The following is a 144,179-nucleotide window of genomic DNA, read 5'->3' on the forward strand; positions in this document are numbered from 1 at the left end:
AGGCTGAATCCAAACTTCACAGAATAAATATTAAAAGGATTTGTTCAGTAGAATTTGGATACAGTCAAAAGGCTGGACTCAAGGATAAGAAGTCCACATGGGGCTCCAAGCCGCAGGTTTTCAGGGAATAGAAAGAAATAAAGGGCATCCAAATCAGAAAAGAGGAGGTCAAACTATCCATGTTTGCCAATGATATGATGATCTTATATTTAGAAAATCCTAAAGACTCCTCCAAAAGACTCATAGAACTGATAAACAAATTCAATAAAGTCTCAGGTTACAAAATTAATATACACAAATCAGTACCATTTCTATATATTCTTAACAGTCAAGCTGAGAATAAAATTAAAAAAAACCTCAAAATCATTTACAATAGTTGCAAAGAAAAGAAAACACTTAGGAATATCTTCAACCAAGAAGGCAAAAGATCTCTATAAGGAGAACTACAAAACCCTGATAAAAGATATTGTTGATAACACAGATAAGTGGAAAAACATCCCGTGCTCATGGATTGGAAGAATTGATATTGTTAAAATGCCCATACTGTCCAAAGTGATTTACAGATTCAATGCAATTCCCATCAAAACACCAAAATCATTTTTCACAGAATTAGGGGAAAAATCCTAAATTTCATATGGAATCAAAAAAGAATACAAATAGCCAAAGCAATCCTTAGCAAAGAGAACAAATCTGGAGGAATCATATTATCTGACTTTAAATTATTAATATATTACTATTATAAGGCTATAGTTGCCAAATGAACATGGTACTGGTATAAAAGTAGACACATAGATCAATGGAACAGAATAGAGAGCCCAGAAATAACACCATATACCTCTAACCAACTGATCTTTCACAAAGTAGACAAAAATTCACACCGAGGAAAGGATATCTTATTCAATAAATGGTGCTGGGAAAATTGGAGAGCCACATGCAGAAGAATTAAACAGGATCCCCATCTCCCAATACACAAAAAAATGAACTCAAGATGGATTAAAGACTTAAATGTAAAACCTGACACCATAAAATTTTAGAACAAAACTTAGGAAAAACTCTCTGGACATTGGCCTAGACAAAGAATTTATGACTAACACCCCAAAAATAAATACAACAAAAACAAAAATAAATGAATGGGACTTAATTAAACTAAAAAGTTTCTGCATAGCAAAAGAAATAATCAACAGAGTAAAATAGACAACCTATAGAATGGGAGAAAATATTCTCAAACTACACATCTGAAAAAGGACTAAAACTCATAATCTACAAGGAACTTAAACAAATCAGCAAGAAAAAAAACACACAACCCCAGTAAAAAGTGAGCCAAAGACATGAACAGATTTTTTTTAAAAGAATATATACAAATGGCTAGCCCAGCATGAAAAAATGCTCAAAGATACTAATCATCAGAAATGCAAATTAAAACCCCAATGAGATGCCATCTTATCCCTGTCAGAATGGCCATTACTAAAATGTCAAAAAACAATAGACACTGGTGCAGATGCAGTGAAAAGTAAATGCTTATACACTGTCGGTGGAAACCTATATTGGTACAACTTTTACTGAAATCAGTATGGAGATTCCTAAAGAACTAAAAGTAGACCTACCATTTGATCCAGCAATCCCACTACTGGGTATTTACCCAAAAGAAAAGAAGTTATTTTATCAAAAAGATATATCAAAGTATAGTTCACAATTACAAAGATATGGAATCAACCTAAGTGCCCATTAACTGGTGAGTGGATAAAGAAAATATAGTATATAGACACACATTTTTTTTAACCACTCATCATGACACATCTATCTATCTGTCTATCTATCTATCTATCTATCTATCTATCTATCTATCTATCTATCTATCTAATGGAATACTACTCAGCCATATAAAAGAATGAAATAATGTCTTTGGCAGCAACTTGGATAAAACTGGAGACCATTATCCTAAGTGAAGTATCTCAGGAAAACAAAAACAAATACCACATGTTCTCACTTATGAACAGGAGCTAAACGATGGGCATACATGATTATACAGAGTAGTATAGTAGACTTTGGAGCCTCAGAAGGGGGAAGGGTGGGAAAAGGAGAATAAGAGTTCAAAAATTACCTGTTGAGTACAATGTATGGTATCTGGGCAAGGGGTACACTAAAAGCCCTGATTTCACCACTTTACAATAAATCCATGTATCAAAAAAACAAAAAACAAAAACAAACAAAAAAAAAACACTTGTACCCCCTAAATCTATTGAAATAAAATCAATAAATGGGTAAAAAGAGAGACTTAAGAGATTAAAAAAATAATGACTACTGTTGCTCTGTCTGACCACTCACCTCCAAGCCACTGGACTTGCTTCTCTAACACATGTGTTACTCACAGCCTCAAAGGGACCTCTGTGCCTTTGGAATATCTGATTGGCTGTCCACATGCCATGTGCTCACACTCTGGCCACTAGAGGCTGTCAGGAAGGCTGGTCTCCTCTTCCACTTCCACGTTTGACCATTAGGCAGTCCAGTTACAGATGTTCACTGCAATATATTCATCACAACGGAATTGCTATTCAGCTTTTATTTTTTTTTTTTTGCAATACAAGTCCTGCTAGAAGATAATCCCTTCATTGCAAACAAGATCCTTACAACTTTTTCTTGAGTTCTCAAATACTAATTCTTCTTTCGAACTGCCTGTTCTTCCGTTCTCCCTTCTTTTTAAGACTTCCCTTGTCAGGCAAACCTTAAGGAAGCTAAAAATGGACAAAAATCAATTCAGCATATGTACATACCGCTTACAAAGGAAGAAAAATAAGGCATAATTCCATCCTTCAATATGTTCCACTTATAATTAGAGGTCTCTGTTTTCTTCTTTTTGCCATTTTTCTCATTTCTGCTATTCTTCTCTCTCTCTCCTTTCTCTTCTACCATTTTCCTTGATTTCTGACATTTACTTCTTCTGTCATCTTCAAAGCTTTCGTTTAAAAGTGATCATTTTCACACATGGTAACTCCAAGCTTTCACATGAGAGGAGAAACTATATCCACAGACAGGCATGTCTACCTATACTGCAATTGCTCTAGAAATCTTTCTCCACTATGTACTCTTTGGCTTAATCAATTATTTTGTACTCTTATGCTTTGGCTTTTAATATCTTGGGTGACTGTTGTTGAAACACTTGGTTGTCTTCTAGGGCCTGCAATCCTCACTTCTTGTAATTAACTTAGTTTGTTCTCAAGTGTTTTCTATCACTCTCTATGGGGATAACTTGATCTTCACAATAATAACTCTGGGAGTTGTCCTGGAAGGATAGATAACATAATCTTTTAAAATCCTATAGGAAAATATCCCCTACAAGAAAAGATTCAATAAAGGGCCCAGAGCTAGTTCATGGCAGAGGCAGAGTGGATCTCTCAATGCCTAGTTCAGCCATGTCCCCACGACTGTGGCTATGGAGTACATGTGAGCATCTGAGCCAAGGTGGCATTACTCAGGAATGTGTGGATTTGTGACTTCAGAGTGAAATGATCTTAACTTGCTGAGGAACCGTAAGTAAAATGTCGTTTAAATAGCACACACATTGCCTGGGCATGGTGGCTCGCACCTGTAATCCCAGCACTTTAGGAGGCCAAAGCAGGAAGATCACTTGAGGATAGGAGTTGAAGACCAGCCTGGGCAACATACCAAGATCCCCATCTCTACAGAAAGTAAAAAAAAAAAAAACACTAGCTAGGCAGGGTAGCATGCACCTATAGTCCTAGCTATTCTAGAGGCTGAAGCAGGAAAACCATTTGAGCCCAGTAATTTGAGGTTACAGTGGTCTATGATTGTGCCACTGCACTCCAACCTGGGTGACAGAGTGAGAGCCTGTCTCTAAAATAATTTTTAAAATAGCATATACATTTTCTATGAAAAGAAAAATATACTAAAATGCCTAATGTTCACATGTCAATAACAATCCTTTATTCAGCTCCTACTGTGAAGATAAAATTAACTTTACTCAGGCGTTAATATGTGCCAGGTAATTAACACTCATTAACTCTGTTGTCTCCCATTAGCCATATGTGGAAAGTGTCATTGGCCCATTTTACAGGTGAGAAAAATAATATTCAAAGATGTTAGGTCACTTTTCCAAGGATACTCAACAGATATGAGGTTTCAGTAAAAATTCAACTCAGGACTGATCTCTAAGACTTTACTCTGTCAACACACAGGAAAGGAGGGAGTGAGTGAAGAGAGGAAGGAAGGAAAGGAAGGAGGGAGAGAGGGAACAAGGAAGAGAGGGAAAGAGAGATAGCAAAAAAAGTCTAACATTAGAGTCATAAACTTCTAGGAGACAGGATGTAGCAGGGCAGCTATGAAAGACTTTCTACTCCAGGGAATAGCCATAATTATTTTAAAATACAGATGATATATAATAACTCCAAAGGAAAAGAAAAGCCCCCCTTCCCACCTTAAAGTTGGAAAAAATATATATATAAGGTGGGAAATTTTAGGGATAATCAGAGTAGGTTTGCATCACCACCCTGCTCTCAAATGGAATTGCCTAGGAAAGGGGTCTTGATTGTGCCTATTGAGAGTTTATCACAAGGTATAATTAAGAAAATTACTGGGCATCTTCCTGTTTTATGAGCAACACCTTCATTATCTTCACAGTCCACCAAAAAGCAGACATTAGGGAAAATTAAACCTAAAAGGCTTTACATTGTTGCCATGGAAACAACAGAAGCAGTCTTGCTCAGGGTCTGTGGCCAAGTCTGTCTTAAGCCAGATACAAACATTTCTTTAATTTGTCAAACACTAAATGACAGCAGCATTACACGAGGCGGCACGTCATTGAAAGTCAAATGGAGTAGTATTGCTAATTAATATTTGTTTCCTATAACAGGCAAAGTTGAAAATAGCCCTGAAACTCAGGATCTCACTAATCAGCATGGTACAGCCCTGGCTCAAAACCAACCTGAACTGAGCTCTCCATTGTGCACCCTATACTGCCATCTAGAGTCAAAGATCCCAAACAACAGGCAAAGCCACCCTGAGGCTAGTGAAATTACTCTAAATTAGTAAGGGAGGCACAGTATCTCCTAAACTGTCCAGATTTCCTTATTTATATGATTTTTGTCCAAGTAAGACAATGTCTGCTATTTGGAAACTGCCCTAAGGTACTGTGAAAAACTCTTTGTGAATAACTTGGAAACGAGAGCCTGACATGGTTTTAAAATGCAGAGAGCTAAAAGCACCCTAAAACATCCTCTAACTCAGCATTTCATGTCATAGAAATGCACTAGTAACAAGGTCATTCTAAAGGCACATATAAGATATTTTTTAAATGGGAAGGGGTGATATTATTCTAATATAAAAGGCAATATTCAGTCATTCTTTATTCTTCTTTTATTCAAACCAAGTACCACCAAACTGCATAATTCTAAAAAACAGCGATTGCACTGTTGGTAGAGTGACTAACAAGATGCTCTTTGATCGATTACAACCAAGGAGTACTACTCAGACATAAAAAAATGCTGATCTATTAACAGTACCTTTTGTAACAACCTGGATGGAATTGGAGACCATGCTTCTAGGTAAAGTAACACAAGAATAAAAAAACAAACCCACGTGTACTCAATGCTAAATTGGAACTAATTGGTCCACACTTAGGTGCACATAAAACTCAATGACACAATGCACACTATCTGGGTGAAGGGCACACTTATGTGCCTTTCACACTTAACCTTTGACTCTGACTATACAAAAGCAAATTATGTAACCAAAACATGCATACCCCTGTAATATTCTGAAATAAAAAAATAAATAAATAAGTAAAACAACTTGCCTAATCTTGATTCCCTGAGGCAATTAATCCTTAAATTTACCCTACTATCGGGTGAAACGTTAGCAGGAGAAATATATTACTAACATAAGGTCAAGATTGCAACTGAAAAGTACAGCCCATATGCATTTCTGAAAGTTAGGATCTTCGGATTTAATTACATAAGTGATTTGATTTTAATCTGTGTAGGAAAGATGACTTTTATTATAAATGTGATGATAACTAATGAAAACTAACAGAGTCGCCTGATGCTCATGCCAGAGGAGGTCTGATTATGTAAAAAAGCAAAGGAAATTGCCATTTTACAAAGACAACTCGGTATCTTCTAATTATGTTATTTAACTGGAGTTTTAATCCATGGAATTTTCATATTTGTCATTTTCTAACACACAGTACACTTAAGCAAATACTATTATCACCAGAATCAATTTGTTCAAATACTGAATAAAGTATTTGAACAAATTTGTAAATACATAGCAATAGGGTGCGAGGTTTCGTTTTTAAAATAAAATGGATTTCTAAATGGTCACTTATTGTATTTTGTGATTATAAATCCCATTTAATAAAAAAAATACAGAACTAGTACAAAGATAATAAACTACAGACCTTGTACCTAGAGATAACCCCCCTCATACACACAGCTCAATATTGAATCATATCGACCATTACAACCTACTTTGTTCTAAAAATCTCATTTTTAAAATGCATGACTATTCTAAAATATGGGCAGTAATTAGGTAAACAATTAAAAAATAACAATACATCTTTCTAAGGGCAACAAAACTTAAAGCAAGTGATAGTGAAAGGAGCTAGAAAATGCTGATTGCTTTATTCATCATTCTATTCAATCTCAGTTATATTTATGAATTTCATTCAGTTAGGCAAATAAAGCATTATTGGCATAAATAGAAGTGAAGAAATTTATTTAACAGATGTTTAGTACCGACAGCCAACTAATTGGGCGGGCAGGTGCGAGACAGGTCTTTTCTTGTTTTTGCATGGACCTGAGTTCTAGTCTCCCCTCCTCTAAAATGCATGCTGCTTAAGTCTGGCTGTGCCTTAGACTCAACCGGGGAGCTGTTAAAATGTTCCATTTCCTGGGCCCCATCACAAACCAATTAAATGAAACTATTTGGGGTCCCTGACAGCCCTTACTAAAGCTTCTGGGTTGAGACACAGTAGGGTGAACATGCAGTGATAAGTACACAGCAAGGATTGATAACCACTGGTCTAAGTGATGTTGAAACCATGAGACTAAATGAGATCATCAAGTGATTGATTGATTCTAGGTAGAAAAGAGAGAAGTCCAAACAGTAGTCCCGTGACAGTCCAGCATTTCGGCAGGCCGGAGAGATAAAGGAACATGACAGGAAGGCTGGGAGGGGATTGGGGTCCTCAGAGCCAAAGAAAAGTGTTGCCAGGAGGAGGGCATGGTTATCATGGTACTGCGATATAACAAGGAATATTTATTTTGGTCTTCATCCCTGTCTCCTGTCCAGAGCTCCTAAAACCCTTGTGATTTGATAACAGCCCTAGGAGAATCTTTTGTTATATTTGGTTTTTTGTACCTAGCTCTTGAAATACCTCCAGAGCAATAAAGTTTAAAGGTGAAAGGAGCATCTTTTGATATTCCTAACAAGCTTCTTTCAAACACACTTGAGTTTATGTCCACTGGGTGACTGTTGGAAAGCCCCTAAGGATGGGGACCTGGTTGCCAGGGGAACCTATTATGGGATCAGAGCGTTGGAATTTAGAGCCTCCCAGCTTGGACCTCTGGGGAGGAAAGTGGGGCAAGAAATCGACTTAACCACCAGTGGCAAATGACATAGTCAACCACGCCAACATAATGGAACCTCCATAAAAATCCTAACAGCACCTTCCAGGTTGGTGGATACATTGGAGTACAACAAAGGTGCACTCAGAGAGAGCATGGAAGCTCCTCACCCCTTCCCCATACCTTGCCCTATGCATGTTGGCCATTTGACTGTTCCTGAGTTGTATCCTTTGAAATAAACTGGTAAATGTAAATAAAGTATTCCCCCAAGTTCTGTGAATCCTGAGAAGGAGCTCGTAGGAATCCCCAAGTGATCAGGTTGCTCAGAATTACCGGAGGCTTGGACTTGTGACTGGCACCTCAGTCTTGTGGGACTCAGTTTCTGACCTCTGAGGTTCTGCACTAGTCCTGGGTGGTCAGCGTCAGAACTGGGTTAAATTGTAGGGCATGCAGTTGAGGTTTGGAAAATTAGAGAATTGCTTGGTGTGGAAGAGACCCACCCATCAGGTGTTAAAAGTGTTGTGAGAGTGTGGAGGGTACAGAAAAAGGTTTTTTCCTTATTGATCATGACAAATGATAGGTCAAGAAATGTAAGGGTTGAAAATTGACCATTAAATTTAGTGAGATAGAGGATGCTACTAACCTTGGCAAAAGCAGTTTTGGTAGATGGGGACAAAATTTGATTAGAGTCTGTTTAAGCAACAACAGGAGAAAATGGATGTAAAAAAAAAAATCTTTCAAGGATTCTTATTATAAATAGAGCAGAGAAATGGGATGGCAACAAAAGGGAGATTTAACGTCAAGGGAAAGATATTTTTAAGGGGGAAATGACAACAAGCCTGTATGTTGACAAGAATGATCCAGAAAAGAGGGAAAAAATGGTAATGCAGAGGTTGAGGGGGAAATTGTCAGAACAATGTTCTTGAGTGTTACAGGTGGCCTGGGGTGGCTCTGTGATACAAAGCTCACGTACAGGAGTAGGAAAGCAGAGTGTGGTGTAGGTGCATGTGGGTTGGGTTGGATAAATGGGGAGATGCTTTTTGACTGTTTCCATTTCTTCTGGGGAGAAAGAAACAAGGACGTGCACTTAGAGTAGGGACGAGTGTGGTGCAATAGAGGTTTGAAGACAGGGAAAAGGCCATCAAGAGAACACAAGTAATGATCTCAGTAAAGAGACATCCTATACTGGAGCTACTGTAATATTCTGTACGCCGTGGTTGCTCAATAAGTATTTACTAAGAAATAAATGTATTTTAAAAATACTGGTTGAATGTAGCCTAAATTTTTTTTTTTTTATATAATCTAGGTTAAGTCATTAGATCCACCAAAATCATCAGAAAGATGCCTTGCTGCCCTGACTGGCAATTTACTATCACAGCCTTTGGCTTTATGGAGGGGCCATAAAAGAAACAGTCTCATGCCAGCTGTCTTCTTTCTCATTGGAGGTTTTGTGTTTGTTTTCGTTTTAGCTTTTTTGAGGCCACTGTCTTTAAGTTGCTCCCGTATGAAGTGCCATCTGAAATGTAAAAGCTATTCATTTTCCATATTCACAAAAGCACAGTATACTTTCTTAAACAATAAGACCTGTGCAAATGATAACTCTCTTTTTTTGTTATGTTTACGATGAAACTCAAAACCAAACTTGTGCCTCAACTATAACAATTATTGGATGCATACTGTCTGCACAGTTGGGATCCAATTTTCCTCTGAACTCTACTTCCTATTGTAATTAACATTTTTAATCCTAATGTGATTCAGATTACATTTTACCATTTTCCCCAAACTACCATGAATTTACTTATTAAATTGGCATATAAATAGAGATAAATAGGTACAAAAACTGAAAAAGTTAATATTGTAAATGTGATTTGTCTACAAAATACTAATGTTATTATATTGCATAGTTCTTGCTCCATTTTTATATACTTTATGATCCCATTCTGACGCTTCCCTTAATACTTGAGTTACACAAAACAACGAAGGTCACCTGAGTTTAACCTGTGTTCAAATTTGAATTAACTTCTTTGCCTATCTCTGTAAGGCAAGAAGCATGTGCTGAAATTTTCACTGACCAAGACAGTCAGACCAGGTTTTTCACCCTGTACTCGGTGTTTCTTGATTCCCACAAGCCAGAGAAGTTAAAATTTCTGTTCTTAAACTGCAAGTCGAATGTAGTTTTTGAAGAAGTTTTCACATTTCTTTTTCTCCTTTTCCAACTTAAATAATAACAAACAGACAGCTATTTCCTGCCAGCACTGGCCTATCACTATAGATTTTCTTCTTTGTATTCCCTTCTTTATATTAACAGCTCACTTTCCCTGCCTATAATTTAAATGTTTTTGTTTTTCTGGTATTTGCTTCTGTTTCAGGTATTTACATCAACATTATACAAATAGATTTACAAACGTGCGACTGAGAGTGTAAGATCATTTGCCTGTTTTTACAGAGACATCTCGAGGAAGCATGAGAGGGCTTAGAAAAGAAAAGCTCCCCCAAGTGCAGGTAGATGTATGTATAAATACCGATAGAAAACGACAGCATCCTTTCATTTTGTTGACATTTAAAGGACTATATTTCTTTTGGTGACCCCCTGAAGGCTTCCAAACCATAGTCTGGCGGACTTTTCATCAAAAGATGCTATCATGTTGCGTCAACCTACAAAAAATAGCATTATCGCATATAAAATCAGGCTGCACAAAACTTGCTCAGCCTCAAAGGCACAATAAATCCAGAGCATTTTTAATATTTAAAGTTCTAGACAATATTTCCATTCTAGGCTTTGAGCATACATTTTTATAGTTACGAGTTTAGCACTTCTTTTTACAGCTCACCCCGGCAGTGCTGCCTCTGTAAATTCCCACTGGGACTACTGAGACGCTGATGTCAAACTGCACCACGGCTGTTAATTCTTAATGTCTGCAGTAAATGTGCTGGCTGCAGGGTGAGTTCTAAGACTTGACCATGGAAAACGATTCAAGGAAGAAGTAGGAAATGAGGGGCAAAAGAGACAAAATAAAAAACAAAGCAAACACAAAAAGTAGCATAAGAAATTCAGAACTGTTTGTAAGTTAAACTCCTTAATCATACAATGGAGTAAATGGAATCAGAACAGTTTCCAAGACTGATCCGAAGTCTCTGGGCTAATTTATATTAAAAGCTGTGCCGTTTTGGAACCCCCCAGGCCAACCATACTATATCACTGTCATAACAGAAAGAGTTAACTCGCTGACAGAATTAAAAACTGAAAATGCAAGTCTTGCCATCATTATGATAATTGAAGTTTCATGGTGTAATTAACATTTTATCCAAAACACTGTTGTTAAGTGATAAGTCATTATAACACTGCATTAAAAAGACTGGATTTTTAAATGAAGAGAAATTTTATTCCCAAAAAGAAAGGTCTCGATAGTGGAGATCAGTTGAGACCTACATCACAAATATCTCCAGAAAAAAGCAAGAGTGCAAACATCAAATACCAGCCAAAGAAATATCAAGATTATCAGAAATACAAAAAAAAAATTAAAAAAGAAATTACTATTGTAGGAGAAATCATAATTAAAGTACATGATTATTAAAATACTCTGCCATGTTTAATATCTTGATTCCAGCATTCTGAGCTTGTTAATTCTGATATTCATTTCTCCCCATATTATGATATTAGTTTGTATGTCAAACTTTCATCATTTCTATCAAATAGAAAAGGAAGAGAAAGCAAAGCCTTTTCTTGTTGTGGCCAAACATTTCCCAAAATGAGAACTGAATCCCATGTGCCCATATCATAATGAGTTGACATGTAATGTTCATGTAAATTTTCAAAAGGTTCAAGTATAAGAAATCTTTAGTCACAAGACGCTTTCCCTGGTCTTGTTCACTTTAGAATATATATAAAAACAAAAGCTAAAAAAAAAAAAAGAATGAAAATGAAGTAATAAATGAACAGTGTTGTATTGTGGAAGACATTATCACTACGAAAATGAAAATTTGTAATGAAGATCCAATATTGCACTGAGTTTAATAAAGCCAGCAATCACCTCAACTTAACAATAAAGGGATTCCATGGAATGATGAATTGACAGTAGATATACTTTTTAGCTACTTATCCTAGGCAATAAAAACTTTCAAGAAGCTATGGGTTTTTATATGCCTTGATGTTACTGGTAATAACAGTAAAAAGTGTTTAGCTTGTTCAATATAGACCTCCTTTTCCAGACAACATGAAGGGCTTTACACGTGCATAGCTTCATTTGTATAACAAAGAGTTACCAAGCGCTTACTGAGTACGTGAGGACAAAGACAAAGATAAGGATGATTTGCAGGTGAGCAGGATTTTCTATTTATTAGAATAATAACATCAAATGAAATTATGTCATCATTGTACATGATATGGATTGCCTCTTGTGAAAACTAGACAATATCACATTATATTAATATGCTGATCCTCAGAGTAACCCAGGGGAATCATGCCTATATATTCCCTGAATACAAGGCTCACAGTAAGTTTACCTTAGTTAGCCACGGAGCAACAAAGCATGTGGTGATAAACACATTTGTGCTCAATAAAAATTATAAACTAGGCTGACAGCGCTCTGCTCTTAGTATGTTATTTCTTTGTGGACAATCTCACCCACCCCCAAAGTTTAAATTGCAAACTCCGTGCAGACGATACCCATGTGTTTGCTTCGGACCTTATACCTGAGCTCCTCTGGGCTCTCGCGGCCCAGGTGCATCTGGAGCTGTCCGTCTCCTTACCTACGTGCTCCTCGGGCTTTGTGTGCTTCAAACAGATCTCATCACAAGCCTCCTGCACCTGTGTCTCCTCCCACTTGCGCTCTCTCCTGCCACAGCCTCGCCACCTCATCCGCCAGTCCAGGCGGCAAAGCGACTCAACTTGAACTCTATTCTTTGCTCAAGCCCCAGACCCAATCCATCGGCAAGTCCTAAAACATTTTCCCTCTGAAGTATTTTTCAAAACTGCTCCCTCTTCTGCATCCCTGACACCATTTTCCTGACTCAGCCACTGGAAGGGCTTCCTCACCAGGCTCTCTGCACCCTCAAATTAGCACGTGGAGAACCACCACCTGCTCTTTCTGCAATTCCGGGCGTGTCTCTCTGTTGTACGTGCCCCAGAACGAGCACCACCTCTCACAGGTGGGCCAGAGGCCTTAGGGCTGGCCTGTTCTGTTGCCTTCATCTCTTGTCACTCCCACTGACACTATTTGTTGCAGAGTTTATTATTTTTTTCACCTTGCTCATGCTCCTTTTATCTCCCTGTTCCCTCCTTGAGTAATCAGCCTGTGCTCAGACGTTTAGACTCGGCTCTTTCAATGCTGGGGGGACTGCAAACTAGTACAACCTCTGTGGAAAGTAATATGGAGATACCTCAAAGAACTACAAGGAGAACTACCGTTTGATCCAGCAATCCCACTACTGGGTATTTTCCCAAAGGAAAAGAAGACATTCAATAAAAAAGACCTCTGCACTCAGATGTTCATAGCAGCACAATTCACAATTGCAAAGATGTGGAAACAACCCAAGTGTCCATCAATGCATGAATGGATTAATAAAATGTGGTATATGTATACTATGGAGTAATACTCAGCTATAAAAAAAATGGTAAACTAGCACCCCTTGTACTATCCTGGATGGAGCTGAAGCCCATTCTTCTAAGTGAAGTATCACAAGAATGCAAAAACAAGCACCACAGGTACTCACCATTAAATTGGTACTTATTGATCAACACTTATGTGTACATATGGAAGTAACATCCATAGAGTGTTGGGCAGGTGGGAAGGGGCGAGGAGGGGATAGATAAATTCACACCTAAAGGATACGGTGTGTGATGTCTGGGGGTTGGGTATGCTTGTAGCTCTGATTCAGGTGGTACAAAGGCAATATATATAACCAAAGCATTTGTACCCCATAATATTCTGAAATTTTAGAAAAAGTATAAAAATGTTGTGGAATACATACACACACACACACACACACACACAGGCCTTTTCTGAAACCACTGAGTCACATAGATTCCTAAGCAAACATGAAGGGTCAAGGGTCACATTGTCATTTCAGACTCAAATGAACCAAAGATCTTATCCATTAACAGATTTTACTAATAATATTGAAGATATAAGCAATCAAGAGGCTCAAACAAAATAAGAAATCTGGAGCTTTGAGAATGGCTTCCAGTTCTTTCTTTCCTACATCAGACTGTGTCCCACAGTAATCAAGGTACTTAAAGATTATTTCCTCACAGTGGGGATGTTTAGTTTATGAAACATAACTATTCTATACCCCAGCTTATGTGACTTACAGGCAACCCTTAAAGAAACATCCTATTAAGAACATCCTATAGATAACGATATTCTAGCTAGTAGAATATATTTTTCAGGAGGTCTGGTTAGCATGCCAACAAATTTACCTGGGTCACTTGTCTGCTTTCATTTCTTCCAGGCTATATCCCAACACCCATCCCCACAGTCGGAAATTGCATGAATAAAAATAGTAAGCCAGCCAATTTAACTCTTTCCTCCCCATCCCTATCCTATATTCCAACTTTTTCAGAGCTATTTTGACGTGGCTGTATTCAAATATTCAAAGAGCTGTTTACATTGGAAGAGTGGATGTTTCCACATATTCTTTGTAAAAAAAACACAAACAAAAAAACTGCTAACCTGTTAGCCTTTTTAAAACCTATTACAAGTTTGTATGTGTCATATTTTCATGATCATTTAGTTCTAAATATTTTCTAATTGCCATTATGTATTTCTTGGGTTATTTAAGGGTAAATTGTTTAATTTGAAAACATTCAGGTATTTTCTATCTAGCATTTTATTTTTATGTCTAGCTTATTTCAATTGTGGTCAATAAACATACTTTGCAAGTTTTTAATTGTTTGAAAACCACTGACTTCCTTTTAGGTATTTATGGATTATTTAACAAAATCAACTACATGGTTGATTTGTTCAAAATTATTCAAATCTTACGTAGAGTCAATTTAGTTAAAATAATCCATAAATACTAAAAGGAGTATGTATTCTAATTTCCGGGTGCAATGTTTTATATACGACAATCATGTTGTTAACCAAAATGTTGAGTTCTTCTATATCCTTACCAATATTTCATCTGCTTGTTTTATCACTTTTTGAGACAAGTATAGGTTAATAAATTTTCCTTTTATTTTGATCAATTTGGGCTTTTTTCTTTCAGCTATGCAATGAGGTTTATTTTAATTAAGAATTGTTAAAAACTTCCTAGCTATTTGACCCTTTAATTATCATGAAATGTCAACTTTTATCTCTAGTAATACTTTTCTTAATATATACTTAATATAATAGTGACATGTCCATGCTACATTTGCTTTATTAGGATTTTTCCAAATATGCTTTTCTGTCCTTTCATTTTTTAACCTTTTTGGTTTCTTATATTTAAGATATATCTCTAGTAAACAGCATATAGTCAGATTTGCTTTTTTATCCACTGTAACAGTTTTTGAATGTTTATATGAAGTAATTCATCATATAACTAGGTTTAAATGTACATTTTTACTATTTGTTTTCTAATTTTGTTCCAATTCCTTTGCCATTTAGTAGCTGTGCCAGTTGGAACATACAACCTCCTTGGTCAATGCTCCAGGGAAAGAATGACATGGAGAATTGTAAACTGACTCTTACCTTCTTTCACCTGGAAGTGACATGTCACTTCTGGTTACATGTCATTAGACAAAGACAGTCACGTGGCCATGCCTAAATTAAAGGGGGCCTGACCAAGCAATCTTTTGTCTTCCCAGGAGAACCAAAACAGAAATACCAGGGAACACTAGTAATATCTTACATGCACTACATAAAATTTTTAAACTTCTATAGGTTAGAGAGCACCATAAACAGTATTAAAAGTGAAGTGACAAGTGGGTAGAAAGTATATGAAACATGCATTATAGAAAAAAAGATTACTCTCCAGAATATATAAAGAAAGCCTTCCTTTCATTTAGAACAGATTCAATTACTTAAATAGATAAGGAATTTTTTAGACTTTCTTCTTGTGTCAATTTTGGTAAGTTTCATTTCTCTTGAATTTTCATTTCATCTAAAATTCACAGACTTTAGGCATTTGAGTCCTCAAAACATTTATTCCCCCTGCCCATGGCTTTGCTTAAAAGTTACTTAAATACTCCAGCAAAATGGGAAGCAAATAAAATAATCTAACAGAACAACATGAATCAAAGAATTTAAAATTAAACCATAATGGAGTAATAATATATTGGTATAGTCTTGTGATGCATATTTCAGCCTTTATAGGTGAAAATTTGGGAAGCAGGCATTTTCATTACTCTATGAAAGAGTATAAATATATAATTTAACATACATGTATCCTATTGCCCAGAAATTCTTCTCCTAGATATGAAAAAATGAGACCACAAAAAGGAATGTACCATGAGGCAAATCTATGCACACTGACATGAAAATCTCACTGAAACATATTGCTAAGTTAAAAAGGAGTTTTACATCAAAATTTATTTATTTATTTTTTTTATTTTTTTTTTTTTTGCTAAGTCTTCTTGCCAGTATACATCAAAATTTAGAGTGGTCCATTCATGTTAAACATTTTGCACACAAATACAACAAAATTACAGAAACTACTCTATGTACATACCTGTGTGATGTGAGTGTATAGATAATGGTTTTGTAGGACCAACTGCAGAATATTACCAGAAAGACAAATAAGACTGGATGAGGGTTAAGGGAAACTAACTCTATCAATATTGTTTGACTGTTTTATAATGACAGTTTAGTAGTTTTGGTACATGTGTAATAATATTACACTAAATAATAATATACTAAATAACATACATTCTAATGAACAACTAAATTGTTTTCAGGCTTATAGAATTATTTATGCTCTAAATAGTTTCAAATAATTTTTCATGTTTTATCAGAGTAGTACATGCACATAATAATAAATCAAGTGTTAGAGGAAGTTTCATGATACAAAGCCATAGTCTCTAATCACCAGGGAAATGCAACTCAAAACCACAAGGAGCTATCACCTCACTCCAGTGAGAATGGCTTTTATCAAAAAGTCCCAAAACAACAGATGCTGGTGTAGACATGGAGAGACAGGAACACTCATACACTGTTGGTGGGGCTGCAAACTAGTACAACTTCTATGGAAAGCAGTACCGAGATACCCCAAGAACTAAAAATAGATCTCCCATTTGATCCAGCAATACCACTACCAGGATTTTATAAAAAAGACACTTGCACTCAAAAGTTTATAGCAGCACAATTCACAATTACAAATGTGGAAACAGCCCCAGTGCCCATCAATGCATGAGTGGATTTAAAAAATGTGGTATATGTATACCTTGGAGTACTACCTAAGCCATAATATAAATGGTGAACTGATACCTTTTGTAACAACCTAGATGGAAGTGGACACCATCCTTCTAAGCGAAGTATCACAAGAATGGAAAAACAAACACTACATGTACTCAATAGTAAATTGGAAACAACTGATCAACACTCCTGTGCACAGATGGTATTAATAGCAAAATTCAACGGAATTCAAACAGGTGGGGGGGAGGGGGAGATGAGGGAATGGGTAAATTCACTCCTAACAGGTACAATGCACACCATCTGCATGATGGACGTACTTATAACTTTGATGCAAACTATACAAAAGCAATTCAAGTAACCAAAATATTTGTACCCTTGCAATTTTCTGAAATTAAAAAAAAACCACCAGCAAAATAACATGTTTAAAATGAGAAAAAGAAAAGAAAAGCCACAATCCTTGCTCCCATCCTTCCCCAGACCTCATCATCCCAATACCTTTCCTCAGAGACAAATTCTTTTAACTCTTCCTGTTTTGAATCTTATTATAGTGAGCTACAGAACAGTAAGGGATATGTTTATATCTTCATTTCTCAACTATACAAGTATTTTTGATATCTCACTATAAATAAGAATATTGCTCACTGTATTCGCTGATACTATCTCTCCTTTTTCTAAAGTTGTATAGTTATAATTATATAAACATTTTCCCTTAATTGCCTGAGTAGCTTTTAATAATATATCTAAATCTTTCCCATGCCATCCTTTGTGGACAGTATCAGTCAACTCTCACATTGTGCGGTGATAACACTGGCTTACTCACCACCCTTCCCACCTCTCATGCATCTCCCCGCAACCTGTGCTCTCTGCACAATTGGACTTTTATACTTTCGAAGTTAGACACATGGATATTTTGTTCTGCAACCACAGCCAAGTGTTCTGGGCTTTGTTTATAGTTGATTTTAAAACCAATAAGCACAATTACATCCTTATTACTCTATAAATATTCACTTTTCAGGTCACGTAGTGTGTGAGGTTTGAATTTCCTTTTCTGTGTTCCAATGCCAAAACCCTGGGACCCTTGAAATTCCTACTACAAATTTGAAGTGAACTAGTCCTTTGTTATTCTCCATCAGTGACTTCTTATTGTGACACAATTTAGTTTGATTTGTATGTGGGTCACAGCTTTGGGTTTGTTTCTTTTTCCTAGAGTTTTTCCTAGTTTCTTAGCATTTGGTTTTTTTCCCAGAGTTTTGTTCTGCTTTGATTTCTCTGTCCTCTCTATCATATCTATTGAGTGGAGTTCTCTCTTCCTCCCTGGGCACCTCTGTATACCTGCTCCCATCTAAACTCTGCTACTGCTAAGAGCTACCATTCTGGAAACTTCCTCACTAACTCCTCTGGGTTAGATCCATCCTTTCCGAGATCGCAGAAGTCAATCAAAATTTCTCATTTTGCTGGAGGACTTAGGTGACTCTCTAAGCAAAGGTATGTGGAGAGCGAATGTTTTGAGTGTTCGATGTCTGAAGTTATGCTTTCTCTGGCATTATGCTTTGTTGTTGGCTTAGCTCTGCTGGAAGTCTGGCTTCTAGGTGTCTCAGAAATTTGAAGGCATTCCCATATTATCTTCTAGCGTTGGATTTGAGTGATAAAAAAAAATCTGATATCGATGTGATTCTCATTTCTTTGTAGATAATCTGATTGGTTGTGTTTTTTTTTTTCTTCCTAAGATTTTAGAAACTTATCCATCTTCTTGTTATTCTAAAAATTTTGAGGACATGTTTAGGCTGGGTTTATTTTCACATTTTTCATTCATTAGCCTTTTTCAGTATAAAGATTTAGGTCCTTCTCCAGAGCTAAAAAAAAATTTTTTTTAATTTCTTTAAAAATCGTCCATGCTCTCTTTTCTCTTGTTTTGGAATTCTTGGTAGTCAGAAGCTGTTTCACCAAATCATTAATGTTTCTGAGGAGATCCAATCTAAAGAACACTGGAGACCTCTTCCTTGAGAGCTCAGCAGAGAGCAGGGGCAGGACGTTGAAGTTAGGTCAACAGAGAAACAGACCGACACCAGCCAGTGGGCTCCTGAAGACCCCCTTCCTAGCAAGACCAATTACACGGCCAGGGAGGTTCCACCGTTATGAGGTCACACCACTGTTCCCTCGTGGCACAGATAAGTGCGGTGCGTGGATGTCTGGGGCAGCCCCTCTTGGAGCGGTGAGAGTTAGGAGAATGCATACTCTACTATATTTCTCATGGTAAAATACTCCCCACACACACACACACGCCAACACACAATAAATTCTATTTCACACCTGCACGGCATACTGGTCTAATATTTCCATTTTTTATTCTGTTCCTGTACATTCTGGGGAGTTTCTCAAATTTATTTCTTAAATTCTATCGACTCTTTCGTGTCCTTGAATTATTCATTTTTCTATACCATGCTGTTCTTTGTACACTGATTGCATATCTTCTTAAGTCTCTAGATATAGTGATGACACATGGGTTTGTTTTATTTGAGCTCCCTTTAGTTCTCTATGTTATTTCTGGCCACCCCACCATCCACTTCGTTGTTCACTCATCTTCATTTCTCTCTTTCACGGTCTTGGCTCCCCTTTTATGTCTGGTGACCCTTGAGAGCCAGTACAGATTTCCTCTGCTGATCTGTACATTGCTTTGTTTCCACTTGAGCTTTTTTCTCCACTGAAAGAAGATTCTGATGGGAGGAATATACTCCATGTGTAGGAATATAGACCACGGGCTGTCAGGCCGCAGATCTGACATACTTTTTCTTAAGGTAAGAAGGTTGGCAGCAACAGAGGAGAATGATGATACAAGTAACACAATCACCATGCAATCTCATGGTATGATTGGCCAGCCAGGCATGGCCCAAAGGTGCCAATGTACAAAAGGACCACACTGAGGGGTGGGTGCCTATACCCTGAGGCCTCCTGCTAGCAAAGCCCCTCACTCTGAGAGATGCTGTTCTGGGGGTGCTGACTGTGCACCTGCAGTCTTGCTACATTCTTAGTAGTATAAATGACAGAAATGGGAATTAAAGCCTCGAATTCCAAATGTGGCTAAAAGATGAAGCAGGTCTCTAATCATATTAAGGAAATATATATCAAGTATTTCTTCTCTTTATTTTGCATATGAATATTTTTTTTCTTTTCCATGTAAAATGAGACCTTAGAATTTAAAAGGAGACTTTTACAGAAACCTGAGGAATTATAGCAATTCTGTTTTTAGACCTCCTTAGTTTATGAGGGTCCCATGAAAACTGAAGTCTACTCTTTAGTCTCTTGTTCAGTACTGAAATGATGAGGCTTTTAGAGAGTGATATTTTTCTATAAAATTGTCAATTTTAAATCTTCATTTAAAAGAAAGGCCTTTCCAGCCAAAGCACACATTTTGGAAAGTTACATGCTGAAATCTAAAATGTAAATGGAAAATTTAATTGGCCCATATATTTTCCTCTTCTTAACCAATCTTAAGAACCTATTTGCTGAGCATTCATTAATATTCCACAAGTAATGAATTAATTCTCATATCAGTGGGATATTCGCAAACCCTCCTTCATATAACTCCAAAAATATTAATTTACCACCCACGGCAAGGCAAGGAGCCCTCTCTCCTTTATTGCTCGCTGCCTCCTCGGCTGACCTTTGGGCCCTCCATAAATTGCAGCGGGGAGCAGTGAGGAAGAGATGAGCTCAGCGTGTGTGTGGCTTTATTTTACAGGAGCCTCCTAACCTGGAGGCTGGGGCTCCCAGGCACGTCTCCACAGCTTTCCAAGTCCAGTCTTTAGCTTGACAAAAAGGGTAAATTCAGAACTTGCAAACTAAGGAAATGGCGTATTTACCTACCATCAACTAGGCACGTTTTCCAGTTGATTTAGTCAAAAATAATTATACAGGAATTGACTCTTTTTAGAAGGATAATGCAGTTTCTCTGTGTTTATTTAGACACAACTCAAGATTTTAAAACATTAGCCAGCAATCAATAAGCTTAAAAGGATTGTGTTTATCACTTCTCATTAGGGGCAAAATACTGAAAACAGATGTCAGTAAAGGAAAAATCCCTCTTAAAGTTCTGTGTTGGGCCACACGTACCCAAACACGCGCGCGCGCGCACACACACGCGTGTAGAGATCTTTATTAGCTTTTACAGCACCAAAGATATGGACGTGAAGCCGATTTTCTGACATGAAAGGTGTCCTATGTGATTCCAAAGATGTGTGTCAGGCTGACAGTGGGAGAGAAATGCATTAAGGCATTGAGAAACCGCAAAGGCTCCTCTGTAAGCACCTGGGTTAGTGACTTGAAAATTAACAGTCAACTTGACAAAGAGAAGGAAGGGAACCATAGGCAATTACTGGGCTTAGACTACAAGGAAAAAATGGAAACTGTTAGAAGCATTATAATAGTCAATGTGGAGAAATAAACAAGATAGAGGTATTAAGAAAAAGCAATCACTTTGAAAAGCCCCCAAATAAATAAATAAAAACAAAAATAGCATTTCCTTTTGTAAATGATATAGATCTCTACCTACGTGTAATTTGAGTTCCTAGAGAGAAGCAAATGCTATTTAAAACAGTGGAGTCCAGCCGGGCGTGGTGGCTCACACCTGTAATCCTAGCACTCTGGGAGGCCGAGGCAGGCGGATTGCTCAAGGTCAGGAGTTCGAAACCAGCCTGAGCGAGACCCTGTCTCTACTAAAAATATAAAGAAATTAATTGACCAACTAAAAAGATATATACAAAAAAAAATTAGCCGGGCATGGTGGCGCATGCCTATAGTCCCAGCTACTCGGGAGGCTGAGGCAGTAGGATCATTTGAGCTCAGGAGATTGAGGTTGCTGTGAGCTAGGCTGATGCCATGGCACTCACTCTAGCCTGGGCAACAAAGTGAGACTCTGTCTCAAAAAAAAAAAAAAAACAAAAAAAAAAACCCCCACAGTGGAGTAGCTTCCAGATCCACACACCGTCCTTGCGAAAAATATCAAAGATTAGACCTAAGGGTCCCCGAACTCCCCTGATGAGTTACAAGCCAGGGCTTTTAAAGGCAAGAGCGTTTGTGTCTCCATTCGTAAGATACTTCACTTAGGAGAATGGTCTCCAGTTTCATCAAATTAACCAGGGGGTGAGGTGTGGGGGGTGGGGGTGGTTGGGAGGCGCAAAAACCTACCTAACGTGCAGGATGAGCACTATTCGGGTGCCTGGCAGGCGCTAAGAGGGGTCTCTGCGCCACTGCAGGGTCCTGCCAGCACAATTCCAGCGCCAGCCCCTCTGTGGTAGAAACACGGAACTACTCCACCACCTGGGAACCTGACTACTGCAGGGAGAGTGGCTGCTCCTTTGGCTCCTGCTCAAGGGCAAATCCTACACTTGAGAGGTCCTTGTATCGTTCACAGAGCAAGAGCAGAGGCGGGTTGCTATAGACAAAAAATACAGGACACCCTCCCTCCTGTGATGTGCAGATATGGTAGCCCAAATTACATGGGGTATTCCACCGAATGAGCCTAGCACAGGGCAAGGTTATCACCCATTTAAGACAAAACTGCATAAAAATGTCAGCACTCAGTGACACAGATACAAAAACTTACAATAAAATGTAACTACTTGTGTCATTATTCATTCTGCCAATCTTTATGGAGCACTAAAGACCACAAGGACCACCGTAGGAGGAGCTGGAATTAGTAGGTGATGTGCTCCTGAGCTTAACGCTGGTATTGTTCGGCCCCTGAGACAGAGGAGATCTGGCAAAGGAATCCCCCTCTTCTCTGAAGCTCCATTTTAAATTTAAAGGACTGATTCAGAAAAGCAATAATCCCTTTTTGTCAACAACCTGCCTTTTTTTTATACTTGCACTGAACAAAATGTTCAAGGGCAAAATCTGTTGCTGAGATAATAAGAATGAAGGACTCTGCAGCAGGTGTTAAACGAACGGAAGCATGACAGCGTTACCTACGGCTTCCAATTTCCCAGGGAGGGTTTTTCTGCCTGGTTAGGCAAGAAAGTAAAGGCAAGGAATGAAAGGACACGTCTCGCCAACTTTAAAATCATCTCAGAATGTATTCCTTCAAGATTTTCAACAGAGTTCAAAGCTTTCCATTTCTAAGGATCTTTTTCTTTCCTATTGAAAAATTGGAACATTTTGTAGACAATGAGCCCCAGAAAACAACAAAAAAAATGTAGATAGATGTTTTCCATAAAATATTTTATACATCAATAAATTTAATCACATAATCCACAACGTCTTCAAATGACAAGGATATTGTGCTACTTTTCCATTGCCACCGTAACAAATGACCACGAATGTAGCGACTTAGAGCGACACTGGCTTCTATCTCTCAGTTTCTGTTAAGCAGAAGTCCGGGCACAGAGTGGCTTAGCTCCGTCCTCTGCTAGGAGCCTCAGGGCCAAAAATCAAGGTGTCAGCAGGGCTGTTTCTCTCCAGAGGCTCTGAGGAAGGTTGCACTGCCAAGCGCATGGAGGCTGTTGGCAGAATTCAGTCTCCAGCGGTTGGAGGGCTGAGGTCCTCGCTTCCTTGCCGGCTGCTGGCCAGGAGTCCCCACCTTCTCGTCATGTTGCCCCTGCATCCTCCAAACCAGCAACGGTGGGTCATGTCCTTCTCGTACTTTCAGCGTCTCTTCCCCACTTCTGCTTCCCCGTCTGCTTCCTGTGTCTCCTGCCTCCAGGTAAAGAAAGTTCTCTGCTTTTAAGGGCCAATGGGATCAGACTAGGCTCACTCCAATAATTCAAGATAATTTTCCTGTTTTAAAGTCCAAAAGCTTAATTTGCATCTTTGTAACAGAAGGAATGGCCTGAAAAAAGGATAAAAATGTTTTATGAGCTCTCTCTTTAAAACCTCCCCGACTCTTTTTAAGAATTAAAACCCACATCCCTGCCTCAGGCCAGTGGTTGGGACAGGGGGGTGTCCTTTGTACCGTAGGAGATGCCTCGACAGAACTGTCTGGGTGGAGGTCATGAGACTGTCTTCATGGGAGATGGAATGAATCAGAACCATCATCTATAAGGAAAAATAGCCTGAAGCTAAAATCCCTCCCTTTAAAAGCTCTGTGTTTCTGCTTATAGTTAGAAAAATGGGTACTTTAAAGATGGGAGTCCTTCATTTTCCTCATTGGCCAGAAAATTAATAAATCTCCCTTTTTTCCTCCTCAAACCACTTGTCCTCATTCTCAAGCAGCCTCAGGGACAAGGGCCGAACTTTTGGTAACATCTTCAAAGTCCCTTCATCCATGTAAGGTAGCATATTCACAGGTTCTGGACATCAGTGGACATCTTTGGGAGGCCATTCTGCCTACTGTAAATGTAGTCATTAGGGCAAGTTGATAAGTGCTATTTTTTTTCAAACTTGCAAAATTAGGTATTAAGTATTTTCATAACGCAATATTTTTCCGATACCTATTCTCAAGTATTCTGGGTCATGAAAAAAAAAAAACATAAGTAAAGCCAGCAATCTTATTTTTGGATCGAATTTTCAATCACTAAATTAAAAAAAAATACTCCTTAACTTTATTTCAGTCAAATGAGGGATGTAGAATGTGTCATTCGCCTTATTTCTGAAGCTGGTAGTGGTTGGGTGACTCACCAGCTACCACTTACCAGTGACCTCCGTGTCTCGGCCATGTGATTGATCAGTTCATATTGATGAGTGGGGAAGTGGACTTAGCTTATTTTTCTAGCTAATCTAGGATAGGAAATGTTAAAACTAGTGAAAATAGCTTCTATCGGTTAAAGATTATCTACAGGAAAACAGTGGATGGTATCTCGTGGCCAGGGCTCTGCAGCAGCCCAGCAGGGTGGATATGAGATCCAGCGAGGTTGCGTACATTACACAACCTGGTGATCCAGTGCGCTGCCCAGGGTCGCTGTGAGGTTGCCGTGCCACTCTGTACGCAGGCACTAGAGGACCTGGAGCGCACATCTGGCCCCCCTGGCCAACTCTGAAGGGGCTCATACTCAGGATTTCCAGCCCCTGGATGGACCCTGAGCCCACAGCTGGAAGGAGCCACAAGTAGGGTAGGGCCTCAGGCTGGAGCATGTGTTCCAAAGGAACGAGGACCTAGCAACGTTGCGATTAGTTGAATATTCCCTAAGGAGGAGTAAAAAAAGATCTGCTGCCCTGGCAGTTGTTTTCCTGCCTCTGGGCTTAGCATGTGATGGCATCATGGAATGCTCTAGTTCCCGACCTTTGAAACTCCAGGAAGGATACAATCAAGTAATAAGTGACAATGTGTTAACACACTGCTTGTAAGTATAGTATTGGCAGTAAATTACCAGAACCCCATGGGTTACAAACGTGTGTGTTTATGGGTGTTGCCTGAGACCATAAAAGTAGGCTTAAATATTTTTGCTTATTGTCAAGAAATTCATTAGCCTTTTTTGTTTTTAAATAGGATGGTGTGTGAAGGATTTCTACATATGAGAAACCATGGGAACAGATATAAATTGGATCACTTGGATATTTGAGTTTCTAATTTCTTGTCATATTGAAAAATAAGCAGCACCATAGGATTTCTAACATCTACCCTTCTCCACTTGATGCAGAAGGCATTTTGATCCATAATTAAATGTGTGCTCTTTCTTGCTAAGAGAATTGAAATATCCTACAGTGTTTTGTGAGAAGTTTTTGACATTATCTTTCCATTTAAAGCCATGTACCACAGCTCACAATTTTTCTTCTAAAAGGGCATGAAAAACACATCAAGCCCTAATTGAGGCCCTCCTTCATCAGGCAAAATTCAGATCATTTTGGCCAGACTGTAGTATGGTAATTCTGGATGCATAAATGAACTAAGTAGTCAAATTCCTTCCAAAAATAACACAGGTAAGGCAATATATTTTGTTCTACTATAAATATTTTTCATTATGAAAACTGCTTCTTGCTCCTCTTCCTGTTTCTCTTCCTCTTTCTTCTTCACTCATAAAATAGTCTGAGCTCTCAGATCAACAAGACTTCATGGCTCTCTGATTCCATGTACTAATGTATCTTTAGCGGTAGGAGATGTGTGCATTTATGTCTCTCTGTGTGTGTTCACATTCTCACATGCACACTTTAACATGAGGAAGGAAAAATATATTATAAATTTTTAGAAAGAGTGGACCACTGAATTTCCATTAGTTTCAGGAATGGTTCATCAAAGCTAAGTCTCGGAATAGGGAGGAATTATGCTTGTGATTTGGAGCCATTGGTCAAGCATTTAGGTTTATCAATATGAATGGGCACTAAGTTCATGCAAGAGTTGCCTAAAAAAAAAAAAAAAAAAAAAAAAGACAAGGGATGGTTGTGGGGCTAAAGTCATGCCAGGACAAACGAGAACATTTTCAGGCATTCAAGGTCACTCACAGTGTCACTTCTTGGTCGACGGAGATTCTCAGTCCCATTATTTGACCGTGTCTTGTATGTTTTTATTCTTTTTTCAGAACTCCTGATCTACACCACCCCTCAACAGCAGCCTCAGCCTGGCTGTTGAAGACTGCCATCAGAGTTTCTTGTGCCTTTGAAGAAATTCTCATGTTAGATCTTACACTGGCATGGATACCTGGGAGGTGAGTATATGCTGTCTTTTTAACTAAGAGACATGAATCCAAGGGACCATTCCCAGGAGTTTCACTGCATGATTCTTGATGCAAAATCGTTTTTAATAAGGTTGAAGAACAGTCCTACATTGGTCTCCTTTTCAGAGTGGGTCTCCAGGCTGAAGGTCATGCAGGGCTTTCTGTGATTTATCTTTGGGACAAGCCCCACCTGGTCTTGATGAAAATAAGCTCTGCCTTAAAGTTCTACAACATTTGGCTGTATCAGCCTGTGAACAAGCAGAGTCAAGGATTGAGAGTGATATTCCCATATGCATGAGCATCCAGTGACCAGCTTGTATGGGGATGGGCTATCAGTTCATGTTATAAGGGCCCTAAGAGCCAGAGAGCTAACAGTATGCTCTGCAGCATCTCAAATTGCTCAGTGTTGCAAGTTTCCATTTTAATGCTCCTGATTTCTCTTAGGACTGGTGGTGATTGGAGGCTTTGGGGTGACAAAGCTTCAGAATCACTTAAGAAATAGAAGACTATTACTTGAGTAGGAAATATAGTTTGAAAGCTGCTTTACTACTGTCAAAACAATTACTTTATGGAAAGGAAATTATTCTAGCCAACCAGAAAATGTGCAATATTCTGCAATTAAGAACATATTCCCAATCACACAAGAGAATGGCTGAATGAAATCTATTAATATTAATAGATATCTTCAATAGCCTAAACATTTTGGGTCATGACATTTTTCCATCTTCGAGTTTACACAGAATTGGGGAGTGACATATGGAACATACACCAAAAATGTGCTCTTCAATCTAATTGAGGTTTCCCCGTCAATATTTTTTTAGGCAGTGTTTTAAATTTTCTTTTCCAGAAATGGTTACCGCTATTTTTTTTTTCTTTTTTTTTCTATTTTGAGAACCTGTATTTCAGCATCTCAATGAAGACCAAAAAACCATCTTGGTACCACCAGGTGCCATCTGGGCGAAGCAAACGACATGATTTTTTTCTGTGTGTTATTTCAGAATCAGGTGTTTGATTATGAAATTGACTCAATACCTAATGCCAATAGTCAAGAATTCATCTTGCCTTTGAATTTTGAACTTTCTGGGCAGCTTGGATGTGTTAACATAGCTTGTTTAGTATATTAATCTGCTACAACATGAACCTTTGCTTCCTGAAACTGCTTTTATGTAGTTGCCTTGTTTAGTTGGAATATACCAGCTGCAATCAAGAAGTAGCATTTCCTCTGAAGCACACAAAAATCTTGCACCACTACAAAAGTGTTTCTATATAGGCATTTCTCTCTTATCTCTAGGTAACTGGAAGGATATAGAGAGGCAACTTGTATAGATTTGATATCTTGGAGAGAGTTGAATTTGAACAAGTGGTAGGGGGATTGCATAGCCAGCTTGATAACTTCCTTCTTCATTTCTCAAACAGGACTCATCCAGAAATAATTCACAATTTAGCTTGTCTAAAAAGATTTCAAAGAATCCAGATAAAAGCAAGGAACACTCCCAAGAAAGGCATAATTTTCATGAGTTTTTCCCTCCTGTGGGAGAGAAAAAAGAGTAGTAAGGTTTTATGGTTTTGTAGCAATGGATTAGAAATACCTACAGGTAAGATTTTTTTTTTTTTTACAGCTTTCTTGAGGTATAATTGACATACCAAAAAACTGCATATGGACATATGCATACACCCATTATGCCACCACTACAAACCTGGCAATAAACACATTTGCCAAGAATAAAGGATTTCAAAGGAAGTCAGTCTAGTAACAGAAAAAAAATGCCAGGAATTTTCAGTCCAAAGGAAGGTCTGAATGATTTGAAAGACCATGGGGAAGTAGAAATCTTAAGACTAAATCAGCAGGGGCCTCAGTTGACCCTTAACTGCTGCCACTGTGTACAAACAAGGAGGGCAGGCTTTTGTCATGAAATCAATGTGAAGATATAATAAGCAGTGAGTCTCTGATGTCTGTTAAGTTAGAATCCCCAAAACTTATCTCAATGTACAAATAGAAAGAAAGATTTATGATCATTGGAGAATTCTTTAAGTTGTGAAAGACATTCTTTAGTGAGTACACGAAAGACATTCTTTAGTGTAATGTAAGGGCTCTGGAATGGAAGATTGTATTAGCCTATCAGAGGAAACATCTGGTCCAAAAAAGTTGGGAATCTCATGTCTATAATGCTCAAGGGAATAAGAAACCCTCAGGCATCTTCAAACTATGGCCCAAGGGCCACATGCGGCCCACCAAGGACATTTATCCAGCCCAGTGGGTGTTTTTGCCACCACTGCCTGTCCTGCTTAGCAGCCGACTCGTCCCGGGCCCACAGTGCGCACATGTGGAATGTGCACCGCACTCTCCAACCGTCTGAGGGACAGTGAACTGGCCCCCTGTTTAAAAAGTTTGAGGACCCCTGCTAAGTTGTCTCTTGCTAATGGGCCAGGAAAGTCTTGAATAACTTGCGATCTTTAAGGAGAAAGACTTTTAATTTTTGTTTGATATCGCGGCCAGGAAAATACACTTGAGTCTGATAAAATTGGAATTTATCCTTAGAGACTTGGTGTCCCTGTATACTAGCACTGTCAGCAAGTGGAAGAAATCAATTCTGCAGGGCTCTCAATCTGGAGAACAAACAGAAGATTATTTATATATTGTGTAAGAGTGGAGTCCCTGGGAAATTAGATGTTCCTAACGATTCAGGTATAGTAGAGTATTTGCGAGAAGAGGATGCTCCTGTGAACCCCGGTCATAAATGTCCACGGGTACTGTTGAGTTTCCCAAGTGAATGCAAATAGATGCAGCAAGTCTGGGAAGAGGAATTACTAAAGAGCATGGATCTTTCACTGTAAAGTAAGCAGCAGCTCAGGGACTGAGGATGGGTTTGTATCAGAGCTGGGGACAATGGAGAAGTAGAAAAGTTAAATCTTGTTAATGGCCCTTAAATCTTGTACAAAATGATAGCCCTACCAATCTGTCTTTGTGATGGACAGAACAGAGGAGTTACAAGAACTAGCTCAGGGATAATAGTCCTTTCTGGAGGCACCTGGAGATAATAGACCATAGTCCTTCAATAGAATGCTTTACTTCAGTGGGAATTAGGCAGTTTCTGGAAAAACACAGCTGAATTTTTTTGTTCAGATATTTAAGGGTTCAGCCTCTTTCATGTGCCCACATCTGCACCATCTTTGCATTCAAAGCCTGGGATGTCCACAAAGGAGGTACCAGGAAGTGGTGGTCAAGCTGTGCCGTTATTAGGCTGTAAGCCAAAGATCCTTCTTTTCTGAGAGTGCCAGCAATTGAGTGACAGCACCCGTTTACCAAGTAAGTCTCATCACCACATATTCCCCATCCAGCTTCTACTACTCCAGAGCCCAACACCCCACGGATGATACTGACCCAGCTCTCTAACCATCACTCTGATGCCGGCCCTGGCCTGCAGAGGAAAGCCACCCCTGGACTTCTTAGCGATGCCAGGTTCCCTGTTGCCACTGAATCATTAATACCTTGGGGTGCTGTGTCCTCTGGCCACTCCCAGGGTCTTTGCCTTACCTGACACAGAAACTGGAAGTGTGGTTCCAATACAGGAACTGTGAGGGGAGGGAGGGGCGTCTCCTGAGGCAGACACCTGCTGCTTGGCAGGGGAGAGGAACTGCAGCATCTTCTACTAGGCTTAATAGGGAGGGCTGGGCCCCTCTGCAAGTTCTGCGGCCATGGTGTCCACAGAGCCAAACTCTCCGGAGATATATATCCAGACATCCTCACCTCTTATTACAGGGTTCCACATCTGCACAATCATGGCCTTGATCTTAGCATTACAGATGGGCCCTCAAACATCTGAAGCTCTGTGACTTTAACTACAAAATCTTCAGTCCGCTCTCACCTGTGTCTGCTCTCCCACTGCAGGAGAAATGGCTTCTTTGTAAGGCAACACAGGGGCTCCCTGGCCATCACATTTAGCCTTAGCAGCAATGGTAAAGGCCCTCAATTCTTCATTATCTGTAGGCAGAGGATATAGACAAAAATCACCCCGAATCAGCTGACTCTGCTGTCTTTGGATGCATGGCCACCCTCCTCGCCCATGGCTTTCCAATGCCTGAGGCTCTGCACCTGCAAAGCACCACTGCAACTGGGCAGCCGTCAAATGCTACGGGTTACCCAGGCCCCATCTACCACTCGGAATGTGGTGCTCTCCATCTGCTCAGGGGTGACTGGACAAGTCCCAACTCTCTAAATTTCTGCCAGGTTTTTGGATGGATCTTGTTACCGTGTGCATCCGTTGGGTCCTGCCACCAAAAAGCAGACAACAGGGTCATTTTAGACACACAAGAGATTTGTTGACAGAGGGCGCAGAAAATATAAGAAGAGCCTTCAGACTACAATTCAAATCTGAAACCTATAGAAGGAAAGAGGGAAGGAAGGAGCATTGAGTAGTGGGGCGTTGGACTGCAGAGAAATTCAAAAAGAGTTCAGCCGGGTCAACGGGCAGTTCCCAAGCAAAGTCATTCTTAGAATGGCCTGTCTTAGTATCTTAGGATCCCAGCCAGCATACTGAGTCATTGTCTTGGGGCAGCCAGTAGGAAGCATGGCCTTGACGTGAATGTGACGGAGGATCCGGAGGTGATAGCTAGGGCCAATCAGCTAATTGTGCCCCTGCAGCAGAAGATTTAAGTAGTGCATGTTCATGGCCACCACAAGTGCATACTCTAGATATGAGTTCTGTTCTTAAGTGAGTCATCATAAATGTATGCTCTAATACAAAAATACAAAATTCAACTTAATTAGTTTATCCAAATTCAAACTAACCTGTACAAAATAGCAATGTAAAGTGATCCTTGAATATATGATGGTATATTTATATTTCATTATATTTATCAGTCTTCTCATAAAAATCCTCTTCCAAGATTACTATCACATTTGTGTGCAGGCATAGTTCATAGTCTGGCATGTCAGAAAATGTTCTCTCTGCACAGGTGGCTCTGTGTCTCCTCTCTGCAGATTCTAGCATGTCTTATGTTTCTATCTCAGACATCTGGTCATCCCAAAGCCTTCACTCAGAAATTGGAGGCATTTTAGAAATCATGTGAGCTGCACCACCATGAGGTTGCATTCATTTATTTACTCATTCTTCCATGTTTTCATTTACTCAATACGTCTATTCATCTTCTGTGTACCAGACACTGCTAAGCTCTGAGATGCCATAAAGCTTAAAGCATGTAATTATTGAGAACCAGGATGCGCAAAATCAGAAGATGTAACTTCTCAGTGTCCTTTCCCCATCCACAGTATACCACAGGTAGGACTATGTTCTGCCCAAGTTATGTGAGCTCTTCTGTACCAAGAAACATATCAGAAGTCAGAAGCAATCAGAAGAAAGCAATTTAACTGCTTTTCTCGCAAAGAATGCATATGTATATTATGCTGTCAAACTCCCAACTATATAAATAAAACCCATCTATATTTTCCTCAGGAAAGATTTTCTAAATCACTTACTGAGTCAACCTTAGATGCAGTTGCAGGATATTACAAACCAAGAAGAGAAGGTTTCACATCAGAATAACCTCGGGGCAAGTAAAAAGTTAAAAAATATTCCTGAAATTATTTAATGGATACTCAAAGAAATTGACAATTAAGCCTTACCTCCATCAGGGCCATGCTGAAAACCACAGGATATAGAAACCACATTAGTATAGCAGACCTGCAAGCTAGCTGATGTTTTGACATTAATTGAAAAGAACATTGAATTTGCTGAAGTTCAAATGTCTAAGACTGCCGATGCACTAACTGAAAATTCATTTGAGAATTCCCTTCTGATGTCTGTTTAACCTGGGCTTCAAACCCCCAGGAAAAGCATGATCTCTTCATCTCTCTCTTATTCAGCAGGAGGCCAGACTCTTAATAAACTGAACAAGACTTTAGGAAGACGGAAGTCTTAAATTTGAATTCAACCCATAGCTTACTTGCTGTAGACACTCTTTTTCTCGGGGAAACCTCAGGCTGTTACAAATGAGAAGCAAAGGTGTTAGTCTGCCCTGTAACATACAAATGTTTCCTATCTGTTTCAGGGCTGCAGTAGATTGATTTGTTTCTCCTAAGGCAGACTATGAGCAGTATCTCTCCGTAAAAGCAGCTGGATACAAAGCGGGGACAGGTCAGAATGATGACAATGACAGCCACAACAAATACAGAAGAGTTACCAATTAGCAGAAGAGCTAATTAATTTAAAATAAATGAGTGACTTCAAAGATTTTAAATTTTCTAATAAGTAGCTGAAATCTTTCAAGAGACGGATTTTTTATGTATGGGTCTCCAAAGAAATACATGTAACAAAAGTTTTCTCTAAATCCTCCTTCTCCTCCTCATAATCCCTCAAATTTCTGTTTACACAAATGAGTTGATTCACACATTTATTCAATCATTCACTCCTACATTGTATTCCTGGAATAACATGGAGAATACTCATGAAAGATTGTGTTCTTGAATGATCGCCACCTTTTATGCTGAAAAGACAATGGTTTTCACTGTCCTCTTTCTAATAAGAGAATCTAAGCAGACGCTGAAATAAGGATTTGAAACAATGGGAGTGAAACCAGCCTACTTTGTTGGTTCCTACAGCCCTATTGACAAAATAAATCTATGCTATGACTTCAGGTCAGATATTTTGGCTTTATGGAATAACAATAGATTTGAAATGCTTACCAAGATTTTATTGAGCCAGTCAGTGGTCTACAAATAACCCATAAAATTTTGCTATCTGTAAACACTGTGTGATCATGAACATTTAATGCCCCAACTCTGCTAATGTGATGGACTGTAAAACTATATTTCATCCTGCATTTTCAAGGTCAAAATAAATCAAATCCAAATAAAAAATTTCCTAAAATCCATATGCACCAAGAAACTCTAAAAATCCCTGGGGTAAAAAGAACTCTTTCTAGTCTGGCTTTGTATTTCCTCTCTGTTCCTAACTGTTCAGAAACATACCCAAGCGATTCAATATCATCACAGGCTACTCACCTCCACATCTCTGTCTTTCAAATAGTTTATCCTGTGAAATCACAAAGGCACTGATTGTCATTCTCAAAAGACAGAATCACTTTACTATCACATCAAAAGCATTTGAATAGTTCCTCTAGTTATGAAGAAGGTTAAAGCTGAAATGTTGAAACTGTTGCATTATTATTTTGAAATGAAATAGCAATTACATCAGACAGCTCAATTGGCACAGAATTGTGCATGCCCAGAAAACCAAAAACGAATGCTTAGACTACACTCAGTATCTCTTATACTTGATTTATGTTTATTTTCCATGTGCAAATCTCCATATGTCCTAGTTTCCCATTAAAAAGCAATGGGGGAGTCTGTCTGAAGTTAATTTAACACCTGTGAATTCCCATAGGCTATACCCAGAGATAGTAATCCATTTGATTAAGTGACTGCCTTAAATGTCAAAGGTACTAAGTTCAACTTCTGTGCTGGGACTCTATTTTCATGAAAAATTCATTTTTAATTTTAGTTATTATATGCAATGGGACAGAATTACAGTGGCTAACAGATGTACATTTTTAATTTTCTGATAATGGAAGTATGAATAGTTTCTCGCTTTTGACATCACTGTGACTTTTTGAAGTTCATACATGCAAAATAACAAGCAATACCTTGGGTAAAGAAAAAAAGATTTTGAAAAAAAAAAAAGATTTTGTATCATGAGGCTTATTCACATGGTTCTTTGCGCCTTGGCCATCTTGTACACGTGGATTATCCATAAACTATGGCATATTTCCTTTTCTGAATTTATCTTCCAGCTAAGTAAGCATTAGACTATTTTCCCCAAGCTTTTAACAAATTCCAACAACAGAGTTCCAGAGTAAAGTCCCAAGGGAGGTACCGTGTTTCCCCAAAAATAAGACCTACTCATAAAATAAAGGCTAGCAAGATTTCTAAGCATTTGCACAATATAAGCCCTACCCCCAAAATAAGACCTAGTGATGGGCGTGGCTACGCAGCGTATCTGCACAAACCATGCATTTTGTCCCAGAGCGATAAAGAAGACGAGCAGCCCTTCTCATCTGCCCCATGAGAGCTCTAGTGCTCCACATGAGAGATTGTGGCCAATGGTTCTAAAGGAAATAGAAGAAAGAAATTTGCAAGAAATTCAGGATGGAATTCGGGATTTGGAGAGTTATGATGATGTTCCAGATGAAGGCAACTGAACTATATTTGAATAAATGTAGATTGCTGTAAAGTACTTAAAAAAAAATAACACATCCCCTGAAAATAAGCCCTAGGGTGTCTTCTTGAGGAAAAATAAATATAAGATCCTCTGTCTTATTTTCAGGGAAACACGGTAGGTCACCATGAGTCTCTTTTTCTGGACATATGGATTACCTTATGGGGACCACAAAATATATGGATTTTTCTTCAAGTAATACAGCACTGGGCCAGACTGCTCCAGAGGAACATTCTCTTAAAGAATTTACACAATTGCAATAAAACACTAATGTTTCCAAGAGTACAATGTTTTCCCAGGGAGTGCTCACTGGTCTAGGATATTTTTTATAAAATAAAAGAATGGCAAGCTGAGAAGGGGCTACTACACTATTTCTCAGCCTTTTTAATCCACTCCCTCTTCCACAAACAATTAATCCATAACTGCTTTTGTGGTTAAGATTTGGAAATAAATTAGAAGTTTTGCAACGTGAGAAAGATTTTTCACACATCCCCTACCACAATGGACACCTCTGCCCCTAACTTTCTTTGGGAGCCATTCTCCCAGAAAATGAAATCACAGAGATTAGAACAAGAGTGAATATATCCCATTGTCAAAACTAGAGAGAAACTTGGCTGGGTGCAGTGACTCATACCTGTAATCCTATCTCTCTGGGAGGCCAAGGCAGGAGGATGGCTCAAGGTCAGGAGTTCAAAACCAGCCTGAGCAAGAGTGAGATCCCGTTTCTACTAAAAATAGAAAGATATTAATTGGCCAACTAAAAATATATAGGAAAAATTAGCCTGGCATGGTGACATGTGCCTGTAGCCCCAGCTACTCGGGAGGCTGAGGCAGTAGGATCACTTGAGCCCAGGAGTGTGAAGTTGCTGTGAGCTAGGTTGCCACCATAGCACTCTAGCCCAGGCAACAGAGTGAGACTCTATCTGAAAAAAAAGAAAAAAAAAACTAGAGAGAAACCTACAAGCTGCAATCATCTACGGAATTTACTGTCAACATCATATAAGCTAACAATATAGGTCCCCAATGTGATGAATATAATTACAGAATTTAGACTCATGAGTAAGTATTAAAAGACATCAGAGATAGGGTACAGGTATGGCATTTTAGAGTAAAGCACATGAAGGGTGATCTTCTGTGAAAATCCATTCTCTGGGTCATAACAAGATGTATTTCTTCCTTTTGTCCAGTTCCAATAGAGCTGGAGCCCATTCCACTAAATGAAGTAACACAAGAATGGAAAAACAAGCACCACAAGTACTCACCATCAACTTGGTATTAACAAATCAACACTTATGTGCACATATGGTAGTAACATACATGGAGTGTCAGGCAGGTGAGAAGGGGGAGGAGGGGACGGCTATATTCACGTCTATTGGGTGCAGTGTGCATTGTCTGGGGGATGGACACTCTTGAAGTTCTGACCCTGGGCCGGGCAAAGGCAATATATGTAATCTAAACATTTGTACCCCCATAATATTCTGAAAGAATATATATATCTTGAAAGCAGCAAGAGAAAAGCAACTCATCACTTATAATAAGAAGTGTGTGTTTAAATGTCACATCGTCAGAGAAATCTGACAAGAATACAGTATCAAATGTAGCACTTTCCTCCAACCAAGTAACTCTCTATGCCCCAATTTTTCCACCTAGCACTGATTATTACCTGACTTTATGTATGTACTAAATATTTGTGTATCTAATTGTTTATCTCTCCTACTAGAATGTAAGCCCCCTCAGGGCTTGATCTGTCGTATTCATCTCTATTTCCTAATGCCTGGACAGTGGTACTTCATAGGCATTCAATAAATGTATATGAAGTGAATAAATGAACCATGAATTCCAACTGTACCAATATCTACATAAAATTAGTGTAGTCACCAAATGGGTAAAAATGAGTAAGAATGAAAAGCCCCAACCTATTCATAATTCTTGTCAAAAAAAAAAAAACCATTAATATTATCACAAGGATTGTGTCTCAGAACCTAGAGAAGTAAATAAAACTAAACTTTGAAACTTTCAAGACATACATAAATATACTAATTTATATTTTCCTGCAAGCACAGAAATCTATTGTTTCAAAATCAATCATGCTACACAATTATTTCAGAAACTATACTTAAGATGAATGAATAAACTGCACCAATTTGGCACTCAAGATAGTAGATCCTCTAGCTTCAAGTGTGCATCTAAGCCTGTGATATCTCATTGATCATTACAGTGATTTTAGGCTTCAAGGAAAAAAAGCTGGGAATCTGGGAGCGAGACACACTTTGGCCAGAGCACGAGTCATAAGATTCCCAGCTGTTTCTCTGTGTTCTGACAGTAGCGGCACCTGCATCGTGCTGGACAGCGAACTTTCTAAGGCTGTCTGGCTTGGAATTTTGAGTTCTGGGGATTGACAGCTCTTGGCTAATCAGAACTTTACCAGCAGCAGGTGTGCCCTCTGAGTGTCCCCCGCCCAGCAGCCTCTCCCAGACTTCTCTCGAGACGGGGACCTAACAGCAGCTCTTAGGTGAATTTCTCATGACTGTACCATCATTCCTCCCAATTTCATGGCTTCTTGCATGAGCATGCCCAGCTTTTATCCTTGGGAGGGAACACAACTAGGACAGATATGGACAGAAGCTTTTGTCCCTTTTATTTACTATCTCCCATGAAGAAGATGGAATGCCCCAAATTTTGTGTGTTTTTCCTTTATACATCAATGTCTCCTAAAATTTCAGTATCATTGAGTGAACAGCATCATTAGTAGCATTTATAAATTACTTCTAATTGTATGTATCACAAAGCATTTATAGTATTATTAAAATATTCTAAAGGATGCTTCCTAATGCAGTTCCTATGAAGGACTTTCTTTCCTCTCAATTTATGTCTTCACTTAAACACTCAATTTAAGCATAATCGTACCCTTGCACTGTCTTGTGATTACTCTCATCCCAATTTTTCTCCATCAGTTGGGCAGGTTAACCTTTACCAAAAGTCTTTTCTCATCTGGATTGCTCTTCTATCATTCCCCAAGTGCTGTCTTCTCTAATATTTCCATTTTTACCACCTTATTTTATGATCTGGTGTTAAATATAAACCCACCTGCCAACACCCGGTAAGCTATCACTTAGGCGATTGTCTCTCACACCACAGCTCAAAGCTACACAGTCTTGGGCATCCACTTCAGGTGGTCTCGTGCCTCATCTATAGACCTAATGTCCCACATGTAAATTCATGCAGAGATTACATTTCCCTTCAGGTCCTAGATGTGGCCATTCATAGAATGGGACTCTTGAACCTTTAACTGCTAAAACCTAACTAAGAGTGATCCCCCATTTCCCAGAGCAAATTCTAGAGGAAATTGGTTGCTAATTCTTATGAAGGTGAGGAGAGTAATGAGAAGCAGGTAAAGCAGATAATGAAATTGGAGGCAGTTTCACCTTGGGCTAACTTGTTTTCATTGTTTAATTAAAAATATACATTTGTACAGGCTCTATATAAATGATAGGGCTGTATAGGCACAATAGAATCTTTCATGAAACTCTTCTAATTATACTGTGGGATTACCTGGGATTTGTACCACCAAAACGAATGAATTCTTATCTTTTCAATACTTTTATAGGCAAAAAATGGCTTCTTGCTTTAAAATTTCCCTCCACATTGTTACCTTAGCAGCGAAAACCAGACCAGCCTGCTGTATAAACACACATCCTTGTTTCGGAGTCTCTTGTCTTACAGTACAGAAGAGCATTGTTCATGAAATAAAATATAACTCCTATTCACACAGAGAAGGCAAATGAACAACATGCAGGTAGCAAATGATTCCTGACAAACAGACAAATAATTAACGCTGACTGCCAACAAGGTACCATGATCTGGAGCAGTGCAATGATTATAAGTCATTCTGGTGAAAGACTTTTTTTTTGGTTTTGTTTCTGTTTTTTTTTTTTTCCCTTTTTTCCTTCTTGACCCCTGAGTGAGTACACAAAGGCATATGAGAAAAAAGGCATATTTAACAGGATTCTCCCCACCTGCCCATCACTGCATTTCCTACTGTCAACACCTTGTCGTACTCAGGGGAACAGCTTCATGGCAGCCATGCGAGGTTTCTACATAATACATCAAAACGGAGCTCATCATTTTTTTCATCATTATTTTTCGATGTCACCACGTTGGAATTCTATTTCCATGTTCGTTTCCAAAGTCATCCTGGGTTGCGGGGTTTGTGGGGGGAGGAACAAAGAGCCACATGAAAGAGAGAGACTGTCAGGTGGAAAGAATTGTTTGGGATCAACAGTCAAACAAAGAACTGCAGTGAAAATTGCAGGTGGAAAGGAAGATGCTCATTACCCCCGACACAGAACTGTATGTCTTTCCTGTCTGTGCACGACTGTGGTCCGTGGGGACTTGGAGATTATCAGTTGAATCTGACATTGTGATCTGTCATAGCTGCAGAGAAACAGCTGTAATATGGAAACTACACGGGGAATGGCACCTGACAGATGGAAATAAAAAACCCCACGAAGTAACTTTTGTACAACCAAGCTCATTGATCACGGCTGTGAGTGTAATCTGCATTTCAAACCCTACATTAGTATTTTCCAGCAGTTATTTTTAACTATGTCACAAAGTATTTACTCGACAAAAAAAAAATCATTTGACTCTTTTCTGAACCAATGTCTTGATAAATCCTGGAAATCGCGCTGTTCTTCTTAGATATGGTATTCTCTCAAGAATAGTGACACTATCAGGAAATTGAGAGTCTAATGAAATGCTCAAAACAATAATTTTCTTTCCTTTAACATATTGAATATTTCCCAGTAATTGTGTTCCTATCTGGAAGAGTCTAGGGTATACTCAAGATAATTTATTTTCTAAAAAAAGTTTTTACTTTATATTATTTAATGCCAGACCTGTTCTCTGCTAAATGAATTTAAAACTCTATTTATCAATATTAATTTTCACAAGAACATAGGGAAGAGTAAATGAGAAGAAAACCTGCTACTCTATAACAAACCTACTATTTTGTCATAGCTAAATCCAAAGCACTTCCTTAGAAAAAACTTAGAGAAATATAAAGGATTTTTGTTAACTTAAGTAAATATCCATTGGGTGCCTCTTCTCACCCTGGTATCCTCTCGATGCTTCCTAAATGCCTAGTGCCCTCCCCCAGAGTACAAATACTGGGTCTTAACCAACCCAAGACACCTTCTCTTCCGTTCTTCCATAGCCATACGAAGAGCTCTCATGTCTCTCCTCTTCATAACTCAACTAAGAATTCAAACAGGCAATCCAAATTGAAGTAACAGACTAGGCAATTTGAATTTACCATTTCAAGTTAAAATGATATTGATGGATAATTAACTTACTATAATAATCAGGCATGTATTTTAATGTTGTTATTAGATACTGGGCTCTAAGTCCCTTAGAGGAGATTGTGCCTTGCCTATCTCATAAAGGAAATGTGTGTATTATTTCATTAATTTAATGAAAAACAACATTACCTTATATATGTCAGATTCTAAAGTCTTTAAGAACCTTAAGGGTAAATCCACATATTAAAATCTCTTTTATTCCCCCTATATCTCTGAGGGCTTAACGGGAATTTCCAGAACCTAGAGGAAAACATGTCATCAATAAATGTTTGCTGAATTGATTTATTTTTGATGTTTGGTCCTCAATTGTGTTAAAGCTGAGTTATATAGCCTGGGTTAAAAACTTGGCTCCGTACTCGGTATGTAACCTCGAAACTTACCGACCCCTCCTTGCCTCAGTTTTCACTTCTACAAAGTGTGTCTCACGCCAGTGTTTAGTTTGTCTAGTTGGCGAGATAATCAAATGAGATCATCTGCAAAACCTGTTGAGAGTGATGCCTGCTACAGTGTCCAATGAATGTTTCCTGTTTTTATATTATATACTGGATATAAATAGGATCTAATTATTTTTACATTTTAATAGCTGTATAAACTTACTTCGGGGTAGTCTTGCTCTGACATTTTCCTCTAAAACTGAGAATCTTTCTGTCTTATCTTATACAATAAAGACAAATACTGAAACATCACAAAGAAAATGTGACGGAAATTTTTAATGGGCTTCAAATTTCATAAATAACTGCATAGTATTTGAAGTGGTACTAGGTTGGCACAATTTTCTCCCTATTGAGAACATATAAAGTTTTCTATGAGACATTGCATCAACCTAGAAAAATAATAAATATTGCAAACACACATTGTTCTTTCAACATCTGTTAAGTGGATTGAAGCACAATTTAGTGTCTTACTCAAGGCCACAAAGATAGTTAGCTCTAGAGCCAACATTACAATCCAAACAATTTGACCCTAGATACCCACTGTTAATCATTATTCTTACTGGTTAAGTGGTGTCTTGAGTATTACCACACTAAAAATTTCCTGTTGTAAATTAACTACAAATACACCCACCTATTCCCACTATATGCAAAGAAAATGAGAGAACCTGCAGACATTTGATATGATGAAATATCATTCCCAGGAAAGTAAATGCAACTTTTCTGATAAGAATTGCATTAAAATTCTGAATTGCATTAAAATTCTGAAAAAGCCTTCAACTATCCAATCCCTTGGAAAACTTTTAACACAAAAATAAATTTGCACACATAATAACATCAACATATTGTTAGAACTTAACTTGAAGAAACCTTGAGGAAGAAATTAGTTGCTGATATCAAACTCAAAAGCAGCTACCATCATAAGGAGTACTAATAGCTAATAAAATAGCCCTGTTCCAATTCTTTTAAATAAAAATGGAAATGTCAGAGTAACACCAGCTCAGGTTAGAGAAAAAAACTTTTTTTAGCAGTGGAAATATAAAACCTCTATGTCAGTGGCTTCAATAGTGCAGATTCTCACCCCAAAATTGGTTCTCTATTAATCCAAGGTAAACAGATCGACTCATTTTACTGCCATATTAAAATTAGGATTTTAAACTCAGCCAGAGGAGAAGACTCAAAATTGTAGATCCCCTAAGAAATAGTAATTTAGGGCCCTTCACAGGCACATGCATTTCAGGTAAGCACAGAATTCTCAGGGGTATTGGAATAACCTTTGATGCGATATAACAGTTATTACAAAGAGAGAAAGGCAGAGAATGGAAATTGGGGAGCCTCCAGAATTCTGTTTTTTTATTTTGGGTTTTTATTTTTTTCCATTGTCATTTTTACTTCAAAGTAATCTTTGGTTTGCAGCACCACACTACGAAATGGAGTAAAATGAAATGCTGGAGTTTGATCTGGTTCCTACTCTAGCAGGCAGAACACGCATACGTAGATATTCAGCTATCAACATCTGTGTACATCAGAGAGGGATGTTTACATCAAAATGCCAAGATTAAAGGCTGTTTTTAGCATCAATTCTACAGCTGTTGTTTTAATAGATTTATTATCATTTAGCTATGGTAGGGCCAACAGATCAGGAAGCAACTGCCATTGAAAAGAGAATTTATTCTATTTACAGTTCCCAAAAGAGGGAGTTCGTGTCACAGGGTGGGAAGGGGCACACAGGGAATCCCCAGGGTCAGTCACAAGAGGGGGGAGGAAGGCCACCTTCACCGTGGTTTCTGCAGGAAGGAGCAGGTGCGGCAGGGTAAGCAGGCGTAGGATGGGCCAGTGTGAGTGCTCCCAGTGGACACTGGGGCATGGGGCGTGGCCCCAGTTGTCTGCTACCTGTCCCTGCAGTGGTTAGGGGAGGTGGACAGTGGCCCCGAGTGTGGCAGCCCAATAAGGGAGGTGGCTGGCAGGTAGACTTCATCTGCCACTTAAGAAGGGAAATTAACTGGTCTCCAGCCAGGCTCTCCAAACTGGGTCAAGAAACATTTTAAAAACCATGTTGCACATGGCTTAGTGAATTCAAGAACCAGCAGCCTAGTTCCTTGCAGTCCATGAGAACTCCAGAAGTTCTTTTTTTAAATGAGGATAAAAAGAGATCTTAGCATTCAGCCTATAGATTTTGTCTCCGAACTCACATCAAATGTGGTAAAGTAACTTTCCACCTCCTCTCAAAAAGTATATGTTCTGATAAGCTATGAATGCCATTGATTTTGTTTCAGCTTTTACTCAAGGTTTACCTCAACACATATGACAAATATTTATATTTACTCAAAAGTTGTGCAATGAATATTTTCGTAATATAAGAAAATTTAGTCATCCTTTAATAGGATGCTACTGTTCAAATAATAGTTACTATGTCTGTACAGCTTTCCACGGCTCAAATGCTGTGCTGTGTGCCTTCCAAACATTGAGTCTAATTTATTATCTCCATTTTACAGATGAGAAATCCAATCCTCAAATATGCCAGCCACTCACGGTCCCTCAGTCATCACAAATCAGAATGGGTGTATCTGGCTTCAATGTGCATGCTCTTCTAACTATACCAACTGCCCCTCAGTTCCACTTAACTATCTCAGTATGCTTACTTGAATAAGTAGCTACCCAAGAGTGTAGTTATTTATTCAAGTAAACATACTGAAAGGGGTTTTGTTTTGTTTTTTCCCCCTGCTTTCACAACTTCAGCAATTTTCTCTTTTGAAGATTTGGAACACATTAACTGCCATGTGAGTTATATTTAACTCACACTAGTTTTGAGCCCGGGGCCTTGTGAAACAAAACCTGGGCAAAACCCTTCAGTTAAATCTTACTTGTTGATGTTCTTATTGTTACAATTAATATTGGCAATATAATTCTAAAAACATGGATTAAATGTAATCAATAAATTTCATTTTTCTATTTACATTTACCTTCAAATTACACTTAAAGCCTGACAAGTCAAGAAAAACATTTTATCCTTACAAACTATTTTTCAAGTTTTCCCATTACTTTTTACAAAACTAATTTCCAAGTTTTTGTATTACTTTTTTATCAAAAAAAACACAGTAAACAATAAAAAAATAACAAACTTTTCATTAAATTAGAAAGGATCATTTTGTTTTCAAAGTTTTTATTCTATATTTGCAATAAAACACCTTGGCCCCAAGGAAACCTTTTTTTTTTTCCTAGTGTGGCAGTCAATGGGTTAAACAATTAGGCAGTGTCACACAAATCCACCAGTTCAATCCTAAAGAAATAATAGAGGTACTATCATGTCTTTCCATAATAACAAGTCCAACCTGTGTTTTCGACTCTATGCCAAGGATATCGACGCCAGGGCTCAGGACATGGTCCGGACCAACAAGGAGTCTCGGCCCTGGCGGACCACACAGATGACTGACCGACCGTCCCATCTTCCCCACTCCCTGAGGAGACCAGGAACGGAGCACCTTCCCCTGGTGTCTGTGTGATGATGAGGAACAGGCCTCCCTGGATGCAGGAGCTGTGTTTCCCCTGCTAAGCTGGGATGCTTTCAGAAAAAGGAAAAATTTTCCTAATAGTAGCAGTGCCCAATTATTTCCACACTCCAAGTTGCAACTGAGTTTTACTGTAGATTATGAAATGTAATTTTAAAGCCAGTTCTCCTTCCGGCATCTGAGTACAGGAATGAGACGTCCTCCAGTGCTGGGAGGACAAAGAAAGGTGCCTGCCCCTACTGTGGAGAAAAATCTAACCTGCCATTCTGCTTCTGTAAACTCCGCTCGCTCAACCCTACTCCCTCCCCCGCCGGTGCCACTCTGTAACTTCTCGAAAACTGCTTGCCGTTAGTCCTTGGAAATTATTGACCAAGATTAGAAGTTCCCGACATTAGCTCATCTGGTACATGTTTGTGCAAGGTCAAAGCCCATGGAACTTCCCCCCACCCTGTGATCCCTAGCCACCTGCATGTGGTTTCTGCCTATAAAAATCCTAAGGAAAAAGGGCCGGTGCGGCAGCTTCCCTAGCTCGGTGGTGCTGCTTGCCCCTGCGCTGCGCTGGAAAATAAATCCACCTCATGCTATTGCATCAAGTCTCTGGACTCTGAGTCTTTTTGAGCGGTCATCTCTTCCCCACACGGGCTGTACATTTCTGCGGCCCAACGCTACCAGCTCCTCCAGGGTCATGCTCCCTCCCGGCCAGACCAGTCCCCAGAGAGGAGCTGCTCCACCGGCCTGCGGTGTGCAGGAGTTGGGCCAGCAGGACAGCTGCACTTCCAGCGGCCTGACCCACCTGTGCCTTGAGGATGCCAAGAGATCGGCCACAGCAAGAGTGGGAAGGACAGACTGGCTGGCAGAGCAGACAAGTGGGAGGGGCAGCAAAATACAATCCTGCACCATGTCATATAGATACCCCAAAAGAGATGCGTAACACCAGGCTGGTGTGAACTCCAGTTTAAATGTTGCCCCCAACACGTGCTGGAAACTTAACCCCCAAGGCAACAGTGGTGGGAGGTGGGGCCTCATGGGAGCCATGAACAGTCTCTTTCCTCCTCCTTTCCTCCATCCCTCAATCCATCAATCAGTTTCTGTTCATTATAAATTACCCAGCCTGTGGTATTCTGAGACAGCCAACAGGAAACAGACTAAGAGTGTGTATTCTTACGTGACAGAGGAATACCAGAGTTGGTGTGCCATTCACATGTTCACATTTGTAAATAGAAGCACACATGAATTTTAAATTTAAATTTTTTTAATTTTAAAATTTTAAAAACACATGTTTTCCTCATAAATTTATCCATGTCTAGAAATGGGTATTCAACAATCATCGTGGCTACTCTATCAGTATTTTTAGAGCCAATGATTAAAAACATTTAATTCGTATGAATTATTATGTGACAAGATGACTGATGATTCCAATGGATGTGAGGAAAGACCACTGAGAAAACAAAAACTGAAAAGAAATGACTTGGGAAAGCATTTCAATTATTAACAGAAATCGCTCTTTGCAAGTGTCATATTTTAAAGATTGGGGCCAACTGTCTAGTTGCTCGACACCTTACTGAGTGGGCAATTAAGAAAACTAACTGGGTCTATTTGTCATAAAACATCTGGTCAGTCTAGTAAAAAGAAAACATTAGTCAGTCCTTTTCCAAGTATAATATGGACACAGAAACTAAATGAACTATTTATAGGAGTCTATAAATTTTAACAGCAGTTAGTCTTTTATGAAAAGATGAAAGATGCAATGTTGGAGGCATGAGTGAGATACGGTCTGACATTTATTTGGTAATATTATTAGATACTATGAAATCACAGCAGTGAAAACTAGAGTTTTTCAAAGTAACAGAAAAGCTCAGCTCCTATGTTTTTCTTTTCTTTCCCCCTCTTTTTTTTTTGTGGGGAAGGGGATGCATGAGTATGTTTTCTAATTCTAATCCTCACCTCTAATGAAAACATGTTTTGGTTTTGCTGTTTTTTGACATCCTGACTGGTTTAGGCCAGACGCTGCTTAGCAGCCTTCACAACTAACTCACTAAAGGGTTTTTCCTACCCTGGAAGGCTCTCTCCCAGGATCTTTCAACACTCTACCTTACAGAACATCTTTCTCTATAATGTATATCTTTTAAAAAAATGTTTCCCCAACCCTTAGCATTTTGCTAGCTCCTCTGATGCTTGGGATAGGGCCAGGTGTCCCAGCCAACCCAAGGACGGGGACAAGAGCTTCCTAAGTCAGGAAAGACCCTCATCTTCAGCCTGACTCTGGAAACCCAACTTCACCCAGAGACCCTCGCATTACCCTGGGAGTAGCATTCAATAGCAAATTGCAAGATAGGATGGTTCACTGGGGAGGAAAATTATTATTTAAATTTCTATAGATAAACTATTCAGATTAAAGTTTTTCCTATTTGGATTTTACAGTGAAACAGGATCTCTCCTTAGCATCTACAAGAGTTTTCCTTGTGAAAAAGGAGGAGTTTGGAATCTTCATGCCAAGGCTCTCCTAGATGATTTCACTAGACTCCACAGTAAGTCATTCGCTTATTCATTCTGATAGTCATTTATTCGATAGGAATTTATTATGCTCCTGCTATATGCTAGGCATTATACTAAGCATTGAGGATCCATTGAAGATCTAATTGATAACCAAATAATTGCCACCTCTGCTACAGACATGATGTTCTATTGGTGCAGATAATTCAGAGTTTAAAGTAAAGACTATGGATGGAAATTTCTTAGAAAATTTTAAGTAAGAAAGGGACAGGATTTCCCCATAAGAATTACTCTTGCTATCATACCAAGATTAGATTATCAGTGGGATCTGGGAGGATCCGAGGGTAGAATCAGGGACGCCTATCAGGAAGTAGTTTCATTAGACAACGTTGACTTAAGAGCGTGTGTTAGCTGTGAGAGTGTGGGAGTGGTGAGCAGTGGTGGAATTCAGAATTTATTATAAAGTAGAATCCCAGTATTTACTGATAAACTGAATGTAAAGTTGGAGAAAACAAGAAAAGTCAAAGGATTACAGGCGGAAGATGTAACATTCAAGAATAACTCTTAGACATCCACCAAATCAGAAAAAAAAAAAGGCAGGATGCTGACCCAAGAACTCAGGATAAAGAATCTGAAGCACATTTATCAAACTGCTGCCAGTAACTTGTGGAGAAAGGTTGAGAGTGTTGTTTCTGAGGAAGCCTATCCAGAAATTTAATGGGGTTCCAAGGTGTTAAATATACATATTCAAAATGTGTAGCTACATATCAAGTTTGAAAAGCCATTTTTCAAACTTCTGAGCTTAGAGTTTAAACATAATATTAAAATATATATATAATCCTGACTTTCCAGAGTAGACCAACACGTTGACTATAAAGCAAAGCACATATGCTTGGGATTCCTGGTAGAATTCCCTTGATAATGTTAGATTTGCCTCAGAATCAATACTGGATCGTCTATTCCTTTTTGCCAGTTTCATCTAGTTCCTTGTAAATTTCACCTTGACTATTAGAAAGATTAATTTCTAACTGAAAAATAGATAGTAAAAATATTTTAAAAGATGGACATATCTGAAATGATCCCACCCCCCAAAATGAGACTGGCCTTCATAATTATCTACCCATCTGTCTTTCTACCTGCTTACCTCTCACAGAGTGTCAAGGGAATCTTGAGACATGTGCAGGTAGATGTATTGGTTCTAGAATATCAGAGCAGCGTTCAATAAAAAGAAATGCCTGCGGGTAGTCTCTGTGCCTGGGCTTGTCCTCTCGCATGGTGTTAACTACTGCCCTTCAAGCACCCCACTTACTGCGGTGGGCCCCGCCTTCTCAAGACCCTGTTTTTGCTGAAGCCTGCCTAGCTTTAGTTAAGTACAGAACTAGCATTTGGGGGATATGGACCCTGACCTCCTTCACACCCGCTTCCTGGGAACTAGATCTACTGTGAGCACAATATTAACCTGGCCCCCAGCGTGTGTGTTGGGCCAGCAGAAACTGGTTCTATTTAACACTGTTTATGTAGGACAGAATGACCTAAAACCTATAAAGTCAGAAGCATTGCACTACTCAGATAATGCTAGATACATGCAACTAAAAGGGGTAAAATGACTTTTGGTAACATTTTCACAAAGAAAATTTAGCAAGGAAGGGATGTTAGTCTTTTCTTAAAATAGATCTATACAGCATCTGAATGTTAAATTGATCACTGAGTCTCTTATAAGTACATTTAAAAAAAAAAATAGCCAAGAACCAGGCCTTCTGAACACCCTGGTCAGTAACTACCTTCTGGAAAGACACAAAACATGTACATAGCTCTATTCCAAAAAACACAGTGGAAAAATCAGCCCACAACATAAAAGAGCTGCTTTGTGTGTGTCTTCTGACCCCCAGAGAAATGCTAATAAATCACATGAAAAGATTATGTTCTATTCTGCTATAAAGCCTTCTTCAGTGCAGTCTGCCCCAGGGGAAATGTGCCAAACTATACAAAAATCTGAAATTTTGTCATTCTCACCTGCTACTTTGCTTTAACGTCTACTGAAACATTCATACATTGTTAAAAGACAAGAAAAGTTGTTTTAGGATGTTGCTGTTTTCACAGTATAACAAACGTAACAAATCTCTACATAAAATCTAAATTGGTTATGTTACATGGTAAGTTTTAGTTAATGACCATTGAAAATCACCAAATTAGTAAAATATCTTTTCCTATTCATAATCTAATGGATCATTTACCTGGTGTTTATGAACTTCAGGGCTGGCATTTAATATATTTAAGTGGGAATTATTTAAAACATCATAGAAAAAATATGCTATATTTATTCTTTTACTGCAAAACGAATTGTGTTTTTTGTAATACCTCTTGTTATTCTGGTAGTTGCAAATGATGATAGTATATAAATAAACAAAAAGGTAGTGAAGAGAAATGCAAGAGAAAAAGAAGCTGGGGTGGGGTGGTACTTTTCCAACAACAGCAACATCATAGTTTCCACTCTGCTTTTTTAACAGTTTCTAAAGACATCAAACAAAACTATTTCTGAAAATGAGGAAGTTCTAGCTGTGTCAGAAGCTCCCAGCCTCAGTCAAACGCTGGGTTTGGTGACAGAGGTGGGGTGGGGGGTGCCTAACAATGAAGCCCTGGAATTGGCCTGCACAGCCCAGCTGCATGGTCAATTTCCCCTGGGGGTGGTCCTTGCTCTCATTTTTATTCCAATGATCTCACTCAGGAGTCTTCAAAATGGAAACGTCTGAAACTCAATTCCTTTACTCTCAAAGCATTCCTTGCCCCCCTCTACAAATTTGCTCAACCTCCCTGTTGGCAACTTGCAAGTTCTCCGTGTCAAAGGATGTGGCACATGCTGGCCCCACCTCTGGAAGCACAGACCCCAGCCTCTAATTTTCCATCCGTCAATTTTACCTACAAGGTATGTGGCTCAAAGCCCTTTCCAACTACAGTCTATTTTCTCTTCTGTAGCTTCAAACTGGCTTCTTCTCATAATATTTAAATATCTTAAAGTTCTTACTATTGTAGAACAACAACCACCACCACCACCACCAACCTTCCCTGCACCCCAACTACCCTTCCAATACAACCAGTTTCTCTACTAACACTCTCCAATTCTTATCACCTTTCCACGCTTCTACTCCTATTGATTTTTTTTCCCCCTAAAATTACCAATTACAGCCAATGTCGCATCCAAATGACCTCTTTTGGTCCTTACTTTTGCTGAAGTACTTTTCTCCTGATACCACGCCCGTGGCTTTGCTGACACTATTTTCTTGGTCTTCTCCTACCTCCTGAGCCTTTTTCCCCCCATCTCCTGCACAGGCTCCTCCATCTACCCACGTAAACATCATTCAGGATTGCAGGCTACACTGATTGTGGGCACAATCACCTTCAGCAATTTCATTTATGATTAAGGCTTTAAGTGTCTTCTGTGATATTTTCGAGATAAACGTATAATACGCTATACACAAACACCCACGTACCCCATTCTAGACACCCCTTTTGAGCTCCACGCGTAAAGACACAACTACATACTAAAAGGTTTTACTTAGATATCATAGCTGTTCGAGACAAATACCAATAATTTCCCTCCTCAAACTTTCTTACTCCCTCGAATGCCTTTGTTTTAAAGAATAAAATCTCAGCTATCCACTTCTTCAGCCAGACCTGAAAGCTGTATCTGGTCCCTCCCTCTCAGACGTGCAAAGGGGTCCACCTTCTCAGTAGCCCTCGATTTGCACATTTCTCTCTGTCCAGACTGTTTCTGCCCACCTCTCCATCGACTGCACCCGCCGCCGCCGCCTCCCCACCGACCCCCTGACTTGCCACTAATCCACTCTCTACCTTCCGACATCGCGCCACTCCCTGCTTGAAACTCCTCAGTGAGCTTTCATTGCTTCGGAGATAAAATCCAGCATAAGGCCTGGAAGCTACTATATGGCCTGTGCCTGCGGATTCATCTCCCTATGGAGATATCTGGGTACCTGAACATGTTTTGTTCCCCAAATTTTCTGAGATTCTTTCACTCCCTCCCTCTCGCTAAGCTGTTCATGCTCTTGGCCAACAATCTTCTTTCTGCCAGGAAGCCCCTCTCACATCGCCTTCCGGCTAACTCTGCTGTCCCCCCGAGTCCCAACCGAAGCAGCGGTTTCTCGGGGAGAACTTCCCCAGCCTACAGAGGAGCGTAAATTCCCAGCGTGCGCCTAAATACCACCCTGCACTCCCCCGTTCTGGCGCACGGCCCAGTTTATTGCAAGTACTTCTGTGGCATGTTTCCTCCCTGCGATGCAACCCCCGTGAGAAAAGGGATCACGGCTGTCTCTCCACTGCAGGTTACCCAAGACCCATCCTCACACGTGATACAAAGTAGGCATTCAAGAAGCAGTTACTGAATAGATCACAAACATGGCAAATTATACATCCTAAGCCTCTTTTTTTATTTCTTAAGAGATGATTTTATTTTTTTCTTGCTCTGTTGCTCAGGCTGGGGAACAGTAGTGTAATCGTAGCTCACCTCAACCTCAAATGTCTGGGCTCAGGCGATCCTCCTGTCTCATACCTCCTGCCCTAGAAGCTGGGACTACAAGTATACTTCATCATACCTGGATGACTTTGTTTATATTTTGTAGAGATGGGGTCTCACTATGTTGCCCAGGCTGGTCTCAAACTCCTGGCGTCAAGCTATCCTCCTGCCTCCGCCTCCCAAAGGGCTGGGATTACAGGCGAGAGCTACTGCACTGGGCCCCTAAGGCTTTCTTGCTTGTTATTTATGAAATAAAGCACAGACAAGACCCATGTAATCAATGAGTTATGCTGAAGTAATATGCAAGCATAAATCCTGTAGCATATTACCTGAGATGCAGGATTGCATGGAGGGGCTGCTGGAATACAGACCCCTCACTTTTCCCCAGAATGAGCATCGTGTGCTCATTAGCTCTTCTCGTGTCTTTGCTTTCTCCTATTGACCGGTGCCGTATTTAACCGGCCAACATTAATCATTTCGAAAGTCTGGAAATCAGAGACCTGGGCTTATGTACAAACACTTTTTGTTTAAATTGTTTCCAGATGATCATGCTACAAACAACCTATTTTAAGAAGAATCAACTATGAGTAATGTGAGAATTAAGGTGAGGAAATGATGACTTAAACTGTACAGAGAGGAGGGGATTTAGAAGGAAATCAAGCTAAGATGCATTAGTCTGTTTCAAGAGTTTTCCTTTTCTTCCTGGTGAATTTAATGGCAGGCTGATGGCAAACATTTAAACGGTCCTGAGTACATCACCGAGGGGTACCACTGCTATTTATCTCACTTCTTTAACCACTGTCTGAGCAGTTTCCCAAACAGGGAAGCTCTCTAATGGATTTAAATGGGTGTGCCTGAAACTTGGTTTTATGATTTCTTGTCATCCTTTATTCCCCCTTTACATCAAGCTCTCATTCTCCACACTGAAGAAAGTTCAATGAGCTGAGGAGTTACTGAATTGCTCATTTCTTTTGATTTACCTGTGGTCCATGCTTCCTTCACAGTGTGACACCCGCCCCGCTGCATACGTCTAGATCTTTGATATACCCCACCCTCAAACCTTGTGACCTCGTGACCTTATAAACTAATTGATGGTTTTCAGGGAGGATCAATGTCCCTGAACGCTTGCTTCCCCCTCTGTCCCATTAGGGACTCCACGCTGTGCACTGCTGTGCCTTCCTCCATACGACCCAACCAGTAACCACTTAGACACAACTCTAATTACGTAATTGTTCCTGTGACATCTTCCTCGCCCATCAGCCAAAGAGCACTATGAGTGAAAGGAGCACTACAGACGCCAGTGGAGCGAGCTTGTCTCTGAAGGATACATGTCCATCACTTCATAAAAATAATTAGACGAATCCTTGGCCATCCTGAGAGGCAGATCAAATTGATTGCTTCCGCCTTTTCGTATTCATTTACAAACCAGAAGAAAATCCTCAATATTTAGAATTAGATTTGATGAACTGAAAGACTAAAGTTCTTCTCCCCATAGCTGGAACAGCCATTGCTACTTTCTTTCTAACATTTTTGACCTTAGCGATTCATATTAAACTATTTCAGGAGCCTCTTCCCTGGACTTCCAGAAAGAGTTCATTTTGGTCTCAAATTGTGTTTGCAAGATTAATCTTCTTAGAATACCCTTTAATTGTGTCAGTATGATGTTCATTATTTTTAAATACACATATTGCCGACATTATAAAATCAAAAATATTTACCCACATATTAAAAGTCTTCCACAATCTAGCTCAATCCTGTTACCCACCCTTGCTTTGACCCATTCTTAAAATCATTTCTACTATGTTCGCATTGATTTGCTCATTGCACCTCCGTATCTATTTGCACAAAACTTTTTCCTTGATTTTTGTCTTATTTTTCATATATCTTGAATATCCACCCCTATCTATCTCAACTGATTCAAATCCTACCCCATCCTACAGGAGGACTCACTTAAACTCTACATCTTCTAAAAAGTATACTTTAAAATATCCAGCCTGGAATAAACTCTTAAGCTTTTTAGTTTTAATTACTTTGGGTACAATATTAAATAAGCTATCAACTATAACATTGTATAATGGCTTAAACATAAAAGTTTAGTTTCTTCCTCAGAGAACAGTACTGAGCAAGTTCACAGCTCACTGAGGTCAGTAAATCATTCAGCAACTTAGGAGACAAAGAGGCTGCCCTCTTCAGTGCATGGCTTCCAAGGTGAACTTGGCAGTGGTCTGCATTGCAGCCCACCAGAAGGGAACAGAGGGTAGAAGAGAACTAATAGGAGAGCTATCCAGAACTCCAGGTAGACAGCACCACATGTACTCACAATTCCATGGGTTAGAACTCAGTGGCATGCCATTCCTAACTTCATGGGAAACCAAACAGTGTCATCTAACCATGTGGTCAGAAAGGACAGGGACATTTCCAAACAGCTTGATATCTCCTCCACAGGAAGAGTGTAAAGTGTTTATTCATCTACTTGGGACATTTCTCTTTTAGTTAATATTTGTATCATTTTTACCATTTAACATCGTACACGTGTATTTCTTACTTGCTTAAACACAAAGTTCTTTTCAAATATCAAAGATCTTAAGATTTTGCTAAATCCTGGATTGCAGTCAATTCATTACTGCATTCACTAACAGGAGCTTCTAAATGCAGATATTTTGAGATATGGTAAGAGTGAGAACCATATATTTTAGGCATCAGATGTAGAGGGACAGAGTTGCCATGATGTTGTAAAAGTTGCAGAGAGGGAGCTGTGTTCTCAGCCAAACAGAAGGCTTATCCACTCCAGCAAAGAGGTGGGATCTCAGGATGGAGGGAGGCAGAGCTACATTGTCATTATTTTGAAGCATTCAAGCTATCTGTCTCATCCATAGAGAAAAATAACATTATTTCCCCTAAGAAACATCCAACTTTAAGGAAAACAGTGTATCCTTACAAACCAGTACATGTCAGCAGCTTTGAACGGTTGCATGAACTAGGGCAACCTGATAGAGAAATTAGCCGAGATTGGTAGGAGTATAATTGATGATGATCCGATACTTATTCTGAGCTAGGGTTCATTAAGATCAGGGTTGCTTGACCGTGGATAACCAAACTGGGAAGGAAGATGGAACCACTAAAGCCAAACAGAAAACTGAGGATGGACCCAGTAGGAAGCACTTACAAATTATTTAAAAGGCAAGTGGGACCTAAGTGAAATCTGATGGGTGATGAAATGTGAGAATCCAAGTATACCTGGAAGTCGATTTCAAAAGGAATCTGGAAATAAGCAGTAAAATCTTAAAATAGATGTATGTTCTGAGGTAAAATACCCCTCTCCAACAGTGTTGGGCAAGTAAAGAGCTGGCACCATGGCAGGTATGAGTTCCAAGACATCGAAGGGTGTATCAAGTACACATAGGATATTAATAGAAATAATTCTCACCTCCACATCCAATCAATTTAATATTACAGATTCCCTCTCCAGAACTGGCCCATTGCCATGCCATAATCCTGGTCTACACCACCATCACCTTTCACCTAGAACCTTGAATATCCTCCTTTTGGTCTTGCCACATATGCTCTGAACCCCTTCCCATCAACTTTCCATACTGCAACCAGGATGATCTTTAAAATTGCTGTGTTTGCATGGGATACTCACACAATAGGCCCTGAACAAGGACTTGGTGTAGGTAATCTGTGTGGGAAGTGCTCGCAGCAGGCACAGGTGAGGCGGTTGGGGAACGAGACAGGACGTGGCAATCAGCCCCGAATGGGATATTACAGCAGGTGACAGGAGCTCAGTCCTGGTGGGGACTGTCTGAGGAAGCAGAACACAGGTCAGAATGGTCTCACCAAGGAGTGGGACCACCATCACCGTTGAGGGTTACTTCAGTGCACATTCAATCCCAGCTATATCTGGGTCTTTTCATGGATGCAGCAAGCTTTTGTGACACTGAAGTCTTCGCTCAAGCAGAAATACAGAGATGTGGATACTCAAGATTGGAAACTGCTAGTGTGACTAGGAAACACCCACTGCATTATGGGTAACTGAGATGGGGGGACCCAAGGCAGGGGTTCAACAGCAGCACATGCTCTCGTTCATCCTTCCCAAGGTTCAGAACTACTCATGGCCCAAATTAAGTCCTGCTACTGCTGCTTCAAGGTGATGGCTGGCCACAGTTTTAACAAAAGCCTTCCATTTTAACGGAAGAGGAAGTGGAGAACCTACCAAAACTGCTTTTGCACTTGTTTCAGAGTTTATGATTACTATTTATCACCTACCTTCCTCTCTAGCATCCATTTTTCAAGTGGCAGTTTGGATGGTCTAGCACAGGCGTCCTCAAACTACAGCCCGTGGGCCACATGCGGGCCGCATAGCACATTTATCCAGCCATCCAGGTGTTTTTGCCACTGCTGCCTGTCCTGCTTAGCAGCTGGCTCTTCCCAGGCCCATAGTGCACACTCTCCAACGGTCTGAGGGACAGTGAACTGGCTGGCCCCCTGTTTAAAAAGATTGAGGACCCCTGGTCTAGCATGTTTGTCTAGTGGAAAGACTCGGAATTTCTTCTGAGAATTTCCTCTTGATCTTTTGATTAAGGGGTCTGAGCATCCGGTTATTTTGCATCCTCAGACCATTGTTGCAGCAATTATCCATTCTCAATTACACCCAGCACTGCAGCAATATGAGGAACCCGGTGAATTCTCTGAGGTTCAGAGCCCTTAATAGGGCCCTTTTCCCTTGAGAATCTGGCCACCAGCCATATATACCATCCCCCTCCCCCAGGCCACGTAGTAATATGATACCCTGTGGTTAAATGTTCCATCTCTACCAGGACTAGGAGCATCCCAGAGCTGCCACTCAAATGATGCAGATGGCCTAACTAGTCTCTAGGACACTAGGGGTCTAATGTTCTGATTCTCTCATTGGGTCCTGCCATGAACACCAAGTGACATTTTCACCCATTACAAATGCCTGTAGTACCACAAGATCTTCTTGCATCACAGCCAGCTAACTGCAAAGCCCTTTCCTATTCTCAGCCTACTCAGTAATGGCCAGTATCTGTGCCACTCAGCATTGTGAGTTTTGAGACATCCCAAGCATTATGCTCCATTCTTCTAGGTAGGAGTTGAAAGATGCAATAATTTTCCCATTTTGGAAGAATGTTTCAGTATGCCTCTGTCTACTGGATCCCTAAAATCTTCACTGATGTCTAACACCATGAACTGTGGGGTTTATTTGCCACCCTTTGGAGTCATGCGTCTTACCAAGGTCTCCCAACACACTTCCCACTTCTTACTCAGCCCGACTGAGTAGCATGAGGTCATCCAGGGGACCAACATGATGTTGTGTGGAATCCACAGACTCTCCAGGTCTCTCAAGACTATATTATGACATAGAGCAGGAGAATCAAAATAGCCCTGTGGCAAGACATAAATGTCCACTGTCCTGTATGAGTGTCAACCACCTCTCAAACTCTCTCTGATAGGGATGATAAAGAACACACTAGACAGATCAACAGCCACATATTACACATGCAGGCTGTGTTAGTCCACAGTCAGAGCTTCCACTTGGTTAAGTTTCCTGTAGACGTTGTCATCTGAGATGATCCATCCAGTTTTTATAGAACTTATACTGATAAATTAAGTGGAAATATGACAGCAGGCACCGTCACAGCATTCTTTGCATCTTTTCGGGAAGCACTGATCTCTGCCTCACACACCTTACCGAGGATTCAGTAGTGTTTTGATTTATTGATTTGACTTTGGGAGGGGTACCTGCAGAGGCTTACACTTCACTTTCCATACTGTGATGGCTCTTACTCTACAGAGCAAGAAGCTGGTGTAAGATTTCACCACACTTGTTACAGATTAAATAGATAAAAGATAAATACATACATATGTGCATAAATATATATATATATCAGAGAGAGGACCACCACATGAATCCATGGAACTAGTAGACACCGGATTAACCAAATATGAGCCGAGACTTTCTTTATCATCAGGCAACTGTGACCCTGCACTCAGGGGATTACTGGTACACTGACTCTCAGGGTATTAACATAAATTCAGAGCTGGAGTCAACTATCCTTGTAGGGTTTTATATATTTTCCTTTCTCCAATGCAGGGTTATCAGAATGCCGGTCCCTCTGTGGAAGGACTGAGAAGATTAACTGTGATTCAGGGTATTCCCTCATAGAAACTAGGTTTCCCCTTCAGTTGATCTTTTCCAAGTCTAAGAGCTGGACGGGAATACTGAGAAGAGACGTGACTATTGGGGTGCCTTCCCTGAGCCTCCTATGGCCCCTGGATCTTTTCATACCTATTCTGTGGATGCCTTTGTAGGTAGACCATGTAATCTGTTTCCAGAAACACCATATTCTGTCAACCATCTCTATCGCTCTGTGCAGTCAACCCCCTTGCTGCCCCTGCGATCTTGCTGTTCACTGCTATAAATACTTCCACCTTGCTCTGCCACTCCATGGCCTCTATTATTCTGCTCCTTATTATCTCCGTTGCTACCAGGAGGTCAAGTTTTCTAACATAATCTCTCTGTCGGGCTGGAGCTCACAGAGGACAGCCACCACGCAGCTTCTCGATGCTGCTGCTGCCCCTCTCACCAGTACTCTCCCATTACTTTGGTTAATGGAGTCCTTTGTTGGCAGTTTGGTAAGTGTGGTTTTAAATTTGAATTTTTTTATAACTTATCACCCACCCTCTGACGCATTATATTAAATCTAAAAATACAAAGTATCTGCTACTTCCTGTTCTTCAGATCTAATTAGAATGATGCCATCGATGTAAATTAACATGGGGTTCTGCACAAGGTCAAGGTGATCAAGGTCCCTTTTAACAATAGTGTCAAAGAAAGCAAGATATTTAATACATTCCTGGACAAAGCAGTAAGGCATGATGCTAATCTTCCAGTGCTTTTGATACTCTTTCACAGTCGGTTTTGAAAAGAATGGTTTTGAAATCAATGCCTGTTGATATTAGAGAGCCCAATTCATGGCCACATTTCTAGTTAGCCATAGCCTAACCTATAGAAAACAAACACCACTGACCTTCTTAATGTTTCTGTTAGCACCTACTCTGGAGTATTCCTCACTCCTTCAATGAAAGGAGTGTCATCTGGGCTCCACCATAAAAGGTAGCCAGTCAACTGGCATTTCTGGTCCCATGTAATAAATCCATTTAAACATACCTACCTCCGTGAGCCTTCTGACCATTCCACAATAATCTTCCAAGACATTTCTGTAACTGCAGACCACTACTGTAATAAAAGTCACAAACTGCCCTTCCAGCAGTGTTTTAGGAGTTGCTATGGGTGTTGTTGGCATGGGGTTCACCAGCGGGAAGCTTCTCACCTTTAACGAGGGGAAGGGAGCCACTTGTCCTATCCAGGAGTGACACATGACACTTTGGGAGCTCAAGGTTACCATGAATCCATTCAAAAATCCCCATTTCAGGTCTCAGGGACTCTGATTTTTGTGTAAGAAAACTATCAGGTTGTGCATTTTATGTCTTAGATTTTCACCTGCCATAAGAATTTTACTATAGTCTGTTCTGTGGCCACAAGACATTTTCCCATTTTCAAAGTGTACCCTGAATAAGAGTTGTTGATCTGAGCCTATTTTCTTTCTTCGAGGCCTCTAGGAAAGTGAACAAATGCCACAGGACTCCACAACCCATATAATGACCATTGCCCCCATATTGTGTTCAAGCATTAGAGCTATTGCACAGGTTAGTGGTTCTGCTTCAGCCTTTACCTCAACCCAATCCATTGCATAAGGACACAGATTAATGATGCTACAACATTCCAGGCATTATTACCACCCCTCTTACCATCACCAGCCATGCTTTCTGTTGCCATAGGACAGTGAATAGTCCCAGTAGAACACTCTTCTTACAGCCTGCTTTTTAGTTCAACTGCCGATATCAACCCTCTTAGTTTGAGTTCCTTAAATAGACAATCCTGAGATAAGGACTTTCATGCAGGTGGTTTATTCAGGAACATGATCCAAGAAGCACAAGTACAGGATGTGTGCCGGAGAAAGGGAAAGGATAAGGATAATAAACAGGTTATTCTGATGAGCAACTGGAGCCCAAGCCCTCTAGGGCTTTCTGAAGGACCAGGTGGAAATTTCTCAGAATTTTCCCAATGAGCAATGAAAAATTCCACTAGCTCCTTCTTTGCTAAGAACTGACGGTTATGACCCGAAATGCCCAACACTCACTGGCTCACATGCCAGCTGAGCAAGAATCAGTGACACCCAAAAAAATTTCCCAGGCAGGAAAGCTGAGAGATGAGGGCACTCATGGTTGGAAGTGGCCGGTGAGCCACTGGGAACCGTTTATCTCAGCTGCGCATGAGCTTAGATCTGAGCAGAGAACATTGTCTGCCTTGCAGACCATGCCTCTTCTCACCTTAAACTCACGTAGTGATTTCCTGGTGCCAAGCCCCAAACCTTTTTTATGAGTAATAATCCTCCCAGCCCCTATCCTCTTGGTCTCCACCCTTTCATTACACTGGTCTTTTTTCTGTTCTTCAAACATACTCTCTCAACAACAGGACTCTTCCACGCAACGACCTAGCTGAAGCACTCTTGTCCTTATCTTTACTGCGCTACATCTTACACATACATCCGATTTCTAGAATATCGTTTCTCTAGGATTGCCTCCCTGCAATGAATGTCAGGTGAGGTGGGCTCCTATCGTGCTGTAACTCCACAACATCCTGCATGCCCCGCTTGTTTAACACGCATCATCCTTAGTGTTCTACACGCAACGTCCGATCTTGCCCACTGGATCGCAAACTCCACAAGAAGGAGAGCTGTATTTGTCTTCCATCTCCGGCATCCAGCTAAAACATGTCAGAGTGAACTCAACTATAAAGTGTGTTGACTGAACAAAGAGTTAGAACTTAGCCCTGAAGCGTAAGATTAGAGGGCAATTGGCAGAGCTATTTTGATCTGAAATATTGAGCTAGTGGCTAGGGATTGATTTCAAAAGCAGAGGCCAGACTCAGACAGGAGGAAAGAGGAAGAGGGCCAGATATGGAAATGGGAGGTATCCGGACCTGGGGAAACAAGCAGGCATCCCATGCCTTCCAGCAACCACCAGCCAATATGCGCATTGCGATTCCTCTATGGTTGAAACCATATTAACATGCCATTAACATAAGCAAGCACATTTTTTCTTCCCACTTGCTATAGCGTTAATTCAACATGATCCTGGAGGGCCTGTCGAAAAGGGCCAAAACCCTTTGAGGAAACTTGTTAAGTTTGCAGTCCTCAAAGGGTTCACAGTCTCATAATACAGAGAACGCAACCATTTTATCACATAATTTGGACTTAATTACTATTAATATGAAAAAAATAAGCAGTGTGAGGGCATAACTGCCTTTGCAACAATTCAACATAATTAATGGTATCTGTTATTTCTCCATCTTTTTTTAGTGATAGAATTATGACACATGCATTAAAGAATTCATAGACTAAGATGAATTTGAACTTTTCATAAGCATTTACAAACTGTAAATGTAAAGGCTTATCTAATTTTGATGAATGAGATAAACAGAAAACACTGCTCCTAGTTATTTTAAAAATAATACAGGATGTGGTACAAATGAGATGTTTTAAATAGAACAGCTGTTCCTGAAACTTCCCACCTTGTCAACCTTTCAGTTCTCAAGGCTAGTGGCAGCTATTTTGGTCGCCTTACCCTGTTTGGTCTCCCCTTTAACAGAAAATTATTCTGGCTTCAGTATTTATAAAGCCAAGAATATGGTTATTGCAAAGAACTGAGACTTACATAACTACACAGAAGTTATAATACATGTAATAGCTGTTCAATTAAGTAAGCAAATACATACAAAAGCACCCAAGGTAAATAAATGTGCAACACAATTCACTTTTCACCCTCCCTCACAGGAACATGGGTGGACACCTAGCTGGGACCAGTCCCTGCACAGACTGTCACACTTCTTGTCGAGGTCAGTTTCTTTTGCCTTCCTGGCCCCAAGCCTCTGACCACACATGCTCTCAGGTATAATTTTAGTATCAAAAGCCATAGGATCATTGTCCATTTTGATGAAGTTTTGCTATCACCATACACACATCTGTTGTGCGGTTATTTCTACTTCTGCCTTTGTTACTCTACCAAATCAAGAGGTATTAATATAAAGAAGCGATAGGAAACAATGTATGCTTTGGCCACACACAGATCAGAGCCCAAATTTTTGACCAGACACAGATTTGTTCAGTTCTCTCTCTGAACTCTTTGAATATTTGGTCCTCACCTGGGTGGTTGGGAGAATCATATGAAAAACACCCTCATCTCGACATCTGGTCATTCCTACATGTCCCAGCAACCTCTCTGTGCTTTCATGTATGAAATGTTGTGACAGCACCACTACTTCTTTTTTTTTTATTTTCTTTTTCTTTTTTTTTTTTTAGTGTATTATGGGGTACAAGTGTTAAGGTTCTGAACACCCACATCTGCCTGCGAGTGAGGTCCAACTTGGGTCTGTGGAGCAGAAAGTCTGATTCTCATGAAAAAAACAAAAACAAAAGCAAAACATGTTTTGGAATATCCAACCTTATTTTTTTATAGATAGAGAGAAAACACATAACTAATATGGGAAGAAAGTGAAACAGAATATACCACATATTGATTCTCTCCTAGGGGAAAATATATCATCAAGATAATTGGGCCAGATAGTACCCAAAGGATTCAGGAGCATCACTCAGGACAGAATCTCAACAATTTTCATTACACACTTCTCTTTTTCCAATTTTGTGTGTGCCTTAGTCCGTTTAGGCTGCTATGACAAACTGCAATAAACTGGGAAGCTTATAAACAACAGAAATTTATTTCTCATAGTTCTGGAGGCTGGAAGTCCAAGATCAAGGCACCAGGAAATTCAGTGTCTGGTGAGGTCCTGCCTTCTTATAGATGGTGCTTTCTGGCTATGTCTTTACCTGGCAGAAAGGAACAAGGCAGCTCTCTGGAGCCTGTTTTTATAAAGGAACCAATCCCATTCATGTCAGTTCTACCTTCATATTCCAATTACTTCCCATCATCCCATTTGTAATTAGATTTCAACATATGAATCGGGGGCACAAACATTCAGACCACAGCAGTATGACTGAGAACACACATAGCAGTGAATGGAGAAAAGGCATCGCACCTGAGATCTCGCCCATAGGTGATCCATGGCACGTCTCTCCTCTGCCAGGGCACATTGTACAGTGCAGTGTGTAGGACAATCTGCAGCTGTGCTCAACATGGGGACAGAAAATGAGGTCTAATGCAACTGTACCACTACCTAGTTCTGGGCCTCTGGTGAGATGGTTGTAGTCAGTAGGCTGAATGGTAGACCCCAAAATATCTGTCCACTCAGAACATCATATTTTGACATCATTGAGACAAACATTCTTTGTAAATGTAACTTAGTGAAGGACAGCATAATTAGACCATCCTGAATTTAGGATGAGTCCTAAATCCAATGTGTGTCCTTGTCAGAGACAGAAAGGGAGAAAGCACAGAGAGACACCAGAAAGAAGGCCATGTGAAGATGGAGGCAGAGACTGCAGTGATACAGCCCTAAGCCGAGCAGGGCCAGGGGCCGTGGAAAGCCAGAAGAGGCGAGGAAGAATTCTCCCCGAGAGCCTTCAGAGGGAGCAGGGACCTGCCAACATCTTGATCTTGGACTTCTGGCCTCCAGAACTGTGAGAGAATAATTTCCTCTGGTTGTAAACCACCAAGTTTATGGTAATTTATTACAGCAGCCCTATGAAACTAACACAATGGGATTCAGTTTCCTCATTTGCAAAATAACGGTGTTGGAATAACACGTGATCCCTAAAGGGTCTTCTAACTTTGTTCCAGTGACTGTGAATAGCTGGCGTACCAGCAGACTGAAAAAAAGTCCTGACGCCATAGGGAGGTTGCGAAGGAACTTGGAAGAGGCTCATTCTTTCTCATCTCCCCTGTCTGTATAATCTCACCACTCTGGCTGGATGCAAAGTCCAACTCAGAACTAAAACAAGTTTAAACGCAAAAATAAAAATCAATCTTGTCATGATGCAGGGCGCACATCTATAAATACCACACGGCATTTATACAAACACGGTTTCCTAGCTGAGAAAATTATTCTAAGTCCTGCCGCTTAACACTTCATACTTGTAGTGAAAATGAGTTTAATCACTTAACTTTCCTTTGGTTAAGTGATCACTTGAAATTAATTCAATTGTTCAAGTGGCATTTATTGAACATTTACTCTGTCAGGACGTTGTAGAATGTGCTAGAGATACAGAAATGATCACAGAAATAATTAATAACAGTCCTGCCTTCCAAGGATTTAGAGTTTAGTGGGGGCAACAGCCAAGTATACCAAGTTTTTTTGGTAATAAATTGTAGTAAGTATGACAATTTCTATTTTAGAGGTATTCTCAGAGAGATATGGGGATAAACATAGGGGATAAACATCTAGCTGAACACACAGGAATGAGAGAAAGCATCTTGAATGAAGTGCCATTGTGAACTATCCCAAAAGACAAATGGATGTAATCAGAAACATAGATTAGAGTGAAAAGCAGCCACACGGAATGACACTCAGGGAACTGGACGCTAGTGACCCAAGCTGGGGTATCGTGGGCCCCAGTGGGAAATAGAGATTGGCAAAGATCTTCACATAACGATCAGATGCACCTCAAATGAGTTAGGGCAATGGATAGACAGGAAGTAAGGACTTGACAGAGGCTAGAAACTGACTCTTGTTAGAAATAAAGAAAATAGAGGAATAGCTATTCCAAGTAGGACAATAGCATCATCCCCCACAAGGCAGGAACAGATTGGGCAGAGGATATGAAGACATGAGGAGTTCGAGCTAAGAGTACTTGCAGGGTATCTTCATTCAGCAGCCCAGTAGTGAGATAAATCTGGACTAGGAAAATAAATTTGAAGTTAAATATTGACTTTCACATCATCAGTAGATGAGCTCTCCCACCCAGGAAGAGTATACAGAGTTAAAGAAGAGAGAACCAGCACAGCGATTCCAGGGAACATCAGCACTTGAGGAGCAAGCCAGGGAAGGTAAGCCCAGGAGTGAAGGAGAAAGTGCTGACATAAACGAAGGAGCAACACCGGGAGTGTGTTGACCTGCAGGCCAGTGAAGGAGGAGATTCATGAAAAAGGAGATTCCAGCAGCATCAGATGCTCTGAAAGATAGGAATATACTTAACTAAGGACGTAAAAGACCTCTAACAGGGAGAACTATGAAACGCTGAGGAAAGAAATAGCATAGGACATAAACAGATGAAAATCCATACCATGCACGTGGGTTGGCAGACTCAACATTGTTAAAATGTCTATACTACCCAAACTGATCTACAGATTCAATGCAATCCCTATTAAAATCACAACATCATTTTTCACAGATATAGAAAAAATAATTTTATGCTTCATTTGGAACCAGAGAAGACCCCATATATCAAAAGCAATTCTAGGCAATAAAAACAAAAAGGGAGGTATCAATATGCCAGATTTCAAACTATACTACAAAGCTGTAGTAATTAAATAAGTTTGGTACTGACACAAAAATAGGATTACTGACCAGTGGAACAGAACTGAGAACCCTGATATAAACCATCCTCATATGGCCACCTAATCTTTGACAAAGCAGACAAAAACATTCATTGGGGAAAAGAATCCTTATTCAATAAATGGTTCTGGGAAAACTGGATAGCCACTAGTGGAAGGCTGAAGCAGGATCCATATCTTTCACCTCTCACAAAAATCAACTCACGCTGGGTAACAGACTTAAACCTAAGGTATGAAACTATTAGAATTCTAGAGGAAGATGTTGGAAACACTCTCCTAGACATTGGCCTAGGCAAAGAATTTATGAAGAAGACCCTAAAGGCAATCACAGCAGTAACAAAAATAAATAAATGGGACTTGATCAAACTAAAAAGCTACTGCACAGCCAAAGAAACAGTCATGAAAGCAAACAAAAAAACCTACAGAATGGGAGAAAATTTTCGCATCCTACACATCTGATAAGGGTATGATAACTAAAGTATACTTAGAACTCACGAAAATCAGCAAGAAAAAAATCAAACAACCCTATCAAAAAGTGGGCAAAGGACATGAACAGAAACTTTTCAAAAGAAGACAGAATAATGGCTAACAAACATATGAAAAAATGCTCAACATCTCTAATTATCAGGGAAATGCAAATCAAAACTGTAATGAAATATCACTTATCTCCAGTAAGAATGGCCTTTATCAAAAACTCCCAAAACAATAAATGTTGGCATGGATGTAGAGAGATCCTACACTGCTGGTGGGACTGCAAACTATTTAGACCTCTGTAGAAAGCAATATGGAGATACCTTAAAGCGATACAAGCAGATCTAACATTTGATCCAGCAATCCCACCACTGTGCATCTACCCCAAAAAACAAAGGACAATCTACAAAAAAGACACCTGCATTCGAATGTTTATAGCAGCATAATTCACAACTGCAAAGCTGTGGAAACAACCCAAGTGCCCATGAATACATGAGTGGATTAATAAAATGCGGTATATGTATACCATGGAGTACTATTCAGCTCTAAGAAACAATGGTGATATAGCACATCTTGTGTTTTCCTGGATAGAGCTAGAACCCATACTACTAAGTGAAGTATCCCAAGAATGGAAAAACAAGCACCACATATACTCACCAGCAAATTGGTATTAACTGACCAGCACCCAAGTGGACACATAGTAAATTACCCATAGTAAATTACATTTACTGGGTATTGAGCAGGTGGGAGGGGGAAGGAGGGGGTGGGTATATACATACATAATGAGTGAGATGTGCACCATCTGGGGGATGGTCACACTGGAAGCTCAGACTTGTTGGATGAGGGGGGACAAGGGCATTATACGCAACCTTAAAATTTGTACCCCCATAGTATGCTGAAATAAAAAAAAAAAGAAAGAATGAATGAAAGGCACCCATTACACAGGACAACTTGAAGATGCCTGGCAAACGTAGATTGCATAGTTTCAGTAGAGAGATGGAAGAAAAGAAAGTCGAAACTACACAATGACTCAGTGAGAGAATAAACGCAGGAAGCATACCGTACGCTTGGCAGAAGTGAGGCTCTAACAGAAGGGAGATCAGTGCAGGCAGGGACTGTCAGGGTCAGGGAGAAGAAATGAGAGGGGGCCCGTGTCCTTGAACATGAAAGAGGGGTGAGGTTCAGAACGCAAGGTAAGATCTAGACAGGAAAGAGGCTGCAGCCAATAGAACAGAGAAAGAGGGGACCGTGGCCAGAGATGATGATATGTTTACAGTGATGGTGATACTGGACTCTGCCGTGTGGAAGCTCTTTCTGTGCCTTTGTTTCCTGTAGGAATAACAGCACTATTTCTTACTTTTATAGTGAGAATTAAAATAGAGACTACAAATAGACATTTTTCAAAAGCCAAACAAGTAGCCAATGGGTACATGAAAAAAATGTTCAACATCACTAATCATCAGGGAAATGTAAATCAAAACCACAATAAGGAGTCATTTTACCCCTGTTACAATACCTATCACTAAAAAGACAAAAAAAATAAAAAATAAAAAAAAACAATTCACGAATGCTGGCAAGGATGCAGGGAAAAGGGAACTCATATATTGTTTGTTGGTGGGAATGTAAATTATAATAGTATAGCCATTATAGAAAACAATGTAGAAGTTTCTCAAAAAATCTAAAAATGGAACTACCATACAATCCAGCAATCCCACTACTGGGTATTTATCCAGAGGAAAAAAATTAACATATCAAGTATATTACCAAGATACCAGCCTCTCCATATTTATTGCAGCACTATTCACAATAGCAAAGATACAGAATCAACTTTAGTGTCCCTCAGCAGATGAATAAAAACAGAAAATCTGAGCCTGGTGTAGTGGCTCACGCAAGCACTTTGGGAGGCTGAGGCTGAGGTGGGAGGGTCCCTTGAGGCAGTCTTGGAAACATAGTGAGACCCTGTCTCTACTAAAAAGAATTAGTCGGGCGTGGTGGCACGGACTTGTAGTCCCAGCTACTAAATTGGATACAAAGCATGGATGTTTGCTCTTGTCCTTTTATTTGACATTTCACTGGAGATCTTAGCCAGTAAGGAAAGAAAAAGAAATAAAAGGCATTAAGTTCAGGAATGGAGAAAGTGCTAAGGTGGGAGGATCGCTTGAGGTTAGGGGTTCCAGACCAGCCTGAGCAAGAGCAAGACCCCATCTCTACAAAAAATAGAAAAATTAGCCAGGTGAGGTAGCATGTACCTGTAGTCCCAGCTAATCAGGAGGCTGAAGTTGGAAGATTATCTGAGCCCAGGAGTTCGAAATTACAATGATCTATGATCAGGGCCACTGCACTCCAGACTACAGAGTGAGACCCTGTCTCAAGAAAAGGAAGGAACAAACAAACAAACTGTGGCATATATACACAGTGGAACACTATTCAGCCATAACAAAGAATGAAATCACGTCATTTGCAGCAACATGGATGGAACTGGAGATCATTATGTTATGGTAAATAAGCTGGGTACAGAAAGACAAATATTGCATGTTTTCACTCCTATGGGGGAGCTAAAATAGTTGATCTCATGGAGGCAGAGAGTAGAATGATGGTTACCTGAGGATGGGAACAGGGTTATGGTGAAAAGAGGTTGGTTAATGGGTATAAACATACAGTTAGGTAGAAGGAATATGTTTGATAGAGTAGGATGACTATAGTTAACAATATATTATGTATTTCAAAATGTTCAAATAGCATTTATTGGAGTGCTCCCAACACAAAGAAACGATAAATGTTCAAGGTGACTGATATCCTACATACACTGATTTGATCACTATATGTTGTATACATGTATCAAAATATCATATGTACCCCATAAATATTACAGGTACTATATATCAATAAAAATTTAAAATCATAGATGTAGTACAGTAAGATTGTGCTTAGCATATATTAAACAAGCTCTCAGATGTTGACTATGTATTATTATGGCTATTATTCTTTTCCTATTAGCAGGAGGAGGTGTATGAGTAGCAGTATTTTCTGAGACTGTGGTGTTCGAGGAAGAAGTCGCAGCCTGAGAGAATGATGAAATCTTGAACAGCAGGTAGGGGAAAAAAATAAGAAAGAAAAAAGCCAGCTCTCCTTGAGAAACAGTCAAGGATGGATTAAAAATCCTGGCAGCCCAGTTGGTGGTTGGAAGCCATACATTTGTGATTTTCCAAATTTGAGAAAAGTAGGAGCATGAGAAGAAACAGGTTGGGATGATCCAGTGCTGGAATTAGGGAGTAGGGACACAGAGGAAGGACCACAAGCAAGTGAACTCTGGCTGGCAAGAGTGTTTTTAGTTTACAAACCACGAAGCTTCCAGATGACGGAGCAGGGGTAAATTGGGCCCCACAGAGGTCTGGGATGCATTTGAGTTTTTATGGGATTTTTAAATATATTTGAGTTAGAAGAGCAGATTATCAAACAAAGCTGTCTTGAACCTAAGATTTTAAAATTAAATACAAATTTCATAGGTGTGGTTATGGAATTGCTGAAGACAAGGAGAGACAAAGGCCACTGATGCTTAGATTGTCAGGGAATGTGCAGCTAAGGTTCCTAGGGTTCAGGAGCTCTGCATGTTAGATGCATGTTTGCAGCCAAGGCTGAGGCCCCACCCGCACAGTGTCTGCTGTCATTGTCCTGGGGGTGGGGTCCCTATTTGCAGTTAGGGCTGAGAAGCATTGTAATAAATAAAGCCTCACAGAAGCAAAGTTAATTCTGGCATTCAAGTCTGGCAAAACCATAACACCAATAGATGATGACGATGATGATAGTAATAATACTGTCATTGCAGTAGTAACACAGCAGCAGTAGTAGTAGCTGACACTGAGCCTATATTTATATCCCAAGCATCATAAACTTTTAAAATCCAATGAGGTATAATCCCTATTTTGCAGGCTAGGACCCTGAGCCACGAAGAAAACCATGAACTTCCCCAAGGTCATAGAGCTAATGAGTGGAGAGCACGAACTCAGGCATTTGACTTCGGAACTATCACCCTTAAGCATTATGCCACATTTTGCCAACTTAACACCCCAAACTGTTAGTTCTTAAAGACATTGTCAAGGTTAATGTGCAAGTTGGCATTAGAAAAGCAGATTAATTTTCTCAGAAAGCCCAAGCCAGCTAAAGTGAGGCATGCATATAAATATGCAGTCATGCGCCGCATAAAGATGTTTCAGTCAATGACAGACCATGTATAAGATGACAGTCGTCTCAAAAGAATTAATGGAGCTGAAAAATTCCTTTTCTATGTTTAAATATGTTCGGATGCACAAATTCTTACCGCTGTGCTGCCACTGCCTGCAGTCGTCAGTACAGTAACAGGCCGTGCATGTTTGCAGCCTGGGAGGAGCAGGCGATGCCACCTACCCAGGTGTGTAGCAGGCCACACCCTCCAGGTTGGTGTGGGGGCACTCTATGATGTTTGCACAATGACGAAATTGCCTCACAAGGCATTTCTCAGAACTTACCACTTAAGTGACACACAACTGTATTTCACCAAGGCTGATCTTGATAAAAGGATCTTTGCCTGTCTTCACTCAACCTATTCAATCAGCTGCTTTCTTTGAAATAGCAATCACAGTCCACCACCTATGAAGTTAAACAGATGAAAAAATAACCGTGTAAAATTATCTTACAAAGATTTCACTGAGAACTAAGTAAGATGTGACATCAAGATTAAAAGGTGCAACCATCCAGAAGCCAACAGAATCTTCAGGGCTTTCTTTCTTTTTTTTTTTTTTTTTTTAACTTTTTTTTAATTCCAGCATATTATAGGGGTACAAATTTTAAGGTTTCAAATAATGCCCTTTCCCCCCTCCCCCTACAAGTCTGAGTTTCCTGCGTGACCATCCCCCAGATGGTGCACATCTCACTCATTGGGCTTTCTTTTTAAAAAAGTAATTCCTCCAAACCAGGATTTCCCAGGAAGAACTGAGGTGTAAATTGAGAGTCAAAGAAATACCTTAGTGTTGTTCTTGAGGGCACAGCACAAAGTGGCCAACACCTCCAGAGGACTCTCCATTTTATGTCTGGAAGAGAGGAGGAGACAAACTAAAATGAGATAATTTCAGCCGCAATCTACTTCATACAAATAATAAACAGCTAAAGAATACACTCCTTCCACCAACACATTAAGACCCTTTTGTGACTGTTCAATTCACTTTATTAAATGTGGTTTCATTAATGAAACCACAACAGAAACTTATACATAAACTGCATTGATTTTTATACATTTTAGATACATCTGTATATGTATATATAGTAGGTTATATCAGTATGTATTAATTATACATTAAATACTATATAATAGAATGTTTATATATACTTTTACATTATATATATTATATGGTATATGTACATTCACATTATATACTGTATATTTTATATATATATATACACTTTCAAATTATATATTTTATATATATTCTCAGTGAGTGGAACAAATGTGCTAAATATACAATGATTAACCTCATATAGTTGGCATAATTTCAATGGAGTTTTTAGACACTGCTATTTATACCCAGAAGCAAGATTTTTTTAATGGAAATTTCAAAACCAGATCTACATTTTAAAACTGATAAAGAATATCAGAACAGATGAATATGTATAAGAAATAACAGTATATATGGCAATGAATATACATATACTTTTTTTGGTAGTTCTCATCCTTGTAGCTTCTATTTTTCATCATTATGCCCCTCATTCATGCTCCAAACATATTTTCTTTCATGACTTTGGCTTAATCTTCAAAGAAATACATAATTGTTCATGACACATCAAAATCAGGAAAGTACATGAATTGAATAACATGAGATGGATTTTAAGTATAAAGACCTGTGTCTAAGAATAGTAAGACAGGCATGCACCTATTCTTAGTTGTCATAATAAACTATCTCATTGTCTAAACTAGGCAATTTGATAAAGTGTATTTGACTTCAACAGATATTGAAAAATAGGAAATGATATTCTCATGCTTCATGGCTAGTTTGATTAGATCTTAAAAGTCAATTTGGCATCACCCAACTACAGTATCTCCTTCAGGTTGAAATAACCCTTGATTATCCAAAATAAAGCGCTATCTCAGATCCTCACCATTTATCTTGGCTATGAAGCTAATTGTATCATCAATTACAATCATGTTGTTTGAATACGGTGATTCTAAGATGTCTGGGCAACAATTCAGTCCGTCACATGAAAATGAGACAAATTATGGAACATGAATGAAATTTATTTTGTCTTCTTGACTTCCAACCACCTACTGATTAAACCATTATGCTGGCTGACTAAATGCATTAAATATGTATACTGAAATTTGTGACTTTTCTTTAATTTCAGAAGAGTTACAACCGGTTTTCCAGGTAAAGACTAGTGCTAAATTGAAACACCTATTCTAATAATATTAAAATAATCTATTAGTCATCACTATATCTACTTAAACTTAGAAACCTGTGTTTATATTCTTGTATTTTTCCAAGGAGTCATCTGTCACCTAATTCAAATATGTTTAATGCAACCTTACAAATAATAAAATAATGCTAACAAAATTTCATAGGCCCGAAAATAGGCACAATTGACGCTCACTTTAAAGTCCGTTTCTGCACAACACTCACCCATAATCTCATATACAGACACATTTATTAATTTATTCGATGAAGATTTATTCGATTAATTATGTTTTAGGCACACTGCTGGGCATTGAGAAAACAACATTAACCAAAATGCACGTGTTCTGTATCCTCCGGGAGCTTAAATTACAAACCTGCTGGTGTTAGAAGAATTTTCTCAGCAGTAGGACTTATTTGCTGAATTCACCAAGTTACTGATTTGCCAAGGATCCATAGTACATTTCATATTTAGTAAATAAATAGAGCATCCTTTATTAAAGCTGTAAAAACATTGTTGTAAAGTTGGTAACAATCCCATTAAAACTATTATAAATAACCATATTTTGTTAAGTCAGTAAGTTTTGCAACTTTGGTGATTTGGTCATTTGATGACTTAGTCATTCAACGAATGATTTTCGGAACATTAAGTGTCACTGAAGTGGCCTAGAGAGGTGCTTCCCCCTACCCTTGCCGAGGTTCAAACCCCAGGACTAACCTGTCCTTAGTGGATGTCATTAAATCTCACCACAAAACTGTCTGCAGTTATCGTGGAAGGAGTTTAGACCTGCGGTGTAGATGATGATACAGAGTCCCAAATAACAAAAGTGTAACTTTATTTTTTTTTCTAGAGAAACTAAAGTTGTTTTTCTTAATTTTTTATTTCAAAATATTAGGGGGAGGTACAAGTTTCTTCCTTGTACCAGGCTCAGTGCTAGGAGCTTCACACATACTATTTCAGATATTCACAAGAGAGCTTCTTGGCCCACCAGGAATTCATACCGAGGAACGAGGGATTTTGCCACAAGACATTTCAAAGAGATTTGGTCCTGAAACTCAGCCTTGGGAGGTGCAGCCAGGGAGCAAACTTTGTAGGTGGGGGAGGGCCTGGAGGTGAAACAGCACATGACACCCCGTGTCCCACAGCAAGGGGGCTGGGAGTTTTGCCACGTTAATAACAACGTACCTTTATGACTTGACAGGAGACACATCCATAGTCTGATATAATGCCCACAACCAATATGTAAGGAAGCTTCTATTATGATCCTCATTTTACAGCTGAGGAAACTATCATCAATGGGAGGCATTTCATGAACTTAAGCCAGAGATTCACATATTCTGACTCTCTTTTTAGAAAAATCATTCTGGCGAGATTAATCTGAGTGTACATCATTCCCTTTTCTTTAAGAACAACAACGTACAGATTGTAGGAATATGAACCTCAAGTCAAAAGGAGCAAACTCAAAATTATCGCAACAGTTCAATACCAAATGACGGGAACCTAAATTAAGCCAGTTGACATGGAAAGGCCCATGGGGCCACCAGCATGAGGGAGGGAGAAGTCTAGAGAGAAAAAAAAAAAAACCTAGAACTTCCAGACCACCCTTTGTAGGCTGAGTAAAGAGGCGAACAGGGAGTATAGAAGAAAGAGCAGGTTTGGTGGAGGTCGTGGCAGAGACAATTTCAGTTTAGAATGTTCTGAGGACAAGATGTATCTGGTATTGCCATGGAGGAGCCAGTTGGAGAAATGGCTCCAGAGCACAAGAGTGAAATCTTTAAATCATCATCACATAATTGGTAGTTGAAGCTGCAATGGGTTCCCTGCAGAGAAGCCGACTGAAAAGTGAACAACAGGGAAGAGGTGAACTAGTACCCAAGAGATAAGCCACCTCTTCTTTTGACGCACACCTGCAATGACAAAGCCCGGCATGATTGCACCTGTTCAAGGAGCCAAAGACAAGATGTTGCCTCTAAAGGAAAGATCTCGCGAGGTGTTAGGATCAGAGGCTTCAGACAGCTCCCCACACCATGAACCCACAGAGCATGCGCTGCGATTTCCAGGAGACTCGAATCTAAGGGAGGAGGTTACTCTATTAAAAGAAAGGCTCAAAAAAGAGTCACGAGCGGAAAAGCTGCTTTGCCACAGCCATGCAGTCTTCAAGGAGGCCACGTGAACAAACAGCAGAAGTTGGTGAGTGAAGAAGAACCACATGGAGACTGTTGGCCTGTGGTCTTTCTGCATCCGTGCTTGGTCACCATCGTGGACAACGACAGCTTTTACAATAAAGGCCAACAGCTTTACACAAAATTTAACATTACTGTTCTGCCTTCTCTGAGTGATCAGAACAATACGCTTTAGTAAGAGGTCGATTAATAACACTTTATTTGCCTTAAAGATATAATACGCATCCTGAATATCTTGCATTAAAAAAAAATCGTTAAATAAAAAACACCCTAAACCCATCATAATAAAGTCTGTTAAATTAAGACAAACTATGTTCAAATGAGAACAGCAGTTGATGACCATTTTTATTTAAGAAGTTAACAATTTTTTTTCCCCCTTTGAGTTCAGAACGCTGGAAAACAAAACCAGCATGCTGTCCGTAACAAAATAGGATCCTCCCGGTGCAGAGTGTATTAAGAACTTCTGAGAACAGATTATTACTATGTTTTGGATCCTTAATTCAAAGCATGTCTAAATGCTTTGAGGCTTACAGGCAGATTTTCATGATTATGTGGAGCACTGTATAAAAAAGATAAAAAACGTGGAATAAACAAAACCACCTCTGTGAGTGAAGGGCAACGAGCACAATGACCCTCAGGAAGAGAACCGGGGAAAACACAAACGATGGTAGATAAATGGCCTGGAGTCTAGTAGAAAATAAGAGTGGTTTTAATTCCCACTGCTATGCAACTCCAAATTACATGGTAGCTACTAGTCATTAAAGCCATTTAAAATTTAGGTTTTTTGTAAAAAAAAAAAAAAAAAAAAAAGCGAACAAACATTAGCTACCTTTTCCATAAGTTTCCTTAATGTGTGTGTGTATCATTATTCTATTAAAAGCATGGAAGGGACATATTTAGTAACAACAATCCATATCCTGCTAATAATTGCTTTTTATTTTTAAGGCTACTTTCTTTTTTTTTTTTTGAGACAGAGTCTCGCTTTGTTGCCCAGGCTAGAGTGAGTGCCATGGCGTCAGCCTAGCTCACAGCAACCTCAAACTCCTGGCTCAAGCAATCCTCCTGCCTCAGCCTCCCAAGTAGCTGGGACTACGGGCATGCGCCACCATGCCCGGCTAATTTTTTGTATAGATTAGTTGGCCAATTAATTTCTTTCTATTTATAGTAGAGATGGGGTCTCGCTCTTGCTCAGGCTGGTTTCGAACTCCTGACCTCGAGCAATCCGCCCGCCTCAGCCTCCCAGAGAGCTAGGATTACAGGCGTGAGCAACCGCGCCTGGCCCAAGGCTACTTTCTTATATACCATTTTTCTCTACCCAAACTCTCCATTCCTAAACACACACCTACATAAATATAAACATCACAAACATGCACATAATATTTTATGATTTGGTAACAGGTTCTGGCTGAGTATTTCAAATCTAATAAAAATATAATGAGTCCCAACTAAGAGTAGTACTAATTCTGGTACACATATTTTGTCCTATATAATTCAGTAACATGAGGAAGGTATCTTTAAATTATAGGGATTTTTTTTGGTATAGAAAACCACATGGAGCACAAAAAGTAAGCTATATGTGCTTTAGGTCCTGTAGCTTGATCTTTTCTTCTAGATAGTATGGTTGGCATAGTGAAATTTTTAAAATTAAAATTTTAAGGTGATAATAGGCCACATCCAAAAGTTCAGCACTTACCCAAGATATGGCTCAGTCCCATAAGCCTTCTTTTTTGTTGTTGTTCTGTTATGCAGCTCTCCAACACCATAAGTATCATTCTATTAGTTGGCACTTGTAGACACTTCTGGGAGTTCACAATACCACAGACTGTGTGGCTTAAACAACAGACATTTTTTTCTCACTGTTGTGAAGATTAGAAGTCCAAGACCAATGTGCTGGCAAATTAGGTTCCTGGTAGGGGCTGTCTTCCTGGCTTTCAGACAGCTGCCTTCTCACTGTGTCCTCACATGTCCTGTGGCATAAAGAGAGAGCTCTCTTTCTTCTTCTTCTTCCTTCTTCTCATCCTCCTCCTCTTCTTCTTCTCCTCCTCTGCCTCCTCCTTCATCTTAAGGCACTAATCCCATCATGAGGGTCCCACCCTTATGACCTCTTCTAACCCTAATTACCTACCCATTGTCTCCTCTTCAAATACCAGCACATTGGGAGTTAGGGCTTGGACACATGGATCTGGGGTGAAAGACACAGTTCAGTCCATGGCACTTTGTATTTCTTCTTCGCCCATTACTTCTTTTATCCTCAAAAGATTATTACACAAGAGATGTGAAAACTTAGATTGGGTAGAGGTACAAATGTCTGTGCCCAGTGATGCCCAAGTATATTTATGCACAAAGATATAAGATTCTATGGGTGAAAGACATTATGAATTATTAGTGATTGGGAACAGTTGTTATCATTTTCAGTGAAAGTTGGTTTTGCAATAAAAATAGTACTATGTGTCCCATTATATGTTATATATTAAACTGGTAGAATTATAGGTGACAAATATATATATAAAGCACATACAAAAACCTGTTCTGCCACATCCTATCTGAATAGCTTTGGGAAAGTTAATTTATCTGTCTGTGCCTCCGTTTCCTCATCTGTAAAACAAGAACAACAATAGTATCCACCTCATATAATAAAGATTAAATAAGTTAATATATATAAAGCATATATATTAAAATGTATATACACACAATCATATAAAGAATAATGTCTAGCTTATAGAATTACTTTGTATTTGTTATTAATCTCAATGAAGGGATTGCTAAATATAAAGATGAAGCTCAGCATAGGCTTTCAGAGGACTCTAAATTACAAATAAGATTTGAAAGAAATATAGAATTCACCACCAAGTCATTACCTGAATTCACTACCTGAAAATCCAGGAAGTTTCTGAATTGGTCAAATTTCATGTAATTTTCTACTAAGGTTAAACTTTTGCAAGAATAACCAGATAATCTATCAAGTCAAATGGAGGAAGTATGAGGACTCTTTCAGTTCATTGCCAAATCCCAGAACTCAGCTAGTATCCGCTGACTGTACTTATAAAGAAATATTAAGTTAAAAGGGGATCATGTACTCCTGAGAAATATGCAACATAAATGGGGACAATGAATTAGGCCACTAAGAGTTTCAAGGAAGCACAGCAGATATCTGATCAAAAATAAGAAGGGAAATGTTATATATAGTCTTCTCATTTGTGAAGTCTCGATGCTTAGCATTAAAGAGGGCAACTCAAAACCAAATCCTGTCTGAATATATCAAAAAGCATAACACCTAAATGCCTTGAATTCATCTACATGGAACTATCTAGAAGCCAGCTATAAAAAGGCACTGTGAAAATCCCAGAAATAGATAATAATTAACCGCTAGCTCCAACAATGTAGGCAAGAGAGCTGTTACATATATACCTGCTGCTTGTTCGGCCATTGAAGCCATTTCTTTTAGAAACACCACATGACTCATCAGTGAACACAATAAAGTCCTCCAAAATGAGGGGAATCCCAGCTTGAAAAGATATCAGACAAAAAGTTGGACCCGTGTTGGAGGCAATATAGCAAGAGCGCTTTGCTCTATTAAGAACCAGCTCTGCCTTTCATTGTTGCAAATCACTATCTATGACTTGTAGCCATGTGTCTGGTATATTTTGTTTTTTGTCACAGTGTGACTTTAGTGTATAAGTAGCTACAATTTCAAAATCTACAGGTGCTTTAAGATGCCATTAAGAGTCTCCGACAGACTTTTAAAATTCAATTTCTAAAGCAAAGTGACAGAAAGCTTAGTAAACATTTATGTATTGCTATATTATTCTGGTGATTTCAAAGTCTTCTAAATATCTTCCCTAAATGTTAATGTTACCATGTTTTCATATTATATTTTTAATTTTTTTTAAATAACAAAATAAATGGCTAAAAAATTCCCATTGTCTCAGGAAAACTATTGAAAAAAATCCAGTTTATCATCTCAGGAAAATGCTAAAAAGAGACCCAAGTTTGAGTGAACAGGTTTGCTGAGGGATGACAGGGAATGAGAAATAGCAATACTGACAGCTGATTTATCAGTTGCATTTAGAATCCCTGAGTATGTTAATAAAAGGCAGATTACTAATACTCGTGTAATTTCTACTGAATCTGAATTTCTAATAGTAGAGGTTGAGAAAATGCATGTTGAAGAGCCCTCACAGATGGTCCTGATGTGCAGCTCAGTTTGGGTGACACCAGCACAGACAGCTCTAGGGGATGTGTTAAGGAAGCAAAGATCTAAGCATGTTTAAATACTGTTTGGAAAGAGCAGTTTGACAGAAAAATAATGAAAAAAAGAGATGAAGGCATGATTCTTGCAAACGAGGTCTCCCTGGGGACAGATTGAGCACTCGATTTACATAAAAGAAGGAACCCACTTTTGCAGGAGGCAGAAGGCACAAAAGAGAGAGGATGAATGGAGGTGCGTTTCAGTCCGTGCATTAAGTGGCATAAAGTAGACATTTCCAGACTCTTTTCAAGCCCATGCCATCTCCTTGAGAGGGAAGGAAGAGGCAATGAGGACAGAGACGCAATACGAGTTCAGAAAGCTTGAAGTAGCGGATTGCTTTGCAAATTAAGATACTATATGTTCTTTGTTCTGCAGAGGTAAAAGGGGGGGAGAGTCACTAGCAATCTCTCATTAGTATTTCTTATGTGTGTTAAACTATCGATACCACCATCGAGTCAAGTAAGAATTGTAGGATTGATGGATTGGTCTGGGCAATTGGAGTAACTGAAAAGGCATATTGAAAGAAATTTACCGATTTCCACCAAGGCAAGTTAGGTTGTGACAGCCTTTGATGTGGGTGTCACATCATCCACGATCACCATCACCTACAATGAATCACCTGTGGTTTCCACATCACAGCTTATTTTTAAAACACTAATTCTTCAGGAAAGAAGGTGAAAAATTGTCTCTCTAAAATCAATGTATCTCTGCTGAGTCAACCCAGCTCTTCTTTCCTAAGTGAATTTTAGTAGGAAGATAATGAATATCCCACATGAAGATGCCAAAGAAAAAGAGAGACGCATCCTCTTCCCAGTGTTGCTATGGTGTGCTTACTGCTCCCTTTATGTTTGCTAAAAAACACAGATGCATTTAAATTGATTCATGAGTCAGACGTATCAATAAACCACAGGAAATTGTATGCTTAAGTCTAACCACCACCAAAATCAGAATATAGAACTTCTTCAGACCCCAGAAAAATGCTGGTCTGCTTTCTGACACTATAGATTTGATCTCTCCTCTCTATAGTTTCATATGATGCAACCATAAGTGATGTATTCTTTTGTGTCTAGCTAATTCAGCATAGCTTTTGAGATTCATCCATATTGTTGTCTGTTGAATTATACTACCATATGTACATATGAGTGTTGATCATTTAGTTCTAATTTGGCAGTGGGTACATGTGATGTTTGTTTTTCCATTCTTGTGATACCTTCACTTAAAAGGATGGTCTCCAGTTCCAGCTAGGTTGTCACAAAAGGTATTAGAGTTCACCACTTTTTTATGGCTAATATTCCATGGTGTATATATACCGCATTTTATTAATCTACTCATGTATTGATGGGCACGTGAGTTGTTTCCACATCTTTAACAATTGTGAATTGTGCTGCTATAAACATTCGAATGCAAGTGTCTTTTTCATAAAATGTCTTTTTTTCCTTTGGGTAAAACCCAGTAGTGGGATTGCTGCATCAAATGGTAGGTCTACTTTTAGTTCTATGAGGTATTTCCATGTTACTTTCCATAGAGGTTGGACTAGTTTGCAGTCCTACCAACAATGTATGAGTGTTCGTTTCTCTATGCATTCACCCAGCATTTGTTATTTTTGGGAGTTTTTGATAAAAATCATTCTCACTGGAGTTAGGTGATATCTCATTGTGGTTTTGATTTGCATTTCCCTGATGATTAGGAACTTGAGCATTTTTTCATATGTTTATTGGCCATTAGTCTATCTTCTTATGAAAAGCTTCTGTTCAAGTCTTTTGCCCACTTTTTAATGGGGCTGATGTTTTCTTGCTGATTTTCTTGAGTTCTTTGTAGATTCTCATTATTAGCCCTTTATCGGATGTATAGAATGCAAATATTTTCTCCCATTCTATAAATTGCCTATTTGCTCTTTTGATTGTTTCCTTGGCTGTGCAGAAGTTTTTTAATTTAATCAAGTTCCATTTATTTTTGTTGCTGCTATGATTGCCTTAGGAGTCTTTTTCATAAATTCTTTGCCTAGGCTGATATCTATAAGAGTTTTTCTAATCTTTTCTTCTAGAAATCTTATAGTTTCATGCCTTAGGTTTAAGTTTATTATCCACCATGAATTTCTGTGAGTGGTGAGAGGTACAGATCCTGTTTCAGTCTTCTACATGTGGCTATCCAATTTTCTCAGCACCATTTTGCATAGGTAGTCTTTTCCCCATTATATATTGTTGTCTGCTTTGTCAAAGATCAAATGGCAATATGAGGATGGTTTTATATCTGGGTTCTCTGTTCCGATCCAGGGTTTTGTCTCGTTCCATATGAATCACAGAATTATTTCATTGCCACTTCCTGATGGTTAACAGTTTTTCTAAAAGTATACTTTCTATACTTCATGCCGGCTGGTTTTATATCATAGTTTTAATCTTTTTTCCATTCCTGTTCAAATTTTCATTTCAAGATCCCTTGATAGGGATTATGACTCTTTATTTCTAAACCAGTATTTGGAATTTTTATAGTGGGCATGTTTTTAACAACCCCTGGTAAAATAGAGTAAATGGTGTTTTAAAAAGTAAAATAGGCATATTTCCTCTAAAACACTTCAGTCTTTTGTACACTCATGTATATCGAATAGTATGAAGAAAAGGATGTAATATGCAATGTTGGACATGTTGCCTTACCCACATGACAACTTTTATCACGTCACACTTTACGAATCATTGCCCTAAATCATTTGTGCATTCAGATATTCACTTTTCATATGGTCTTTTCTCTTTGATGTTATGACCTTCGACCCAGAAGACTAAAATATTATCTTTGTTTTCTGTTAATCTCATCTTCTGCTTAGTAAAAAGTTGACCAGAGTTTTCCGTTTCTTTCTTCCAGCTAATTAACTAAATTTTCGTGTACTTGTAGGCATGTATCTATTTACCTAAATCACTTCCCTTGGGAAATCATCTTTCTCTCACTCTAAAGACAAAAAAACTGCTCAACCTATTAGGTTTGGTCAAGGCCAACTCTGCCCAAGAGTGAGCAAGATAAGAGTATTGCATGCTCCCTGGGTCAGGATTGAGCACACGAGGCAAACCAAGATAGACAGATTCATCCCTGGAAGCTTCGCAGTCAGAAAAAGTAGGACAAGGAGAGGAGATGAAAAAGAGGAGAGGGGAAGCGTGGGGAGGGGATGTGGGGAGCAGAAAAGAAGGCTCTTGGTTTGCCCGAAATTACAAGCTGTGAAAACATCGGTATTTCATTTCTAGCAACCATTATGCTCATAGCCTTTTTGCCTAGGGAAGTTTGGGTTAACTGCCTGTCTCAGACAACTGGGAGAGTCATAACAAATGCTTTTTAGTTATTAGCAAGGCGTCAATGACTCCTATAGTTCATACTTACCCAAATGACACCAAGTATAATTGAATATTTCTCCATTTAGAAGACACCACAATTCCATACAGAAATAAGTGATAACATTGCTCTCTAGTCCCCTTTTTATTTTTAGACGCTGTATTTGCTAGTACAAGACTGTTTCTTCAGAGAGTAAGTTGCTTAAGAGTAGAGAAGATAGGTTGCCTTATTTCCATCTTCCATAAATCTCAGCCGAGTATTCAATAAATATTTGTTAAACTAAGTTATTTCTTTGATATCTTAGATAATGTACCATAGAGTTTATTGATTATAATTAATTACTCCATTCCCAATTAAAATTTATTCTCTGTAACTCAGATTGCATAGCCATCTTAAGATGCTTTACATAAATTGTATTCCAAATTGAATATCATGTTGAGGGATTTCCTCTGCCCTTGCTTCTGGCAGCCTGCTTTCCCTTAGTTTGAAATATTAGTCTCTAAAGACTAGTGTTTCCTCCGAGCAGATTATCAAGATTAACAGTCATTCTGTGCTATTCTATTCTACAAGGAACGCTTTTTTCTCAATTTCTTCCAGGAAACAAATGCTCTTTCTACTTTTTCCGATTTGTTGGGTTAACGTATGTTATTTTGTTGTTGTTGTTGTTGCTGTTATAATGTTCAGTTTTTGGAGTTAAGCTCTCCGCATAACATTGAGAACATTCCCATAAAGCTTTGGTTTTATGTTGAAATACTAGGGAACAGTATTCCTACAAAAACTAGAGGAGCAAGTTTGCCTTTTGGTCCCTATATACCTCCACTATACTGGGATAAGAAGAACTTAATTCACCCACAGGTTTAAATTAATATAAGCTTTAACAAACATTGTTTGAGCATCTAACTTTCTACCAGTTTCTGCCTTGGGTATTGTGGAAACATAGCTGGAAAGTACACCTTGCTTTTCTTTCACCAAATGCATTTTATTTCCTTAATATCAGCCCTTGTAGTCTAATTCTGATTCTCTATTTCATAATATTTCTGCTATTTTTTTATGTGGCTTGGATTTCTTATAGCCTTCTGTGTGGGTTAAGATATATTATACATTTCACTGCTATAGTAGAGAAGCTAAGTGACTATAGCTTAAATGTGATTGAATCTTTTTCTCACACTCCCAGTAGTCTGTGTAGATAAAGTCCAGGGCGTCTACGGTGGATTCACAGTGTCAGGGACACAGGCTCATTCTTCTGTCTCATTGCTCTGCCATTCTTAGAAGACTGCTTCATCCCCATGGTTCAGAATGACTCGCCTTCACATCTGCAGTCAGCTATGAAGAAGGTAAAAGGAGAGTAGAACACAGGCCCTATTCCTTCAACTCAAACCCCACATGAGCAGGATACAGCTGTACGTTTTTATAAGAGTATAGAAAATATCATTCTTATTCTTGGCTTCTAAAGACAAGAGGTTCTATTAACATAGAGAAAATGAGAAAAGTTATTGGAAATAAATAGTGGTCTCAGAACTCAATAGAATTTGCATACTCTCTTTTTTTTCTTGCTTTCTTTCACAATTCACTGGGTACATGGTTGTTAACAAGGCCCTGTTTGAAATCATAAGGTATTCCACCTGTAACAAAAGTTTATCCTTGGTTATAGAATTAGGCCATTAGTTCTTAAGTATTATAACTTAAGGTTTTTGCAGTTAAATTTCCCTTAATCACTATCAAATTGCTTCTTTCAAAGCTGAACTTTCTGCTAGACAGTTATCTTAAGCAACTGCCCAAGCACCCCTAGGAGGTGTGAATTTTAGGTCTTTTTCTCATTAACTGAGCATATCATCATATGGTAAGTAATCTTCACCTTTGGAATCCAGGAGGTTACAGCAGTTATCTGTAAATTCCTGTAAGTGTTATCTGTTTTGCTTCAGCAAATACATATATAGTGCCTCAGTGGAAACATAGAAGCAGCACAGTTGTGCAATAACAATGTAATTGTAGTACAATAGGTTCTGCTCATTTCAACAATGCCTTTATTATTAATGCCGACTCATTACTTTTCACTTAAAATGATAAGAATAAAGGAAAAGAAATTACTATGGGAAATGATTGGGATTTTTTTACAAGTACTCATACAATGGATATATCAAAGAGGGACCACTTGTTCAAAAGATGTTAGGGTAGACTTTAGGGAGAGAAAGTGAAATAATTATCAGCAGCTGAGAAGAAAAGAAAGATAAGAATTGTTTAATGTTCATAGGATATCCCAAATAGCAATGAAAAATAAGGATGTAAAAACTGGTTTTGCATAGTAAATGTGTTTTATGGAACAGAAGCATTGCTTTGAAATGAAGGTACAAGGTACATCAACTCTAAGTGCCCTATTCATCACATACAAGGCTTCCGCAGTTGGGCAGCATTAATTCTACAGTTGTGTATTGCAAGTCAGGATACATGTTATTTTACAAGGAAATATTGGAAATGGTTGGAGGTGCTTGCAAACATATACCAGAGATAGAATAATGATGCATGGCACATTTACTGCACACAGAGAATTTAGATAAGTGGAAGGAGAATCCTTGTTCATCGTAAACGCTCAGCACACCAGTCCTTAGGTAAGGTTTATGCACTAGGATCAACACATTCACGTTATGTGGGAGGAAAGAGGTATACACCAAACAATTAATTTAAAACCTTGAGGAGCATAAGCATCCCATTAATGGCTTATAAACAAGAAGGCCTTCTCTCACCATGGTAACCGGGCAGAGCTGTCAGAGTTTTCACAGTCGAGGCTTCTGTTGTTGCTCCAGGGAATCCTGCAGATGCCTTAATCTCCCCTGCTTCTGGACACATCTGCCAAAGGTCACCACACTTTTTGGAGGGTCATATTTAAGGTCCTTTTTTAGTTTCAAGAATAAAATCAAATAAAGTAGACCTCACTGAAAACTCTGCAATGTATTAGAACTTACTAAACAGGGATGGCATCTGCAATCTAAAACTCTGGTGCATGGTGTGGAAAAAATGTCATGGTGCCCCGGAAGGGAAGAAGGGGTTGGAATACGTGGGTGCAGAGGCAGTCTAGGAGGCCCATAGTTGGATTTGTTACACAGGCACGATTTTCACCGTCTGGGAGAAAAGACGCCAGGGGTTGAAAGTGCTTTATGATTCTGATGGGGAGGTCATCTCAAAAAAGAATGTGCAAATGTTCGATCCCAGCCTAAATGAGCAGTGGAGAATCATAGATTGTCCATTAAAGAAAGGTTGGGTCAGGGATGTGCATGGCATATGTGGCAAGGAGATGACACTGATTACTTCTCTCCTGACCCAGCTATGAATAAGCTTTCTCTCTCAAAAAGAGCTGCCTTCCTTTACACCCCTGATGGACTTGCTGTCTATGCTCCATCCTAGCTCACCACCTCCTTGTATTTATCTTCTCGTTACTAATCCTAAAGTCTTACATGTGATGTTATTCTGCTTGGGCAATTGGTAATCCCAAACATCTATCACAGTGACAACCAGGGCCGGCAGTCTCATACCTACAGGGTCTGTGATGGATAATATTATGTGTCAATTTGACTGGGCTAAAGGATGCCCAGGTAGCTGTCAAACACTATTTCTGGGTGGTTCTGTGAAGGTGTTTCTGGAAGACACTAGCATTTGACTCAGTAGACTGAGTAAAGAAGAGATCTGCCCTCACACCAACGTGAGTGGGCATCACCCTGTCCATTGAGGGCCTCAGTAGAACAAAAGGCAGAGGAAGGGTAGATTCACTCTCTCCTTGAGCTGGGACATGCAGGTTCTCCCACTCTAGGACATCTGAGAGTGGTTCTCAGGCCTTCAGACTTCAGACTTTGGAATTACACCAGCAGCCCCATGTCCCACTCTGCCCCCCTCTACACACCACTCCTCCTCCCACCCTTGTTCTCCGGCCTTTGGTCTACAAACTCATAGTTACACCATCAGCCTCGGGACTCAGACTGGATTATATTATACCACCGATTTCCCAACTCTCCAGTCTGCAGACAGCATATTATAGGACTTTTTGGCCTCCATAATTTGCATGAGCCAATTTCTATAACAAATGCCCTCTTCTATGTCTGTGTGTACATGTATCCTACTGATCCTGTTTCGTTGGAGAACCCTAATACAAAACCCAAGGAAATATGCTCCAGAATCAAGCAGAGAGATGGGCATGATAATTACAGTAATAAAAGTGAATACAATCTTCAAGAAAGAGAATGTAAGCGGAAAGAGCAGAAGGCCCTACTAGATAGAACTGGGATTTGTATTCCAAGAGAAGTTTAAAAGACAATCACTGATGATCACTAATGTAGAACACAAATGCCTTCATAGAAAAGGAGAGCACAAAAAGCCCAGACAGCACATTCTAGCTGTCCCCTCTCCCTTGTGTCCTCAAGCATCCTTATATATTATACAAAGGGCATCATCAAATCAAAGAGAACAGAGCATAAGCAATAAGAGGCCTTAATTCTATTTATCCTACTGGAGTCTCCGGTTCTGCTCATGTGACCCCAATAGTCCACTGAGAAACGCAAAGCCTCAGTTTCCTGTTGACATGACTCCAAATCATAAGTTACCCAAATTTATTCCTTCCGCGGGCTTTTTGTGCCTAGTAAAGATGACCTGAAAATATGGTTTTCTCAACTCTTTGATTTTTCTCAACCTTCTTATCCCAACCTCCTCCTTGTTAACCCTAACGTCTGAGGAGGAAAAAGATGGAGAACAATCTTTTATAAGATTGAGCTCAGAAGCACCCAGAATTATAAATTATGTTTTTCACAGGCATTCACAACAGCCGTCTGATTGGAGCGTCGTGCTTGGAAAATGAAGAGATCTGTTTCTGATCCATCTCCCCGCGCCGCCCTGCGGCAGGACTCCATCTTCCCCTGGGCGCGTTAGCGCTCACGCGACAGCTCTCTGTCACCTCATTTGATGGCGCACCTGAGAGGAGCCGCATCCACCTCCATACACAGAGTGTCGGCAATAACGGGAAGCCACAGCTCTGTTAGGAGGTCACAGTCGGGCAATTTTACTGTTATTATTGAAGATGGTGATCAGAGGCTCAGCAGCGAACATCACCCTTGACAGAGACTGCTCTGAACAACTAGAATTTCATTTTATGGCTCCTTTTTTAAAAGTGCATATATTTTATGAAATCACCCTCATGAAGTTCAGCGCGGTCTTGATTGAACGCTTCTGCATTGTTGTGTGATGCGCAGTACCCTGGCAGAGGCTGAAAATATCCTTAAATCAAAAATAGGGGTGCCAGTTGCAAGTTTCAAGTTAAAAAGGGGAGAAATGCTTCCCAAGAATAATCCATTATGCCAAACCAACTGGTAGAGCAGAGATTACTGTCCTTGCTGCAGTTCCCGTATGGTTAGAGAATCTGTTCCGAGCAAAAGTAACAGCTGTCACTCCCATATGTGGGTTGGCGAGCGCGGAGTGGGGCCGTGCTATTCCCATGGCATGTCTGGGTTTGCACGCTCGTGTCTCATTCAGCTTCGTGTGACATGAAGGCGCGGGCCGCACAGGTGCCGGACTTTGCTGGCGGCATATAACATGGGGCCCAGTCACATCTGTGTGACAGCGTATAGGTTGAAAATGCAGGCTGTGGTATTTGCAGAGGATTTATTTTAAATGGATTTGCCTCCTCTAAAGGTATTGCTCTGGCATTACGTAAAGTCAGAATGTCCTCAATTCATGGGCACCCAGAGGCTGCGGGGACTCGCCAAACTTTAATCAAAACAATCACTAATTCCCAACTTATTAAAAGGATCACCGGTGTATAGTTTCTGACAGTTATTTATTGAATGCATGGTAGTTAAACCTAAAGTTCTCTCTCTTCTTCCCAGTGTTCTTTCAGACACCTCTTGATTAGACATTTATCCAGCACATATTTGCTGCTGAACTAAGTGTAAAATTATGTAATGTTAGAGAGATAAGCTGATTTAACATACACATTCCATTTCAAGGTGAAGAAACTAAGTTAATATTTCACTATTTTTGTTTGCATCTTTATTCAGCCCACTGATTTTTTTTTCAAAACCTCACTGCATTTTTCTGACTACCTGTTTCCCTAGAATATTCAAGGATTTCTGTAAGATTTCAAAAAATAAGTCAGCTTCCTTCTCATGGATGTTCTTATTATGATGTTCTTTTTGTGTCTGCTCTGTAATCTGAGAAAAGGCATAAATGAAATGTTAGTTCTCCTTTCTCTCGTGCATCAAGTCATTTTAAATTGGAGAAAGAATGCAACAGGGAATATTGCAGTATAAAATTTATACATGTATTTTTCCACTTTGCATCACCTGCTAGGAGGAACTACAAGAGGAGGATTCGTGGACAAATTTTTAGAAGCATAGAGTCTTCCAGATCACTATTTTAAATTAAGGAGTTTTTTAATCTCCAATTTACATACAAGTTTAGAGTTAAGCAATGAATACTAAAGGCATTGACCTCATTGGAAAAGGACTTCTTAGATGAAAATATTATGAAATACTCCAGCAATTGCACTATGAGCTAGCTTAGTACGTAGTCTAAATTAAAAACCTAAGTAGTTAGAAGTCAAGGGCCCATGACCAGAATCTAATCCCAAAGCAGTCAAATGAATAGAGTTGGGTCATTTAACTACATGAACTATGCTTTCCACTTTAAAATAAATAGAATGATACCAGGTAATTTAAAAGGGTATCTGGGTGGTTCTCAATCATCAATGCAACTGAAGCCTCAGCTGGCACAAAGAGCTGACCTGAGTTCAAAGACGAATTCTAAACTCTCTTCTTGATTCAGTTGACAGCAATGAGCATGGGCATTGCTTACCTGGGAATAGAGTTGAAAGCATATGCAACCTAAAATTCATGACACTTTTTAAGGATTCAGCTATAATTCAAAATTCTGTCCTTCTAGAATACTCATTCAGAGAGATGACATGTACCTCTTATGAGAAGTAGAGATCACACTATCAGGCCATGGAGAAGGTACTCTTTCCATTAGGTAAAATTTCCCTCAACAGAACAAGTTCTGCAAGTGCGATAGCTGAATTTAGCAGTAGCCTTGATCTTGTTCGTCCTCTGTCTTCACAAACAATCCTTTGACCTCCACATTGCAAGTCATGTAGAGATACCTCTGGAAGATCATTATTTTCATCCTATTTCTTTTCAGAGCAATAGAAAGAGCAAAACAATAAACAGGAGAAAGCCTCCATTTCTGGGCATTTTAAAAGAATGGTTAACAAAGAAAGATGGTGGAGGAGGAGGAGGTCTCCAGCCCTCATCCCCCACAGAAACAACAATTTGCCAGCCACCCACAGACAAAGGTGACTTTGTAGAATCCTTGGAATCTAGGTATGAGGTTATGAAAGACTAAGAAGGGCCACTTTGAGAAGGCAGGCTATGGACTCAGAAGCACCCCATCCCCCTGTGGCTTTAGCCGCACTTGCCCACAGTCCTGGCACCAGCCCCATCTTCCCAGGGTCCTGGCAGGGGTCACACCCATACATGCCCCTAATAGCATTCCCACCAACCACCGCCTGGACTGTGGACCCCAAAGCAGCCTGTGACCTGTCTCCAGCCCCACTTGAGCTTGGAGACGGTCACGTCAGTCCAGGGACCTGTCCAAACAGCAATGAATTCTTCTTCGAGTTCTCATATGTATCCATGCACCAAATAAGGCCCATTTCCCACATTAAAGAAAATCCTGACTATATAGATAAGCAGCAGATTTTATTTTTTTCACTTTATTCTTTTTTATCTCAGAATATTATGAGAGTACAATGTTTTGGTTACATAAATTGGTTTTGTACCATTTTAAATCAAAGTTATAAGTGTGTCCATCCCCCAAATAGTGTGCATTGTAACTGTCAGGTGTGAATTCATCCATCCCTTCCCCTACTCCCAACCCCACCCCCGCTTGATTTTCAATGAATGTCATTTCCACATGTGCACATAAGTGTTGATTGATTAGTTCTAGTTTAATAGTGAGTACATGTGGTATTTGTTTTTCCATTCTTGTGATACTTCGCTTAGAAGAATGATCTCCAGCTCTACCCAGGTTAATACAAGAGGTATCAGTTCACCATTTTTTTAATGGCTGAGTAGTACTCCATGGTATACATATACCGCATTTTATTAATCCACTCATGTATTGATAGGCACATGGGTTGATTCCAAATCTTTGCAGTTGTGAATTGTGCCACTATAAATTATTCATTTTCTCATTACATATGAAAAATTACCATAATTCAGAAGAAAACTGTCAAAATATAATAATATAGTATTTCAAGAGAGCTAAGAAGGTTAAAATTCTATACTTTTCAAACCACTAGCTCAGCTGAAGCTTAAAATAACCCTACAAAGACAGCATAACTAGTTATCATTTCATCATTCTGCAGATGAGGAAACTGAAAACTAAAAATTTTAGTTATCTGCCCAAACTTGGAAGGCTAGTGAGGCATAACTAGTGTTGGCCCAAGGGAAGAGAATCTCTCCTTTTTTCAACACTCTGTGAGTGGAGATCAGTTTTTACTCTAATTAATATCAGCCCAATAAAGATTTTGTGTTTGATGACTTCACAGTGATAACTATCTGATATCGCACTAGCTGGTCAATTCTCTAAGCATTAGTTGGTATAGTCAGGACCTAACTACTAACTTTAATCCTAACATTTTAAAAACCCTGAAAACACCTAACAGATGTTTCAAGAAACCAAATATAGATGATTTGGGATTAAATTTATAACTGTTCTAAATTACTTAATACTTAAGATTTGCATTAATTGTAGACAGAGATGAGTTTTGAATTAATTTAGGTGTATTTTTCTTTCATGATTGAATTTAATTCATATGACCAAAATTATCAGAATACATGCAATGTATTGAAGGATATTTGTTAATATAAGTTATTACATGATTCCTTTGACTATAAGAATTACTATCTTCTAAGAAGAAAATTGAAATGATTGAATCACCATCCACCCTGGCAAACAAATTATCAGAGCACTTCGATTATTCTACCAATTCTGCAGTTTTGTGTTATTTTTGCTTTTAATAACCTACCCCTTGTTCGTGAACTATTACAGAAAGTTCTCGTTCAAACTTCTAGAGAAACTTTGCTGAAATGAATAAATCTATCCAACTTCACTGAGATTTTGGAAAACACTGAGATTTCCTCCACAGCTCTAGGCTGTTACATACCATGTACTAAATTTGAGAATTTGGAAGAGCTATCAACACACGCTTTCTGTAGTTGTGCTGCCCGTGGTGTGTAACTGGAGAGATGTAGAGCCATCCCTTCAGGGGTCCCCCACCTCCGTCTCAGATGAAGGGGTTCCTGGAGAAGGACGCAGCACAGTCACAGGTAGTGCAGGACTTTCGCAGAGGGAGTATTCACAGAGCAGGGAGAGACGACAGGCATCACCGGTGAGGCAAGAGTGGGTGGTCTGCCACCTGGAGGAAGCCTGGCAGGTGAGGGAGGGGGAGCCCAGCCAGGACCCGGGCGCTGCCCCCGCCCTGCCCAGCGCCCAGGAATCCTCTCTCCTGCCTCTTGCTCCCAGCTCCTCCTGACACCTCCCACGGGCCAAGCCCCACCAGACACCAGAGGGCAACAGCATCCTCCGTCAGCCAAGAAAGGTCAGTGGACTCTCAGGGAACAGTGCCAGGTAGAGAAGGGCAGACAGTGAGTAGATGTAAAGGGGAAACCGGAAAATACCCAGGATGGCCTGAGCAAGAGCCCTCCCCTCAACAGTGAGAGAATCTGCCCCCCCAGACAGGTCTGGGAAAGGCGTGAGGAGGACAAAAAGCAGAGCCAATAACCACCTCCACGTGCACACAGTAACCAAATCAGCTTACACTTTACCTAGTTTTACATTGATATGGTGCCTTATAGAAAGCCTGGAAATTATTATCCCGGTTTTATGGATGAGAAAATGGAGACACAGAAAAGTTAAATAAATTGCCAAAATTCATACGACTATTAAGTGGCAGAATTGAGATTCAAATTAGTGTTTTCCGATATCAAGTCACATGCTTTTCCGGTAGGGAACCCAACCCCCAACAGTGCATAAGGAGCTCTTTGCTTTCCCACCGGCCAGAGAGAGGTAGTCCTTGTAAGAAAAATCAGATTTTCTTTAACCCTGTTTGCCATGATTAGAAACAACTGAAGGTCCCTGAGTCTTGGGTAGCCAAGAAATCCATCCAATGACAGGAAGAACATAACTGGTCATTGTAAGTCTGTTTTTTTTTTTTTCTCTGCCTTTTAATCTATTGAAGACACACACTGGAAGAAAATTTGCCACCCAGGCATTTTTTCCTCTTTGCCAGAGGCAATTCCACCACTTGAGAGAAGAAGCTGTCATTTATAGAATACTGCAGTGGTTAATATTTATGCTCAGCTGCCTGCTACCCTATTCCCCAGGACAACTTGAACTAATTTTCAGAGTATAACTAGCAAGATGGTTTGTAAAAATAAGAAAAAACACATGTCACCAATGTGTTTTTTATGTGACCTCAAAAAACTTCTCTTCCACCAATCTCTTTCAATTGTCCAACAATTCTTGAAAGAAAAGATAATGTCTCTTATCTTCAGGAAAACATTCAGATTAGATAGATTTACTTATTATTTTGTGATCACACTGTATAATCTTCATTAGGAAGCTATTTTGACAGAAAATGAATATAATTGGCATTTTGTTTTAATTTTGATGGAAGCATCACTGTGGAAATTCCTTTCTATTCTAACATACAAAGAAGCTTACCTATTGAGATTTCAGTACATGTGTCTTATTTGCCTGAGATTACACACATTAAACATCTTGTTGGTCATTTCTCAATCATAAATTTTGGCTTGAGTCTATTAAGTCTTTCTATATTCATGAGGGAGCAACATGGATACATTGTACTTATTACTTATTTATTCAATGGACTTACATTAAAATGCTAACTATGTAACAGTCATTGTGTAGACACTGTTCAGAGGAGGGGATAAAGATACAAGGGATAAAATAATGAAAGATACACATATGAACTCACACATATGAACACACATATGAAACCATATGTGAACAAGCATGTGCATGAACACACTTATGGGCTTGCACACAGATCATCTTTGGACTAAAGAACTTCACCGTCTGATGGGATGGGCGAAACTCTCCTACAGGTTAACTGACAGGACACATATGCAAAGAAACCATTAATTTGCAGAACAATACATGCAATGTTATAACGCTTTTGTAACTCACATAAAATACATTTTATATAAGTACATTCATATGTACATAAAAATAAAAATGGCCTGGTATATAATAATATTCCCACACTGAGAACAGTGCTTCAATCCGCGGAGTTGGAAAGGAGGAATGGAGGGTGGTGATTAGAGAGACTTTATTCTTATCTACTTCAACTTCTAGAGGAAGACTATGTTTTTGTAATTTTGTGTATTTTACAAACCTTTATAATAACCCAAGTATTCTAACAGTGGTGAATACAGAGTAGTGTTAGCACAGATGAAAGAAGCGTTAAATGTGTTTGTGCAATCGTGGAAGCCATCTTAGAGGAGGTACCATTTGAATTCTGTCTTAAGGATAAATAGGAGTTTTCTTACAAGAAATATGAGGGTAGAGGTATATCAAGAGAAGAGCAACAAAGGATGCAAAGACAAATGGGACAAATTATGATATGATCATGTTTTGGTTTGGTTAACAAGTAGAATGTGTGTGGAGGGGAGAGGAAATGGTGGGACAAAAGAGTTAACTAAATTTGGAAGAGGTTTGCCTGCCAGATGGAAGTTTACAATCACTTTTAACCCACGATACCTCAGATAAAAAAAAAAAAAGTTTCCTGCCTTCCTTTAATGTTAATTGAAATTTTAGAAATAGATTAAATATGAAAATGAAACAAAGGAATAGTAGATTTAGAAATATATACATACATATATGCACATACACTCATAAATATACACATAACTTAACCATATGATCTGTTTTTGCTGGCTGCAAGCTTTCCATTGTATGCATCACAAAAGAACGAGGAAACACAGCCCACATGCAGTACAGAGCCATTCATACTGCTTTATTTCCATAGGGACCTTTCAGACAAAGCTGCTTCCCAATTATGTACACATTAAAAAAAAAAAAAAGGCAAGATAATACCCAAAGCCAGCCAATGGACACCATTTTACCTCATAATCATAATCAAATCCTAAAAAGGATTTTCTAGGAGTTAACTATGCCAAATTAATCAAGCATTAATTGTTTAAAATTAAACTTCTCTGGAACATTGGCAAAAAACCTGGCCATTTCTCGGGAGAGTTTTACATAAGCTTCCTTCCTGGCCAGGGCGTGAGAGGCCATGGACTCGTTCTCTGGCTTTGTCCTTCCCCAGATGAGGTGTGCTTTTCTTCCTTTCAATCACTGTCGAGCCCAGTGCTCCCTGAGATCTCCATTGAAGGATGAGGCACTTGGTGTGCCAATGTTGTCATCTGTGGCTGGAACTTACATGCAGATACTGTAGGGTTTTGTGGTGGTTTTCCCCCCCTACCCCCCATCAGTTTCAGGTTCAGCATATTTGAAGCTCGAATGTATTTGCCAAAGTTGCTAAGCTCTTTTGAAAATTATCCTTTTTGGAAGTTTGAAGCATTTGCTCCTTTTCCCTGGTGTTCTGAAACCAGAGCAACTGCAGGTCATAAATCTGGGCAAGCATATTTCCTTTCGACAAGATTGCAGCATGTTTTCTATGAGCTAATTTCAATAATTTATAAGCAGCCTATTCCAGGTCTCCTGAGCCAAGCTTTGTGAGTTCACCAAATTCAACATATTTTTTTTTCTTTTTAACACTGGATTTTTACAAGAGAAAAGGAGACAGTGCATTGGACAGATGGACCAACAGAAAGATACTGAAATGGTGTCTACCACCTAGTTCCCTCATCGTCTGATCTACACTAGGGTCCTCACGAGCCTGGGGTGAACGTTACTTCTGGAGGAATCTGTGTGAATGGCTCCTCTTGGAACACAGCTCAACTGTTCAGACATCATCTTATCAACCACGAGCAAAGATGGGGTGGGGCGTTTTGTGTCAGTGAATCATGCTAACAGGAAAATTGTTATATCAACCCACGAGTATGTGGCTGGGCTACAGTCTTTTTAAAAATAATGTCTTCCCTTCTTGAGTGTCTGAAACAGCAGAACCAGATTCCCATCGAAGCATTTCAGTAGCCATGGAAGAATATGTCAATCACTTTGATGATATATTTCTAAGACCCTGGCAGAGTGCAGAGGTTCTAAGTACCCTTGGTTAAACTATTATCTCACTTAGAGGGAAGGTCTAAATCAACCAGAATACTCTTCTTAAGAAGTTATCTTTTGATTTATAATACATTAGGATAAAATACATTCATCACATCAACTCTTAAAATGAGTGAGTTCTTCGTTTCATTTTTTTCCCTCCCTAGAATAATGAAAGCATCTTCAGAAGAAATTCCCAAACATGTGGGGAAAATAGCTTCACTCTTCAAAATTTCAGGTCCAATGGGAAGATACTCCTAATCTAAATTTTTAAAATTCTGATATACATTCAAATGATGTCATTATGGAAAATAAGCACATTCTGTTTGTAACTCAGGCACTTTCTACTGCAATTTGAACAATCTACTAAGCTACAACAGTTTGTAATTAACTGCACAGCTAGCAAGAATAGACTCTTTGCCTGAATCACTAGGCTGGGTTTTCAAAGCTGATATTTGGTAGCAAACAATCTAATATATTGCAGAAAGAAGAACTTGCTTCCTTCCTTTGACCTTCCACTGGAAATTCCTATTACAAAGCCAGCATAGCCAGCACTTCATCAGTTCATGATCCAATCAAGATTTTTCCAAAATTAATTCATTACATCAAGGAATTCTATTTGGCTTCAAAGCTATCATCAGCTTTATTGTGATCAAGACTTGAGACAAAAATTCAGATTTTTTTCCATAGATCTTTTTAACAGAATATGTATAAACTAGTAGTTGGGAAAAATTTATTTTATTATTAAGTTCATTGCAGGAAATAGCATAAGAGTAATGATGTCATTCTGGCATATTTTACCCTTTGAAACACTCAATTATTAATTCATTGCTTGACATCGGGATGGTTAATTTTATGTGTCAACTTGGCTAAGCCATGGTACCCAGACACTTGATCAAACATTATCCTAGACGTTTCTGTAAAGTTATGTTTTAGGTGAGGCTAACATTTAAATCAGAAGACACTGAGTAAAGAAAATTACCGTGGCAGCCCTGGGTAGTCTTGGTACTGAATAGTGAAACCTTTCTCTAGAAGCTTTGAGGGTTGGGAGTAGGAGTAGAGACTGATGGCTTTCATATGTCTTGAGAGCTATGGGATTTGGAGGACAATGAGGGGGGATAAAAGAAGGTGATTCCTCCTGTTCGATACAACTTGGGTTTGACCTGCACAGGTCCACTTATACGTGAATATTTTTCAGTAAAAGTTTCATGGATTGTGCCTGCCTGTCCTACCACCCCTTCTTCCTCTCCCGCCTCTGCCACCTCTGAGACAACAGGACCAATCCCTCCTTTTCCTCCTCCTCCTCAGCCTACTCAGTGTGAAGACCATCGGATGAAGATCTTTATGATGATCCACTGCCACTTAATGAAGGGTAAATGTATTTTTTCTTCCTTATGATTTTCTTAACATTTCCTTTTCTCTATTTTACTTTACTGTAAGAATACAGTATATAGTACATGACACATACAAAAGACAAAAAAAGAAAATTATCCTTTATATAATGGATGGTTCTCATATAATCAGTTGAAGGCCTGACCAACCTTCCAAAAAGAAGAGGGAATTCTGTCAGCAAATAGGCTTCAGATTCACACTACAGAACCAGCTCTTCCCTGGGTCTCCATCCTGCCAGCCTCCATAATCGCAAACCAATGCCTAAAAATACAAATTTACACACACACACACACACACACACCCTGTTGGTTCTGTTTCTCTGGAGAACCCTGACCAATATAACAATATATCCAGACAGATTCATATTCTGGAATTTCTCAATTTCCACTCCTAGTAAAATTTCAAAACCCTTATAATGAATGTTTTTATGAGGTTTCCTTAGAGATATGGCATTTAAAAAATTATTTGTAAGTGAAGCATAAGTTCTCAAATTCTACTTTTAAATAGAGTTTGCACATCTATTATCTTGAATAATATTCAAGTTACATTCAAGAGGGTGATAATATTACCTTCAAGAGGGTATCACATTCAAGAGAGTGATAATATTCAAGTTACATTCAAGAGGGTGATAATATTATTTTGTATTTTTAGATATAAAATATACCCATCCCCCAAAAAATCTTGTTCTTTTCAATATATGTGAATAGATAAAAGCTTTGAAATAATTTTAGTTGTATATTTCCATCAGTTGCCTAAAAGGGGAAAAAAAGGAATAGTAGCCGGTTACTTCTGCAGAGAAAAAAACCATGCTAGTTGTTGCCAGTGATTGGCAGAGGTCTTCCAAGCATGAACTTTTTCCTGAACCATGAAAAAGAAACTTGCATTTATTTTCAGCATATACCTATAACCACAGTCTATTACTAGTCATCAATAGATAAACCCCAAAATTAAATTATTGTATGTTGATAATCTCCTGATACTAAAGTGGTAAAGCCAGAATGAAAAGTAGCTCCTGAGGAAGATGGAATAAGATACGATATGCTTCTCGGGGTTCAAAGATGCCTTTTGTGTACAAAATTAGAGTAGAAATATTACGTTTTAACAGAAATAAAAACTTGATTCATGGTGGCTATGTGCATAAAACATGGTTATGATTTACTAAAAAGAAGCCATCTCATAGGCAATCACTGAGTTGATTCAATGGTTCAATGAGGCCATCAAACCTAAGCTCCTTCAACCTTCCAGTTTCAGGGTGTTGTCTTTGTTCTCAGGCATGAGCCCTCCTTGCCAAAGCTCCAGCCATCATTTCCAACACATGAAGCCCAGAGCAGCCAAAAGAAAGGATTTTCTCACTGCAAATGTATCTCTCAAAAAGGAAGACTTTGCTAGAGAAACCCCATCAGACTTCATTTCACAGATCACTGCCCAGAACCGGGTCATAGGGCCCCCAGAACAATCACCATCAAAGGGAAACAGAATTTCTATCATTGCCTGAGATAGACCATGATTTGTCCACTGAATTTAAACACTTTGCCACATGAATAAAACTCGAGTTTTGTTAGCACAAAAGAACAGCAGCATAAATGTTGGGTGGGCAGCCAACAGTAACTGCCTACCTTAAATCAGTAGACAGTAATTGTATCACATATGCATGAGAACCTTATCCATAATTAACAAACATGTCACACTCTTTGTAATAGTAGAGTTTATGTCAAATATTTTCTCATTTTATAGTCAGCATATTTCCAGTGGCCATGAATATTTTGCCAAGTGTTACTTCTTTTGTTTTCAGTTAGCATTTTTTAGTATTTTAATTTGCATTATGAAATCATGTAAGGCTTTACATGTATCAAATACAAATGCATCCAACTGAGTAAAATTTCTCAAACCACCCTATACCCTTATTCAGATGTGATTTTTCCTTGCCAGGTAATTAATCATTAGTTTAGAACATGCCCTAATATAATGCCATCTGAGGGTTTAATTAGGAAATGGCAAAATGTGAACTGTGGATGTTAGGAAGATAGCGAGAGATTCCAGGACTCCTAGGGATGAAAGTGGGTGCCTCGCCGTGGTGCTGCCTTGAGCAACTGTCCTACCTAGGAAGAAGGACAAGGGTGGACCTCAAGCCTCCATCTTGGTCCTGCCCCACCTTAATACTGTCCCAAGCAACTGCCATACCTGGGGGAGGATAAAATGCCATACCAATCTACCAATCAGAACTCAGCACACCAGCTGCAAAAGAATGCACAGGACTCTCTAGTCCACGGGCCAAGCAGCATTAGTACAATAGAGTCTAGAAGGTGACTTAGGACAACCTAAGGCTAATTGACATGTCATCAGCTTAAAACGACCTTGTGGTTCACCCACCCCCAATGGGCTTTAAGAAAGGCTCATGGTCATATCCACATGTGCAATAAGACTCAGGTCATATAACTCCCAACTGTCCATCAAAGTGTTTCCACAGTGACATCTGAACCATAGGGAGGTCCTTATCCAAACACAAGGTCCAGACCATAACCAAGGCCTCCTTTTGCTATAATGATGGATCTGGCCATCATTCGTGGCATAGGTATCTTGCTCTTGCTCTATAATCCTATCTTGCTCCCCATCAATACATTTCACCTCGTGCTTGCCTTACTTTGGTGAGTCTGGTCATTCTTCCGCCAAGAACATACCAAGAACCGAGAACACAGAATGAGACTGCCAAATGCAACGTAGACAGGTAGGAGGCAGTGGATTTTGAAAATACTCCTCTCCAAGGGAGAGATGATGTAGACCAAGGCAGTTGCAATAAAAATAGGGGGGGGGGGAACAGTAAGATATCTGAGAGATCAAATGATAAGAATTTTGACCATTCAAGAAGCAATTTTCTGTCTAGAAAAAGCTGGGCTTTGGGGGAGGTACACCTAAGTCTGAGTCAGGGCCTTCTGCTTACTAATTCTCAGGTTTTGAACAAGTGATTTTCTTTCCTAAACATGAGTTTCATCAAATATAAAGTAGAAATAAATGGGCATGCTCAATAGTTGAAAAGATTGAATAATACATATAACATGCCGGCCCCTATTAGATACAGAATAATCATAGATAAATCTACACAATTCATAGACTAATTAATAGTTCTAATTCCAGTAGTTTTCCTAACCCTCAGACAGTTAGCTCCATTTATTTACACAGGGCCTATGCAAACCAAGGTCTATAGGAGTATCACGAATTTGTTAATACAATGAACACTTTCTCTGCTACACATTAAAATTGGTATCATGGCTTTTAGGTATCCCTTACATAACATAATTTGCAGATCAATTCTCTCACCAGGCTTGCACAAAAAGCTTACTGTAATCAAGTTCACTCACTGTAAATATTTGTCAACTTTGTTGCAAGAGGAAGCCTACTACCCTTACCTTGCTGAGAAATCAATGGGCAGGATCCAGATAGTCTTATTCATGCTGTTTCCTACCTAGTGCCTCCCTTATAATAAACAATTTACAAATTAATGAAGCAGGTACTCTGCCCCAAAAAATTCAATTCACATATAGAATATTTTAAAATGCAATCTAAGATTAAGAGAATATATAGACAGTAATATTTCACAGACCTAAATGCAATTTAAGATAAATACATATTATATCACTTCAAGCAAAATGATTTACTATTATGAGAATATCTAAATGCAATTAACTGATTTAAAAAATACATGCATTTCTCGAATTTTCAATTTTTTTTTTTTTACCAGTAACACAAGATGTTAAATCATTACCTTTGATCTTGGTCAGATTACATTTAGACTTGCTGTAACAGCAGTCCTTCAGATTTGCAAGGGATAAAAACCTTTCAGTGAAAGGAAGTTCTTCTATACCACAAAATCTTGCAGAAAGCAGCGTTGGGGCTATAAAAAAAATTGGTACAGAATATTTCCATATCCCTTTATTCAAAGTTGATATAATTAAAGTTAGTAGTCATGGCTAAGGATAGAAAAGCCATTTTTAAGAATTATATATGGTGCTATGCATCTTCTGGATATAGGGGTAGCCATTAAAATAGTTGCAAATAATAATGAAGCATAAATGATAATAGGTATTGATAATGAACGTGTGGGAAAGAATATATCACTGTCCCTGTCCACATGAGCCTTCATTCCTGACAGCATTGAAAGCAAGAGAGCCAAAGCTACCTGCCAAAGAGGCTAAAAAAGGATTGCCCAGTCAGTAATAATCTCCTATGTTCTGCTGATTTTTAAGATTCTAAATACTTAAAGAATGCACTAATGATGCACAGTCTCGGTTCACCTACTTCAGCTAATTTAGTTCTGGAATATGAAATGCTATTGATTATATCAGCACAAAGAATATGTAAAAGTCGTTGAGAATGGAGCTTTAAGATAGCCTCATAATAACATGTATCTGATTACGATATGCCACGTCCCTCTTCCAGTCAATATATCTATAAAGACAAAATCTGAATAACAAGCCATTGGTAAAACAATTTGCAAGAGTGAGAGAATTTCTCCCAACTACAGAGAAAATAACACTTTGGTTTTATACACAATCAGTGACCTATACCAACTTATTCTCATAAATGTCATCTTCTTACAAGTTGTTATAACTAACCTAGTTCAGAAACTTGGCATCTGCAACCTACCGGAAAATGGTTAGCCATGTCTGTCTTCTTTGCACCTGACCGGGCTCCACTCCCCTACCCACAGTATGGGGCTCTGTTTTCAGAGGCAGCCAGAACTATGTCTCACCCATTTTCCAAAATCTGTTCTATAAACCGCAGCCTCTGAAAGACAGCAATGCAGAAAGGATAGGAGATTGAGCCCTGCACATGGGCTCTTCCATAAATCAGTGTGCTCAAGGACAAAACAATACCTTATCTTGCTGAAAAACTAATGGGCACAACATATTCATAATATACACAACAAATGCTTTACAAATGAAAGAGATAACTCACTTCCATAAATCAGTGTGATCAAGGGCAGAGACAACAGCCCCAGTGATTGGAGTTTCACTGAAAAAACTGCAGCATGACTCCAATTATTTGGAAAATAAAATAGCCCACTAATAGTCAGGAAAGATTGAATCTTAGTCTAGGAGGCCCACATTAGACAAATGCATTCTAGACATAATTTGAGCCAGACATGTGTTCATTAGTGTATAATTCAGCTTCGGATCTGAGCGGAGGATGCTTCTGTTACTCAGAGGTACTGACCAAAAGGCTAAACCCAATCCAGGTCGTGCTCTTATTCATTTGGAACCATGAAGTCCCAAGAGGGCAAAGCCAGCTTGCCTCTCCTTAGCATCTGTTCTCCCTCTCAGCTTCAGGGAACGTCAGGGAGCAGTCAGACCAGGTCCATCACAAAAGTCTGACCTCAGCCAGATCTCTTCTCTGAGACTCACAGGACACAGCATTTCCAAATCCAAACTTCAGATCTTCCCCAACCTCATCTTCTTCCAGTGTTTCCTATCTCCATAAATGCCACCAGTTTGCAATACGTAGCTCAATCTACAAAACTGGGGGTTACCTGACTCGTCCACTTCCCTAAGTTACACATCCCAACCTTTATCAACTGTATCCATTTTACCTCCTAAATATCTCTCAAATATTTCCATTTTTCTCCATTTCCATTAGAACCACAGTAGTCCAAGCTCAGGTCATCTTTCTCCCGTAATACACAATCACTTCCTAACTGATTGACCAATATCCATATTGCAACCCTTCTTCCTACAGTCTATTCTCCCCTGTATAGCCAGAGTGGTCTTTTCAAAAGTCAAATCTGATATCACTACCCCATCCCCATCCCACCTCCATCCTACCTAAAGCCCTACAGTGGATTGCTGTTGCTCCTAGAATCAAGACCAGACGGCTTCTTCCTGGGTCTACACCACCTGGCTTTGTCCGCAGCTAGTTCACATCATGTGCCTCTCCTCTTCCTTTCTCCACCACATTTGCTGTTTACTTTTAACCTCTCCTGCTTCCTCGCCCCACAAAGCTTTTGCACATTCTATGTCTCCTATCTGGAGCACTTTACCTGCCTCTTCCTCCAGCTCTCCGCCTATGCTCAGGTCCCCTGGAAAGCCAGGTCTGTGGCAATGACTGAGTGCTGATGTTGTGTTTACCGAAGTGCGATCCCATGAGGGAGGGTGGGAGAAAGAGCCATGAAGGGAAGGATGAGAAGCAAAGCAAAGGGACACATACCATCCTGACCAGAGCTTCCCAAGGTGGGAAGATCCTTTGGTGGGTAGATCCACATGGCTACGAGGGGCATCTCAGAAAGGCTGTATAGGCACACATGACATCGAGCCTTAAACAATGCATCGCAGCAAGGGAAAGAGGGGGAGAGGGAATGGACTTGCCCAGCTCTTCCAAGGTCTCTTTTCCTTGTTACTCAAATTTTTCCCCAAGGGGAGTTAATTCACTCTTAAGTTTCAGATTGTGAATTCCAGCCTCATTAATGGGGGAGCCAGGCCTCAACCCCATGGTATGCTATTTTATCCAAATTGTGAAGTAATGGGGAAAAAATAAACGGCAGAGACTCGGGGTGCATGCCTGGTTAGACTGGCTGTGGGAGGCAGCCTGGGGGTAGAGCCTGGCAAAGTCCACTCTCGGGCACCAGCAGGTCAGCCAAGGTCACAGCCTCATTAGGTTGCACAGCGGAGCATCGAGTAAGGCGGGTACACACCTAGGATGTGGCTGTACCCCTGGCAACCATCATAATGGTATATATCTTTATAATGGTATATGGTATAATGGTATATGGTATAATGGTATATGGTATAATGGTATGCCATTATACCATATAATGGTATATGGCCTCATACTCATATAATGGTATATGACCATAATGGTATATGACCTTAGCCATTCTAAGGACACAGAAAAATTCTTCATAGTATAATATTAAGGAAAATAGTATATAAGACTGTGTATAAATTATGTTTCAGTTCTATTCTTTGGTTCTGCTAGAATTTTTTTCCCCAAAAGCATATGCTACCTTTACAGCTTTGTTGTAATAGAAAAAGCATGTATTACCTTTATAGTTTATTTTAAATAGAAGAAAGGAGTATCTCAAGAAGAGGGGTCGACAAATTCCACAGTAATCCCTCAAGAAAGTGCAAGATTATGGAGGGACCAGGAACACCCTAGGCAGCCAGATCCCAGGAGAGGAGGGGAGGGCACAGTCCTGCAGCCCAGTGAGTAAGTTACGGCCACTTGCCAAAGAATCTTGTATCTCCAAGGCCTTAGCTTCCCTATGTGTACATTTTAAAGATCTTCATTGGGATATAACAAAGAGAAAGTGAGGACATGCATCTGAAAGCTGACTCAGAAATTCTGATGCTTTCCCTACATTTCCTTTCTAACCATTGCCACAAGGGAAAACATCCTTATGTCACTTTCCATCTCAGGGACTACAGTCTTTTCCAAATTTATCTTTTTTACCTGAAACTTCTCTCTAACTAACTTTATTTGACATTGCAGTACTAAATAATAGATGTGAAACTTTTCACATCTGTACTGAAAAAAAAATATGTTACAAAATAAAGTTGTATAATGCCTCCAGCTATCATTATAACTGAACAGCAGAGAATATTTCAAAATATTTTGAAAAAGGGTGGTTATGAAAAATCCACATTTCAACAGTGGTTTTCTATTAGGGTTGGAACAATTCTGCACTTTTCAAATTTTCTATGACCAGCATAAACTCCTTGTATTTCAAGAAGTATCTACTCTTCTAATATTTTTAATAAAATGATATATCAATTAAAATATATTTTACATGATTATGGGAAATTCTAATAATACGAGTTGGCTCTGGCACTCTCATTAGTTTGGCAAATATACTCAGTCTACCTGGGAAACAATTGGCATATCGCTTTTAAATGTTTATACTCTTTGGTGCAATAATATTACACCTACAAATGTAGGTGGGCTTCCTATCTACTGTGTTTTGAATTTAACTCTCTTAATTCCTCCATGTTTATCAACTACTTAAAGGCTATTATTATTTCATTGTTGCCTATAACATCCAAGTAGGAAATCTCTGCCCTTCTATGTATTTTCAAAATTGAAATTAAAAAGAAAATTTTTTAAAAAGACAGTATAACTAAAGAAAATTTGTAATGAGTTGCTAGAATCCTTTCTAAGTCATTATTCAGGTTTCTCCAACATTAACCTAAATGCCAGATCTGGTGCTTGCTAATAATCATTTTAGGTGGAGATATTCTAGAGGTCCATATTGACATATATCTAGCTCTATTGTGCTATATTCATGAACACAATATGGAGGGAAACTTAGAATTTGAGTTTGAATCTTTTAAAAATCCCTGACTGTAACAGAAGTAGGAAACCAAAGGATGAGTTCCAGCTTTTTCTTTCCCCATATGAGACAGCATTTCCCGGGAGGCACTCTTCCCTCAAGGGCTTTATGACTCCATAGTAATTGTGAAACACATTGCTACCTATTAAATATATTTGGATTGTGAAGCAAGTAGTGTAACCTGTCACATACAATTCAGAAAATTCTAGCAGTTTGTAAATATGATTTTTAAAATAGTGCAAACTAAGCATATTCTTAACAATGCTTGTCCAAACTAAAAAGATACTACTAACCTGCAGTCTTTAGAAAGCATATGTGTCATAAATAATTTGTTAAGAAACAGCTCCAAAGAGGTAGGATTCACAATAACTCTGGATAGATGATGTGGTACACACAAATTTTGAGAGTGCGTGTGTGTGCATATGTGTTATAGTGGAAGAGGGAAAGGAGTACTTAGCAGAATTATATGAAGACATTTCAAAAATATGCATTCCTTCTTCCAATAAGGGCTTCATTCAACAAACACATATCAAGTGTTTGTTAGGTACCAAGTACCTGTTGGTATATGCGATATACCTCCCTATCTGTTAATACCATCCCTCCAACCAAACACATACTCCGATGTGTTGGCTATTTGCCTTGGGAGGTGAGGGACAGTGTGTGCTGTGTTTAATCTGTTTGTTTCTCCAAAATTCTCCATTATCTTCAATTGATTAAAGGCTTTCCACACAACATCCAAGGAGGCAATCTATTAATATTATAACATGTATTTTCAAACTGGAAAATAAAACAAAGAAAGACACCAAAAATTTGAGAAAACTCCCCTAAGATCACACAGCTATCTATTAGCAGAGGTAAGATTTGAGCTCCAGAAAGCAGATGAGAACGCATGATCTAGACCAGCAGACAACCCTGGGGGAGAGAGAAAAAGGAAACCATCAGGACTAAGCTATGCACGGCCAGTTCCTACTTCTCACTAGTCAGAGAAGGGACATGCCTCCTTCTCCTAGGGGAAGAGAATGAGGGGCAGACAGAGGCAGAAGTGTTACCCAAATACAACCCCCTCCATTGGGAAACATAAGCCCAAGTTTTAAGATTCCCCCTAATAGTAAACACTTGTTCTAGAAAACAAGTGCCCAGAGGTACACTGGAGCAATGTGAGAAGCAAGGTTAAGTTCAGTGGATTCTTCTTGAAAGAAGGCATGTGAATTTTCTCAAGTCTCTCTGTTTAATTGTGCCTAAATATGTCAAGTTTAAGATAGAGGAAGCTTTAGATAATCAAATTAACATGCTTAGCATGGCATGTCTGAGGAAGAAAACGCAGAGGGCCTCATGGCTCTTCTCCCAACTCCTTCCTCATGGTATGCAGTGCACATGCAATTTCTAAATCCATAACTCAAGCCAGAGCACAGCAAAGCACTTTGACTCTCTCCCATAGGACTCTAATTTCCATGAGTATGTCAACCCTCCTTCTTTCAAGGCTGCTTTCAAAATCTGTGTGTGTGTGTGTGTGTGTGTGTGTGTGTGTGTGCACGCGCACACATGTTCTACTGTACACTCTTCATTATACCTCCTCTTTTTCTTGCTCCTAATTTTCTCTTTAATTATCATCAACATCCCACACACTAGATCCATATTACCAGTCTGTTGTGTGTTATTTTAAGAGGAAAAAAACCAAAGTAAGTCTGTTCAAGGATTCAAAGGAAACTGAAATACTTTAAAAAGTAGAAAATTAATACAATAGTCATGATATATAAAAATGAGGGTATTTATGGCAGTTTAAGAACTCTGGAATTGGCTTCTCAATTACTTTCAGGTTTATCATGAAGTCTACAAAAGAAAAGAAAATAATAGAAAACCTGCAGTCCACCCACTAAGGAAGATATCCACAGGTCCCACCCCTCAAAACCTCAGCACCAGTAATCTCCATAAAATGCACTCAATGAAAAAATAGAAATAATTACACAGTTACAAAATAATAAAGAGATATTGTATACAAATTTTTCAGGCTCTTTTCCCATATATTTTAGGACTAAACTGAGCATCGGTCTAAACCCCATTGATTTTTTTCCCTCCCTTGAGATAAAGTACAATGGCACAGCATGAATACAGTATGGTGTAGGATGTCACACACAGAAATCATTGCTTGCTTATTTATTTATCTGTTCAAATGTATGGGGTACATGTGCAATTTAGCTACATGCATAGATTGGGCAGTGGTCAAGTCAAGACTATTAGAGTAGCCATTACCTGAATGATGTACATTGTATCCATTAACTAATTTCTCATCACCCACCCCCTTTCCACCTTCTCACCCTTTGAGTCTTCATTGTCCATCATTCCACTCTCTCTACATCCATGTGTACACATTTTTTAGCACCCACTTATGAGAGAACATTGAATATTTGACTTTCTATGCCTGACTTCACTTAAGATAATGGCCTCCAATTCCACCCATGTTGCTGTAAATGACGGGATTTCATTCTTTTATATGGCTGAATAGGATTTTGTTGAATTTTTCTGATGATTGGTAATGTTGAGCATTTCTCATATATTTGTTGGCCATTTCCATGTCTTCTTTTGAAAAATGTCTATTCATGTTCTTTGCCCACCTTTCAATGGGATTAATTTTTTGGTTGAGTTGTTTGAGTTCCTTTTATATTCTGGATATTTGTCCGCTGTCAGATGAATAGTTTGCAGATATTTTCTTACATTGTACAGGTTTGTTCACTCTGTTGGTTATTTCTTTTGTTGTACAGAAGCTTTTTAGTTTAATTAAGTCCTGTTTGTCTATTTTTGTTGTCCATGTTTTTGAGATCTTAGTCATAAATTCTTTGTCTAGACCAAGCGTCCTCAAACTATGGTCCATGGGCCACATGAGATTGTTTTTTCCCGTTTGTTTTTTTACTTCAAAATAAGATATGTGCAATGTGCATAGGAATTTGTTCATAGTTTTTTTAAAACTATAGGCCAGCCCTCCAATGGTTGGAGGGACAGTGAACCCCTGTTTAAAAAGTTTGAGGACCCTTGGTCTAGACAAATGTCAAGAAGAGTTTTCTCTAGATTTTCTCTTAGTGTTTCTATAGCTTAGAGTTTTACATTTAAGTCTTTAATCCATGTTGAGTTGGTTTTTGTATATGGTGAGGGAATTTCATTCTTCTGCATATAGCAATCCAATTTTCCCAGAACAATTTATTAAAAAGAATATCCTTTCCCCAATATATGTTCTTGTTGGCTTTGTTAAAGATCATTTGGCTGTAAATATGTGGCTTTATTTCTGGGTTATCTACTCTATTCCACTGATATGTTTTCGTACCAGTACTATGCTGTTTGGGTTACTAGAATCTTGTAGTATAATTTGAAGTCAGGTAACATGATGCCTCCAGGTTTGTTCTTTTTGCTTAGGATTGCTTTGGCTATTCAGGCTCTTCTTTAGTTTCATGTGAATTTTAGGATTCATTTTTCTAATGCTGTGAAAAATAATGTTGGTATTTTGATAGAGATTGTATTGAATCTGTATATTGCTTTAGGTAACACAGTCACTTTAACAACATTCTTCTAATCCATGAGCAAATGAAATATTTTTCAATTTGTTTGAGTCATCCACAATTCCTCATCAGTATTTTGTAGTTTTCCTTGCCTTATCAATGGCCTGTGGGCATATGCAAAAACTTTTTAGGTCAGTCAGTGTCACACACACTACACATGGCACATAAAAACTGCCAATCAACCTTCTTTAAATAAAAAAAACAAGTCAGGCCGGGCGCGGTGGCTCACGCTTGTAATCCTAGCACTCTGGGAGGCCGAGGCGGGCAGATTGCTCAAGGTCAGGAGTTCAAAACCAGCCTGAGCGAGACCCCATCTCTACTATAAAAATAGAAAGAAATTAATTGGCCAACTAATATATATATATAAAAAATTAGCCGGGCATGGTGGCTCATGCCTGTAGTCCCAGCAACTCGGGAGGCTGAGGCAGTAGGATTGCTTAAGCCCAGGAGTTTGAGGTTGCTGTGAGCTAGGCTGATGCCACGGCACTCACTCTAGCCTAGGCAAGAAAGCGAGACTCTGTCTCAAAAAAAAAAAAAAAAAAAAAAAAACAAGTCAAAACCTAAGATGGTCAAGGAAAATAAATGTGTTGTTACAATTAGGCAACACTTACTTTAATAATTCCATTTGGAAATTTTCCATAAACCAAAAGTAGGTTAAATCCCAAGGTAACAGCCACATTTTTCCCAAATTTATGATGCACAGGTGTAGCTACAGCCTGAGGGAGATGGCATCTTGCTGATGCAGCCAGTCTCCCAGGAGGTCTACATCACACTCTCTGCCAGATATTCCTCCACACCATTCCAAAAAAACCCCAGCTGACCTCAGGAAAAAAAATCACACAGCCTCTTCTCAGAGAAAATACAAGCCAAAGAATCAAAATGAGAGGACAGTGAATGTCTCTTCATTTCATTGCAATTTGAATGTAAATTACCAAATTGTCTAATAGATTAAAGCCTTCATGTTTGCATGCTTATCTTAGCACTATTGATTTCATTATTATCATTAGTATAATGCTTATAGGATTGTGCCAGAACATATGAAAAAAAGTAGCATAAGTTTAGTTATGTATCTCCTCTAAAATTTTTTTAAGAAAAAAACCTTGCAATTAAAAAAATCAAATGCATCATCAACAAAAAAAAATGTTGCATCTTGTAACTTAAGATTACATAATAAATTGAACTCTAAACTGGGATTATTTGCAATTAGCATTATATTAATACAATCAGTTCATAGTCCCCATTTTTCTGGGTCTGGTCAATCCCTCAACATGGACGGCTGAAAGTGAGAGGAGGAAGGGGAAGGAGAGAGAAAAGAGAAGTCCTCCAAGGGATTTCAGTGACACAAGGTGAGAAAGCACTACTTGACATTGCTTGAGAGTGCTTCTGTTTCTCTTGCTTATTGTTTGTATTTATTTATATATGTGTGTGCATGTACGTATTGAGTTTCCTATACAAAATCAACACATCCCACAAGGAATTTGAAGTAGGTGCCACTCACATTAAAGAATGCACATAAGTCACTCCTACAAGCTGAGAAATTTCTAAACACACCACAAAAGGTAACTAGTTGCAGAAGTTGCAAAAGGGGTAGTCACCAATGGGTGGACAGTAAGCATCATAGTAGTTCAGCAAAGAGAGCTCATTTCTAGCCAGAGTAGTCCAGAAAGCTTAAGAGAAGGGATCTGCAAGGGCCTGATGTGCTGTTAGGGGAGGTCAAGAAATGGCTGAAGAGATGACAAAACACCAATATTTGGAAGACTGGGGAAAAAAAGGCACTCGATTCAAATACATCAGTGCGGTCACCACTATTTTCACTACTTCTAACACTGCTCCCAATGCTATCATTGTTGTTATGATGATGATGATGATGATGTACATTTGGGAACTGCAGTGGAACACATTCAAAGCAACAAATTAAAGAGCTAGTGTGATTAGAGCAAACGGTTTGTGAAAGGAGTACTAATAGCAAACAAGGCTAGAAATAAAAATTAGATCCAAACTGCGGAGGCCTGGAAACCCATAATAATAGTGTGTTTAGCTTTTAACCTATAGATAACAGGAGTCATTGAAGAGTTTTAAGCTGTAACTGATGTAATGAGAGATGTTTCAGACGTATTAAATTGGTAGGGAGGATTAAAAGCAGGAAAAGGAGGCACCCTCGATCACGTAAATGAGGTGTGTTCATTCTAAGGCGAGACAAAATTTTTATGAAATTCTCTGCCTCAGTTTTGAAAAAGACAAATGGATGTTGACAAATCGAGGCAGAAAAAGGATGGGGCGTCAGGTCCGAAATGTGTCTGAGGTGCTCCTTTCAATCAAACCATTTAGAGGCGGGGCCCTGATCAATTGCTTATTCTCTGCACATCCCATCCTGGCATTCTTAAATATCCAAGAGGCAAAAGAGGAAAGTGTAGGTCACTTGATTTCATCTGGAAGAAGTTTTTGATCCACGAAGTAAGGACACAAGGATTCCTCCCAGAAAGCAGCAGAGCAGCTGGAGTCAGGTGCAGGCGGGACCCGCAGCCAGGGCGGCTCGTGCAGGCAGGTGAAGACGGACCCGTGCGCTCCACGCATCAGGATTCCAAGTCCACACGCTTTGGAAGGAGCTAAACTTATCCTGAGATGCCAAAGGCCACTTGGCCAAGGTGTCACTCACTTGGCTCCAACCCAGACAGCACGACCAGTCAGGGGCAAAGCTGGGATTTCTGCTGACATAGATCAGACCAGGAAACACTTTTTCATTCCATGATATCGAGTGCTTCAAAGAGCCTTACGCTCAGCCAGCTTTGCCTGAGATCTCTCATTCTCCAAAATGACCAGCCAACACTCCCCCGCACACACACAATATCCCAGCAATGGCATCATCTCCGCCCTTCGAATATTAGAAAGAGATTAATTTATTTTTAATTAATTAGGAAAAATAATCGACTAGTCATTTATACCATCATCTCATTGCATAAAAAGACTTGAGCCCGCTTTCAGAGATAGGTCTAAGAAAACAGGATAATAAATGCGTTGGGAATCTGAAGAAATGAAAAATCAAAGGAGGAAAACAAGATGACAGGAATAAAGGTCATAAGACGACACACGCTGTAATATCAGAGTACATGCTGAAGATCGAGTGTGCAGGGTGCATTAGAAACAAATGGATATTAAAGCTGCAGAAATAAGAGAACACGTGAAGCCGCTTGGTAAGTCTATGGACCTGTCCTCCCCGAGGGTCACTGTAAGAACTGAAATGAAAGTAAAACGTAAGTCAGTAAAATGCCTAGAATGGAAAGGGGTAAGCAGTTAAAGTAAATGGGAAAATAAAGCAGAGACTGCTCCCACATGGGGTCAGGGAGCCCTGCAGGAATAGCCCTGCTGAGGTTCACAAGGCAAGTGGGGTGAAGTGGGATTTGAAGTTTTACCAAGATGTCCATGGCTACATATCCAGTCCACAGACAGGGGAATTTAAGGTAAAAAAAAGAAAAAAAATTTGCAAATTTCTAAGCCTCCTGGGAAATCAAAACAAATTGAGGAAAGAGGAAAATCATAAAATGGCAACAGCATTCCTCAGACTGGTACTTGCTTAATGCTGTTCTACTAGATCTTACTGGAAATGTCACACCTACCCCCTCCCACACACGCACTGCGAGAAATACTGGCGAATGCGGGATTAAAACAAAGTTAATGTTTGTTTCTTCTTAGCGGTGGAACCGCACACAGCCATCCATCCACGTGCGGATGAACATACAAAGGGGCCAGTAAGATGTGAAGAACGGAAAGCTTTTTCACGCACCAGTTACTGGCCTTGCTTAGCAAAGGGTTCTGCAGAACATAGTTTGGGAAATAATGACTTAACAGTCTAACGATGATCAAATGAGAAAACAACATTCAGGTAGGCTTAGTTTCCCTTAAGTATCAAGAACTGGAAAATACAGTAGACCCCCCCCTTCACCCACGGGGGCATGTTGCAAGTTCTCAGCGAATGCCTGAAATCTCGTGTAGTACAGACTGTGGATATATTATGCGTTTTCAGTCCGCTAGCAGAGATGGATACGAAGTGACTAACAGGGGCAGGTAGCCTATACAGCAAGGACATGCTGCGCAAAGGGATGATTCATGTTCCCAGAAAAATGAGGAGTGTGACAGCAGGAGATTTCATCACAATATTAAGAACAACGGGCAATTTTAAAATTTATGAATTGTTTCTGGAATTTTCCATTTAATATTTTTGGATTGCAGTTGACCTCAGGAAACTGATAACACAGAAATTGAAATGCAGATAAGAAAGGACTATTGCACCGATGCTGTAGGTCCCTGTGAAGGACATGCTGTGTATGTGGAAGACAGCGCACACGGCAACAGCCCCGAGACACATGTCCTAATAGCATTTCTCTGACAACATCCTTTGGCAGTGGGCACGTGCATAAAACCAGAGAAAACTTATACATGTAGTTTGTTTTTTTTAAAAAAAAAAAAGGCCACAGCTATTGTCTGATTATCTAAATATGTGGTTTTCTGGTGGTCTGATTTGATCCAAGAGTAAAATTTAGAAAAATAAGCAGCACAGATTATCAAATATATTTTGAGTCATCTCTAAAAAATGTTCTGGTTTGGTATATAGGTGGAGTTCTTCCTACAGCTAAGAGTTAAAGCTCCTTGGAAAGAACTTGCAGATAATCTACACTACCAATTAAAGAAAGATTGATTGATTTTGTGCATAAACAAAGGACTAGGATTTTAATCCTTTACTAAAAGGATTTATGTTTCAATAGAAAACTCTGCAACTTTTCCAAGAGGCAGATGGAAGGAAGGTTGGCAGAAAGGGTCAAGTTTTCTCAGCAAACAGTACCAGGTCTACTTAAACGAAAGGTCTCAAAGATCTGCACTACAGAGCTTACAAATAAGTATTTTATCCTAGAGAATTTTTAAAGCAGGTGTTGCAAATTATGCACTTAAACCATTTAAAACTTTTTTAATATTGCACTCCAAGGACATATAATTTTAACAAAGGTAACTTCTTAGTGTACTTCCAAGATAAATCGGATAAAAAATGTAATCCCGAGTAACTAAATGAGTTAACCTACTATACAGGATTTTAGCAAAGAGCCAATTATATTTGGAGACTGTCTGCCAAAAAATAATGATTACATTTTCAGAGCAATTGATCTTAAGCCATTCTTACTGATACAACTTTGAGAGCAGGACCACACGCCTACTGAGGCCCCTCTAGGTTTTGACAGCAAAGCCTTGTCATTGGCCCCAAGACAACCTCCCTTCGTTTGCTCACATCAATAATGCATCCAGCACCCAGAACAATGTCATGTCTTCTTTTTTATCTTATTGAAGAAATAAGATAAAACAACAACAAAAAAAAGGCCAAATCTAGTTCCGTTTGCTCCCCCTATTAAGATGGTTCCTATCAAAACAGTATTTTTCCTCAGCTAGACACTTGTGGAGGTTTCTACATGAGCCTGAATAGCAGACCAGGTCCCAGAGTGGCACCTATAACATGTTCTTACAGCCCAATCACTCCTCCCTGGGCACAAAGACTTTTCTGCCACCTTCAAAGATGGGTCCTACCTGTCTACGTCATCCTCACGCTCTTTGTGTTGTCTGGAGCGGGTACCTGTGTCTCCACTTCACAGGAGGCCTCAGTGAAGCTGGAGCCAAACCCCAGAATTGCTGTCTGCACAGGTTCCCCACCCACCGGTGCCCGAGCACATGGGGAAAGTGCGTCCATGCCTCCCAACGTCCCGCGAGGGGCAGAAGCATCAGCTGCTTCTTCTGAGCACTCACTACCGGCCCTGCTGCACCTGTTGGAATCTTGAGGTCTCACACTCATTCAGAAACTCCATTGCTATTATATCAGGAATTAAAAGGTGACCAAAACATAGTAAAAAAAAAAATCTATTTTTTAAACAATAATAAAATTCTGTAGCCAAAGACAGCAGACAATGTTATTGGTATTCCAATATATTCTGAAATATTCCCTGAGCCTTTTCTTGGCTAAGGTCCAGAATAAACTGTGTCCCCATTGTCATGGCATGCACACTTTATAGTCTTCTCTCTTCATAGAATTTTTAGGTTTTTTTACTACAGAAGATGAAATTCATATATAGGAAAATAATTTGACTGACAATTCAGCATACAATGATACATTCCAAGTACAACAAATTAATCATCACTGGAATATAAATGCTTTGCTACCATTCTCTCTTTCCTTTGCCTTATTATTCCTCTATAGTAAAACCCTGTAAATATTATAATTATTCTCAGAGAAATAGGATATAGGTTCTTAATATTTTTTTTCAAAGATGGGAAGAAAAGAGTACAAAGGAGCCAACTGCTGGTCCAACCTTATATGCTGGGTGGAGCTCCTAGAAACAGGAACAGTGCCCGGCAAAGAAAACCAGAGCTGGACGGAGTCAGAGTGTCAAAAACAGATTTTATTCAGGACCTACTGCAACAGCGGAAAGAGACCTCGGGATAGAACCAGGTTCAATTCCAAATACGTCATGGACAAGTGGCGATTTATAGGCAAGGAGCAGGGTAGTGTCTGTGGGTGAAAAATTGCTGAGAAGAAACACCAGGGGTGAAAGGGATTCTGGCTAAGTCGACTTGACAAGATTCTTGCTGAAGGTGGGCCAGGGTGGTGAGAGACCAAGGTTCAGGAGATGAGGAATTTGATCTAAAAATCACACTCAGGTCTTTGAAAGTCTGCTCTCCAGGTCTCTCCTTTTAAATTATGGATGCAGGTGAGCAGTTGGCCGTGCAGCATGCCAAAGCTGAGTTAAATAGCTAGGAAGACTCTAAAAGATAAGCCTTTCTTTCCTTGTATTGAAAGTTGTCAATAATAATTGTTTTAAAAAGTGAGCCTGCAAAAGCCAATGTGATCGCACATTGTTTCATGGTCGATGCCGTCAACTTGCATCCTCCCTGTGGTCTCAAGATGAGTGACCGTGAGCGGTGACCATTTTTGACTGGGTTCTGAGATGCCGCACTGTTTCTAAATACCATATAGCAGAAAGCTCCACTGGAAAAGAAACTCACAAGTGGACCTAAAACAGGAAACATAATTTTAAAAGAATAGAGAAGGGACGATGTCAGTAATTTCATTTTTATGCAACACTTATCTCTATAGCATGAAAAAGAACTTGTCTTAGTATTACCGGGAAAACTTAGAAGAATAAAAGGAGCACATGCTATGCAAGAGCTAGTCCCACTAAGAACATTCAGAATAGGGGCTGTTAATGGCATCTGTGCTTTTCAAGGTCTGCATTATTTTGACTTTGGATAGAAGAGGTAAAATAAATAAATAGATAAATAAATAAGGAGACTGCCTATTTAAATATGAAATCAAATAATGCAACCATAGTGCATTTCTTTCCTTCCTGGGACCTCACACCATCACTTCAAATATAGCCATCAAAAAAGGAGAACATTTTGGTGTAGGAAGAAGATTCATTTGTAAAGAAAGATCCAGATGTGGTTTCACAAGAGCTAGCTCTACATTAGTTTTTCCATGCAGAAAATACAAGTTATGTTGCATTGAATGTAAATGGCAAGGTAACAAAAAGAGACTCACCAGACATCTCTTAATGGTTCTAATTTTACCCTCGATTTTTCTTTTTCTAAATATGAAACTTAAATTTTCTTCTTTTCTTCCTCTAAAGACTCTGGGTCATACATCAATGGTTTCCAGTCAATACTTTTGTCTCCTTAATCTCAAATTCACCTTGCTTTAAATTGATTTTCAAACTTTTTTCCCATCAAATAAATGAGTTTTAAACTCTTTTCTGTTTCTGGCCAGTTAACTTTTTTGGCTCCCAAATAATACCTCCTACAATACCCCTTCTTATTTGTCTAACTATCCTGTCAACATACATTTCCAGAATTATTTTCTAACAGTTGAAATACAATGCATATTGCTTTCCCCCAAAAAATTTACAGTTGATTTTCAGAGACAAGTCATATGCACATGGTACATAGTAGATGACAATACAAACCAGTAAGTTACACATTCTCAATGACTGTGTTTAATGTGTAGCTGAGGCAATGAAGGAAGTCTATTTTTAGAAGAGGTAACACTTAACTGTGTTCTAAATTAAAGAGAAGACTAGAGAGGAAAGGCATTCCATGCAAAATAAAAGACAAATGGTAACTGTGAAGACCAGAAGCAGAGATAACATGTGTGTGTTATTTTTTAGAAGACAGTGAGTAAGCCAATTTGACCACAGGGAAAGATTTTCTAAATTTCCTTAATCACTGAGTTTTTCTGATCTGACCCTCTTTCTAGAATGTTCAGGACTAGGAATCACTTCTTTTCAGTGATCTAATTACACTCACTTAAGGAAATTTATTAGACCCAAAGAAAACGATCATCATTTCTCAATAATATTTCCATATCTCAGAATCTTCAAAATCCAGTTGAGAAGTGCAGCGAAGAGATCATTCACTGCGAGTCTTGCCCCGTCCATCGGTGCCAATGCAGAGAAGCAAATCGGGATAGAGATATGTCACTACTGTCTCTGAGGTCGGTGGGATTATGGACTAATGAATAAAAACAACCCCCTTATACAGGGTCCTACAGTGTTCTACAGCTATTTCATATACTTGCTTCATTCTCGCAATGACTCGAATCTAAGTGTCATATTTCAGTCTAGGTAAGGCACAAATTAATCTCTCCATTAATGAAAAAACTCAAGGTTAAATGACTTACCCTTGGTCACCCTGCTATCAATGGCAGAGGCAAGATTTTTAAACCTGGCCTTTGGACGCCACAAGTGCTCAGCCACCAATTCCACTATGACCAGTAAAGACCCTAGAACTGTTTAGTACTAGCCGACGAAGTCGCAATTGTTCTCTTCTTTGGATTTTTCCTGAACCAATGTCACCCACGGCTCTGATACAGAGCTGAGTTAATCATCCTCATCAACTGCACAGCCAATTAAGTGAAAATATTAGAATACCATGCTTGACCGTGACATGCTCTGTACTGTCGCAGTGCACTTCTGCCTGGCCAAGTACGCGGCTCATTCATAACATTTGTCCCAAGAAGCTGGATCACCATAATTGCTCACCATAATTGCAGGGAGATGCGAGCTTCCCTGAATTATAATAGGTAAGGTTTTAAATGTAAGTATACTTGTGTCCAGCAACCTGTTCGATTATGATCTTGTCCACATTTTGTTGTCGCATATTTCTTCCATTAATTGTCCAATATGCAACAGTTCACAGAAATAGTGTTTAGGGAACCACTCAAGTCACCCCTAATTTGCAAAACGTTTCAACAACCTCAGGTTTCTAAAAGATTTCCCCAGCACACACATTAGATCTCCTCTTGTCTGAATGTTTACCTTGTGGTCCACGGAGCAAGGTCAAGTCTGTACATAAAATGAGGTCTGAAACACACCCCCTTCTCCCTCACTGAGCTGTACTTCCAGAGGACCTGCTGGAAACCCAACAGTCGAGGTAAGTTGGAGCGTTTTCCCCTTGAAAAATCTATATAGCAACGTAAGAGGGACAGAGAGAGAGAGAATAGTGGTCTCATAATTAAAGTTTGAATGATTTCTTAACTTTTTAAAAGACTAATAGCATAGTAGAGCCAGATTTTCAAAGATCATTAATTTTCCTTAATTTTAAACTAAATCTCAGAGTATATTTTATTCATATACAGAAAAGGATAAATGGGAGATCAAAAAGCAATAATGCAGACCTCACCAGTGCCCAGCCCCCGAGGGAACCATTGCACTGCATTTTTTTATGTTAGCCGACCTTTTCTTCTTAGTATTCATGAAAACTTAGCAAAATAATCACATTGAATTGATTTCAGGGACATACATCTTTTGCTCCCTGCCTGCAACGGGAAGTGCAAGCATGGTTATGTGACACGGGGATGCCCTTTCGTTCTGTCTTTAGTAAAAGCAACTGTACAGAACAAGTAATGAGCAACCGGATGAAATCGCCCATCCCGAAGTCTGCACCCGCCCTGCTCTGCAACTGGTCTTTCTCCATCTACACAGAGCCCTCGTTCTCCTTCAGAGCAAGCTCTGGGGCTACGGAGACAATTCAGGTGCAATGAACAGAAACCACTTCACTTGTTAGCCAAGAGGATATTTAAGGTGCTGAAAAATGAAAAGTTAATACAATGTCCCATTCAGTCTCAGTAAATCATCTTTAAGTGTAACATCTTAGAGGGTCCTATCAGCTGCCGTGCCCTGCGTTTATGCCGTGTTTATCCTTACAGCGTTCCTGAGTTTCGTGACGACTTGCCGAACGGGTAAAACAATACATTACAGTGCAAGATGGAATCGCAGATATTTATTTTCACTTTATAAGACAGGCAGCTAAGAGATAACTTGTTCAAAGGAAGGCAAAAGGCAATCAAATGTCATGGGCTCAAGATGAGCCAGCTGGCGCAATCAGTCACACCAGGCAGGCTACCAATGTATAATTCAAATGTTGGAATGTTTGTCGTTAGAATGTTCAACTTCCTGGAGCAAACATGGACTATTTTGCTAGTAACAGGAGCCCACGTGCTACTATATTACACTTAGGGGTCACAAAAAAGATAAAAGGCCAAGCAATCCATCTTACACAAACTCCCTGTTTGTCCACGAAGGGATTCACAATGGGGCAGCCGCTTGCAAATAAACTTGATGTGCTGTAATTTGAGGCAGAGTGTGAGATTTAGCTTACCCTCACAGCCAAGAGACCTGGGATTCCTTTGACTAAAATCAGCCTTTTAACGTATGATTCTCTACAATGCCATTTCTAAATGGGTATATGTGTGTGACTTGGTATGATTCGTGCTGGACCACGTTAAAAGGTACTGACTTTCACACCTGCACTCGAATGCTTATAGCAGCACAATTCACAATTGCAAAGCTGTGGAAACAATCCAAGTGCCCATCAATTCATGAGTGGATTAATAAAATGTGGTATATGTATACCATGGAGTACTACTCAGCTTTAAGAAACAATGGTGATATAGCACCTCTTGTATATTCTTGGATAGAGCTGGAACCCATTCTACTAAGTGAAGTATCTCAAGAATGGAAAAACCAGCACATGTACTCACCAGCAAATTGGTATTAACGGATCAAACCTAAGTGGACATATAGGAGTAACATTTATCGGGTGTCGGGGGGGGGAGGAGGGGATGGGTATATACAACCACAACAAGAAAGATGTGCAACGTTTGAGGGATGGACATGCTTGAAGCTCTTACTTGAGGTGGGGGTCATGGGCAATATATATAACCTTAACACTTGTACCCCCATGATACACTAAAATAAAAAATAAAATAAAAAAAGGTACTGACTTTCGCAAGGAACTGAATAGGTGAATATTTATAGGAGACAATTTGTTTGTAAATTTTCAGAGTTCAGGATGCTAAAGTGCAGAGCACCAGGTAAACTGTTACTGTTGGGTCCTTGTACAGCCGGAGTAAACCAGGAGAATAAATGGTTCTTGGAGCAAAGAGACAATTAAAAAAAAAATTAGAAGTAGACGACTAAAAAAAATTAAAAAGGCTTTCATACTTGGCATACTTTTGAGTTTTGTCCCACTCTATAATAATCATAAAATTCAAATTGCCACAGGACTGGTGAACTGCAAGATTAAGAGAAAACCACCATGCACAGTAAAAAGACTAACCCCAGGTGGGAAATAAGACGACCAAAGAAAAACAGCATGTCAAGCAGCTTGGAAATAAAATTCAGGAAATTCAATATTCACTGTTAATTTTCCCATGAATCCCTTCATATTGTTTTCTTTTTTGTCTCCAGCCAGCTGTGCTTTTTAATAGCACAATTATTTGCTATTCAGATGTATTCCAATTATTTCTTAAAAAAAAAAAAAAAACTTCTATAGGATTATCAAGTTTGTCCATTTGAGAAAATTTCTACTTTTTACAACATCCACAATGTGATTTTGATGATGTAGAACTACATTATTCGTTGTTATTAATGACAATCACTTTAGTAAGAACAAATTGTTTACAGCATTAATTCAAGTAGAGACAATGAGAGCTAAATAAACTTGATGTGAATCGGAAGTTGGATGGTGGGGCTGCAGGATAAGCGGTTTCCAAAGGTATGGGCACGGGACGAAGGATTCACACCCGAATGCTCCGGTCAGTCCCAACGAGGCGCAGCACAAACCCCCTCCACTGACAATGAGTTTATTAACTTCCACCGAGGCCTCCAGCTGCTCGTTAGCTGTGCAAACTCTGGAGAGGAACACAAGGAGCTGCTTCTTTCTTACCACTTTAAAGAAGCAAAAACACAGCTTTCGGTGTGATGCATCCTGGAGACATTGATTTCTTCAAAAGATCTTTTTAGCGTAAGCTCCTTGTGTTTTAGGGACACAGCACTCTGAGGGGTGTGTGTGTGTTCTTTGTTTTTGTTTTAACGGCAAAATCCTCCATTCCTGTGCCTGGGCCTCTTCTATCTGCAAGCACGATCGATGGGTAAAGATAGTTGGTGACTTTTCTCTACTTCCAGAATTTAACTAGTGCCACCGTATTTGCTTCTCATCATTCTCTTTTAACGGGATGATTTATACGTGTGTAAAAGTGACCTTCCTGGCTTGATTCCTGTTTACATCTTCCTTCTATGAGAAAAGCACCAAAAATCCCTAAGGTAAAGAGCAACACGATACTACACTGATTACACAACATGCTTACCTACTCCATCAGTCATTGCATTCTCTAGTGAATCCTGTGATTTCTATTTTTAAAAGTGCCGTGCAAAAGTCAGGTTAAATCAGAAATGCCCTTAGTGCTTATCTGGAGAGAAGAGAAAGCAACTTCACCACCACAATGCCCTGGGAACTAGAAATGATCTACTTTTCACCAGATCAACTGGTGTTTTTCCAGATCTCTCTTGGAGATTTTCTGGTGCAAACTGTTTCCGACCCTCCCTTTGCCGAAGCACTTCCCTTGGCTTTCGTGTAATACACTCAGTCTCCTGCCTCTGAGACACAGTTGCTTCTTCCTCCTCGCTTACACACTGACCTGACTCCAACATTCCCGCCTCACCTGTGCATATTCCCCCAATCCAATCATCAATCTAACACTCTGTTCTTATACATTTAAAGAAAATCCATCCTTGACTCAGTCTCAGCTACCGCCTCTGTGTGTTTGAAAATCAAATCTTTCTTGACAACTCATCCTTCACTCAATTCTGGGACTGTACCTTTATCATTCTATCACGCAGATTTTCTAGAAAAAAAAAGAATGGGGTTGGCATTTTCAACAGAACCACATATCCAGATGATTAGCTTCCCAGATGTGTTATTTTGCCATGGCCCTCCAGGAAAACAGTAACAACTAGAAAATTAGCCAAAATGGAAGCAATGAAATATCAGCTTCACACAGGATTAGACTGTATTTTTCTTAGCATTCACTGTAGCTGTTTTTCAATCAAAATCTTTAAGGTTCATAGGTGGCAGAAATATTCCAGTTTCTATGAATTTTTACATACGGACTATATGCCCTGACATTTCACATCTCCTCTTCCTGACCTTGAAATAAAGAATTTGGTCTCAAAATACAGCTTTTTACAGGGAACACTGGACATTTTCTTAACAAGAAAATGTTCTCATTCTATCATAAATTAAAGGCAGCACTTTAGACAATAGAGCGTAGCACTTTAGACAACCGCTGCCACTCTATTCCTGAAAAGGAACAAACGATCCTTTCTATAAAACCTGTCTTTCTATCACCAGAAACTGGAAGTTCAAGAAATAACCAATGCAAGAACGTGGAAGTTGAACGTGTTGATGTACTAAGAGATCCCGGGTGAGTCTGAACAAATGTTCTCTCTTCACAGAGTTCTCCTGTCTCTCCAGTCTCAAACTGAGATAGTCTCTCCATGTGCACATTTGTCATAAATATTCCCTTCTCGTTGACATTGAATCAGCAAACATTTACTAAGTAGGTGCTAAAAGCCCAAAAATAAATATACCAGAACCCCCACCAGTCAAGTCACTAAAGGAAATGTCCTAGTCCCTGGAAATGTCCACAGTTCAGTAGCGATGTCACCTTGGGCGAGAAATCCACCTCTCTGTGCCTATGTCTCCTCTTCTGTACAACCCGGAGAACAATGGTGCCTATGCCACAGGCAGGACCGTTCTGACGATGGAATAAGTCAACTCATAAAATGTGAGTAATAGTGTCCTGTTCTTCTTGAGGCCCTTGTGAGAATTAAACGAATGGATCTGTGTAAAACAATGAGAACAGTTCCCGGCACCTCCGTCACACACTTTCAGTAATGTCCATCCTCATCATCACCATTGTTATTTCCTGATGTCTTCCTAGGATTGTTTTTTTTACTAGTATAGGATGGAAGTTGCTTATGATTACAAGGCTGTGTATAGATTTCCAGTAGCCAAAAAGGTAGGTTGTTTCAGGATTTACCTGTTGGCTTTCAAACCCACAAGCACTCTTATGTAACTGGCTCTAGGACACCAGCTCTGTAAGTCTGAAAACTAAATTTCCCAGATGCCTTTGCCCGCTGACTTGCTGCAGATTTTGCCATTTGAGGGAACTAGTGGAACATCAGAAGGCAGGAGGGAGGGAGAAGCCTCTGTCCGCTCCCACCCTCCCCACCCCCCTCCTTCCCACGGTGCTGCTGATGTGGCTGCATCTCTCTGCAACCCACGGTCACCGCTGGCCACGCAGCCCCTCACCACAACGCCAGCCCTGGCCCGGGAGACTCCTCCCCTCATGGGCCCCCCCTCCCAGCTGGCCAGCCTCAGTACCCCGTGAGTCACTGGCCACACAGCAATGAGTGTGCTTTTGGACTCTGTAAAACCATTTTCTTCCCTTTTGCCCCCTGAATTGATATTACCTATTTCTGGGCTGTATCACCTGCCCTACCTCACCATCCCACTCTTTCGTAACTTCGCTATCTCATGCCCCCTCTGTTTGAATCGAGAACTTCGATGTCCATTTTTCTGATTAGACTCCAGCAGAAAAATCCTCCGTTTTAAAAATGTCCTCATGGAAATCACACACACACACACACATCCCTTGCCAATGCATCTTTGCTTTGTAAACTCTTTAGGTGCTAGGCTGCTTAATAAACTTTCAGTGTCTTTTCCCTTGACACTAAATTGCTATTTCAATTGGGAATCATAACATCAAAATGCTCCAATCAGAGCAGCACACTGGATGACGTGTGCCACACTGTCCTCATGACACATCCTCACCTCCGTCAAGGGGTTCGCTGCCAAGGGGCTCTTTCTCTAGGACCGCAGTGACCGTGACCTGCCTGAGAACAGGGACTTTGTGCGTGTTCCACTGCGCTTCTGCACCATGTGCTTGAATGTTTGGTTGACAGGATCAAATGGATGGATGAATAAAGGGTCTACATACAAAAGCAGTGCTGTCCGTCCAGTTAAGAGAAAACGCATATTAAACCACTTCAATTTCCTGCTGTTAACAGAACCAGCAAAGTTTAGTGTCGCGGCCTTTCCCATCAGACCAGTACTATGGGTCTAGGTCCTCAGAGGAAGAGAGTTTTCTGGGAAAGCTGGTGCCCCCCTCCCCAAAAGTTGAAAGCTCTGAGTCACAGCTTGGATTTCCTGTGACTTGAATACACAGTATTTCTGTAATAACTGTACGCACTACAAATAATTTTGATACGTGTCTTTAATATGTCAATTACAGTTCTCGTATTTTAAAGTAAAAGCAAGGTTTACATCATCCAGAAAGCGCAAAAAGGCAGGATCATTTTAGTGGTGTCTAAAAAATGTTATGAAACTTCCCTCTGAAGCACATCTGGTATTTCACTTTAAGAATCTAATAAATATTTTAGAATGGCATTTCATTTGTTTTACAATGACATTTGGGATTAGAATGAAGAGCTGGGGAGAAGAAATATAAAAAGGTTCCCTCCACTACTCACTGGATTCCTTATATTTAGAGACCAAACTGATTTATAATGTTCATAAGAGTCACTTTAAATCATTACCAACTGCAGTAGAACCTCAACCACTGGTGCAGAGGTGAAGCCCACTGAATCCTAAATACAGGAACCCACAGTTGACTCTAAATGGCTCTCAAATTTATTTATTTAGCATATCCTATGGAGTCGTATCTCAAATGATGCTATTCATTATCATTCCATGGGATGCCACTAGGAGTGGTGCCATTTCACATAGGAGTAAGCAATTCATCATATAGAAAAATTATTTTTAGTAAAATCATATTTTTAAGAGTCATTTGCCCTAAGTCTTTGAACACCCAGGTTACTTAACCTAAGGTCATTCCCAGCACAACATAGTCCTCATAGAGCAGAAGCAAGTGAAAGTGGGATCACCATAATTCCCAATCTGCACAGTCTCTACGGCAGGGGTTCTCAACTCTGACTGCACACTAGTATCACCCAGGTGGATGTCCGGCCTCACCCACAACATCTCAGTCATTAGCATTTACCAGGAGTAAAATGACAGCAGTACAATTGTCAAGCATGAGAACAGGGCCAAGGAAAGCAGGTGGATATTAATTACTCACTTCCTTCTCTTTCCCATTTCCCCATCAGACTCTCGGTGCTAATGAATCACAATCTAAGGACTGACTGGCTCTGTTTTCTCTGCTGAGGGATCTCCACCCTCAAGTTCATTAACCCCCTACAGTTTATGGAGACAACATAAACTGAAGCCTGGCTATGAAACAAAACAACGTGACATTTAAGAAGTACAACCATTACAAAAGAAAAACATGATACTGGAAATATAGATTCCAACAGGCAACATTACAAATAAACTGAGAATTTTAGCATAATATACAAATGTGATGGATGTGTAAGGATATCGATATGAAAGAAGAGAAATGACAAAGGAGAACCAAGCAGAAGTATTATGCATTGAAAATTTAATAGCTGAAATAAAAGATACAATAGATGGATGTCTTTGGGATTCACATGGGACTTGTTTTGGCTAGTGTGATGTTTTCAGACATGACAAAAGGCTTCAAATATGCTTGCTATGGTGGAACATGTGCTCTTGCTTTTCTGCTATTACGTCCTGGATAGGCCACTGGCTTTAGGAGGAAAATGAGAGTCATCCAGTGACCCACAAACTCATGACTGAAAAATACTTATTGCTGTATGCCACTGAGAGTGATTTTAGATACATATACACCATCATTAAGGCAACACATGATGATATAAATACCAAATGATACAGCTGAGGATGAGTTAATAAACTGGAAAACCAGTTTGAGGAAATCTTCCAGAAGGAGGAAGTAAAGTATAAATAAGTTGAAAATATAAAAGAAAATCAAAAAGACATGAAAATAAAAGTGCTAATATCTAGTTAATAGAAATCTAAGAAAGAGACAAAAGTATATACATAAAGATGAGAAGACATTTGAAGAAATAATGGAGATAAATTCCTAGACTGGGGAGGGAGGAAGGGAATGAGGGATAAGAGATGTCATTCATGATAAAAAAAATATTCACAAACTACATCTGATAAAGGGTTAATATCCTGAATCTACAAATAACTCAAATCAGACAAAAAAAAAAAACCCACCACTAAAAAGTGGGCAAAAGATAGAAACAGAAAATTTTCAAAAGAAGATAGACAAATGGCTAAGAAACAAATGAAGACAAGGCTCAACATCACTAATCATTAGGGAAATGAAAATTAAAACCACAATAAGATACCCCCTTACCTCCATCAGAATAGCCATTATTAAAAAGTCGAAAAACAACAGATGCTGGCATGGATGCAAAGGGAAAGGAACACTTATACACTGTTAATGTGACTGCAAAGTAGTACAACCTCTGTGGAAAACACTATGGAAATTCCTCAAAGAAATAAATGTAGACTTACCATTTGACCCAGCAATCCCATTACTGGGTATCTACCCATTTTATCAAAAAGACACTGTACTCAAATGTTTATTGCAGGACAATTCACAATTGCAAGATGTGGAATCAACCACAGTGGCCATCAACCCATGAGTGGATTAACAAAATGTGGTGTATGCATACCATCCAGTACTACTCAGCCATAAAAAGGAATGAAATACTATCTTTTGCAGCAACTTGGACAGAACCGGAGACCATTATCCTAAGTGAAGTATCTCAGGCATGGAAAAACAAGCACCACATATACTCACTAATAATTGGGAGCTAATCTCTGGAGCACACCAGCTAATCTCTGGGCACCAAGAGATGTAAAGGTCACTGGAAATCAAAAAGGGAAGAAGAGAGAGGAGGGGAGGGGTAAAAAACCTACCTATTGGGTAACAATGAACACTATGCAGGTAATGGGCACACTAAAAGCCCTGAATTGAGCATTATAAAAGGTATCCATGTAACAGAAATATTTGTGTCCCCTTCATATTGACTATTTTGAAATTTAAACAAAGGTTAAAAGGTGTCATATTGTGATATTATATTCACAAAATGAATAACTGATAATTACATATGAATAATTCATATCATAATAACTCTTACAAGTAAAAGATTCCTCAAAAGAAAAACTTAATATAACTTAAAAGAAAAAAATAATAAGCAAAATACTTGAACTGATATTTTGCAGAAGAGGACATACCTATAGTCTCTAAACACACGAAGACATCTTCATCATCAGAAATCCAGGAAAAACAAATCAAGACCACAGTAAGATATTATGCAATTGAGAAAAATTTAGGGAAAAACTGACAATATCAAATGTTTGAGAGTATATAAACCCACAGGATTTCTTTTATACTGCTCCTAGCAACACAAACTGGCAACTCACTCTAGAAAATACTTTGACATTATCTGCTGAAATTGGATATTCACATATCCAATGAGCCAGCAATTCCACTCCTACCTTTATACACAAGAAATTCTTTCACATGCAAAACAGGAGACAGGTACAAGCATGGTCACAGCAGGATGGTTCCTGACAGCAAAACCAGAAGCCAACCAAATGTTCATCAACTGGGAAAGCGGATGAATCAACTGTAGGATATTATACAGTAGTGCAAGTGATCAGGCCAAAACAATACGAAACAACCTGGTTCCAACTCTGTAATACACTATAATATTAAGTTTAAAATAAAGTTTCAAAGATGACATGTAACATACAAACCATTTTTATTAACCTTAAGCTAAAAATAACTAAAGTGGGTAAATGTAATTTTTAGAAAAACATTCAGTTGCAATCACAATGTTAAAAAGAAAACAAAAAAACCCAGTAAATGTAGGATTCAGAATGTTGGTTTCTTTGGGCGGGCGAAGATAGGAAGAAGGGATGGAGGACCATACTGTCATGCACAAGGATCTAAAGTCCTGAGGGATAAGGTAGAAATCTTTTTTCTTAAATATATATATATATTTTAATAGCTAAGCATACAAATCAAAGAAAGTCACATATGGATTAATCATGAAAGGATGTCATAAATCATGGATTAGGTTGAATTCATTTCTTTGTTCCCAATATCAAATTAGTAGGGCAAAAATAATTATTCAAAACAGTCATAAAGTATGCAGGGAAAGAGAAAGGAGGTAATCAGTACGGCCCAGTGTCTTGAGGAAGGATTTCTCAGGAGGTGAAACTCAGGGAGAGGGGTAAAGAGGACATTCCTGCCCAGGGGCTCATCAATGGCAAGACTAGTGACAGTAGAATGAGCATGAGATTTGGGAGAGATGTCGTGAACAGACGGGCATTAAAGATGTCACACAAGTGGAAGTGAGAATGTGAAGATGATTCACCCCTGTGAAATCTAAGCAGACTTTAAGCCTATTTCATGGGAGTCTCTGAAGGTTCCTGGGGAAGGGCCCATCATGATAAAAAAAAAAACCTTTTGGATTACCAACGTGGCAGGAGGAGGGGTGGAAAAAAGTACACATACACTTACAAGGAGGTTTGGAATTTAAGAAGTCTCTGGAACCACTTGGTAGGAGATGGCACAGACTGGATTAGGTTGGTTATAATGAGGAAAATAAAAGGGAAGACAGCATCGGACCATCCTGTTACTGAGAAATCTTGTGGGTTTAATACATTTTTAAGGATCTACGAGACTTGCTTCTGATCATAAGGTGGAAACATCATGAGCAGAGAAGAACAGTAATGGCATTAACAACAATGGGGAAACTGAGAACAGGAACACACACTGTAGGAAGTGAGTGAAATACTTAGTTCACTGGCAGAACAACTGATCTGGAGAAAACTGGGATATTTTATTCCACTACATCAATATACACAGAATTATCCAGTTAGACAACCTTTACATTTCAACCAGTTTCCAATGTCTCTGACTCTGCCTAAAACCCCATAAGTCTCTTGAGATACAGGTGGGATGACCTGTATCAATTCAGCCTACTCGGTGGTCAATTGCAGCTCATTTTCAACTCAAGCCCACATCCTATATGGAAGTTTTTAGATCAGCTAAAAACACCAAATCAAATATACTAATGAGACAAATACAGACACTCCAGATTGTACACTACGTAAGACAAAGATTGGGTCTTCTGTTTATTTTTTGTTCAGATACAGCCACTATCAGAGTACTTTATTCATGTCACACATCCAAGGCCACTGTTAATACCCTTTCACAACAGGGTCCATCTCTTAGTAAGTTTTCTATCCACAATTCTGGTAGAAAAAAAATACCCCTTCAAAGTTTTGAATGAACATCCAAATGTCCCATGGTTTTTTTGTTGTTCTTATTTTGACTCTTAGGAATTCTTCAGTGACATTTAAAGAAAGTTTTCCTGTTTTCTCCATCTAGAAAATATAATAAACATTATTTCCTTTTTTACCTAAACTGATCAAAAGTTTCTCAAAACACAAGGATATTAACAGGAAATCACTAAAAAAAAAAAAGTCATTCAGCCATGTTTCATAGCATGCTGAAATAATGTTTCTAAAAATTAATTAGTTATACAAGACTGTGTGATCTAGCATACCTACTCAGTCCCACTTCAAGGAAATTCTGAAATCGTGTCTGTATATATAATAACCTTTAAATAGTCAGAACAGTGATCTTATTTGAAAAGCATGGATGCTCTTTGTGTTTGAGGAAGTATTCCAGCATGATCTCTGCCAGTCCTTCAATAACACTCAGGTGACTTTAGATAAATGTCAATCAACACTCTTTCCTTTTCCATCAAATATTGTCAGGTAGACCTAAGCAAGGAAAGGGAGGTCAAGGTTTTCTGCGACCTTCTCAGCAGCTAGGCTAGCTTTCATTAGGTAGCTCATTAGTGCAAACAGGCTGATTGACAAGGTTACCCCAAACTGAGAAGCCGGAGCCAAACAGATCATTTGCATATTATATTAATGACATTCAGAGTACCATGTGGTGTTCCTAGGGGGATAGAGGAAGAACAAACTGTAATTTTCACAATCATTAATTGTTTAAAGGAAACTGCAGATTCTTATAACACTTAGGATGGTTAAGGAATTTCAATTTAATGTAGAATAGGAGGAAAGCTATATTATTCTGGAAGACGAGGCCTGATATTCAATTATTTTACTGGAGATTAACTCTTGACAGTGCCAAGCACATTCTCCTCTCGGGATGACACTGTCCACTAAGGCACAGTGAAGAGCCTGTTGCCCTCATGGAGTTTGGAGTTGAGAGCCGAGATGCAGATATATGCTGATAAATGACGATTATGTGTGCATTTCACCCCTCAGTGAACCATTGTGAGTGCAAGCAGGAGTGTTAGAACAGAATTGCCCGATTCCTTTGCCTCCAAAGTCCTGCAGCTCCCACAGCTGAGTCTACTTAGCCTTGGCCTCCAGCCTTGCTGTTACTGTAGATTCTGGGACTAACTTGCCCCTAAGCAGGAGAAATACAGAGGTTATTTAATTAGTCATCTTACTAGCCCTGCTTCCATTTTCCCACTGAGTCCAGGAACCAGGTTGTATTAGTTTCCGAAGACTGTCACAACAAAATACTACAAACTGCGTGGCTTAACAAAAGAAGAGCAATTTATTCTCTCCCAGTTCTGAAGGCTGGTATCTGAAGTCACAGGTGTTGACAGGACCATGCTCCCTCCAAAGGATCTAGGGAAGAGTCCCTCGTACCTTTTGCTAACTTCCGGTGGCTGCCAACACCCTTGGGATTCCTTGGCTCGTAGCTGCATCACTCCAGTGCCTCTGTCTCCACATAAGTAACTTCCCTTTGCCTGTTTGTCTATGCCTTCACATAGCCTTCTTACAAGGACACCTGTCATTGGATTTAGGACCCACCTAACCCAGTATGGCAGCATCTCAACCAATCATATCTACAAATTATCTATTTCCAAATTAGATCTCATTCTGAGGTTGTGAGTGAATATGAATTTTGAGGAGACACTATGCAACCCAGTACACACAGGTTTCTGCCTTTCTGATGCCACACATCTGCATGGTCACCAGCTCTACTGTAGGTTCCCTGACATCTTTCTTTGCATCTTAATTTCTAATCTTGTTTCCTTGGTGAATTTGCCTTTGCTTCCTTGATTCTCTCAGAAACTGAAGAACAGTACCTGAACTTTAGTACCTGAAACTGTTACTGGCCTCCAAGTGGAGGTTTTTCCAAGTTCTTGGCGTCCATAGGAAGAGGAATTTCAGGACACACCACATAAACAAAGCAAGCGACCCCTTTCCATTGAAAGCAGAAGTACATTATCAGGGAGGAGAGTGGGAAGGTGGAAGGAGGGCAGCTGCACTGGGAGGAAGTGGTTTTAGGTGTTTTGTAGTCTTACTAATTGAGGGGAGGAAGATTCAAGGCCAAGGGGTTGGCTTTTACTAAGCATTTGGGTAGTAATTCCTAGAATTGGGTTCCCTCCCATTTTCATACTTTATATGCTTGTTTTGGAACTGTCATGGTGATTTCAAAAGCAGAGAAACTTTAAAACCACAATGTAAACAATATTGTCATTAGCCAAAGTTCATGTAAGGTGGCAGAGAGAGCTGACAAGCCGGTTGAAGCTGGTTCCTGTCTGCAGTTGTCAGCACCTCTAGTTATCTTCAGCTTGAGGGTTATTTACTTTAACACCTGCACCAAATTCCCTGTACCTGGTCTCAGCCCCATCTCCTAGTCTCCTACTGCAACAGAACAATGACCCAGACGCTGATAACCATCTCTGACACTGCCCACCCCTCTGATGTGCAATGTCAGGATATCCCAGGCACACGCTGCCTCCAGGGCAGCAGAACCCCTTGGGGGTTGCTGGCACTCCCTGGAATCACCTGCCTGCCCATCAGACTGTCTTACATTGCTTTACGCTGATCTCAGCTCTACCAGGACACTTGCCAGCCTGGCCACTGTCTAATGGGAAGGCTGCCCAGATAAGGTCAAATCCCAAAAGACCACATTCAACTTGTCCTTTTCATATGTTCTTCTTTATGAAGTTTAAGGTTTTTTTTTTTCTTTGCCTACAAGTTTGTCAGGCTGTGCTGTAACCCTCATCTTTCGGTTTTAAAATTTAATTATGAAATATTTCAAACATATGCAAAAGTAAATTTTATGTAACAACCCCCAAATATCAGAGATTGTATTTCTTTCACAAACCACGTATTCTTCTCTGTTTAGCCGCATATCGTCTCAGTATTTCCTTTATTCTGGGACCCAGACTGCCAGACAGCTGGTATCTGGTACTTCACTGGCTCCAGATGTTTTTTTTTATTTTAGCATATTATGGGGGTACAAGTGTTGAGATTACTTATATTGCCCGTGCCCCCCTCCCCCCTTGAGTAAGAGCTTCAGGCATGTCCATCCCCCAAACGTTGCACTTCTTACTCGTTGTGGTTGTATACACCCATTCACTCCTCCCCCCTCCCAACCTCCCGACACCAGATAAATGTTATTCCTATATGTCCACTTAGGTGTTGATCCATTAATACCAATTTGCTGGTGAGTACATGTGGTGCTGGTTTTTCCATTCTTGAGATACTTCACTTAGTAGAATGGGTTCCAGCTCTATCCAGGAATATACAAGAGGTGCTATATCACCATTGTTTCTTAAAGCTGAGTAATACTCCATAATATACATATACCACATTTTATTAATCCACTCATGAATTGATGGGCACTTGGGTTGTTTCCATAGCTCTGCAATTGTGAATTGTGCTGCTAAAAACATTCGAGTGCAGGTGTCTTTTTCATAAAGTGACTTTTGATCTTTTGGGTAGATGCCCAGTAGTGGAATTGCTGGATCAAATGGTAGATCTACATGTATCGCTTTGAGGTATCTCCATATTGCTTTCCACAGAGGTTGAACTAGTTTGCAGTCCCACCAGCAGTGTAGGAGTGTTCCTCTTTCTCTGCATCCACACCAGCATTTGTTGTTTGGGGACTTTTTGATAAAGGCCATTCTCACTGGAGTTAAGTGATATCTCATTGTGGTTTTGATTTGCATTTCCCTGATGATTAGATATGTTGAACATTTTTTCATATGTTTGTTGAACTGGAAGTTAAATGATCACTTTTTCCTCATCATTCATTGGACCAAATGAATACCACTCAACCACAAGTGCCAGAACTATAATTCTACCAGGTGTCCAGATGCTGGAGAGCCCAGGAACATTTAGTGACCTGAAAGAATAGCCACACACTGGGCTATGTTAGTAAACCCAGAAATAACTACATTAATACTGCAGTGAGGACAACTCAATCCATTAGATTACTGGAAAATAGATATTGAAATCATATTAGCAGGGCTGCCTTCATTTCTGGGGGCCCTAGGGAAGAATTCACTTGTAAACTTATTCTGGTTGTTGACAGAATTTGGTTTCTTATAGTTGCAGGATTTAGATCCCCATTTTCTTGCTGGCTGTGAGTTAGGGGATGGTCTCTGCTCCTCAAGTGAGTGGATCTTGCACTTCTCATGCTTCAAATCCCTCTGGCTTCTCCCACCATGCCGTCTTCCTGACTCTAGACAGAGAAAATTTCCATCTTTTAAGGGCTCACATAATGAGATTGTGTCCACCTATCTTTTTCACATACAATTTTCTAGTTATTTCAGCACTATTTCTTGAAAATATTCTTGTCTCCACTGGAATTCGTTTGTAATTTTGCAAAAATTAATTGCTCATATTAGTGGGAGTCTAATTTTTGGATTCTATCCTGTTCCATGATCTATTTGTCCATCCTCACTGATATTGTCTTGATTGTTGCAATTTTATAATAAGTCTTGAAATTAAGCGGTATAATTCTTTAAATTTTGTACTGAAAAGATTATTTTTGGCTCTTTTGGCTCTTTGGCGTTTCCTCTTGTATTTTAGAATCAGTTTGTCAATTTCTATCCAAATAAACAAAAGCCTGCTAGGATCCTGACTGGGATTACGCTGTATCCATAGACCAATTTGGACAGAATTTACATTCTAACAAAATAGTAAGGATTATGACTCATAAATGTGTTTGTATCTGTTTAGTATCTATTTGTTTAGATTTTAATTTTTCCTTGAAATATGTTATTACAAAACTAATGCACATATTTTACTAAATTTGTTCCTTAGTATACTTTTTATTCTAATGGAAATAGTGTTTTTAAAATGTGTTTCCTCCTCCATATATAGAAACAAATTCAATTTTTACATTGAGCTTTCTAGTTCGAACCTTGTTAAATACACTTGTTTGATCTAGTAAGATATATATTTTAATTTCCTTGAATTTTTTATGGACACAATCATGTCAGCTACAAATAAAAATATTTTTTGTTTTTGTTTTTTGGGGGTGTTTTTTTTTTTGAGACGCAGTCTCACTCCGTCAACCCCACTTAGCCAGAGTGCAGTGGCATCATTGTAGCTTGCCACAACCTCAAACTCCTGGGCTCAAGTGATCCTCCTGCCTCAGCCTCCTGATTAGCTGCAACTAGAGGCATGTATCACCATGCCCAGATAATTTTTCTATTTTTTGTAGAGACGGGGTCTTCTTCTTGCTCAGGTTGGTCTCAAACCCCTGACTCTGAAGCAATTCTTCCACCTCAGTACTTTCTCCATTTATCCTATTGAAAAAAAATTCCTTATAATCCCAACTTTGATGATTGTTTTTATGATAAAAAAGTGGATTTTGTCAAATGGTTTTTATGAATTTATTGAAAAATCATATAATTTTTCTCCTTTACCCTATTAATGAGGTATAAGTTGCTGCTCATCTCTAAATGGCTCTGTTGGAATTCAGGGGTTTTTTGGCAAGATTTTCTTTGTTTGAGGTTTTTATCATGGCTATTTATTTTTTTAGTCAGTCTCTAATATTTGTATGTTGTGCAGTAGGAATAAGTTGCACCTATGCTACTGAAGTTTGATTTGTCTTGGGAAGTTAACCTCTTGGGATACCAGTATTTACCGGGAGCAATAAACCTTTTTGTGAATTGTGTTGTTTTAATCAGGTTGTTCCAGAAGAAAGCACATCTATAAAAAAAAATTGTGGCCACATGTGCCACACTTTTAGTTCAGAAGCTCAGTAAGTAGAATTTTCTATTGTCTTACCGAGTGTAATGGGTGTTAACATTGCGATTAGAATTGTTAAGACAACAACAACAAAAAAACTGTAGTCCTTTTTACAGAGGTCAAAACTATTCAAAACCCACATTCCACAAATGTGGAGGGGATTTTTCCATTTAACCTTAATTAAATTTCATTATTCTAGAAGTCAAACAATAAAATTTACTATAATTACAAGAGAACCTGAGGTCCTTCAGAGCTATAACTCATATCCTTCAGGACCTCACATCATAAATGAGAAGATACGGCCAACACAAAAAAATTATGGATACCATGAACTGACACAAAGGATACATTGTAAATCTGATGTGAAATGAGGGACTAAGATGTTTCTCCTCTCTCCAAGCAGAAGAAAGAATACCAGGAAACATATGCCAGTGACAGTTAAACACTTGATAATATGCATTTAATTCTAACAGTTTAGAATTATGAAAAAGTATCCAAAAAACTCAAGATTAAATGTTTGGAAAGAGGGGAAAAGGAAGTAAAATGAGGAGAGGAGATCTCTACCAGCAGGGTCAGATTTAGGCTCCTGTAACCCTGATTCATGATTCTCCCAATCTCTCTCCTTCCTCTCTACAGCGGATGCTTGAGAAAAATTCTAGGAGTTTATCACTGATTTCCTGAAAATTCACTTCTTAGTATGTTGAAATAAGAACAATATTTACCTCCACAGCTGAAGAAGACACATTGTAACAATATTAAAATGAAAGTAAATAAACCTCCTGTCTCTCAGGTGGGGCTGTATTTTCTCCAACACTGTGGGACTACTGGCTATTCCCACATTCATTTATTCCTACCACTTGGACAGAATTTGGAGACTGCATGGATATAAAGCAAAGTTCTAAGTTCTCTGACTACTCACAATTCTGTCTCCCCAGATCCAGAGTAGAGCTATTTTAGATGCATAGCTGGAGACAAAATCCATGAACTTAAATCTTTATCTCAGTCTCTGGATGTGAAGAATTGTAGGTATTACCATTTTTCTATTGAAGTAGGAAGGATCTCATGATCAATCACTACAGAAAATGAAAGTCAAAATGCTTAACTTCTTTCTGCCAAATCATATTTTATGTAAGTAATCATTGCTAAAAAGATTTTTACTCATGACTTTTTTATAGAAATAGAAAAATCCATCCTTAATATGGACTCTCAAAGAATCTCAAACAGTCAAAAAAATCTTGAAAAAGAACACTTTTTGATCTCAAAACTTACTACAAAACTACAGTAATTACAACAGTATGGTATTGGCATAAAGGCAGACAGTACAATGGATTAGAATAGAGAGCACAAAAATAAACCCTCATATACATGGTCAAATGATTTTCAACAGCACATCAAGACAATCCAATGGCAAGAAAAGAGTATTTTCAACAAATAGTGTTGGGGAAACTAATATATCCACATGCAAAGAATGAAGCCAGACTCTTACTCTAGACCATATACGAAAATCAACTCAACATGGGTCAAAGACCTACACATGAGAACTAAAACTATAAAACTCTTCAATGAAAACATGGAGAAAACGCTCATGATATTTGATAATGATTTCTGGGATAGGACACCAAAAGCACAAACAAAAGAAAAAATAGATAAATTGAACTTCAAAATTTAAAAACTTTTATGCAAAGGACATTATAAACAGATTGAAAAAGCAACCCAAGGAATAGAAATAATATTTTAAAATCATGTATCTCATAAAAGATTAATATCCAGAATATAACAATTTAAAAAAACAAAAGGTAAAGAACTTGAATACAATTTTCTTCAAAGAAGGTATACAAATGACAAATAACCACATGAAAAGATGCTCAATATCACCAATTATTAGAAAAACGTGAGTTAAAGTCATCATAAAATACACATCACATTCATTAAGATGGCTATTATAATACCAAAAATAAATAAACAAAATAACAAATATTAGCAAAGATGTGGAGAAATTGGAACCCTTGTGTAATGCTAGTGGTAACATAAAATGGTGCTGCCACTGTGGAAAACAGTATGGCAGTTCCTCAAAAAATGAAACATGGAATTACCACATGATCCAGCAATTCTTCTTTTGGGTAAAGACCCAAAAGGATTGAAAGCGGGAATTCAAACAGACATCTGTACACCATGTTCATAGCAGCATCAGTTACAACAGCTAAGAGATGGAAGCAACGAAGGTGTCTATTTAAAAATAAACAATGTGAGATACCCACACTCACAACGAAATATAATCAGTTTTCAAGAGGAAAGAAACTCTGACATAAGTCAGCTACAACATAGATGAAACTAGAAGATGGTACACTAAGTGATATAAGCCAGTCATAAAAGGACAAATATTCTATAATTTTTCTTAAATGAGTTACCTAGAGTACTCAAATGTATACAGACAGAAAATAGAATGGTGGTTACCAGGGGCTAGAGAAAGAAGAGAATGGGAAGTTATTGTTTAATGGGTACAGAGTTTCTGTTTGAAAAGGTGAAAAATTCTGGAGATGGTTATTGATAATGGTTGCACAATGTGAATGTACTTAATGCCACTAAACCATACATTTAAAAGTGATTAAAATGGTAAATTTTATGTTGTGCATATGTTAGCATTAAATATATATAAATGTTTAAGATAAAAATAAAAGACTTTTACTGGGGTATGCTAACTTCCTGATAGTCTAGTAAAAATATTAAGATTTGAGAGGTATGTAAAATTAGGGTGTTCAAATATTTGATTATCACCAGTTAAGATATTTAACCTCAAGTTTGATGTAATAGAGCTGCCTGACATTGCACATTGACTCTTACATTTGTATTTCCCAAGATATCATCAAATTATTAGTATTTTACTGAAGGAACTTTTTCTTTACCTATCTCTAAATTGGATTCCATTAATTTTGTTCTCGATGTGATTTCCCAACATTGTTCAAACAAAAAGCTGCACACATAAAATGACAAAACATTTTTGAAAAATTATAATCAATTAAGTTACTTTTGTTTTCTATGTCATAACAGTTATAGCATTGTCAATATTCAAATATACATATTTTTCAAAAAGAGGTTAAAAAGCAACCTGTCACTTTTCCATTATGCCTACACACAAGGCAAATTCTAGCCTATTCAGCCAAAAAACAATTTCAAAGCAGAAAATCTGATAATACTTTTTGACAAAAAAACTGGGTGCATGAAAAACTTATGACATTTTTCACAATTGCAGGATCTTCAGTTGAAGATATTTTCTCAAAATGTCAGTAATAATAAAAATCTACATTTGTCAAGCAGTCACTGCTTTTCAAAGGACAGTGCATACTTATGAAATTTTGAAATTTCTACTAAATTAGCATTTCTTAAAAAATCTTGAAATTCCAGTTTTTATGCCCATATCTTTGAAGTGAATATACTTGAATTCTCATCACAGTGTTGATAACATCACTGGATGGATATTTAAACTTTATTTATATTAATATTCATATGTGGCTTTTGCTTTGGTAATTCTAAAACATTTCAACAAAAATTAGTGATTTTAAAAATTGTATTCAGCAAATATAATTATCACTATCATCCAGATACTATGTTAGATGCAAATTATACAAAGAATGACATCATCTATTGAGTATTGATTAGAAGTGCTTCTTTTGCAAATCCATGAAATTAAAGGGAAATTAATATAATTAAGCAACTCTTCCTGCATGGAAAGTGAAATACAACAGTAATTGAGGAATCTCCTTGCTGGTTTCCACATTCTATTCCTCTTTTAGCAAAAAAGCTAAATTGCTTTCTGTTTTGCCCTTTTCCTGTTCTCACCAGCCACTCTGATAAGTATCCTAAAGAACTGAAAAATAACCAAAAGATTGTCAGCAAAGAGCTTGAGAAGGAAAACAAAGAATCCTGACAAAAAATTTTAAGTTAGAATGAAGAATTTCTCTAAATTTGTTCGTTGAGACATTTTTATAAGCATTGAGTCACACTGCAATGTATTTTTACTAATCATGTAGAAGCTTTAGAAAAAGCAAACCTTTCTGACAGAGCAATACTTTAACTCCAAAGCACAAGCTCTCCTTTATAAACAATAACGTTTCTTTCACACTATGATGGAAGCACAGCATTTGGTTAGCAGTTTTGGAAATACATCATTAGCTCCTTTTCCATAGTTCGACTCCTCCAAAGAAGGATCTAAACAGCAGTGCTCACCTTTGAAGCACACAATCCCCTTAAACTCCAAAGACACTGGAGGCAATGGGGTTGCCATTAGCGTGTCAAAGCATTGCAACAGGAGCCTGTAAAAAACAAGAAATTCCAGCCCTGAAGTGCAACTTTCACTCCCCTTAAAATTAAGCATCCTAAATGTTTATAAATCCAATAGTCCATTAACACAAGTCCATTAACTTTTCCCTCGCATACAAATACTAACTTCACTCTTGAGCTTAGTGCATGTCCATTGATCTCTAATATCTTCTTTGTCTCCACACCAGAACTATCATATATTCAAATTTACTAATATATTGTAAATCCCCAAAGAGGATGTAGGAACTAAATACTTTTTTCAAACAACAGTAATCAGAATTTAACAAGGAGCAAAGGGTTTGATAATATACTAAAATGTGTGCCTGAGGAGAAAATGAGTAAATTGTCTTTTCTTTCAAATATTAACTCTTTGAACTAATGTTCAGATTTAGTTATACTGGATAGAATGATCTCATAAAGATAAAACAGAAAGATTATCTTGGCAGGTATTGTTTAGCACCATTTTCTGCTTTTACCACTACTTTGTTTCTTCTTTGCAAGTGAATTTTAGGGAGCCAATTTTGCCTATTGCCGTCTAACAATTACCTCCGTAACTTTTTGGTTTAACCCTTTGCACTCGCTTGCTTTTTTCTCGATCCCTTTATTCTACTCGGGATTTAATTTTTTTAATACCCCAGATTTTACAAAGCACGGCAGTAGAATAAAAAACTGGAGTTTCTTTTCATACAAACTTATTTGGATTTTTTTTATATTTCAAATTATTGATACATTCAAAGAGTAATTTTAATCTCTATAATTTTTGCTAACCATGTTGAGTCACACTTGACATCCGAGTGCAAAGGGTTAAGCCCATTCATTCATTTTAGTGCATCTGGGTGAGGAAGCAGAGGCAGGTTCCCTTGTGCCACGTGGCACTGACAGCTGAGGTCACATGGTGGTACTCAGCCCTCAGAAAGTCTGTCGCAGGGATCCAGGACACGTTCCCTCATGTGTGTGGACCTTGCAGGGGACGGTTAGAAGCATGAGCTCGGCTGGGCCTGTCAACAGAAGGGCCTACAGGTGATCTCTCCAACTCAGCAATGTCAGCATATTTGTACTTCTCGCATGGCAGCTCAGTGTTCCTTGTGGGCCCACCAGCAACCCTGATGGGACAGGAGCCCCACCCTGCAAACATTCTTTCCTGATAAAAGCCCACAGACCCTAAGCCAGTCTCAGTCTGTTTACAGAGTCTGAGCAACAAAACATCTTTATGCCCTAGAGATCACCTTTTGACATAAAGAGCCAAATTCCACCTCATTTTACTGCTAAAACTCTACCCTAAAAATGAAGATAGAACATATGTCACCTATATGTTTATCCACTGTGCATGCATTTGACTTCTTCATGAATATTTAATGGATTTTCCCAAAACCTGCTTATTGAGCATCTAAGGCACACCCTGAAACATACAGATGCCAGCTTCCCTCTCCCCTCTTCAGGGTGTGTTCTGGGTACCCCCGGAGGCTATGCTCCCTTTTCTGCAGATTGATTCCTTTTAAAGAAAGTTTTCTCCTTTCCCTCCTCCGTAGATCTCCTGGTCATTTGTCAACCAGTGGCTCCATCAACAAACCTTCCCGAGTGCCCGCTCCATGCCCCTGCAGATGCAAACTGCAGTACTTTACCTGGAGATTTCCTTTCTGACTTAGCTCACCTTTACTAAATCATTTAGCTATTGCTTTTAATTAAAGAATTATCTCAGTCACCTGTGAGTTTCTTCTAATCAAAGCAGCAGCAGAGAATATAAAAATAGAATTTTTAGTAGGCATTTGCTAACTTACAGAATATGTCTCTGCACAGAATAATAAAATGGGCATATTAGTTACTATGCCTTGATACGCTTATGATTAATGTATTAACAATATCAAATATAGACATCATTGTACTAATAAATATCCATGTGTTTTCAGAGTCAATAAATAACCACCAATCTGTGAGGTAGCATTCTCCCATTTTATGAATTGAAGCCTGAAGCCTGTAAAATTAAGTGACTTTCTCCAGGTCACCAACCTGTGAGATGTCAGAGCTGGGACAAGCTGCCTCCCTTGTGACTGAGCGCATACACTGCATCTGTGCAATTGATACACTGCATCAATATTTTAACATAAAATCGTATGATGACATTCAGTGCCATTTATCTTCATTCTCTGCGAAACTTTGACATTCAATATTCAGAAGTTCTTATGAGCCTGTATGCACAGTACCTCAGTACCTCTTAAAAGTCCCAAGGTATTTGTATTCAAAACCTTCCACTTAAGCCCTTTAAGGACATCATAATTTATATTTACACCCTTTACAACTTGGAGATAATTACATAGCAGTTGGGCTGTTTTTTCCTAACTACCATACTAATGTTCAATAACTACACTTTTGACAATCCACTGGCATCTAATTAGCAGAAAACATCTTAGTAAATGCAAACATCATGCTCATATGATAGACGTGAGGTAGGCTATTTGAGGGAAGAACTAATCAACACTCAGGTAACTGCATTGGTATTGGTCTTAATATGCCAGCTAAGCACAATAATCTAACAATTTTAAATCTACAAAATAAGTTTTATCATTTAATGAGACTCACATATGTATTAAATATTAAAGTAATTGCCCTTACAAAGCATATTTTCAATATCACAAGCATGCACAATTTTAAACACTGTTGGTACATGAGATTACTGTAAGACTCAATGGATGTAGAGTATAAATTACACATACCCCTGGACTATGTCTAATAAAGTCAGACAGAAATACCAAATCTATACATTGCATAAAATGTGCAATATATGCATTTAAATAGAAATAAACCTATAGGAACAAGCTTATGATTGGCATGAATCAAAGAATTTCTGAAGTCGGTCCTTGAATTGACCAATATGTAATAAATTTGCTTGCTACATCTTAATAAATAAAACCTCCCCAAAGTCATAAAAGCTATTTTGAAAATATTTTCAAACTTTAAAAGATTGTATCTCTCTTTTAAGCAGTTTTTTGGGGATAAAATTTGAGTAAACATTTTTATGTCTTTAAACAATTTACTATAGAAAATTTAAAGCAAATATAAAGAAAGCAATATAATAAACCAGCTTTCACTCATCACTCAACTTCAACATTTCATCAACCAGCTTCAACACTTTTCATGGCCAATACTGTTTCATTCTTACTCTCAGCAGCTCTCCTACACTTCACTGTTTTGACACAAATCCCAAGAATCATAATTCTCCTGTAAATGGGATGAACATTTAAAAATTCAAATTGTGCTAAGTTAGGATATTTTATAAATTTAATAAACACCAAATTTTAATTTTAATTTTTTAAACTTAATATGAAATGAGTATTTGAAACAAAGTTGAAATGTCAATATTTACCCTACCCCAGACAATTACTGTTTTCAAGAAATTAGGGCATATCACTTGTTAATAAACAAATAATGCTTAAGGCAAAACCATTGTTATTCATTCACTAGTGACTCAATATTACTCATGTAATATAAGCCACTGGGTATATTTTATTGTTTATACCATGCCTAATTTCAAAGCACTGAAGCAGTCTTGTACATATTTAAAATAGCAGCACATGATTTAATTTTTTAAATGTATACACTAATTCAAACTATTCCCTGTCCAGGAGTCAAAATCAGTTTTATACTAATTACAACCTATTCTTGAAAATACATGCTGTCAAATTCAGTGAATTTATTCATTCAACAACTATTTATTTGGCACTTATTACATGGCAGGCCATTCCATGCATTAAAGATAAAATAACAATAGCCCTCCATCTCACAGAGTTCATAGTCTAATGGGAAAACAGACAATTTAGAAATAGAATTATAAATGCACTATATAACACTATGCAGCTATAAATTCTATGAAAAAATACCCAAAGAAAATGTTAGCCATGTCAGTGACTTGGGGGAGAGGCAATTTGAATCCTGAGGAAGAAACCTACATGTAGTAACTTGGATAAAATAATGAAGTAAGCCTTACAATGGTATAAAAAACAGCAAGGGCAAAAGCTCTGATGAGGGAGAATAGGATTAATGCCTAAACACCTGAAGGTGGCCACTGAAGCTCTCATGGAGGGAGAAATATGTATCAGAAAATCTTGGAGTGGGGCCAAGATGTGTATTCTGTATAATTAAAAAGTCCTCCAGGTATCCTGTTACATGATGAAGTTTGGAATTCACTGTTCTAGAGCATGAGGGAAAATTCAAGCATTAAGCTTCTAAAACTATTCCCAAGCCCATGGCGCCCAAGCAACCACTCCCCACAAGTTCACAGGCTTGCTGTCAGCAGCAGTCTCTGTGTAAGGACCATCCACACCGATCCACCTCCCCTGGGGCAGTCTTCAAGGGCAATGCTAAACCCTAAATCAATATCCTTCCCAATCCATATACTCTTTTCAGTGATCATATTCATGCTTATAAATACTGTTTTTATATGAAAAGGAAAGTCTCTCATGTTTGTAAAAACCCAATTATACTTGAGTAAAGAGCTATTCGAAATTGATTTTTAAAAATCTGTTAAGTAAGTCGATTCCAGCTATTTATATACTTCATGTGCCAGGAAAATAAAATATATATGTTTCTGAATATGAATATTATAATTATCTAGATATAAAATATCACTATAAGATCACTAAGGTAACATCCCCTTCCTGCCACTACGATCAGGAAATGAAACATCAGTATCAACTCTTTGGGGAAGACATGGGAAACTAATGAGTCTCTTTCCATGACCTGGGGCAGGAAGTTTGCATCTTGTTTTTCTGGGACTTCAGGAAATAAATTCTTCTGGAGACCTCAAAGTCTGTATAAATAGGTGAGTATGGTACACAACTGAAAGATGATAAGCTTATCCTGTCAAGATGGTATTTAATTTTTATTCTGGTTATCATTTGTATTGATCAAATTTTGAATGTAAATAATAGTCTTTTTCTCACTTTAAATGTTAAAACTCATCTCAGTGGGAAGTATTATAAACTCTGCTTAATGTGCTTCCTTTACAACTTAAGCATCACTTTTGTCATATTAAAATCCATTCCTTTTTAGTAAGATAAAATTAAAAAGAACTCCAGCCGAATATAATTAAAAACTTTGGACTATATATCTTCCAAGAACTGAGTGATTTCTGCACTGTGGGGAGTTCCATAAGCTTTCCCACTGTGGCGAAGTTCATAAGTGCAGTTGAAAGGATCCGTGCTGATTATAATTACATTCTAAATTAGCCAATATTAGCACTGTGCCAAATAATTCACATAGCATGGTTTCCATGTTAGACAATCAATTACAGTTCAGATGAATCCATGCAAAAATCTATAATTTTTACTTAGGATCACAGTTTTTGTAATTTAACATACTATTACAGCAGAGCCTTCAAAAGGTCAGGCAGAACAATGGAGAGCAGTTTCCAGGTAGTAAATGTTCCTTTATTGTCACAAAGGGGTGAGGAAGCTGATTATATCCACATGCTTGATAGGATCAGAATTTTAATTTATTTTGACATTCACCTTACAGTATAGACAAAAATTTTACCTAAAACCTATTAAAAATTCACACAAGTGTACCATGATGATATGTGCCTCTTAGAATTTGCTGCGTTGACCAACTCATTGGGAGACGGCAGAAGTTGAGAAGAAACACCACAGAGAAGCCAGACCAGGTCACTGGCTACCTGCCTAGAGGCC

This window comes from Microcebus murinus, chromosome 17 (assembly GCF_040939455.1).
Source record: "Microcebus murinus isolate Inina chromosome 17, M.murinus_Inina_mat1.0, whole genome shotgun sequence".
Taxonomy (NCBI): domain Eukaryota; kingdom Metazoa; phylum Chordata; class Mammalia; order Primates; family Cheirogaleidae; genus Microcebus; species Microcebus murinus.